General features: G+C 33.7%; 11 protein-coding genes across 17 annotated transcripts; 5 read left to right on the plus strand and 6 right to left on the minus strand.

The window, feature by feature from the left end:
• Positions 1-1,722: 1,722 nt before the first annotated feature.
• On the minus strand, positions 1,723-2,481 carry LOC133670222 (inactive protein RESTRICTED TEV MOVEMENT 2-like). Its single transcript, XM_062090737.1, has 2 exons — positions 2,316-2,481; positions 1,723-2,224 (listed from the first exon to the last, which is right to left on the minus strand). The coding sequence occupies exons 1-2, from the start codon at positions 2,419-2,421 to the stop codon at positions 1,821-1,823; spliced, it is 510 nt and encodes a 169-aa protein (XP_061946721.1). The 5' UTR covers positions 2,422-2,481; the 3' UTR covers positions 1,723-1,820.
• Positions 2,482-8,951: 6,470 nt separating this feature from the next.
• Positions 8,952-9,742, minus strand: LOC133670184 (inactive protein RESTRICTED TEV MOVEMENT 2-like). The gene is made up of 2 exons (XM_062090689.1): positions 9,555-9,742; positions 8,952-9,463 (listed from the first exon to the last, which is right to left on the minus strand). Exons 1-2 carry the CDS (start codon positions 9,658-9,660, stop codon positions 9,060-9,062), a joined length of 510 nt encoding a protein of 169 aa, XP_061946673.1. The 5' UTR covers positions 9,661-9,742; the 3' UTR covers positions 8,952-9,059.
• A 2,183-nt stretch (positions 9,743-11,925) lies between these two features.
• LOC133670194 (uncharacterized) lies at positions 11,926-12,900 on the minus strand. Its single transcript, XM_062090701.1, has 2 exons — positions 12,692-12,900; positions 11,926-12,541 (listed from the first exon to the last, which is right to left on the minus strand). Exons 1-2 carry the CDS (start codon positions 12,789-12,791, stop codon positions 12,036-12,038), a joined length of 606 nt encoding a protein of 201 aa, XP_061946685.1. The 5' UTR covers positions 12,792-12,900; the 3' UTR covers positions 11,926-12,035.
• An 8,058-nt stretch (positions 12,901-20,958) lies between these two features.
• LOC133669626 (annexin Gh1-like) lies at positions 20,959-22,763 on the minus strand. The gene is made up of 4 exons (XM_062089838.1): positions 22,129-22,763; positions 21,783-22,004; positions 21,576-21,665; positions 20,959-21,420 (listed from the first exon to the last, which is right to left on the minus strand). The coding sequence occupies exons 1-4, from the start codon at positions 22,567-22,569 to the stop codon at positions 21,184-21,186; spliced, it is 990 nt and encodes a 329-aa protein (XP_061945822.1). The 5' UTR covers positions 22,570-22,763; the 3' UTR covers positions 20,959-21,183.
• Positions 22,764-33,294: 10,531 nt separating this feature from the next.
• On the plus strand, positions 33,295-38,319 carry LOC133670012 (binding partner of ACD11 1-like). Of its 4 annotated transcripts, none has more exons than XM_062090400.1 (8): positions 33,295-33,455; positions 33,555-33,658; positions 33,956-34,031; positions 34,652-34,723; positions 34,804-34,869; positions 35,325-35,668; positions 36,597-36,720; positions 37,956-38,319. In XM_062090400.1, exons 1-8 carry the CDS (start codon positions 33,450-33,452, stop codon positions 37,974-37,976), a joined length of 813 nt encoding a protein of 270 aa, XP_061946384.1. In that variant the 5' UTR covers positions 33,295-33,449; the 3' UTR covers positions 37,977-38,319. The 4 variants fall into 4 exon arrangements, with proteins under 4 accessions (XP_061946384.1, XP_061946386.1, XP_061946385.1 ...); XM_062090402.1 differs by having other exon boundaries at positions 35,328-35,668; XM_062090401.1 differs by lacking the exon at positions 33,295-33,455 and having other exon boundaries at positions 33,549-33,658.
• Positions 38,320-41,512: 3,193 nt separating this feature from the next.
• LOC133670139 (uncharacterized) lies at positions 41,513-50,536 on the plus strand. Its single transcript, XM_062090625.1, has 11 exons — positions 41,513-41,672; positions 42,637-43,284; positions 44,312-44,489; positions 44,594-44,822; positions 45,004-45,143; positions 45,404-45,690; positions 45,836-46,048; positions 46,146-46,637; positions 47,416-48,075; positions 49,245-49,769; positions 50,172-50,536. Exons 2-11 carry the CDS (start codon positions 43,009-43,011, stop codon positions 50,394-50,396), a joined length of 3,225 nt encoding a protein of 1,074 aa, XP_061946609.1. The 5' UTR covers positions 41,513-41,672; positions 42,637-43,008; the 3' UTR covers positions 50,397-50,536.
• A 33,809-nt stretch (positions 50,537-84,345) lies between these two features.
• On the plus strand, positions 84,346-88,201 carry LOC133668923 (multiple C2 domain and transmembrane region protein 16). 2 transcript variants are annotated; one of them, XM_062088931.1, is made up of 2 exons: positions 84,346-87,397; positions 87,523-87,706. In XM_062088931.1, exons 1-2 carry the CDS (start codon positions 84,722-84,724, stop codon positions 87,553-87,555), a joined length of 2,709 nt encoding a protein of 902 aa, XP_061944915.1. In that variant the 5' UTR covers positions 84,346-84,721; the 3' UTR covers positions 87,556-87,706. The 2 variants fall into 2 exon arrangements, with proteins under 2 accessions (XP_061944915.1, XP_061944914.1); XM_062088930.1 differs by having other exon boundaries at positions 84,355-88,201.
• A 4,735-nt stretch (positions 88,202-92,936) lies between these two features.
• Positions 92,937-97,494, plus strand: LOC133669177 (uncharacterized). 2 transcript variants are annotated; one of them, XM_062089224.1, is made up of 10 exons: positions 92,937-93,068; positions 93,384-93,627; positions 93,726-93,930; positions 94,661-94,751; positions 94,842-94,987; positions 95,584-95,827; positions 95,921-96,025; positions 96,123-96,305; positions 96,397-96,601; positions 96,885-97,494. In XM_062089224.1, the coding sequence occupies exons 2-10, from the start codon at positions 93,411-93,413 to the stop codon at positions 97,370-97,372; spliced, it is 1,884 nt and encodes a 627-aa protein (XP_061945208.1). In that variant the 5' UTR covers positions 92,937-93,068; positions 93,384-93,410; the 3' UTR covers positions 97,373-97,494. The 2 variants fall into 2 exon arrangements, with proteins under 2 accessions (XP_061945208.1, XP_061945209.1); XM_062089225.1 differs by having other exon boundaries at positions 92,987-93,627.
• A 4,728-nt stretch (positions 97,495-102,222) lies between these two features.
• Positions 102,223-104,996, minus strand: LOC133669757 (uncharacterized). Its single transcript, XM_062090024.1, has 2 exons — positions 104,821-104,996; positions 102,223-103,816 (listed from the first exon to the last, which is right to left on the minus strand). Exon 2 carries the CDS (start codon positions 103,749-103,751, stop codon positions 102,381-102,383), a length of 1,371 nt encoding a protein of 456 aa, XP_061946008.1. The 5' UTR covers positions 103,752-103,816; positions 104,821-104,996; the 3' UTR covers positions 102,223-102,380.
• An 8,454-nt stretch (positions 104,997-113,450) lies between these two features.
• LOC133669063 (disease resistance RPP13-like protein 4) lies at positions 113,451-116,633 on the plus strand. Of its 2 annotated transcripts, XM_062089075.1 has the most exons (3): positions 113,451-113,566; positions 113,683-113,757; positions 114,643-116,633. In XM_062089075.1, exon 3 carries the CDS (start codon positions 114,800-114,802, stop codon positions 116,477-116,479), a length of 1,680 nt encoding a protein of 559 aa, XP_061945059.1. In that variant the 5' UTR covers positions 113,451-113,566; positions 113,683-113,757; positions 114,643-114,799; the 3' UTR covers positions 116,480-116,633. The 2 variants fall into 2 exon arrangements, with proteins under 2 accessions (XP_061945059.1, XP_061945057.1); XM_062089073.1 differs by lacking the exon at positions 113,451-113,566 and having other exon boundaries at positions 113,573-113,757.
• A 3,247-nt stretch (positions 116,634-119,880) lies between these two features.
• Positions 119,881-127,503, minus strand: LOC133669914 (protein EMBRYO SAC DEVELOPMENT ARREST 30-like). Its single transcript, XM_062090245.1, has 11 exons — positions 127,058-127,503; positions 126,756-126,984; positions 126,563-126,656; positions 125,339-125,409; positions 125,170-125,258; positions 124,835-125,078; positions 124,034-124,146; positions 123,766-123,856; positions 123,381-123,509; positions 121,463-122,016; positions 119,881-120,835 (listed from the first exon to the last, which is right to left on the minus strand). The coding sequence occupies exons 2-11, from the start codon at positions 126,930-126,932 to the stop codon at positions 120,379-120,381; spliced, it is 2,019 nt and encodes a 672-aa protein (XP_061946229.1). The 5' UTR covers positions 126,933-126,984; positions 127,058-127,503; the 3' UTR covers positions 119,881-120,378.
• Positions 127,504-144,179: the final 16,676 nt, after the last annotated feature.

The following is a 144,179-nucleotide window of genomic DNA, read 5'->3' on the forward strand; positions in this document are numbered from 1 at the left end:
TGCTGATCACGGCGATTCATCTGTGCTACCGTGTGATGCTTCCTCTTGTGCCGCAGTTTCACAGTGCAGAAGCGGCGTGCCTTCACAGCGGGGTCAATTCACCCGCAAGTACCAGGCACAATGGAAGGATTACCTCTCAATGTAAGTTTGTTTACGTTTTAGTTTTTTTTAATACTTATAACATAATTTATGAACAAATAATTAATTTTTTATTATTTAATTTCAGGTTCACAAACATTGAGGCTGCCAGGACAATTACATTGGCGATGAAATCGTCGATGGAGATTCCATTGTTTCAATGGAGTCAGGTCTCCAGACATCCTGAGTGGAGACCTAATATCGATGCCTGGTTTCGGCGATTTCAGGTAGGTGTTAATTACGATGGCCGTAAATTATGGTCGGCCTGTAGTGTCTCAACCGTTGGGAGCTCTCCATCAGTATCGAGCACCCAGTCAGAGGAGTTTTTAGCCTTGAAACAACAATATGAACGCCTCTCGACGGATTATGCTCAGCTCCATCAAATGGTCATGGAGATTAGATCAAAGATGGGTGATGATCCATGTACTGCTTCTTTTTGGCCGTACGGTCCCGGAAACAACCAGACTCCTCTTCCTCCAGCTCCGCCGCTATTTTAATTAGTTTAATTTTGTTTTTTAAAAACATTAAATTTGTAATGAATATTTCGATGAATATTATTTAACATTAATTTTACATTTTTCATGTCTAATGAAAATTTATTTGGTTATAAGTTTTTTAACTGTTAATAAATAATTTTTTAAAAAATATTTTAAATTTATACCGACGGATTTACAGAGAGAATATGTCCGTCGGTATTGTAGTATCGTTTACAATATTTACAGTCGTGCCATAATTGCCGACGGACTAACCGACGGCAATCACCGACGGAATAGTACCGTCGGTATTTCACAAAGAGTTGGAAAAAAATTACGGGTCCGTGCCACAATTACCGACGGAATTACCGTTGAATTTTACAGACAGAATATTCTGTCAGTAACTTGGTGGCGGGAATTTATTTTTTTAGCGTGCTTATCTGTCTGTATGTCCGTCGGACTTTCCGTCGGTATTTTTGTTTTGTTATTACCGACAGAAATGACGACGGAATTAGAATTACCAACGGTCATAACTCCGACGGATTTTTTTCGTCGGAGATACCGTCGGTAAAAATATTACCGACGGTTTGTGTTCCTTATACCGACGAAATTAATCCGTCGGTAAAACTGTATAACGGCGTAGTGCATGTTGTCCTCCATTGGTGGATGCTACTTATAGTAGAGTAGCAAATAGAGGAATTGAACAAATTAAGAAAATTAGAAAATTATTTATATAATCTATTGTTCATTAAGCATTTCTTATAATTTATTTTATTTTATTTTTTTATATCTTATTTATAATTATATAAACTCTATTAAAAAACAGTCTCAGCCCAAAATCTTAAATTGATAGGAAAATTTCTATATATAATTCTGGAACAATCTCTACATAAATTTAAATGTAAAATATATATCAAATAATCAAATAATATCATTCCCTTCTATTTTTATTTTTTTTAAAGTCTGATTCACTCAAATAGTCCATAGGGTCTTGATTACAAATTAACACTAAGTCAAACTTTATTATATATGCGCGCGCGCGCACTCTTAAAAGTTTAATTTCTGGTAAAGGAAACACGGCACGGAACCGAATATATGATATAACAATATATTGGTACCTAAAAGGATATATTATGGATCATTTAGCTTTCAATATTTCAGATTCAGAAGATAGAAGAATCTGGGCTAGAAGTATATTTTATAATACAATTAGCCTTCAACATGACCACAATGACAGTACTTGTAAGCATAAGCTCCAAAAGCCACTACCACAGCAAGCACTCCTGCAACTTGTAGAGCTAACTTGGTAGTCATCTCTAGTGTCGAACTTGAACTCTCTATGTATAACAAGTAATTTGATGGCATACTTTCACTTCTTGTAATACTTCCAGTGCTGCCTGGTTTTGCAGGAAATGCAGTTGTTTGCTTAGGCACTATTATTTGAAGAATATCACCAGATAACTTAGCCCGAATTTCATCTGTTTTACAAGTCTTTGGGATCTTGATTTGCTTACGAAAGCGGCTCCGGAGAGTACCATCTATAGGTCGCTCTCCAGTAATTTTCACAACACCAGGTTCCTCTACTTGGACCCTCAGGTGTTGTTTTTTGAATCCTATATACGGAAGAAAAGGTAAATTGTGAAACTATTTAATTACTTGTTTTCTTCATGATAAATTGGAGGAAATACCAAATGAATTAAGTACCTCGTAGATGGATCTCAAGTATCTCATGTTCATCCTTTTTCCACTGGCAAAAGGGCTCAAAATCATTATAATACAGCTTGAAGGTTTCTTCATTCTTGGTTTCCATTTGAAGGCTTCTTTGGTTTTCTCCAAGGTTGTTCTTGGATAAAGGAGGTCGAAGATGATGTGAATTCTTAATTAACTAAATGAATTAAGCTGTTATATAGACGTTGTTTTTGACACACATACATGAGAGGCAAATTAGAGGTTCCTTGTGGGTTTCATTTTGGAAAAGAATAGATTCATTTTTCTGTTTCCAAGGAAGTCATCTGCTTGAATTATCTTTGGGTATACCTTCCCCTGTATTTCACCTTTCCTATCTTCACTTCCTTCTGCTCTTTCTTAAGATTCGTTTTAACTCACCGTCTACAAATTTCTGAGGGTTAAGTGAAATTAATTTAGGAGGTCAGAAGATTAAATTTAATTTCTTCACTACATTAACAACAATTATCAGATAATTGACTGTTCAAACCATGGAATTTTTCATTCGAAGTTAAGAAGTCTTCAATTGCTTGCAATAAAAAGGAAACAAGAAACAAATAAAAGCCTTTAAAATCTGTCATCATTAATGAGAATTTGGAGGACATATATTAAGGATATTGTCAAAAATCATCTCAACCTAAAAGTTTAAATTGTTAGGTAAGATCTTAAGATATGATTTATATTATTCTCTAACACACTCCCTCATGTGAAAACCATCTGAGCTTGAAATTTGCACATGCTCAAACTACTTTTGCTTAATTTTTATCTAATGAATAGGGATAGTGAGATTCGAACTCGTGACCGCTTGGTCATCAAGGCTTTGATATCATGTTAAAGAATCATCTCAACCTAAAAGCTTAAACTGTTAGGTAAGGTCTCAAGATATAATTTATATCATTCCCTAACAGGTATTAACTGTTTTGGCATTAAAAACAACTTAATTATGTATACGCCAAACTACTCCAAAAAAACAAGGTCTACCAAAGCTTCTTCTGCATATTTCCAGTTGCAAGCACACGTTATTCATGCAGTAGGATAATTCATAGGTGACGTAGCCAAGTAATTTTATGGAAGACTAATTGCAAGGAAAAGAATCGGTGCGATTCATGAATGAGAAGAAAACTATATTTATATTATGTACAATATGATTTTTGCAATTTAATATAAATTATTTTTTAACCTTTAACTTTAAAAAATATCGTAAGTATGTACGGTAAGAGTGTGAATAGGAAGAAAACTAATATTATGTGCATTAGTATGATTTTTGCAATTTAATTTAAGTTTTTTTTTTTTTTACTTTTGACAGTTATAAAAGTCATAATGGTAAGAAATAACTTTTGAGGTTTGGTTATAATATTTTTTTGAAAATTTTAATTTATACTAAATTATTTCTTTTTAGAAACATGCTTTGATTCATTTTTACTAAACATGGTTTTAACTTACAATCATTTTAACTCATGGGTTATTTATAAGAAAATAATTTTTAAATTATAATTCAAAGTTAAAAATTATAATTCAAAAATTATGTCAAATGAACTCTTAATCTGTCATAGAACCTTCTCAACCTAATAGGTTAAACTGCTAAGGGAGGTCTCAAGATATGACTTATATTATTTACTAACACGCTTCTTCAAGTGAGGACCCTTTGGACTTGAAACTTGTATATGTTCACACTACCTTGTGCTTAATTTTTATCAAATAAATGGAGATGGTAAGATTCGAACTAGTGACCGCTTGGTCACCAAAGCTTTGATACCATGTCAAAGAACTATCTCAACATAATAAATTAAACTATTAGGTGAGGTCCCAAGATATGATTTATATTATTCTCTAACATAACCCCAATATGAAGGATCAAAATATACACTTATAATGCATAGAAATGCTATAATCTAAAAAATGAATTAAATAAATTTGAAAAGAAACAAAAATTAGAAAAGAAAAGGGTTTGGACGACCTCACATGTTGTCCATACATTCATATTTGATATTCATGAGCCATAGAAACTCCAACTATAAGTTATATATATAAAAAAAGAAGCTTACTAGATTACTGGAGTCTGTAAGTGATATTTATGAGCCAACAAATGGTTGTTCTTTTTGAACAGATTAATGTATAGTAGTGTCATAACCCATTTCTGGGTTATTCTCTTAATTCATCTTTTTTTTTCAAAATAAAAATTAAAAAATAAAATAAATGATGGCAACATAGAGAAGAAGGTTAGGGAGGATTCAAAAAATTACATAAAACCCAAGCTGCAATTTTGGAGAAAATTTGAGGCATAAATGTACCCTATTATGCCTAAAAATGGAGAAACAATGCAAATTTAAGGTCAAAGTAAATGATTATTAGACGCATTTACATAAAAAATAAGTTCAAGTACATAATTAAATTTTTAATAGGCCAATTTAATTTATTCATGGGCCAAATTAAAGTTTGATTATGTTTAAGGATTAATTTGGGTCCAATTAAAGGATTTAATTAAGTGCAAGAACTTAATTATACTTTAAATGGATCAAATTAGTTTTATTAGGGGTTTAATTGGTGAAAAAATAAGTTTGGAAAACCAATTTGGGCTTAATTGAGAAGATTAGAATTTTAAGAGACCAAATTTAATTTTTACTGAGTTAATTGATTGAAATCAAGGGTAAAATCATAAGAAAATTAAAGTTTTGGGTTCAATTAGGGTCAAATTAAAACATTTCACAGCCAAGGATCAATTTGTAAAAGTCATCGAACTATAGGGGTTTAATTGATTGAATCTAGGGGTGAAATTGAAGAAATTAAAAGTTTGATGGTCAAGTAAGGGTAAAATTGCATAAATCCGAGACCAAGAGCAAAATTGAAAAGAGCATCTAAATTAGGGGCTGATATTGTAATTCGACAAGGGCTAGATTGAATTAAATCAAAAGTTTAAGGTCAATTAAGGGTGCAATTAAAATAAATTGAAAGTTAGAGGACTAAATTAAGTTGTGGCCAAAATCCCTAATTCAAGAACAAAACGACGTTGTTTTTCAAAAAAGAAAAACAAAAAACTAGGTGAGGCGTCGTCTGGTTACTGTTCATTGTCTTCTTCTTTTACCAAAAAAATCTGCTTAAATCACCTACTTTGCAGATGCATTTCATGTCTCTAACCTTCACCAAATTTGGCAAAACATGCACAAAATTGATCACCTAACATCCCTCTACACCCTAATACGGTCCTCGCCAGCATATTAGCACCAAAGCTAACGTGGTGTCAACCCAAAGAAGTCAACTCAAGTAGCCTTGAACTATCAAATTTGACTGTTCATGATACCTACTTTGAGCCAACGATTGGAATCTTTCCCAATTGAATTTAGGGTCAAAATTTTTTTTCTAGTGAAGGCAAGATTACCCTCTTCCATCCCTTATAAATAAGGGTGGATTTCATGGCCTGAGCATAATGAAAATTAGGTTCAAAATTGCCAAAAAAACCAGCCTTCCTCCCTAGCTTTTCTCTTTTCTATCGTCTCTCCCTCTCTTCATTCTCTCTCTCCACCATGATCTCAACCACACCATCTCAGCACCGCCGTGAATAAGAGCGACCTAACCTTGTCCTACAACCTACCCCACTACGGTGAACAGTAACACCTCCACGAATTCCTCTATCTTTCTCTTCTGCAGGCTTCCTCCTCCTCCCATAACAGCCGACTCAGACCATCATTTCTTCCACTAGCATCTTCATCCGCCTCAGGCCAAACCAGTGACAGTAGTTTCACCACCCTCATACCTGGAACAACCACTCTTCTTCTTCTCTCTCACTTCTACAAATTTCTTCTTCCTCCTCCTACAACCAACACCAGCCATCATTTTTCCACCAACACCACCATTTCCATCGTTAGCACCATGTTGCCCTTCACAACCAAACCACCTCCATGACAAGATGGCGACTTCGTTTAGGAACACCTTTTCTTGTTAGACTAAGCTTTGCTTGTTTGATTATTTGCCTATTTGTTTTGGTTTGTTTAATTTTAGTTTGCATTTTCATTGGTTTAGCATTTTTATTTCTTGTTCTTGCATAAACACATTGGGTATAAGTTAATGCCCTCATGCATTTTGATTTCACGAGCAGCCTAATTCTAGGTTAGAAGGGGAGTAATGGTCTGCCTTATAACTTTCAGTCGAGGTTTAGATTTATGACACTTCCAACTATGAATTGAGTGTTTACTCGATAATGGCAGTCACACTGTACCCCAACCATTCCTTGTAAACCCCTATATTGCCTTCACGTAAGGCAATCACTAGGTAGTTCATTGACCTTTTCAAGACCAGGTAGAAAGGTTACCCATCATGTAATGGCTTAGAACCTTACCTTAGAGCATGGACTTGCTAAATATTCATGTTGCATGGGTTTTTGCCATCCATACCCAATATGCATGTTCATACATTTGCATCCATACACATACATCAATTCATTGTAAATAACATACATACATACATATATGTCCTCAAAGAGTCTACAACACCCAACTCTGAGTAAGAAACATGGAAGATGAATAGCGTGCTCACCATGACACCCATTTCCAAGAAGAGTTGGAGTCTCTAAAGGCAAGCGTGGCTCCCCTCACTAGCTTACTCAAGCAAACATTCAGAAATGCCTCTTGTGAAGGTCCTTCCAACTGGCATGTTATTTTTGTTCAGACTCCAATAATGGCTCAGCCCGAAGAAAGAATGGGTGAACATGGTCAGGAGCCCCTGCACAATCCAGTATTTGTGCGATTATATAATGCACCAATTAGGGTTTTTAGTGACCAAAATACTAGGTGACGACTCACATTCCCTCTATATACTGATAAAAGACAAGAATTTCTTATCTCCCCCTATTTTCTCGATTTACCCATAACTCGAGAGTGGATTATCGTCGCGATGCCACACACGTTACGTGCTCAATCAAACCCTTTCTTATCAAAGGCAAACAATTTGGATTGGGAGGCAATGCTTTTTCATGCGAAACAGTCTCCATTATCCATACAAATAAAATAAATGCTTTTGAATACTGGTTCTTTGAAACCCTCAGATTGAATCTTTAACCCCTTTTGACTACCCAAACATCACTTCACATTTTCACCAAAATTAGAACAAAAATTTTCAATACTTGTCCAAACCCATCCATGAGAATCACTTAAATTATTTTCAGAACAAGTTTGCTTTAAACCAATATCAAACGAGAGAAAAATATTTGTCTCAAAATATGTTACATTTCTAAAGAAGTTCAAGAATCAAAAATTAACATTCAAATAGAACCTGAACTTAAGACTATAACATTAGATGTTTAGCCTAAAAGTTTAATAAAAATAAGAATTCTATAGATATAGTAGGACATATCATGCACTACTGAGATATGGGTTTCTCATGAAAGCTGAAAATGACGAGTTGCTTATACTTGATAAGCCTACTAATTACATGAAACTAATATTTGATATTAATTTTAAAAATGACTTGAAGCCATAAAATCTAAAATAGATTCCATGTATACCAAACAGGTATAAATTAGTTGATTTACTTGAAAGGATAAAATTTATTGGATGTAAATAAATTTTTAAGAAAAAAATGACATGAAGGAAAATATATAAACGCACAAAAATATTAGACTGATTGATAAAGGTTATAAACAAATACAAATATCAAAATTTGTCAAAAGGTGATAATGAAAGATTGTATCTGTGACTTTCTTGCAGGTTTAGATAATGTGTATGATAAAGTTCATAGTGATTTCCTACGGACTTGATGAAGCCTTTAATTGGTTACATTCGACATGAAGCTCAACGTTAAACCATAATATGGGGTTGTTCTTCTCCATCTGGCGCCCTTGTAAATCCTGTTGTTGCTATGATATCTAAGGCGTTTGTTAATGGATAAACCGAAAAGGATGGAATAATTTGCTCCATTGTAAGAAAAGCCGACATACTGAGGATAATTGCTTCAAAAAGAACGGCTTTCCTGACTGGTACTTGGACAACCGCAAGCAGCTTAAGGCTACCTGAAATCCACGTCCTGCTGCCACCAATCAATCTACCAATCTGTCCAGCGCGTCTGTGTAAATTATATCAGATGCCTTGCATGGAATGGCTCCTATCGCAGCCACAAATCAGTCCACCAATCAGTCCAACACGTCTGCGCAAATGCCCAACCTAACCACGCCACTGTCCAGCAATGACAGTGGGCTGAATTTGCTGCATGTGCCATGTTGTCCTCCATTGGTGGATGCTACTTATAGTAGAGTAGCAAATCGAGGAATTGAACAAATTAAGAAAATCAGAAAATCATTTATATTATCTAATCGAGATTGATCATTAAGCATTTCTTATAATTTCTTTTAGTCTATTTTTTTATATCGTGTTGTATAATTATATATATAAATTCTTTCAAAAAAAATCTTAATCTAAAAATTTAAATTGATAAATAAAATTTCAATATATAATTCATATAATTCTTGAATAATCTCTACATTGAATGTAAATATAAAATATATATCAAATTATCAAATAATATCATTCTTTTCTATTTTTATTACATATATGCGCGCGCCCGCGTATTCTAATTAAAAGTTAATTTCTGGTGAAGGAAACACGGCACGGAACCGAATGTATGATATAACAATATAATGGTACCTAAAAGGATATATTATGGATCAATTAGCTTTCAATATTTCAGATTCAGAAGATAGAAGAATCTGGGCTAGAAGTATATTTTATAATACAATTAGCCTTCAACATGACCACAATGACAGTACTTGTAAGCATAAGCTCCAAAAGCCACTACCACAGCAAGCACTCCTGCAACTTGTAGAGCTAACTTGGTAGTCATCTCTAGTGTCGAACTTGAACTCTCTATGTATAACAAGTAATTTGATGGCATACTTTCACTTCTTGTAATACTTTCAGTGCTGCCTGGTTTTGCAGGAAATGCAGTTGTTTGCTTAGGCACTATTATTTGAAGAATATCACCAGATAACTTAGCCCGAATTTCATCTGTTTTACAAGTCTTTGGGATCTTGATTTGCTTGCTAAAGCGGCTCCGGAGAGTACCATCTATAGGTCGCTCTCCAGTAATTTTCACAACACCAGGTTCCTCTACTTGGACCCTCAGGTGTTGTTTTTTGAATCCTATATACGGAAGAAAAGGTAAATTGTGAAACTATTTAATTACTTGTTTTCTTCATGATAAATTGGAGGAAATACCAAATGAATTAAGTACCTCGTAGATGGATCTCAAGTATCTCATGTTCATCCTTTTTCCACTGGCAACAGGGCTCAAAATCACCATAATACAGCTTGAAGGTTTCTTCATTCTTGGTTTCCATTTGAAGGCTTCTTTGGTTTTCTCCAAGGTTGTTCTTGGATAAAGGAGGTCGAAGATGATGTGAATTCTTAATTAACTAAATGAATTAAGCTGTTATATAGACGTTGTTTTTGACACACATACATGAGAGGCAAATTAGAGGTTCCTTGTGGGTTTCATTTTGGAAAAGAATAGATTCATTTTTCTGTTTCCAAGGAAGTTATCTGCTTGAATTATCTTTGGGTATACCTTCCCCTGTATTTCACCTTTCTTATCTTCACTTCCTTCTGCTCTTTCTTAAGATTCGTTTTAACTCACCGTCTACAAATTTCTGAGGGTTAAGTGAAATTAATTTAGGAGGTCAGAAGATTAAATTTAATTTCTTCACTACATTAACAACAATTATCAGATAATTGACTGTTCAAACCATGGAATTTTTCATTCGAAGTTAAGGAGTCTTCAATTGCTTGCAATAAAAAGGAATCAAGAAACAAATAAAAGCCTGTAAAATCAGTCATCATTAATGAGAATTTGGAGGACATACATCAAGGATATTGTCAAAAACTATCTCAACCCAAAAATTTAAATTGTTTGGTAAGATCTTAAGATATGATTTATATTATTCTCTAACACACTCCCTCAAGTAAAAGTCATCTGAGCTTGAAATTTATACATGCTCAAACTACTTTGTGCTTAATTTTTATCTAATGAATAGGGATAGTGAGATTCGAACTCGTGACCGCTTGGTCATAAAGGCTCTGATATCATGTTAAAGAATCATCTCAACCTAAAAGCTTAAGCTGTGAGGTAAGATCTCAAGATATGATTTATATCATTCCTATCAGGTATTAACTGTTTTGGCATTAAAAACAACTTAATTATGTATACGCCAAACTACTCCAAAAAAACAAGGTCTACCAAAGCTTCTTCTGCATATTTCCAGTTGCAAGCACACGTTATTCATGCAGTAGGTTAATTCATAGGTGACGTAGCCAAGTAATTTTATGGAAGACTAATTGCAAGGAAAAGAATCGGTGCGACTCATGAATAAGAAGAAATTAAACTATATTTATATTATGTACAATATGATTTTTGAAATTTAATATAAATTATTTTTTAACCTTTAAATTTAAAAGAAAAGGGTTCGGACGACCTAACAAGTTGTCCATACATTCATATTTGATATTCATGAGCCATTGAAACTCTTACTATAAGTATTTTTTTTAAAAAAAAAAAAAAGCTTACTAAATTACTGGAGTCTGTAAGTGATGATATTTATGAGCCAACAAATGGCTGTTCTTTCTGCACAGATTAACATATAGTAGTATGAACAACACAAATTATTGATGACTAATTATATAACTCATAAGATTTTTTTTTAATTTATTGCAACGAAAAGCACTGTGTCAGTAGTAATATGGAATTTGTATCCACCCTTGTCTTCACACCCTTTGTATGAAAAACAATATTACATATTCTTTCTTGAAAAAGATCAGTAAACTGGGCAATAGCATGCCTTTTAAATTTTGTCGAATATGATCAGAATCAAATACTTTATGAGTTCTTTCTTAAAATTACAAGAACTGAAGGCATATTTTGTCAGTTATTTGATTAAGTCTTGCTGAATTAGTGTCCTCACCTCTATAGTTTGGAGTTTGGACTTACCTTGCGGTTCTATTTAGTTTTTTCCAGTCCATTGAATAAGGCAGTTTGGCTGATGCATGAGCCGAGCAGGGTGTTCATAAATCATAGGTCATCTGATCCTGTAGCATGTTTTGATTGGTTTTTGTTGCTGCTAGGCCGGTTTCGTTTGTTCCGGTTCTCTTTTGCTGTGCTCTCTTTTGCCTTCTGCTTTGATGCCATTTCTAGCTTAAAGGATGCAGCCTGCAGCTTGATTAATTTGCTTCCTGGTTCTCTGCAATCTTCGGTTTCATAGTCATCTGCAGTCAGTCCCTTTAGCTCCTATTCTTAGCGTTCAGCGTCTCTCTAGTACCAGTTTCATTATTTAGCTCAAAGGCTCTGTAAGATCTCTGTTTTAGGGTTGCCAAAGGTTGTTTTCTTCTTCTTCTTTTTTCCAGCTCTGTGTTTTTCGCTTTTAAGCGTTGAGCATGGCTTCTTCTTAATCTGTTCTTTGTATTAACTACGTTGTCTTATCTTTCTTCCCCAAGGTTACCTTTTTGCACCAGGAAATTCAATCAACTCAGTTATGCTTCTGGAGAAAAAATTTACTTCCATTTATTTTTAACAAAAAGAACTTAAATAATGGAAGGGAGAAAGCTCCATAAAATGCAGGATGTTAATTGAAACCCTTTATTATTTCGTAGTACAACAACAGTTTACTTTTCATAGTTCTTAAGTCAATAGGATATGCAGACCTTTTATAAGGTACAGCAAGATTTAGTTTTCAACATGACGATGTTTGTATATGACAAATACAACAAGAGCAATCATCAGAGCAACTGCTACTGCTACATTCATACCCATCTTTTTTCCCATTTGAAGCCTTAAAAACGAATCTCTCAGCTGCATTATGAAGCTCGTTAATGGCCTAGTGGTGAGCATTGTAGCATTCTCAGTGGTCATCTTATTATTTTCTGCAGAACCATCCAAATTTTCGGTTGCGGTGTCCTTGGCAACGGTATCTTGATTGATGTTGGGACTTGATTGTCCATTTTCTTGATTAACTTGATCTTGAGAGGAAGGTAATGTTATTTTCTTAGGCATGACTATGTAAAGAATGCCAGTAGACAACTTTGCACGAACTTCATTATTGTTGCATTCCTTAGGGACCTTGATTTCTTTGCGAAAACGAGTCCATCTACTTTCGTCCACACGACGTTCCCCAGTAATTGTCATGTTTCCAATACTGCTGAGTTGAACCCTCACCTGTTCCTTTCTGAAACCTAGAAAAATTTAAGCATGGAGTATAATTAGCATGTTCTTATATAAATAGACAAATCTTAATTAGCCATCTCAACCTTCCGAACTTGTAACATTTAATTTGACAAGAAATGTTCCATAACGTGGAATTACATAAGAAAAAACCTTGTTACCATGGAGATGAACCTCAAGAGTGTCCTTTCCTTCTTCTATTCGCCACTTGCAATAGGGTTCAAAATCTTCGTAAGAGGGCTTGACGTTAGATCTAGCCATGATTTCTATTCAATGCTAACTTCTGTCGTTTCTAAGGAATTTTGAAAGGAAATACAGCGTTTGTTTTCGATCTGATAAGGATGGCCTCTTTCCCTGTTCCTCTTTTATATGCTAATGCTATATATAAGATATGGTTTAAGAGGTTTCTTCTGGGTTACCTCTTGAAAGGGAATATTTCCTTGTTGGATGCTTTTTGATTTATGTTGGTTTGTCTTTCTCGTGTTTTCTTTGATCACCTGTAGAAGATTTCCTTGAGCGTGGATGACACATTATTCCTCCTTTCATGTGCTCAACTTTCTTAATCTTTAGCCATGCGTATATTTTCTGCTTAGGATACAGCCACGCTCGTAACAAATATAAAAGTGGTGAGGCATTTTATTTTATTTTTTACTTTTTCTCTTTTTGATATCATAAACACCATCCACACGATTCATGAGGAGATGGCCACTTTCAAGAATCAAATCATTTTTTTTACTTTTTGATCAACAGGAAATTTGTTTCTTAATTTGAAGACGACATTGAACTAGCAAGCATCAAAGCAATAGATTCATAACAAAGAGTTAGAAGTTTACAAAATCAATTAGTTTAAAAGGAAAGAACATGAAATTTGAAATTCAAATAAAATTAAACTTCCAAGTTATTTGATGTTTCTGAAGTGTTATCAATTATTTTCATTGTACAAACAAAACATTTATAGATATGGGAGAATATGATCATGAAATCATTTTATTATGTTTGTCATAAATCGATTTTAACCCCTGATCATTTTGATCATATTTTCAGAAAAACTTCACAAACACAAAAAAATCTAAAAACTATCTTTTCGATGTAATTCGATCAATTTTTATTTATTTTATAATTTTCAAACTTTATGTTTATCATTTTTAAACTACTAGATTTTCAAAAACTAAAATATTGAGAAAATTGAAAAGAAACAAGAATTGAAGAAACAAAAAGTTCAGTGAGCATAGTAATAATCAAGGAAGGGGTGAAAAACTAATTTGAACATTTTTAACCCCTTCTCCAAGCCAGATAAAGATAAAAAAAAAAAACAAAAACGAGATGAGAAGTTATTAGAATGTGAGGGGATAAGAAAAAATAAAAATATAAAAAGGAGAAAATATAGGGGAGGAATAAAAGAATTTTTTGTGGTGACTAGTAAAAAGAAGGCAGAGAAAAATTAGAAAAAAAAAAGTTATAGAAAAAGAAGTGAAAAACTTAGAGAGAGAGAGAGAGATGAAAAAGAAAAACCCTATTCATATTCTCCCTTCTTTTTTCTTTTTTCTTTTAAAAAAAACTAGACAATCCCTAACCATTATCCTTTTTTCCCCGTACTAGCACCAGCAACCCATACCACAACTCACTCAACCCACTAGTCGACGACCTCCTCTCCTTCCACAGAAGTAATCCACACAGACAACCATAACCCCATAAACCTTATGACCCAGAGAGAGAGAGAGACTAAAATCAAAAAACAAACCAAAGCTTTCCATGCTCAAATCTCTCATTGTAGGTGGTGGTTTATGACATTACCAGCATAGAAAAGAAAAGGAGAAGGAGGGCTACCCAATCTAGTCAACCATGTGCCTCTCAAGCCAATGGAGCATCAATCCATGTACCATGAGTCATGGCAGCACGTGAGATGCACGCACCAACACTACCTCCACTATTGTTGCCTTTAACGATTTCTAATCTACCTCAACCACTCTTGAAGGTCGATTTCGAACCCCAGATGAATCTTTAAATAATTTGTAACATGTTATTGAATTTTCTTGTCATAAAATATTGATTATTGTATATCATTTTTATTTTCTTATGAATGATTGTGATTATTTGAAGTGTCAAGTCCACACCATTGTGTGGCAACCCCACGGGTATAGTGTCGCTATGAAATTTATTTTTTAAGCTGGAATAAAATCAGGATCAATACCCTACGATGAGGTTGCGAGGATGACAACCATAAAATATATTTACACCGACGAAATATTTCGTAGGTGTATAAGATCTAATTTCACTGATATAAAAATCACTGATGGATTTACTAATGGAAATGTGTCGTCAGTGAGCCTCTTATCGAGGATTTCAGATCCATTAGTAATTCAGTTGATGATTTATGTGTCGACAAAAACACTAATAAAATATTCACACTAAAAAGAAAAGGTTGCTAACCATTTTTCTATCGGTCAATCAATCGGTAAATATTACCAACAGATTGCCAATGAAATAATCATCGATAATAAATCGTGTAGAACCAACAGATTTCCTGACAAAATCTCCGATATAAAAGTTTTGTTAGTGAATCCATTAGTCTATATCAAAATAGTTCACAACTCTTTGTAATTCTCAAAGAAAAATGCACCTACATTACCGGCAGGTTTACCTATAAAAATTTTTGGTCGTTGGTGATGATATTAATATTTCAGTAATTTAAAAAAAAACACATGATTATTTGGATCAAACAATTTGACACCAAACAACATTAAAAAAACTAAATTAAATTAAAGAACATATCTTATATTATTAATTTAACTGTAAAAATAAATTAAATTAAAGAACATATCTTATATTATTAATTTAACTGTAAAAATCAATTACATGTGTCTATATTTATTACATAAAAAAAGTTAGAGCTACAAGTAGAGATGGAGGTAAAAGGGGAGGAAAATCTTTTGGAGGTCCATAAAGGGGAGGATAATGAGTTGACAGGTATGTCATCATCTCGTCACATTACTTCCTACTTTGTTATTCATATTACATCTCCAGTTCGGCCTTCAGATATGTCATCACAACGGTAATTTGTACTTAAACCAACTACTAAACGGCTGGTGATGGCTACCCCGGGCCGAATTATGGGGTATATATGGTTGAGACACTATAACTCGACCTTATATCTCAATTCATAGTCATAGAGATACCATAAACCCGATTCATATCAGGTCCAACAGTTACTCCAACCTCGAACCACAACTCTATATCGTATTTTGAATGGGTTGAAGAATCCTCTTAGTGTTTGGCATGCATTTCAGTGTTATATTATTCCTACAAAAAGAAGATTCAAGGTTATCAATAAAAGAATATTAGTCCAAAAAATATATAAAATATTTGAAAGTATACTTACAACAAACACCTCAGCTCAGCTATCCACGAACTACAGCACTCTTTATTTCTATCCTCATATAGGATGTCCACAAACTATAGCACTCTTTTTGTCTCTCCTCTCTCTGTATGTATTTTTCCATAGATAACTCCATCAGAGTTGGCTCGCACTCAAGGTATGTAGCCTGCAAAATAAATCATTAGTTAAACATTGAGACAAATAATCACTAATATATTAAGAAAAATACTTAAAAATAAACCAAGCTCTTTGTATGGTTCATAAAAAGAAGTGATCCACCGGTATGCTTGCTAATGGAACCATAAGTCTCTTTGTTTCTATTTGAGGACCCACTCCATGATTGCCTCCTAAAACTCTTTGATGTTAAGAACTCTAGATATCTCTTCCAATTAGTCTTAGTGATGTGGGGAGGTCTAGAATTCCTTCACACCTTAAAATCATCTCACTTTGCATATCTCTTTGCATAGGTTTGTGCATCATATCAAAAATCACGCAACCTAGTTTAGAAATTTATTAAACTAGAAAAATATAAAAAAATACAATTTTACAAAAAAAAAAAATAAACTTCACATGTTAAAACTTACCTAGTTGCGTTGTGGTTTTCCTAAACTTGTCTAGCCACCCTAGAGTTAGCCTCGTCCCATTGAAATCTTTCCTTATAATTATTTTTATAAAATAATTAGTTTACATCATTAAAAAACCAATTAAATATAAACTAAAAGTGTGTGTGTGTGTCTATATATATATATATGAACCTTAAACTTTCCTCACCAAGTCTCAACCACTAGTATCCATTCAAGATGCTCTTTAAGATGGCTCCATTAAAATAAAGGATCTTTTATTGATGTTATCATATGCATAGCTTCTATATTTATGGTCCTAAAAATCAATTAATAAATGAAAACGCATATAAACAATTTATCAATTCATTAATGTTATCTGTGAGGTGGGAAAAAAGAATTTCTTGCATGCTTAAATCTGGTTTTCATTATGTTATAAACTTGCCAGAATTAGAATCTCTAGTAGATGGAACATCATATCTGTGAAATGTATTCAACAAGCATGCAATCGTTAATATATGCATTCGGTGTCTTCATGATCTGTATCTAATTGCGCTACAGGCTCAAGAACACTACGGCTTAAAGAAACAGAATCGCTCTATCTCGACCCTGAACTTTTTCTCGACATCTAAACAATATGACAAAATAATTAAGCATATTCAATTAAATTCCTAGTATATGGTTTATAAGTTTTTGTTTTAGTGCATTTATTTATTTTCAACAAACTTTAGGAAACTTCTTCTCTATGCAAGAACCTACCTAAAAATTTTAAAAATACAGAAAACCACATTCTCAAACCAACTATAATACATAATGTAATATGGACATTAATTTTTTATATCATTTATCTAATTTTCCACATGTCCATAATTATACCAAACACACAACTTTCATAACATCCTTAAAACACAGCTTTCAACACAATTTTATAAAACTCCATCAAACTATTATCATGTATTATAATAACCCAACAATAATAATAAACAATTCAATTAACATTCTTACATAAAAATTATATGAACCTTAATTTCTAGAATTTGGGGTTTTCCAATTATTAATACAATTGATCCAATTCAAATCATTTTCATGCATTATCATAAACCATAATAAACAACCTAATTAACATTCTAGCACATAAAATCACATGAACTTTAATTTTAAGAATTAGAGATTTTTCAATTATTCATACAATTGGTCCAATTCAAACTATTTCTATTCATTCTCATTACTTAATAACAATAATAAATGAAAAAAGTTAAGTAAATGTATTCTTACTAGAGTAACAAATTATTACATATTTACTTATGCTTTAAACCACGTAGTGAGTTGTCCATCTTGTAATTGAAAAACATGAGTTTCAATAAGATATGGATTTTGAAATAATAAAATTGATGATGTTGCCTATAAGAAATTTACTAAGAATTTAATTTATATGGGAATACAAGAGAATGATTTAAGACTATAATATTATAAAATTAATTAATTGAACAAAATGTCTCAATTCATCATAGTTAAATAGTACTTAATTATGTGCTAACTGGCGGCCCAACAGACCTTTTCCTTTTTTTTGTTTTTAGTCTTAAGTTAGATCAAGCCCAGCCATCTGGGCTGAGATGAAACAGGTCCAGCCCGGCTGGGTTAGGTCGATTGACTGCCCAACATCCTTTTTTATGCTTGATTGAACCCGACGTAGCCATATGGGCTGGGATGAAACAGGTCCAGCTCGACTGGGTTGGGTCGACTGACGGCCCAACAACCTTTCCTTTTTATGTTTTTTTGGGCTAAACCGGGCCCAGCCATCTAGGCTAGGCTGAAACGGGTCCAGCCTAAGCCCACATGGTCACTAGCCTGGCCTAGTGACCATGTTCATTATTTTAACCGCTTCATGCAGAAAGAATTCTGCATGAAGTGGCTATAACCATTAGGGGGGAAGAAGAAAAGGGGAGAAGAAGACTACCTAACGTGGAAGTAGTGATCGGCTAATGGTGGAGCTGTTAGTTGAGAAGTCGACTGCTGGTGATAGGGTTGCAAAGGTGTTTTGCCACCGATTATCATGACATATGTAAGGTGGTAGTGGCTAAAAAAGTAGTGAAGGATGAGAAGAGAGGCGACAATGGCAAAAACAAACTGGGGAGCTAATTTTTTGCCAACTTTGCAGCCTAATTTCTTCATGCTCAATACCTGAAATCCACCTTTATTTATAGGAGGTGGAAGGGGGACACTTTGTCTTTATTAGGGACAAATCTTAGCTCTTAATTCAATTGGAAAAGATCTCAATTGTTAGCTCAAAGATGAAATCATTAACGGAAAAGGTTGGCAACTAAAGGTTGCTTAAGTTGGCTTTTTTGGGGTGGCGTTGCGGCGACCATAGAGGCAGGTGGTCAACGAGACCTACTCTATGGTATAGTACAATGTCAGGCCATTATGGTGGTGTATGGTTTGTCCGGTTTAGTATGGAGAAGTAGTATTAAATACCCCTGAATAGTAACCACCCGAGCAGTCTTTTCAGGCAAAAAAGAGATGATAAATAGTAACCAGATGATGCATCGTGTTGTTTTTTTTTTTCAAAATGGCACCATTTTGGCATTAAGGTTTAAACTTAGTGATTTGGCCAAGTTCAATTTAGTCCTTCGGCTTTTAATTTCTTTCAATTGCGTCTCTAATTGGCATGGAACTTTTAATTTTATGTAATTTTACCCTTGTCGAACTTCAACATCAGCCCTGAATTTCAGTGCCTTTTTTTATTTTGGTCCTTGGTCTTGGATTTATACAAATTGACCATCAATTGACCATTAAACTTTCAATTCTCTTCAATTTCACATTTGATTTCAATCAATTGAGTCCTTAGAGTTCGGCGTCTTTTAAAAAAGAATCTTTGGCTATGAATTTCTTCAATTTAACCCCTAATTAACCCTAATTTTGATTTTCTTGCAATTGTATCCCTAATTTCAACCAATCGACTGTGTAAAAATTTAATGTTTGGTCCTCTAAAATTAAGTGCCAAACTTAATTTTTCACCAATTAAGTCCTTAATAAAATTAATTTGATCTATTTAAAGTATAATTTATGATCATGAAATTATGTCGTTCTCTATTATGTATGATATGGACAAAGCCAAGAATTACAATAGAAATGCATACGTTGCATAGACATTTATGCAGAAGAAGAAAAGTTGCATATCGTAACTTTAGGATATGGATCAAACACCTAGAATCATTCTTCTGGGGTAATAATTACCTTGAGAAATCTATTTCATGAGGGAAAAGTGCATTACAACAGCCTTGAGAAAATGGCATGTGACACACTACTCACCATCAGCCCATTGCACTCCGAGTCATTGTCAATAGATTCCGTCCTTTCACTTCAATCTTTTATGAAATATTTTAAGCAAACAAATTTTAGCTCAATCTCAACTAATCTTATATGATCAGAATGTTATTGCTGAATTTCATTAACTCATGTCCATGACAACAGACTCCATTTGGTTGCATCTCCTTTAAGCCTTCAGCTACTTTCATAAAAACAGGATTCAGTATCACGTTGAGATGTTAAAGTTTAGTTAAAAGGAATCACATGGGGTTTAGTTTAACTAATCAGGTTATGGATTTGCTCTCCAGAAATCACTAATTCGAGTGTTATAAATGTTAGGGCCACTAGAGATTTATCTGGTCGTTAACTTCATGATTTCAAGAGATTAATCGAGATGCGTGTAAACTGATCCGGACACATACCTACGGTTAAAAAAAAATGTTAAGCTAAAAGCTAACTGAAATCTAGTAAGCTAAGTCTGTGGCCAACAGGAGGTCCTTCACTTTTAGAAAGAGATAGCAACAAAATCAGGATAACAACCGTGGTTTTAGACAGGACAGTTAGTGGTATACACAAATTAGAAGTATAAAGTAAATCAAGCGATGACAAATCAAGGTAAGTGGAGATTATAATCACTTTTCCATGTGCCTTCTTCCATTGAATTAAAGAAGCAGCATTGCTTGAAAGGTGAAGAGACCAATTTCAGTCCATGAGATGCAGTTTCTTTCTCTGAGCCTCTCTCCTTCCTTTGCAGAGTTAGCCCTCCTTTATTAGTGTAGATTATGGTATTGGTATGTGATCGGAGATTTAACCAACTAAATGAGTTAGCATAAAAATAAGTATTAAAGGAATAATAGAAAAAATTATAATGCTTTTGCATAGCCACAAAATTAAGTATGTATTTAGTATTGTGGTAGTTTTTATGATTACAATTTAAAAATATAAATTTTTTAAAAAAAACTACAAATTATAGTTTTTTTCTAATTAAGATTTCAAGAGAATTTTCATTAAGACTCATATAAAATCATGGTGTACGATTGATTGATTAGCCAAATATTTTCAAAATTATTATCAGAACAAAACATAATTTTAACCACACCGCATACCGCACTCAGCAGAAAGGCAAGAAACAGTCGAGCCACCATGGAAATACCTTTGGAAGCTTAATGTTGCCCTTTACCTCTCTAAAAATGATGGAATATTTAGTAAGCAAATTAATATTCCATATAGAAGTCACATGTGCCCACACTACTTATCTAGAGAGAGAGAGAAAAAGAAGACATAAGACACTGTTTTGGATCCTAGTTCCTCACGTTATAAAGTAATCAAATGTACAATAAGTTCCTAGTGGTAATTGCACATCAATAAAAGCTAACACTTGGAATCTTGTTACATACAGCTCCACCCACTAGAGAGAAACAGAATTGTGGCTTGTAATAATAGTAGTGGTCGAGGCTATAGCAGCAAGAAAATCTCTGTAATCCCCAGATGGGATTCTCTCACATATTGCATCTTTCAGTTCCATCTCATACTTTCTCTTGAAAATGCTTCGTATCTCATACAAGTCTACCTCAGCTCTGCTTGTCATCACACGAGCCAAGGCACCATTGTCTGCTGTTGTCCCTTTAATACTCGTATACAGTACCTGAAACAGCGTGAGTTTTTATGCAGGGGAACTAAGAATGGCAATTGGCAAGTAATATTGAAATCTTGTCCAGAAAATGAGAAAGTAGAGGAAAATCTTGCACCATTTTATGTAATGTTTATAATTAAAAACATTAGAGAGAATAATAAATTTACCTTTGCGTAATAAGTAGGTGGATTGCACATGCATTTCATGACTACTTTAAGAGCATCTTCAAATTCCATGTATTTTGCTTTTTTGAGCGACTGCAAAATAGAGTCCAAATAAAAGAACCCATAAACTCAAAATATGACTGTTAAACGCAGAAAATTAATTGCTTGGCAAAAGATGGTATGAAGTATAAGAAAAATTTCACCCTTTACCTTTGTGTACTCATGTCCATAAATGTGTTTATAGCTAGACAGGGTCAATTTCGTCTGTGGAATGCTCCTTTTACTCAGAATCTCAAGCACAACAGCTTCTTCAACGGCTCCCTGTGAACTCCCTTCCCCTGCTTCATATAGCCTCCTAGCATCACATTTTGCAATATGTTGGCTAACATCTTCCTGGTGTGCCTTGTGTGATGTAGCCAACGCTACAAGAATCTTCAAAACCATAGCAACATATTCAAATAACAGATACCAAGCACGTACAGAAAATGCTATTCCTATTCTTCAATCCGGGGCTTGTTTATCATTTGATACAATCTTTAAGATTGAACAAGATTACCTTTTGGTAAGGATGGGGTGGCTCAAGATTGATAATTTCTTGGTCCAAATGCCTTCTGAATCTTGCATAATAAGCCTGTTTGATGAGAACCATATGACTTGATTTTCGCCCGACAAAAATCTCAACAAGAGCCTTGTAGTTAACATCACCTTGTCCAAAAGCTTCCCTTGCAACAATAGCATCACGTTCATGTGTGTCCATCATCCACCTATATAAAGCTGCACATACTTTTGATCCGTTTTGGAACTGCATCTTTTGGAGAAGAATGGCCATATCTTCTCCATACATGGCCTTGTAAGTCTCTCTAATCTGTTGCCTTTCAAGCTTGGACCTGCCAGCCAATGATCGAACCAAGTGGTTTAACCTTCCCCATGAATCATGAATCTCTTTGCATTCATTCTCATAGCCATGGCTAGAAGAGGTCAAGATTTTGGTACCCATAGCGGAAGCGTCAGAATTCTGGTTTCCAAGGTAAACACAAAGACGCCCGCTTGACTTGTTTAAATGCAACCAAGGCTTGGAGGACAAGGAAGGGATCTATCTTTTTATGGTGACTGTTGTTTGAATTTGTCATTTTCTACCATGCTTTTGACGATGCCGTAAACATTGGGGTTTTTTTCTTCCATTGGTAACGTTTCTTCAATCAAATTTATTCTCTTTTTTATAACTGAGTTGAGTAGATGTAAACATTTTACTTTCCTTTTCATTATTTACACTCTATTTATCACGGGAGATCAGGGAAAAGATAGATGCAAGAAAAGAGATAGGTATGGAAATCTAGTAAAAAGGATAAGAACCCAAGAAAAGATTAGAGTAATCTCTCTAACCCGTCATCAGTTACAATTTTATTTCAACCTGAACGGATTGACTTCTCTATCCTTCTCATACTTGTAGTGATCGAAAGCTAGACAGATAGTGAATGATTTTTTTTTCTAAGGTAATTTGTATTTTTTTTCCAAAGTCTGTATTATTTTTAAAATATTTTAATCAGAAGGTTAAATAGTCTAACAAAAGCAATTATAAATTATAACAAGGTTTCACGAGTAGTTAATTAAAAGCAAACCTCAAACAGTCCATTTATGTAAGGAAAAAAAAGTGCTTTTAATTGTTATTCGGGCAAAACTGAAAGGCAGGAAGGAGTGTACTTGCTTAGACAGAAACCGTGGAAGTAAAGTGGGACTGGGAAACATAAAATAAAAAATAAAGAAGAAGGATCTGTGCATTTGAGTTGAGACTGAGGTGGAAGGGAGTAGCCATGTTTGGACACAAGTGGAGGTGTGTTTTGTTTTGTAGCTCGGTGGTCATGGATTTCCTAGTGGACTATGAGTGTGAATTGGTCTCTTTTTAGCAACTTCCCTGTGTCCATTCCTCATCGCCACACCTTTCTCTCTTTGTACCAACAGAATAAAAAAAAGTGAACTGTGTACATGTGGGCTCTTTCTGCTGCATTTCATATATTTCTTTTCTCTTTTTTTGACTTTGTCCTTCTACACTAGCATGGTCATACATATTACTTGGATTAGTGGATGTGTTCTGCTGCATTTCATAAATTTCTTGCACCATCATATCCCTGACCTCGACCTCGGTTATATCCTATAGGAATATCATGACGAGATAGAACATTGCACACTTTTTTGTTTTAGAGTCAATATCATTGTATCTTACATGTACAACATGGAAAAAATGTTCCCGAATAAAACGATTTTTGTCAATGAAATGTAAGGTAATTGCCATTTGTTCCTACATTTTCTTTATTTCTAGCTTCATCAACAATAATACAAGACTTTGATTCCTCAATCTTATCATGAATCATCCTTCGCACATTGCTAATAAAGATACTTAAAATCTCCTTTTAAATTCTATGAAAAATAAATTTATTATTTTAACGGGGAGTATTTTCTAAAACAAGTCTGCCAAGTTTAGCATTATGACTTCCTAGAAGCTTTAAAAATTCAATAAATTACCTTGATTTTTTGAATCATGACTTTTTTTGTGGTCTCTAAAGGCACATGTTTAAAAAGCTAACTATCAAACAGTATTGATTGTATTTATGAGGTGTAGGAGATTATTTTCAACTTTTTATAATGCTCGCTTATCTATCAAGTTATGAATATATAGTGATTGATTCATTAAATATTCACAACATTTCACTACAATTCTATGTATTGAATTTTCTTTCCCAACAAACCAAAAAAAATCCCCTCATTTACCTTCCTCCAAGAAGCCTTTAAACACAATCTTTTGGTCTTTTCACTACAATTCTATGTATTGAATTTTCTTTCCCAGCAAACCAAAAAAAATCCCCTCATTTACCTTCCTCCAATAAGCCTTTAAACACAATCTTTTGGTCTTGACTTTCATGTCAGCTTACCAAAAAGGTAGAAAAACAAACAAAATATGGCATTCATTACATTTGATAACTCTAGTTAACTCGAAAATACTTTAAAACAAGAAGCTTGAAATCAATGATGGTGATTCTCATCTTTTAGAAAAGGATACTCTCAATGCATAGATTGGAATGGATCAATTTTGAGATAAACACAATGAATTTGTATTCTTTGGTTAACAGAAATATCCCATATCATTGGACGTATTCATGGATCACGTTTCAAAGAAGTAACATTCATTTTTTCATGCTAAATTATTCGACTTTTTGAAGAACATTCATTGAGTTCCTCAAATTCTATAGAAAGGAGTTGTCATGTTTGAAGTAGTAACTATAACAAATACATTGTTTTTCAGGAGATTGGCATATGGTTTCTTAAAAAACGATTTTATAGTTCTTTGTTATCACATCTCTACTTTTAAAACTTAATTCAAGATAAAGTAAACCTAAAATATTTTCACTATTAGTTCAAGAATTAATCTTGTAGCTTAATCAAAATCAAAGTGAAACTAATACATTGAATACTTGATAATTTTCAATCTAAGTGGTATTATTAAACATTGCAGTTATTAAATCCCTGAAGAATTCAATTTTATATAATTCATAAAAATCCATTAAAACCCCAAATGCAAAAAAAAATGGTAAATATAAAATTAAATTCTTGTATAGTTATGTATTTGTTAAGAAAATGAAGACTATAGATTTCTTTACTTAGTATAAGAGAACAAATCAAAGCAATTAAGGAATTATAAAGCACAACCCCTTACAACCCTTCACGTTACTGTCATGAGAGAGAAATAGAGTATTGAGAAATATGATTTGGTAAGATAATCAAAGAATATCTTCTCTCTTTTTTGTTTTTATATTTTATATTAGAGGATTGAGCTAATTATGTTTGTTTATTTATTTAAGAATGTTTTATAGTAGGTTAGGCTACCTATTGGCTATTAAATTTTTTTAAGTTAAAAGAGTTTGTGTTTTTGATGAGCTAATTAAGTAAGCATTTGTAAACGTGAGTCAACTCGTGTTTTTAAAAAATTTATTTTTCTGATAAAAATTAATTTTTTTGTATGTTTTGGATTGTTTTAATATGCTGATCTTAAAAATGATTTAAAAAAAAGAAAAAAAAAACATCATTTTAATGCATTTCGGAATGAAAAACACTTTGAAAAACAACCACAACCACACTCTCAATCAGGACTTCAAAAGATTTGGGGAGTAAAAGCTTGAAAATTAAACAAACAATATATGTATCTCTATATTATTTTATTTTATTTTTTGAAATTTGGGGGTGTCACGGTAACTACAACTTATATTGTAGATTGACCTCTAATAAATAGATAGATAAATAGATAGATAGATAGATATGATTTTTTAAAGAAAAAAACTTTTAAAGGATGAAAAATTGAATTTTATAGAAAATTATGAAGTTTAGTTTAGTTTAGTTTTGAAGCATTGGATAATAATTATTTTTGTCATAACTTTTAGAGAAGTAACAAATCTATATCAGCTGCATCTTAAGTTTTGGCCTTTTGGTTTGAAAGTCTTTTTAGATGGATGTTAGTGGGAAAATGATTATTTTTTTTTTGTTTCTAAATATATGACCAACTTATTTATACATCCATATTTTATGCAACTACTAAAAAAAAAGGGCTCGTAAGTGTGTATCTTTTCCAAAGTTGGATGGAAGACCATCAATTTTACAAAAAATGTTGGATGGCAGAATTTTTTATTATGGGAAAGCCTTTTTGTCTCTCTTCTTCTTCTTCTTCTTTTTTTTTTTTTTTGGAGGGGGTGGGTTTGTTAAATTATAGGAATTCATTTTCCAATCCCATAACTAGACAGCTCAAAATGCATTTTATGGCCGCTTATACTGATCTAGAGTTTATTTACGAGTTAAGTTAGGTTTAATTTGATGAATTAAACCTTAAATAAAAAAACCTACTCGATTATAGATAGACTAGGATTGATTCGGACTGTCACCAAGACTAAATAATGCATAATTAATAGGGTATTTGAAAGTGTGGTTACGGTTATTTTTTAAAATACTTTTCGCTTAAAAAAAATTTTAAAAAAATTATTTTTGACATCAATATATTAAAATGATTTAAAAATATTAAAAATTTAATATTTAAAAAAATTAACTAATTTTTATTTGGACCGCATTCAAACAAGGATTAAATATTTGGACCCTTACTGAAAAAGCAATGTTGTCTCATTATGGCCAATAGAAAAGGGAAAACATTTCGGAGGAAGTCCATCCATATGAGAAATTAAGCCATCCTTTTGCATGCAGTTGCTTGTTGGCAATCATTACATGCAACCTCTGTGTACTGATTAGGCTTACTTTAATTATAAAAAGCATCCACTTTGCTTAAGAGATATTCTAAGATCTAAAAGAAGAAGATTGAAGAAAACTCAATGCCTCGCTTGTTTACTCGAATTCTTTATCCAGACAACAAACATTGGTGTCAGCTGATTTTCAGACAGGAATTGATCTTCTTCACGCAAGCTGTCCAGATAGGATTTCATCTCTGAACTCCTGAGCTTGCTCTAATCAACGCCCATGAGAGGCTTTCATCTCTTTACTTGCCTGCTGATTAGGATTAAGTTAGGTTTGTCTTGAAAATCCTTACATTTGGTCTTGATCTTCTTACTTGTTATTGTTTTTTTTTTTAACTGGGTCTTCATTGTGTCTAGATATTAATAAAATTATCATTATTGTTAAAAAAGAAAGAAAACACTCCTTTGCCAAAATAAAATTGTGATTCTTCTATATAAAACTACTAAAAATCCATGTATTCTATTCTATTTTAATGAATGATGTTATATATAGACCAAGCTCCTCTCGTTTTAGCATCCCATTGGCCATTTCACTCGTGTTTTCTTCGAGGGTTGGATTTTTTTTAATATAAAAATAAATATATAGACTTTTACAACATGTTAGATACAAAAAGAATTCTCATTCATAAATCACAATGCATATACATATATATAATTAAATAAGTTGGTATTTAATCAATAAACATCTAAGATTAAAATATTTGATCTTATAACACGAGCCTTGTACTCGATTGTGTTTAATAATTTTATTTTTTAGAATAAATTTTTTATTTAATCAAACAATTATTCATGCCAATAAAAGGTAAAAAAAAAAAGCATTAGCAGAAATAAATTCAATAAAACTATGAAACCCAACTATCATACAAATCAACGTCGAATGTCAAAGTTGAGAAAAGAAAATATTTAAGAAAAAAAGCAACCTAATTCGACTAAATATTTGGCCATCTTAAATTACTTGAGTCGCAGGTTTGATAAATTAACTAAATATTAATCAAAGAGTTGGGTCTACATTTTTCAAGTTTGAGATGTTGAACCGAGTTTTGTTTTTTAATCCTTTTTTTTGTGCAATTCCATGACTTATTGTAGGTTTTTTTAATTGAATTTTATCATTCACTATTAATTTTAAGGTAAGCAAACTTTTTGTATTTTTTATAAAATTAATTCAATCCAATATAGTTCATAACCTAGATCGTAGATTTTACTGGTTGACTCAATATTAATAAAAGAGTCGGGTTGGGAATTTTCAAGTTTGAATTGTTGTACTGAGTTTGATAACAATGCCAGAAAATTTCTATTGGTTTAGATATTATTTTTTAACAATTATAAATATTTGGTCCAACTCACAAGGAAAGTGTGGGTGATAAATTAGTTAACAAAAACTAAAAAAGTTAAAAGATTGGTCACTGTTTATATGAACAATGAACCTTTTGGCGAGTCTTTTTTTCTCAAACATCTTTTCTTGCAATCACATCCTTTGATGGTCTAATTATATTAAATTAAGCTTTAAATTACAACACGAATAAAATATATGGCTTACCTCAAATTCACGATAATTTTTATTTTGGTCCAAAGTTAATTTTTTAGTTTCTAAGTTAGATAAGGGCAAGAGAAAGTCGCTGAAAAACAATAAAAAAAATAGTTGGTTGTTGTGATACTGAGAACAAATATAGTCAAACTTAGTATCAACATATTCCATTCAATGAGAAAATAGAGATTGAGTTTGATGGTGGTGGTGGTGGTTTCCCTATAAACATGTTTGAAAATAGAGATGGAGTTATGTTTTGATTTTATAGGTTCGGTTGATTTTGGTTTTTTGGATGATTTTATAGATTTTTTTAGCTTTATGGTGGTTTAGAAAGATTTTTATGGTGTTTATTAAATGTTTTTAGATTAAAATAAGTAAAAAATAAAAATAAACATCTTATGATTTTTAAACCATTACAGTAGTGGTTGAATTCTGAGCTAGACATAGTAGGTGATATGTTGCCTATTTTTTTATTTTTTTTTTATAATAATAGATGGACGACATATCATCCACCATCTTATAAAATAAAAGAAATACACACTGGGACACTTAGGGTTGCACGCTTGACCTTACCATTTTTTTAAAAAATAGCTTTTAACATTGGGTTTTTAATTATTATTTTTTAATATTATCCTTTAATATTAGGTTGATTTTGAGTTGGTCTTTATTTTTTTTATCATATAACTAAAATAAAAAAATGTTATTGACTCAATGGAGTCCATAACTCAGGTCTAACCTAAGTTGACCAGAATCGATATAATATTTCATCATCTAAATAGTTTTTTTTTAATATATCATCATTTTAAAAAAAAATCAAATAATTTTTTATTGGTCATCTAAATTGCCTAACTCAAGCCCACGTGCTTGAGTTTTTTTTTAAGGTTTTGATATGTTGAACCACTAAGGCCTGCGTGCTTGGCCTAACCTATTTTTTTTTATCTTAAAACCTTCAACATTAAGGGTTTTTTATGATTTTTTTTAATTTCATACTTAATTAGTCTTTATTTTTTTTATAATATAATTAAAATAGAAAATTTTTTATTAAACCCATTGAAATCTACAACTCAGTCACAAGTTTAGCAAGTTAACACAAGGTAGTTGATATCGGTTCAATACATCATCGTCTCAATGTTTTAAAAAAATATGTTAGCTTCATTTTCTTAAGTCAAACCCCTTTTTTATTAGCTATCTAAGTTGTTTTTAAACCCATACTTCTTATTTTTTATGTTATTTTTTTGTTCTTTGATTTTTTTTAAAAAATTTAAACAAGCTAAATCAACTGGGTCATTTTAAATCAATTCTCACATGATTGAACTGGAAACTTGAACTTAATAAGAACACAAGTATAGAGTTTTGAATTTAATGTGCTATACCAGGTTTAATAACAATGGAAAAAAAAATTCAATAGCTTGGATATTTGTTTTTTATGTTGAAAAGTTTTTTTAATCCAACCTGCAAACTAGTTATTACCTAGACAAATTGATATAACATTAGTCCTAGATGCGTGATAATTTCATGAATTTCTTTGGTGGTGATCTTCGATAGAAAAAAAAAGAGCACCCCAGAAAACAAGTTTTAAGGCATCTTCAAGGAAGAGTCAAATGAAAAACTAAAAGATAAGGACTAAAAAAAAGAAAAGTCAAATATATTTTTATGGAAAAAAATGTTTTAATTGGAGTTGTATTAATTAATTACAATTAATAAATGCTTTTTATTAATAAAAAATATATTAAAATAGAATTGACCTTCACAAATGTTTTTTCTATTGAGGTGCGCATATAAAAATCATATTAATAATATTCAAAAAATTATTTTATTAATTTTGCTTTTCGAAATAGCATGTTTGGAATGCTCATTACGTGAAGTGTGGAGAAATGGAATAACACGTATGTTTGTTTTTTATTTATTATTATTTTAATAAATGAAGGAAAGAGCAAGAAAGGACAGGCTGGCTCAATTTTTCCAAAGGAAAGGCCAACTAATATCCCATCAATCACTCAAAGTCCAATGCTGATGTGTTATGTCTCATTACGTATTGACCAATCACCACCTCAGGAATCTAAGATGACTTCATCCTCTTGCTTTCACTTTCTCTTGTTTTACAATTGTACCCTCCCTCCACCTTCTAGATGCGATCCAGTGAGTTCATTGATTTCTATTTTTTTTATTTATATTCTAGCGGTGAAAATCGTAGCTTGTCGAGGAAAGTTTTCCTTTTTTAAAAAACAAATAGGTAAAATGATTTGTAAATTTGAAATACTCTGTAATATTAATCACACCTTCTAACATCTAACCCAAAAAATTTAATTTTTTTTTTGCAAAAAATTAAAAAAATTTTATATGTTTTGAATAGTCTTGACGTGTTGATCTCGAAAAATAATTTTTTAAAAATAAAAAAATATCATTTTAATACATTTTGACACAAAAAATTATTTAAAATATCACAGCAACCACACTCCTGAACACCCAAATATTAAAAATTCTTTTCAAGAGTTAATTGAGTAGACAATACGTCCTAGAATTTGTTTTTCACTTTTTTTTAGGTCGCAATATAAATTTAAATCTAACTACAAAAGTAGTATTTTTATTTTATTAAATATGTTTTTTAAAGTATTTTTTACTTGAAAAAATTAAATTAATGCTTTTTGATATGGTTTTTTTTTATGATTTTGATAAATAAATATATAAAAAAATCTGAAAAATATTTTTAAAAAACACTTTGCATCGCGTTATCGAATGCACATTAAAAGAGTGTTTGAGAATGTAGTAGCGTTTATTTTTTAAAGTACTTTTCACTCGAAAATATATTAAAATAATATTTTTTAAATTTTTTAAAAATTATTTTTAATATCATCATATTAAAATGATTTAATAATATAAAAAATTAAACAAAAAAGATTCAAATTTTTTAAAAGCATGGTTTCAACCAAGTTCCTAAACATTACCAAAATACACATGATTTATTAACATTTTAGAGAAGTATGAAATTGAGTTTCAGCAAGAAGTAAAATGCTCAAGAAACAATATAACTTTTATTAAGGATTAGAATAATGATGTAATTTAGAAATGCTCAAGAAACAATATAACTTTTATTAAGGATTAGAATAATGATGTAATTTAGAGATGCACGGATCAAATTGCCTTAAATGAAAATGAGTAAGGCAATATTTGAAAACACGATTGTAATTATATTTTTTAAAAATTTAAAAATTATATTTTATTTAAAATTAAATTTTTTATGTTTTATATTATTTTAATATGTTAATACTAAAATTAATTTTTTAAAAGTTAAAAAATATTATTTTAATATATTTTTAAATAAAAAATATTTTAAATCATAATCATTACCGCTATTTCAATATTTCCTGAATGGTTAAACTTTGAATTGAAGAAGGCGATTATTTTGACTTGTCCACGGTTATGCCATTTCCATTGGCTGTGGAGCTAAAAGAACCACCCATGTCCCCATCTACTACGGTCAAATTTCCAAACGTAAGGGATAAGAAAAATAAGCATGAGAAAGTCTAATTTTGATATCATGGTTACATGATAAAAATAAAATAAAAAAAAGTAAAAGATGCTATTATTTTTTATATATATAATAAAAGAGATTATATTTGAGACAATAATTTCCTTAAACCTAGATTAAGGAGAACCTCTTCCTTTATATACACTGATGGGGCTCTAGAGGGTAGGAGTGTGGCGCCATTGTCCTACAGATCTGTTTATTCTTGTATTTTAAAAGTATTTTTGAAAAAAATTAATTTTTTTTATTTTAAATTAATATTTTTTAATGTTTTTAAATCATTTTGATGCGCTGATGTTAGAAATAATTTTTTTAAAATAAAAAATATATATTATCTTAATATATTTATAAGTGAAAAACACTTAAAAAAATAACCGCAATCACAATATCAATCCATACTATTCATCTTAAAAACTTTGTCAAGCTATTCCCATTCCAATTTTTGTGGTTTATTTTCAACCTTTTCCCTTATTTATTGTTTTCTATAGCCATTAAACCTTGTATTTTCAACATTTAATATTATTATTTTGTAGTGTATCGCTATATTACATAATTTCAATTTGAAATTCTTAACCCTCTCAAAAGATTTTAAATTTAGTCTTTAATTTGATAGAATATAAAATTGTATTAAATACTGAAAATAATACATAGCCATTAAAAGATTTGCAAAGCCAAAATAAAGATTACATGTGTAATAATTGATTATAATAAAGTGAAAAAAGAGTCGTGAAGAGAGTCGAATATGGACATTCTTGACAATATAAAGAATAAAAAAAAGATAAGATTTTATATTTTTTTAGTAGTAGGTTTAACTTTCAGATTGGTTGTGTTTTATTCTATTTTTTAATTTTTAATTTTTAAAATTTAAATATTTGATAATTTATTATTTATCTTAATATATCATACTAATATGGAATATAAAAAAATCTTAATTAATATATAAATCGATCTAAAATTATTTTTTAAGATCGAAATAAAGGATAACCTAGTAGATTTTAATTTCTTCTTGTAATTTTTTATTTTAAAATAAAAAACAGTTAATAATGAAAAACAATATTCTTTATATAATGTTGAGATTTCAAAAGTGAAATGCAACATATGGGATAAAAAAGAGAATGTAAAAAAGATTAATAAATAAAAATAATGATTTTAAAGTTACCACAATAAACTTTCATTACTATGTCACACAAGCCATGTTCTACCAGCACACATTTATCATAACACACCCAACTACCGCTGAAAGGTACTCAAAGCATCCATTAAACTGTAACTCAAACTAAAAAATCATAAAATTGCAGATAAAAAAATAAATATTAAAGGGCAAAATGGGCAATGTGATGGATATGTGAATATAAGAAACATTAAGGGCAAATAAATAATGAAACTGCTACAACTCTCTCTCTCTCTCTCTCTCCCTCTCTCTCCCTGCACTTGTTGTTCTTTCCTGTCAGGTGTCTGGCTTCTTTATAGTTAAATCTCCCTCTCTCCTTGTCTCTCTCTCGAGCTGCTAAAAACTGAAGAGAAACAAGCTTGCTACAGCAATGCAGGTTGGTTAGTTTTAAGTTAAAGTTTCTTGAATCAGTGAGAAAAAGAACAGAATCCTATTTCAGTGTTTTTCTTTCTATGAAATTGCTTTTTGTATGCAGACAAGAACAGTAGAAGTGAGGAATGTATCAGATCTTGCTAGTGAGAGAGAAGTTCACGAGTTCTTCTCCTTCTCTGGCGAAATCGAAAACATTCACATCCAACGGTACTACTCTTTTTTTTTGGTGTGTTTGCTTGCTGAGAAATGAACGAAACTGGAAAGTTGTGGAAAACTGGATCTTGGGTTTTTGGATTTTTATGTTATTTCAGTGTAGTATTAGTGTTTCTTGAGTGGTTTTTTATTTTTCTAGTTTTTGAGACTTCTGTCAAGAAAAAATGAAGGAAAGTGACATCATTATGCGGAATTTATTTCTGGTTTTTCTAGTTAAGATACGAAAACGAGTGAAGCTGAGTTATTTGACTGTTATGTTTGCTTAATTGAACATGTGGTTTTTGGATGCAGTGACAATGGGCAATCAAAGACTGCATTTGTTACCTTCAAAGATCCTAAAGCACTTGAAATTGCCTTGTTGTTATCGGTGGGTTCACTTGTTTTCTTGTTTTGTTGTTGTTGTTGTTATTTTTAAATTTTACCTTGTATTTCCCAGTTGATAATCAGATGAGTTATGAGATGCACTTTAATTTCTGTAATTCGAAGAATTGTTTTTTTTTATTTTTTTTAATGATGTATTAATTATTAGAAATATCTAGATAAGCTGATCTGAACTTCTGTTGATGTTCATTTTGATTTTTCCTCAAGAAAGACTTTTGTTTTGAAAAGTAGAAAGTGCTAGTCAGTCTTATTTCATCTTCTCCATTGTAATAAAAGAAGAATATATCTCTGGAAAGGAAAGGGTGGAAGCTAAGTAGCACAGGAAAAAGAGGGCGAGACAGGCTATCTGTTCATGCTGATTGTATTGTGGAGTAGAAGAAGTTGACTGTTGCTACAATAAATTGTTGTTCTCTTACTAAATTGGCCTGCGATTCATTTGATGGAATGTAAATGACCCCTTTTGAAATGCCAAGTTCCATAAAATTTGTTTATGTAGCATAATGTATTTTGGAAAGGAATATTTTTGGGTCTTAAGCTTGCAATTGGCTAACCCTCTCAATTGGCATAATTAATCTGTAGAGTATAATTTGTGTGTTTGTGATGCAGGGAGCAACTATAGTTGACCAGATAGTGGCTATAACTCCTGTGGAAAATTATGTACCAAATCATGAGCCACAGGTTTTTCCACTATCAAGTTATTCAAATCTCTTTCAAATGATTTTGCAAAATATTTATGTTCTCAAGTGCAATTTATGCAGGAAGTAAGGAATATGGACATCGCTATACATGTAGTTCCTTCTGAAGACTTCTCATCAAATGTTGAGGTAGTCAAAATCACCAGTGCTAATCTTACTTGGAGTATTCTTAGATGTATCCATCTATTTTATGGTGGATGTGAGAGACTTTTCATAACTAGAAAAACTTTGCTGCTATAGAGAAATTATATTTGTGATTATTGTCTTATATTTGCTAATGAAATTGATTAAATACTGAAAACACCTAGTTGCTACATGCTTATCTTTTATAGTTGAGCGAGATGAATCTTTATCCTCACTATTCTTACCTTATTTGTCTTCATTCACCAGGAGCCATTTTACTTGTGCTTTAGGGTGATAGGTGGTTTGTGACCTGCATATTTGTCTCAACATGGGTCTGTTTATTAATTTTAAAACATAGTGACTTTGAGTATTTAAGGTACCCTTAGTTCTTGTATAGTGGTTTAGGGCTTCAAATCTTAGCTTTCAACTTTATTGTTTTAAGTCTGTCCTGTCTCTCTCAGCAGGGGAAAACTAGCCCTTCAGGCAGCGGAAGAGTCTATGTCAGTAGAGCACAAGAAGTTGTCACAAGTATGCTAGCAAAAGGTTCAGCTATTGGCCAAGATGCAATGAATAAGGCCAAGGCATTTGATGAGAAACATCGCTTGAGTGCCAATGCATCTGAGAAGGTAATTTCATTTGATCGAAGAGTTGGGCTAACAGAGAAATTGACTGTTGGAATTTCGGTAGTTAACGAGAAAGTGAAGTCTGTTGACCAAAGGCTTCATGTATCGGATAAAACAATGGCAGCGATATTTGCAGCTGAAAGGAAGATAAATGACACAGGATCAGCTGTAAAATCAAGCAGGTAGAATCTCTTCCTTGAGATTATATTCTCTAGTTCCTCGATTTGATACTAGCATTTTGTATGAATGGGATTGGTTGATGTAATTATTTCTGTTTTTTTCCACCCTTGTGGGATGAATCCCTGCCCCTTGTTTCTGGATGTTTCAAATAATGGATATTAGAAGAAATGTACTTCAACAATTCTGTTTTTTCTGTATCTAAAGCTGAATATTGTGGAAGATGTGGAGGAAAGTTTTGGAATAGTAATTTCATCTCTGGTGGCGTGACTTATAAAATGCATCATGATTTTCTTTTTTCACACAATGCATGATTCCCTAATCTTTGCGATGATGTAGAACACGTAGGAGTATTAAACTGGCAACTACTATAGATATTTTTTTCATGACTGAGCAAGTGAGTGAGCTCTTTTTGGCCTAAATGAATTTGCTTTTGTTTTCCTATTTCAACAGAACACATCATCTATATCTCTAGGAATTTTATTTTAGGATGTATTTTGCATATTTATTGCACACATTTAGATCCAATCAATTACTCTTTTTTAATTCTAATGGATCCTTAATGAGATTAATCTCTGGGTAGAACCTAACCTTTTTAAGAAAATACACAGAATTTTCTTGCAATTTGGATCAGATGACCCTGAAAATTGATCCAGTGTCGACCCCTCTTGTTTTTCTTCACCAACCTCTGTTTAGAAGAGACAATGGACTGACATTGAATATAATGTCATCTTTGATATCCTCCTTATATCATCAACCTCAGCCTAATCATCATCATCATCTAAACAAGTTTTGGCTTCTCTATTTGAAGTGCATTAATTTTCACAACAATATTATACTTTGGCATTTGATTTTGGTTTTAATTATGCACTTGGAAAAGTGAATCAACACCAAAAAAATGTAACATTCGAGTTCTGTTTTGACTTGGTACAGGTATGTGAGTGCTGGGACAGCATGGCTAAATGGTGCCTTTAGCAAGGTAGCGAAGGCTGGGCAGGTTGCTGGTACAAAAACAAGAGCAAAGTTCAATTTGGCTGTTTCGAATTTGACTGCTAAGGTAGGTTCTACTCTTGGAGCTAATATTATCAGATGGACATTGAAAATCATTTATTTATATATTTATTCATATATAATGATCATAAGATGTATTTTCTTTAGAGTTCAGTATCACTGTAAATTAGAACTTATGATGGGTTCATCCTGATGACAAAAGGCCATGAAGCCATTTATGTGCTTAGGGTGACAGAATTGTCCTTTGGCTTTATTATTATTAGTGGTCTTGGCACTGTCGAGGATAAATTAATTGTCAAATTGAAGTATTGAGAGATAGAAGAGTAACTGATACGCTAAAACCCAAAAGTAAGAAACATCAATATAAAAGCAAGGGAGAGTGACACCCAAAAGCATCCCTGGTAGAAAAAAGAAGTAGAACAAAGAAATAACAAAAAGAATACGAGGAAGACACTAAAGAGATAGTGAGGTTGGGGGTTTGAAAATAATAAGGGACTGCTTAGATTTTCTGTTAAAATCCCAAGAAAATGGATTGTATAGGCAACAACAAATGGAGAGATTTTGATTGAAAGCCAAAAGAGTCCGCAGAATAAAAAATAAATAAATTATCTAAGCTCTATAGATTACATTGCCAGGCACCCTTTGTCTCTTTTCTCTGTGCTTCCATTGTTTTGTCTTTGAATCGGTTCCTTTTAATCTTTTATGGCAAAATTGTCTTATAATTAGGAAAAATAGAGAGGTGGGCTGCTGGGTTAGAAGTTTTAGGTGTTAATTGTGTAACACGTGAATAGCACATGAGATTTTGCGTGTTTGATATTATGGTGAATGGTATTTTTGAAAAGTTTCCTTTAATTGATAATGTATTAAAATGATGTTTTTTATATATATACTTTTTTATTTTTTAATATTCGCTCATCAAAACCATTTAAAAACAACAAAAAAAAAAACATCAATATGCCTTTTCAGACAACAAAAAAACATTTTGAAAAGTAGAAGCTATTGAAAAAAAAAAAAAACTCGCTTTATCAAAGAAAATGGATAGAAGGTAACAAAGGGTTCTATTAATAGCTTCCCATAGTAGAGGATGTTAATTCAAACTCCAAAAGAATAATGTTTCTCCATCCAAATGTCATATTTCAAGGGATCTTTGTATGGATTCACCTCTTGTTTACTAGTGCAAGAAATGTTGGCGCTAATGCCATGTAAAAAAGTTGATTAATTACGCCTTGACTTGGTTTTCTGTTTTTGAAGCGATAATTTTCCTTGTTTTGTGAATTGCAGGAATCTCCGATCGCTGTATGAGACAGAAATTCAGTGTCAGCTGAAAGTTGCTTCATCAAACGTTTTGCTGCATGCATTTAACTGCTATGGTGCTCCAATCATCAAATTTGGAGAACAGGATTTATTGAATTCGGAGTTGCTGGCTTGGTGAAGAATGAGAGTAATTTGTGCAGTGTTCCCTTTATGCATTCTTCTATGGTTTGATTCATGTGTGTCGATTCAATTCAATACTTGCATATTTTTCAATATTCTTTGGTTCCTAGGGTATTATTATAGCCTATGGCATCCTTGTAATTTTGTAGTTTGCAACATTGTTTCTAAGTCAATGAAAATTCACCAAGAGGCTACCACTTCCTGTTGCCAATTTATGGTTTCCTTTTCTTCATCTTCTTTCACCAGACCAACTTATTTGAACCATCCTGGTGCTGCCTTGAAACCGATGTTATCTATGTTTTAGGAGAAACTTGACTGGCGATTTGGAGTGTAATCGTTGTTTTGTAAGAGTCAAGTATTTTACTAGAGCTATTGGCTATGGTGCTGCTGTCAAAAACACAGTTTCCTCGATTTGCTTGACAGTATTCTCCTCCGCTTGCCCCTTTGGCAGATACATGGAAACAAAAGTTGTGGCAGTTCTTCCATGTGGAACACGCTCATTGAAGAAAAAAGAGAATAGATGTATCAAATAAATACGCAGGGCTGTCACTTTCAGTGTTATCTCTTGTCAAGTTCTGTCCATCCAAATAAATGCTTACTTGTAATGTGATTGTTTCTTGTTCATAATCTGTGGTCAGCGACAACTCAGCTGTCTGTCACGACCTTATATATATATATATATATATATATGAAAGGATATGCTCATGTATGCCCAAAACTCAAGCAAAAAAAAATCTTAATCCTCAAGGACATTGGTGGTTGGGGATCCCATCCCAGAGCTCTATTTGTAATAAGCTAGTTTACATGAGAAGCCAAAACAGAGTCATGGCCGTGACGTCCAGCAACTAGAAATTTCAGAGAGGCCATGCGCATTTCTTCTTGTGGAATATGCGTGTGATGCCAAGAGGTTCAAGCGGGGAAAGTTGTCCTTTGGTCACCCTCTGGCGATTGCTTCAAAGAGCATAGACACGACACAACCACCTTTTAAAATTTCATGCCATAGCTGTTAATTGTAGCTGCTGAAAGGTTAGCATGGATTGATTAAAGGAAGGTGGAAGCACGTTGGGAGAGTTGAATTTGTGGGTTTCACGTCAATGCCAAGCATGTTCGACACTTTTTGTGCATGGATCATGTGGTCTTCCCTGTAATTTCAAGCTTTGAGTGGAGATTACTTGCAAGTTTAACTTTCTTGTCTGGAAACGGAATCTGCAAGGGGAAAAGAGGTAGCAGCCATTTGACTATGCTGTTCAAACCCGTTACTCTCTCTACTAGACGAATTAGAAAACATTATGGTGCACTTGAGGGTATAGCTGCTGTGGTTAATCGTGTGACTTGTTCTGTCCCCGTCCCGGGTTCGATCCTCTATGTGAACGCCTGTTACTCCCACAGTGCCTTACCTGCTCCTGGACTTGCAGGATGTCCAGCGGGCCGTGGAGAATAGTCGTGGTGCGCGCAAGCTGGCCCGGACACCCCATGTAAATCAAAAAAAAAAAAACATTATGGTAATTCATTAATCAGATTATCCTAACACATTGAAAATACTAGAAGTCATTATAGTTCTTAGTAAATTATTGAAGTCGGTTAGTAACAATTCTTTGCCATGGTTGAGTTGGATAGCGCATGGGACAACCTCGTGGCTGGGTCTTTGAGAGCTAGGAGGCGCATGAATTTTGATTTTTTTTTTTAAATAAAGGGTGGATGAAATAAAAAAATAATTAAAGAAGGATCAGGTGCGCATGCCTGCCTCCAAGCCCACCATTTATAATTTTTTTTTTTTTTTAAATTGAACATCTTGTTTTTTAAAACGTTTAGAATTTTCAAATTATTAATATTTTTTTATAAAATCCTCAATTATAATTTTATTACTATTTATAATTTTTTTGTTTTTTAAAAAATCAGATATAAAAAAAGCTGAAATAAAAGTTATTCTAAAAAATATTTCTTAATTTAAAAAGATAATATAAAAAACAGGCTGCAAGTTACTATCACATCACTATTCATAAATGAGATTTACATCATTTAGTAGTATTCATCTATACTTATAAGGTTATCTATTCTCACTAGGTTTTTGAAATTTTGTATAAATAGTCAGATTCCAATAAACTTTGATTTTATATATATATTAACTATTTTATTTTTATTAAATAATAAATAATAGTACATGATTTATACACATTGATTTCCGAAATGAATAATAAATAAAAATATAAATTTTTTATCCAATAAATAATTACTAACAAATTATTAATCAAGCCTATTTATCAAGCCAGTAACAAATTATTATGGAGGACTTTGAGGGATTGAGTTAATGGTTAACGAGTTTTCTTTTTTTCTTAAATTTTAATGTTTGATATTTAATACTAGCATCTAAAAAAATCATTTAATTCTTCTAAAAACATCATTAATATATTTTTAAAATCATATGAAAATTAATTTAATTTAATTATACGTCAAGCTAGTTTGAGAATAACTTTATTATCCAATAAAAAAGTTACCTATAAATATAAGGTAATTAACAAGTTATCAGTAAAAACACGATAAATTTTGGGAAAATACTAAATGATTGTTCAAAAAGAGGTTAAGAAAATAAAAAAAATGAAACTTTATGTTGAAATGCAATATTTTTTATTGATAAAACTAGAAAACTAATTTCTTAACTTTTTATTTAGTTTGGAAAACAAATTTTAGAGATTCTTTATGGACTTTATTTACAAATTTCCTACTATTTTTCAAATTAAAATAAGACACAAATACATCAATTTGTTTCTGTAGCTTTTTATAATGTAAAGTATTAAAATTATTATTTTTTATGTTTTTATTTTTAGTTAGTATTATAAATTTAATTTTTATAATAAGTCTATTATAAAGATATTTTTCAGTTGAGAATATAATTTTTTATGATTATTTTTAATTTCAATAAAATAAAATAAATATTCTATAATTAAATTATAACAAATACAAAATTTAAGATGACCTTCATAAACTATGGTTTTGATTTTTTTTGAAAAACTAGTTATAATCATGAAGTATTTTTTATTTTTTTATGAAAAAAATTATCTTTATTTTCAACAAAAAATATTTTAATTCTTTATTAAAAAAACTGAAAAAAAAATACTGGAAATAGAAAATTTTTTATATGAATCAACAACCCAACCCTCTCTCTGTTGTTAGATTATCTTTCCTGACTTTTTGGCTGCTTAAACATGTGCCACGTGGCAATCAGAAAAACACCCATACACGTACTTTTTTTAAACCAACGTGTTCAAAGACTACAACCACCGAAACCGAACACCAAGATCCAACGACGTCAATCTCTGAAAAGTACAAGGACATTTTCGTCACTATACCTAGTTAAATTCCCACGATGCCCTTCCCTTTAAATGCCCGGTTCTTCTTTCTGTTAAATGCCGAGCATGGCCTTGTTGGGTATATTCTGTGGTTCGATTCTCTTGTTCTTTACAGAAACCAAACACCTCATATATAATCTTTACTTCGTTTTGGTTTCTCTCTTTCATATTCGCCAAGCGTTTTTTTGTTTTTTTCTTATCAAGCTGCAATTCTAAGGTGATGATGATTTAAATTTATAGTTTTTAATGGGTTCTGTTCATTTCGCTCCAATTCTTGTCAGCTTTTCTTTGTTTTGAGTTTTTGATTTCTCGGTTTTTTTTTTTTTTTGGAGATGGTAAATCATAATGGGTCATTGGTTTTTGACTTGTTTTATGTTAAAGATTGAAACTTTGCTAGGTGGGTTTTGATTTTTATGATTGGTAATGATTAATACTGCATGTTTGAATGGATCTAAGTGTTTGATGTAGTGGTTTTGATTGTTAACATCTATGATGTGTTATCAAGGTATTTTTTTTTTTGTTGATTGGATTCTAAATAAGAGTAGTGATTTGGCCTTGGAATTGTTTATTTTTCCTGTTACTGTACATTTTCAGCCTGGTTGTTGGTAAGAGAAGAATCTTGTCTTAGAAATGTGTCATTCTTGCACAATGTGCGGTCTTATTCCATAAGATTCAGTTTCAGAATGAGTTTAGTTAATCGGTTTTTTCGATATTTTGGATTTGTAAAATGTGATCAATCATTTCTGTGCCTTTTTTTGGGATTCATATTTGATTTTTGTATTTCTTTTTTAATATTACTTGAGCAATCTCGTTAGTGTTCATGCTCATAGTTTTTATTAGATGATAAAAGTGGAGGTTTTTCTTTTCCTTGTTTTTTAACTTTTTTCCAGTGATGGATCTTCATTATGACACTTGGCATCGCATTAAAATCTTACAATGAATTGCCTCATTTAGCAGTTTTGTCTTCCTTTTCTAACTATGGATTGTGCCCAGAGGGTCCACCCTCGTCTTTTTCTTCCAATAAAAGTGAAAAAAATTGTCCCCTCACTTTTTCAGATTCTCTTTCATTATCTTTTGCTTAATGTACAAATCTTTGTGTCCTATCCTGTCCAATTCACTTCAGTAGTTAATTATTTACCATAGGATGCATATTTTACTGACAGAGAAATTCGGTAATGCAGTGTCCTATTGAGCTTGATGCGTGTTGATGGGCGTTTGTGAATGGCTGCTGGAACTGCTTTGTGTTCATGCTACTGATGGTGATGATTTTAGTGGTTTAGCAGTTTTTTAATTCAAGTTTGTATTTAGATGGAAATCTCTTTTTGATGCTCTTGATTCTTAAACTGGAAAATCAGTTAGCATGGACTAGAAAGATTCTATTCCATGGGCCAGGTGCTTTGTTTGTCAGGTGGTAACTTGTTATAAGGGACTTCGGATCTGGCTCTTGACATTAATTGGGCAAAACAGATTTAATGTTAAGCTGCATTTGGAAGCCCTGAGCTACAAGCAATAAATTTCTGTGAGTTAAGAAGAATTGTTTAGGTCATTTGACAATGGAGGTCCTGGTTTCACCACAAGGACAAAAATATAATTTGCAAACAGCTGCTCAGAAATTTTCATCTGGTGGTTCACAGAAGGATCTGTGGCATGTCGTGCGAGAAGGATCATTGGCTGATGTGGATTTGGCATTGGCACTGCATAAGAAGAATGGAGGAAATATTAATGCAAGAAATGTGTTTGGCCTGACTCCTCTTCATATTGCAACTTGGAGAAACCACATTCCTATTGTTAAGAGGCTTCTTGTAGCTGGCGCTGACCCTGATGCTAGGGTGTGATACCTCTTTTATCCCTCTGTTTATTTGATTAATTTCAAATCATAAGCTTTTTTTTTTTTTATGGTGATAGATTGTAACTTCCCACCGTCTTCCCTTTTTCTTATTTTTGTTCTAAATTTTCGATGTGTGTGCTTGTGTTCCACATAATATATTGGTCATTTGAAAGCTCTGCAGTTATTTGGAAGTCCATTACTATTTGACCCTTGATGATAATAAGGCATGTATATGGGTGGAGTTGTTGCAAATGAGTGTTGAGCTTTACTTGATGTGATGTACTTTGTTGAGCTTTACTTGATGTGGTGTGCTTCAGATCATTTTATTCAATCCAGACATGAAATGGAGATTAGGATGCAAGACAATTGAGTTTATATTGAGTGGCAAGGCAGATTTAACTAGGAGTGAGTAAGTATTGATGAAAGGTGAAAGATGATGATAAATTCTAGAGACTAAAGAAGGAAACTAGTTCGTGTGCATTCTTATGAAGTTCAATGTGGAAGTCATTATTGATATTTTGTAAAGGAACTTATTGCCATTTGTTGGTCTAAAGCAACTCTCTTCATGGAACCACGATAGTAAACATAATTTGTTTGTGGAGGGGCATGTGATATCAATGGGTCAATGCTTAATATGACAACTCCTGTTCCACTTCATTCTGTTCTTGTCACATCACATTCTTCATTCTTTCCATTATATGACAGTGTAACAAACCTGACTTGCATGGTTACTTGCAGAAACTAATACTTAATTTTGTTTAAATACTTTGGAAGATGAGGTAAAGCTGTCCTTAAGCTTTTGTTTCCAATAGATGCATGTTTCAGTACTCTGCATTATATTGTTTATAGGTCCCTTTTTTTCAAATACTTCTAAATTCTATGAATGAGATGCGTTCGAAATTGTGGACCATTCAGCAGCGTTGCTTCCAAATAGTAGAATACTGGTACAGTATGTGTATGATGCCAATATTTTATTGCTGATATTATATTTAACACCTTGTACAACTCTTAACATTAAATATATTCAGGATGGAGAATCAGGATGGAGTAGCCTTCACAGGGCTTTGCATTTTGGTCATCTTGCAGTTGCAAGTATCCTCCTTCAGTCTGGTGCTTCCACTACATTGGAGGACTGTAAGTCCCGTACACCAGTCGATCTCCTGTCTGGCCCTGTATTGCAGGTCATCAGAGATGGTTATAATTCAGGTAAGCTGCATCTATTTCAAGCATGGTTGATGAGGGTCTTACTGTTCCTGCAAATTCTATGTCACTTTGTTTGTATATAACCTTGAACTATCATTTTTCTTCAGTGGCTACCGAGGTGTTTAGTTGGGGAAGTGGTGCCAATTATCAACTTGGAACTGGAAATACTCACATACAAAAGCTACCTTGTAAAGTTGATGCACTTCATGGCTCTTTTGTTAAATTAGTCTCTGCTGCTAAGTTTCATAGTGCAGCAGTTAGTGCCAGTGGAGAAGTCTACACATGGGGATTTGGAAGAGGGGGCCGCCTTGGGCATCCTGAATTTGATATCCACAGGTATAGTGTTAAGAATTTGACTTTGATATCCACAGGCATAATAATAATAATAATAATAATAATAATGGTTGAACTTGTGCAAATGACATCATCTTTTCCTGTTTTGTTCTTTCAGCTTATTGTGATTTATGTGAACTTATGTGAATCAACAATCAGGTGCATTTTATTTTATTGTTTTCAGTGGCCAAGCTGCAGTTATCACTCCCCGTCAGGTGACTTCTGGTTTAGGATCCCGCCGGGTGAAGGCAATTGCAGCTGCTAAACACCACACTGTTCTTGCTACGGAGGGTGGGGAAGTTTTTACCTGGGGTTCCAATAGAGGTAATAATTATTTGATTTTTCTAGGCAACTGATATCTGATTTCAACTCCCAACTCTGTGGAACCGTTTAATTCTAAATCACATACTTACCCTTTATGTAATGGAATGGATGGGGAATATTTTAAATTATCAAACCTTAGTTGATTGGGTTTTGGTTTTAAGTATTCAAATTAGTGAATGAGGAAAAATGGTATTTTTCTTATGGCATTTTGCTGTTTTTTCACTCTGAAGTATTTATCTTTATGATCTTATTTTCTCCAGAGGGTCAGCTTGGGTACACTGTGGACACTCAACCCACTCCTCGTAGGGTAAGTTCCCTTAGGTCAAGGATTGTTGCTGTTGCTGCAGCAAACAAACACACTGCTGTAGTGTCTGATTCCGGTGAAGTTTTCACTTGGGGTTGCAATAGAGAGGGTCAACTTGGGTATGGAACCTCTAACTCAGCATCCAATTACACTCCAAGAGCTGTCGAGTACTTGAAAGGCAAAGTTTTGACAGGAGTTTCAGTGGCAAAATACCACACTATTGTATTGGGGGCTGGTGGAGAGGTAGCTTTGAGTTGAATTGGATCATTTCTTATGTGCATTTTGGTTTGCAATTCTTAACTGGAGGCAACAGCACATCATTTTTATTGTCACTTAGGATTCACAAATAACATATCATTGTTTAATTGTAAATATTCTTGTATGGCAGGTTTATACTTGGGGTCACCGACTGGTTACACCAAGACGTGTTGTGATTGCTAGAAATTTAAAGAAAAGTGGGAATACCCCTTGGAAATCTCATCGCTTGGAACGACTTCATGTGGCTGCTATTGCTGCTGGGATGGTGCATAGCTTGGCTCTAACAGATGATGGCACATTATTTTATTGGGCATCTGCAGATCCTGATCTTCGATGCCAACAGGTTTTAGTTTTAAAAGACTTGGTGTCTAATGATTTTTAACTCATTTCAGAACTCAGAAATGAAATATCATCTCTTATTCTCTCCCTATGTTTTACAGCTGTATTCATTGTGTGGAAACAATATCGTTAGCATTTCCACAGGAAAGTATTGGGCTGCTGTAGTTACAGCTACAGGCGATGTTTACATGTGGGATGGAAAAAAGGGAAAGGATGAGCCACCAGCTGTCACTCGATTACATGGTGTGAAAAAGGCCACGTCAGTTTCAGTTGGGGAAACACATTTATTGATTGTTGGTTCCCTCTATCACCCTATCTATCCATCCAGTGATGACAAGAGTCCTCAAACACAGATGGTGCAAGTTAGGGATGAAATAGAGGAGCTTGAAGAAGATTGTATGTTTAATGATGCAGAGTCTAATCATATGTCATCCGTTGTAGAGAAGGATGATTCTGGCCAAAAGTCCATACCAAGCTTAAAAGCTCTTTGTGAAAAAGCAGCTGCAGAAAGTCTGGTTGAGCCACGAAATGTCATACAAATGCTTGAAATTGCCGATTCACTTGGAGCAGAAGATCTGAGGAAGCATTGTGAGGTATGTTTTACGGCCATGGTCTTTGCAATGATTCTCGAACCTTACACAATGAGCTTCAACCTGTACCTAGATTAAATGTGATTCCAGTCTTTTAGTTCTACATGCTTCAATATGTCAAGTGACTCAAGGCTCGGCATTTGTTGCTTATCAATTGCTATGACAGGCAAAAAACATGATTGGACCCCCCCCCCCTCTCGCATGCGGAAAATGTTCATTTTTTTGTGAAATAAATCTGATCTACTGCACAGCAGTGCTTTATTCTATTGAAGGTTGCTTGGCTATTTCTCTAGGGTCATCCTAGAGCTTTTCTTTGTCTTTTTTGAAACTAGGTTTGAACCAAAAACTATGTTTTCTCCTTGGAACTCTTTTGACTGACTAGTCACCCCCTGAGGCCTCATGTATTAGGTGGTAAATGGTTGAATGAAGCAAGGTCTAGTTTTGCTGGCTTTCTAAGGATTCTTATATTGGTAAAAATTCCTAGTAAATAGTTTATCCTAATGCATTATTGGTTATTCTTTCATCCCACTTGTCATGCTTCTTGTTTGGTTAATCTCATTCTGATGGTAAATATAGCGGTGGTTAGATCAATTCTTAACTTAAAGATCCTGTTTACATTCTCTTTCTGTATGTATTATGTATTGTATAGCACACATTTATCTATTTATCTGCTCTGAATAGGATCTCCATCTTTATGCAAGTATGTATTGCTATTTTCTTGTTGACAATCGTGAATGGATCTCTGATGTTTGACTAAATTCCCTGTATCTATTTTCTGCAGGATATTGCCATTCACAACCTTGATTATATTTTAACAGTCTCATCACATGCTTTTGGTAGTGCCTCACCTGAAATTCTTGCTAATCTTGAAAATCTGTTAGACCAAAGGTCATCTGAACCTTGGAGCTATCGTAGTCTTCCAACTCCAACAGCTACTCTTCCTGTCATTATCAATATTGAGGAAGATGGTGAAAGCGAGGTTTCAAGGACTCGTGACAATTACAGTGACAAATCCACCCCAAGGAGTGTAATAGATCAACAATTAAATTCCTTCCTACAACCCAAAGATGATCCTATTTCCAAACAAGTTCGGGCTTTACGAAAGAAGTTGCAGCAGATTGAGATGCTTGAGACAAAGCAATCTAAGGGGCATATTCTTGACGATCAACAAATTGCAAAACTTCAGACAAGATCAATTCTTGAAAGTTCACTGGCTGAACTTGGTGCTCCAGTTGAAACAGCACTGGTAAAAGCATCATCTTCAGTATCACCAGATGAGAAGGGGAGCAAAAAATCTGAGGTATCAAGAAAACAAAGAAGAAAGAGCAAACAACAGCCAGAACAAAGGGAAATGCCATCTGCTTTTACTAGCACTGATGCAGAATCCAGTTCTGTAAAGAATTTCATGGATGTTGAGGTCTTGCAATTTCCCACAAATAAGGTTAGGTTTCTAATTTTTCTATGTGAACTCCTTTTACTATCATGAAAATTTTTAATGCACCATTGCTGATGCGTTATTTATTAAATTTTTAGATTTAAGTATGGTTACTAAAGGCTGCTTTTAACCAGGGGTGTTCATCAACCCACCTATCTGCCCCACCCAACTATACTGTCCCTGACCCACTCAATCAAGAGGAGGGAAGTAGGGTCACTTAGTAGTTATGAAATAACCAACATACTGTGTCAATTAAGGGGTTCAAAGTTTCAAGTATTTCAGGATAACTGGCTGATTAATATTAAACAATGTCCCTTTATTTTTAGCCATTCAACAGACCAAGATTTATTTCTAATTCAGGAATACTCATTCCTATCTGCCCAACATGCTGGCCTGCTAACCTGCCTGATCCAGCAAGCATATAGATGGATGCAGAATGTGCTCCATATCCTAGTAAGCTAACAATTTGACAATTTCGGAACTGGTTGGAAATCTCAGTCCAAAACCAACAAGGGCACGCACCACTAGTTGCATGATGTATCTTCTGTCAGAGAGTCACTTGGGGGAATTCAGTTTTTGGCCCTGCACAAGTTTAAATCATCCATGTCCTTTTTGAGATTTGTTTAAATTAGGCTAAAAGATCTCATTATTTTCTCTGTGAATCCAGTGCATTTGCTGAATTTTCATCTCAGTATTGTAAGGTGTCAAGCTTTAACCGAGTAGCAGGTGCTGGTTTTGATTCCACCTATAATTCGCATGATTGGTGGCAACTGCCTTTACAATATCCCAATCTTAATCTGCGTGGTTGTTTAAAAATACTGTTAGGATAACTGTTGTAATATCTATTTAACTCCCTAGGCTGATCGCATATTCTAGGAGGAGGAGGTTCTCATTAATTAGTTTTTTTCTTAATTTAGTTAACTGTCCTTGTGTTAACCAAGCCTCCGATTGGACACCTCAGTGGTTAAGACTTGGGATTTCTACTAGGAGCTTTCAGGACCTTGGAAGGGGTGGAGTGGGGAGTTTAGGAATTGGGGGAAGGCTAGCTAACCCCCATAATGTAGTCCAAGGCTCTTTGGTTCTTTCATTGGAGCGAAAGGGGTTGTAAAGTTAGCCTCGGATTTTCTTGAATAACTAGTTACATTTACTGAATTGTTCAAGTTAATGTTTATTAGGAGGAAGAGACCACGTTTGGTGGTAGTGTGGTGAACCAAACTTCTAAAGAGATCGGATTCTTTGTTCAGAAGAAATCAGGTTCAGACTTGCCAAAAAATAAGATTTCATCTCCAGCAGTATCCAAGAAAAAGAACCGCAAGGGTGGGCTTTCCATGTTCTTGAGTGGTGCCCTGGATGAGGTCCCCAAAGATGCTGCTCCCCCTCCACCAACACCCAGAAGTGAGGGTCCTGCATGGGGTGGGGCTAAGGTTTCAAAGGAATCTGCTTCACTTCGTCAAATACAGGATGAACAGAGCAAAACCAAATTGAATATACCAACTAGGAACAAAGATCAGGTGGAAGATCATTTTGATAGAAGTGATGGAAAAGTTTTGTTGAGCTCACTTATGCCTTCCAAACCAATTCCTCTGGTGTCAGTACCAGCATCACAGGCATCTGATGCAGAAATAAACACACCCTCATGGGCTTCCGGGACTCCTCCACTTCTTTCTCGACCATCACTTAGAGACATCCAAATGCAGCAGGTATACAATTTCATACCTTGCTGTGTCTTTCCATGTTTTTTAATTGAATTGCTGTCCTTTTCTGTACATGATAATTTATTATATGAGCATATAATTGCTCTGCGTTACAAGAATGTAACAAGATACATCATCATATTCTTAATGATGCAGGCTAATATATTGTGAATGACAAGATTATGTATTGAGGTCGCCAATTTATTCTGTGGACAAAGTCCAATTTATTCTGTGGACAAAGTCATTTCATTTCTGGAAAACACAATCCATGCTTTATGTTGGAAGAATGTCTAGATTGAATTTTCAAGCCTCCTTTCTATTTTTATTTCAATTTCTTTTCTGAAGTTCAAGTCTGCATTTTTATTATACCTTAGTGATCTTATTCTTTTTTTGCTTATCTCATGACAGGGAAAGCGACATCAAAGTATATCCCATAGTCCAAAGATGAGAACACATGGATTCTCAGTTTCCACGGGTCAGGGCTCGCCATCAGATTCTCCAGGAATGAACCGCTGGTTCAAACCTGAGGTTGACACTCCCTCATCGATCCGTTCGATTCAGATCGAGGAAAAGGCTATGAAGGACCTGAAGCGCTTCTACAGTAGTGTTAAGATTGTCAAGAACCCATCTTAAGATGGCTGTATGATTTAACTTCAGTACTTGGCAACATGGGCGCTTCGTTGCTCTTGTTTTCAGTTAAATGCACTGCCTGATTTCACTGTACAGAGGTTACATTGTACATTCTGTTGTTCTAGTTTTTAGAGTAGTTTTCATCTCTTCTATCTTAAGGACCTAGATGAATAAATTCTCAGATGCCTCTTCATTCTTTTTCAACAAGAGATAATTTTGAATAACAAAATCAATTGTTCATTGTAATAAGATGTGAACGAAGGGCTGGTGTTCATCAGCAAAATAATCATCATCTCAAACTGTGAGCAACCTGGACCAAAGCTGTATCACTCTTTTGTTTGGTTATTGGAATATCAATGCTTAAACACTACACTGTATTTATCTTCATAATGAATTAGATTTTGTCCTAAAATCTATTAGTGTGCATCGTACAAGGCTCATCCTGGACCTGCAAACCTTTTAGAATATGGTATTCATGATTTTTTAAGAAATTAAGGAGATCTTTCAAGTTGTTTGTAACGTTATTGGTTCATGCGTGAATAAAAATCTTATTACAAATACTTTTGGTCGAAAATACCGTTTCTTTTTCTCAACCAAAGGTTGTGGGGGTACGATGATTACATGTCAGTTAATTATAGAAGGACTAGAAATAAAAAGTAAAAATAAATATAGAATCCTAGTCCTAGAGCTATATTTATGCGAGGTTTCCAATTTCTTGATGATAAAGTGGCATATACTCGAAACCGTAGGCGTGAGCTCCAATTCTTTGACTTTGAAAATCAGAGAATCCGCAGCAGCTAATAAAGGGTCAACGGCGTGGTAAAATCATTCAGCACCATTAAATTATTAATTAGAAGGTGAATTTACTGTTCATCTCTTTACAGAACATTATTTGTTAAAACAGTGCTGTTTTTTTTTTTTTAAATTTTAATTTTATTATTTAATATTAAATTTATTTGGAATGTAACTTCATCATTTATTTTGATTTACAAAATATTATTTAATTTTATAAAATATTTTATTTTTTTAATTTTATCATTTAATTTCAGGTTTATTAGAAATTTAGCTTTATAGTTTATTTTAATTTATTTTCTATAACATTATCCTGGTCTTATGATCTAATTTGAGAGTTTGACAGATTAACTTGAGTTGACTTGAGTTTTTTTAAGTTTTTTTAAATTATTTTATTTTATTCTTCAATATTGAATTTACCAAGAATTTAGTTTTATATATTTTTTCAATTATATTTCTATAAGGCTATCTCGATCTAATGACTAGGGCTGTAGGTTTGACAAGTTAACTCGGATTGACTTAAATCATATTATTTGGTCTTTTATTTTTTAATTGATTTTTTTTCAATTTTATCTTTTAACATCAAGATAATTGAAAACTGCTTCATATTTTGATTTACTTTTTATGAGATTATTATGATCTCAATATTCAGGTCGATCGCAGATTGAACATGTTAACTTGAGTTGATCTAAGTTGATTTAATAAGTTGTCATCTCAATATAACAAAAAAAGATATCGTCTTAAATTTCTTTGAGTTAAATTATATTTTTACAGTTCAGTATGGTTTATTTTGAACCTGTCAAGTCAGTCAATTCTCACTTGATATTAAAAAAAAATATTAGCCGTATCTCTGAATATTTTTTTTTTTAAAAAATTCAATATGCTCCGTATGTAACACATGGAATGATATAGTAATTACCCATGACACATGCATGAGCAATGATATAGGAATTACCTATGGTACATGCATGAAATATTCTTGATTAAAAGCAAGATTTACCCTGGCATGGATGGTGAATAATTAGTAGTGCTAGACTGATAAATCGGGAGGAGCAGTGTCATCATATCAAGTGCTATTTTTTATAACCCTATTGAACCTCTTGTCCTGTGACCTTTTTTCCCTTGGTGCTATATGTCTTTATTCCTTCAATTATAGAGGAGTGCCAAGATGTATGATTTCCTTTTTTATTTTTTTATTTTTTGAACGCCATATCTTTTCTTTTCCTCCATTTTTGAAGGGGATTTGATGGGATGAGGTGACTTGGACGATCATGAACCATGCGAGTTTTTATAGGTTGTATGATTGATGGGTCTTGGTTGAGGAAGGAGGTTTCTCTTCTTCTTTAACTTCCTTTATGTAGTGTCTGAAAGACTCCCAGTTTCTTGAAATGGAGCTAATTAACTTGGTTTTGTTTTTATATAATGGGGTTAGAGATTATTAAAAAATAAATTATTTTTAATATCAACATATCACAACAATAAAAAAAATATTATGAATCAAACCGCAAACAAGTAAAGAAACATTATGTACTAAGATATACAAAAACATGTTAGAGTTTTGGGTAGGCTTCACTTTGCCAACCATAACCTTGCCTAACCTACCAGAGATGGGGTTAGCAGGGTAGGGTCTCCCCAAGATCAATCAAAATCTCTCTTGCAGGGATTTGTCCTTGTCACTGAACTTATTATATATCTTCATGGATTGTTTATCTATTATCTATTGAAATCTATATTTTGTGGTTTTGTAGTGCTCGTGGAAATAAATGCAGAAATCTCAGGTTCACCTTGGATTATTTTCCATTTCATAAACGATCGATCACTGGCCATGGCACAATCTTCTTGGAAGTTGTCATTCATTCCAAGATTTGGACTCCATATTCTTTATGAAGTTCAGTCACCTGCTCGGCTAGGACGTTACCATGGAAAGAGATCTTGCTTTGGCTCTCCTTTATTAGAAAAGTGGCAAATATTGCCCGTATCTCTCTATTTTCTTCTTTAGATTGCAAATTAACTTTAATAATGGTCTTTGGCCACTCAGCTAGCAGTGAAATAAGTCTATTCTTCAATAATTACTTCATATTTATGAAGCAACTTTGAACAGACATCTTTTGTTAACAAAATATCTTGGATTTGTTTTTAGTGTGGAAAAAGCTATTCCTCTCCATCTAATCTCCACCAATCGCCTCATCTTTTCCCTTAACAATATCGCATACTCCATCATTCTATCATAATTATTAAGCCAATCCATGAAATCCTCTATCCCTGTATATATCTTCATTAAAGGTGGATATTTCTTTGAATCTTCAACCATAACTTAGTTGGGTTACGATGAAGAAATTATTTAGGAGTGTGATAGTTGTTACTTAGAAGATCTATTAATTTTTCTATATGATGGTAAAAATCGATAAAAAGCTGAGGCAAATCAAATATTTGATAGGCACTGCATAATATAGGTGGTGAACTACTGCCACATGCATCCCATGGTTGTTTACTACATAGGTGGCCCGTGCATCGCCACAAGCCGAGTTGATTTCTTTCGTAACAAAAAAAGAAGATATTAAAGTGTTGCCAGCTTGTTTTAAAGCAAACAAAAATTCCATGAATCCATTTATAGACCATAATGCTAAAGGAAGAAGATGAAAAGAAAATGGAAAATGGAAAAAAGCTTCAATTTAATCCGAGTTAGCATAGCAAATTTATGATAGGGATTGTGAGGCCGGGACATTCTCATAGAAAACATATAGAAAAATAAATAAATAAACTCAATATTTAATAAATTCAAAGTCGAAAACTAAAATCAAGAAAGAAAATAGGTGTAAAAAATGATTAAAAAAGAAGGTCGATGTCAACCTTGGCTAACATCTTATACCCGTGACCCGGGTCATGAGACGGGGATGACCGCATAAAAAAAGTAACGAAGCCCAATTCTCAACAATTCAATGCTGAAGGCTGAAAATTAAAAAAATTAAAAGAATGAGGGACAAACTTGACATAAAAATAATAAAAATAAAATGATTTAAAAGTCTTGAACCAATTAGAGCTAGCATGAAAAATGTGTCACTCGAACTGTGAGGCTGGGTTATCGTCAAAGAAAAAAAAAGCTTAATTTTCAATAAACCCAATGTTGAATGATGAAATAAAAAATAAAATCAGTGAAAATAAGATATTAATCAATCCGGGTTAAAGTTCCATACCAATAACCTAGATTATAAGACTGAGATCATTGTACTAAAAAAACTAACGAAACCCAATTAAAAAAAATAAGACATTGAAGGATAAAATAAAAAAATAATTTTAAAAAAAGGAACCAAGAAAAAAAATTAAAATAATAAAGGCCTAATCTAACATAAAAATTAAATTAAATCAAATGATAAGAGATGAATTAATAATAAAAAAAGAATTCAATAAAAATAAAGAGAAATCAAAAGAATAAGGGTCACAATTAAAATAAAAAGAAAATAGAGGACAACTCTTAATTTTGGCTGAGTTGACATGTTTCCTAAGAGAAAGAGAGAGAAAAGATGGGGAAGAAAAAAACCCAACCACCGCAAGACATCATACGCGCGCTACCCCTATAAACCCGCCTCCACGTGCACCATCGACAGAGACGATGATTGCTTCCTTTTGGACACCGAGAGGCGTCACACATGTCACATAAAAGGTGCAGACGCCTCCCATACACCAATAAGTTTTCTCATTTTTTTTTGTTTTTAATTATTAAAAGAGCTAAGTGCTCTAGACCTTACATGATATTAATAAAAAAACCATAACTAAAAGAACAAAAAACCCCTTGACCTAAGTTATAATTTTTTTTTGTTTTTAAGGGTACATTAGTAATTAAACTGACCTGAAAAAGATAAAAAACCAAAAATTCCCCTCCCAAATAGTTAATCAAATTTAACTTTTAAATGTATTTAGACATTACATTGCACAAATAAAAAGATTTAAAAATCATTCTACCCTATTCAATTTTATAATGACAAAGGAATACCGTGAAATAGATAATTTTATCTATGGAAGCAAGTTGTATAGTTTCAATTGTTGAGGGTAAAATAATAATTTTACTCTGCAATCCTGGATAGCTTTTGTTCTAGTTCCAATTGATTATGAAACACCCAATTCTAGAGGAAAAGAAGAACGTGTAATGATAAACCCCAAGAACATTGAGAAGAGTCCAAACCACAGGAACACGGACAAAAACGAAAAGATTTTATCAAAAGCTCTTATGGCTAATGAAGAATGTTAAAGGCTGATATTCTCAAGCCCCTAACAGATATGCGCCAAGCAAACTGCTGGTGGACCTAAAACAATCATGCATGTCTCCAACAGGAGAGAAAATGTGCAGGACCCATCGAGAAGGACTACTTGCCAAGCACAGATAGCAGCCATAGATGTTCATGTCCGTTGGCCCAAAGGGGAAGACAGGAGCAGTCAAAAAATCATGCGAACAATATCGAGATCTTGCACTCTTTTGCTTTTGCATGCTGAAAGAATACATATGCCTTAGTAATAGAGAAAAGAAAGGATAGATTGGAAATGTAGTGGACCCTTCTGGGTAAGAGAAGGCCGAGTATTTGATAGAAAGCAAAATACAAAAAGAAGGCACTTTGAGGGGATGATGCGACGAAGAATTTAGAAAATTATTTCTATATAAAAATGTCTCATTTAAGACTTAGAAATATTTTGGTTATCTTGGTGCCAACTTTTATGCATTGAGACTAATTCCTTATTCGGGTCGTAAATAGGCTATCATTATAAAGTGGTGTCAATATATATATATATATATATATATAGCTAAAACTTGATTTTTCTTAAGGTTCTTCTATCTAACATATTCAATAACATGTATGATCATTCTAAGGTCTTTTCCAATATGAATTGAAAGGATCATAATCGTCATGACACATACTTAGGCTATTTTATAAAGTAGTGCAAAAATTATAGTAAGAAAACTTAAACACTCTTTGCACTTAAGAACAAACTTTAAAGATAGTGTTTTTTTTCTTTAATCTTGAGAATCATATAATATCCTATTCTCATAAAATAATTTTTATATATTTCATCATTTTTTGCTTTTTTATTGGATTTGTTTTAGCTATATATTGTTTTTTAATTTCATTATTCAATATTATATTGATTTTGAATTGATCTTCGTAATTTATTATTTTTTTATAAGGTTAGCACAACCTCAAACAAACATCTCAACATTTTGTTAATGCTTAATTTTATCGGAGTATATTTTTGTTATCATATCATTAAGTAAAAAATACTTCAAAAAAACATAGTTGTTAAATCATGTGGAGTCAATGATCTAGATTATGAGTTTGACATGTTAAGCTACAAAGCCCAGGTCAATCTAATATGTTATCATCTTAATATTAAAAAAAAGATGTTATTTTGAAAAAAATTTAAAAACCAAACCACGCTTTTTACTAGTCATCTAGGTTTCTGTTGAACCTACCAAGTTGACCGGGTCATTTTGGAGTAAATTCTACGCGAGTTAATTTTAAACCCGGGTTAGGCAAAGAGTTAAGTCAAAAGGTTTTAAGGTTGAACCGTTAGGTCGAGCCCTTTTTTTCCCTTTTCTTTTATTTTTTAAATTTCATCTTCTAGTTTTTTTTTTCTTTTGATTGAATCCTTTTTACCTTTTTTTTTCTTTTCAATTTCATCCTTTAATATTTGGTTGATTTTAAATTGGTCTTCATAATTTGTTTCGGTTTGCTTTCTATGAGGTTATCGTAATCTCAAACAAATTTCTTGATATTTGATTAATGTTTAATTTAGTAAGTGTCTACTTTTGTTATCATATCTTTAAGTAAAAAATAATTTTTTAAAAAACCAAAGTTGTTAAACCCAGTAGAGTTCATGATCTCGGTCGCTAGTTTAGTAGGTTAGACAATGAAGCTCAGGTCGATCTAATATGCTATCGTCTTAATATTAAAATAAAAAAGTCATCTTGAGTTTTTTTAAGCAAATTCTTTTTTTTACCGATCATTTGAGTTATATTTGAATATGTCAATTTAACTAGATCATGTCAAGACAATTCTCACATGTATTAATTTTAACCTTGATTAAACAATGAGTCAAGTTTGAAGATTTCAAAATTAACACATTAGGTCAGATTTAATAATAATATCATGTAGTTTCTTATGACCTGGATTTTTTTTTTCATATGTAAATCTTTTTTTATCCGAACCACATGTAAAATAGGCTAATAAACTAATTTATGCTAGAGAGAGAGAGAGAGAGTTGAGAGGAAGATATGCAATTTTAATGAGTGAGGATGATGTGGCATATAGGGGTGTGAGAAGTATTGTAAACAAGAATGATGATTACATGAAGTTGCCTAAAAAAAGAATTATCCAAAAGATGATGTAGAGGGAGTGAAACAATATTAGAAAAAAAAAATACAGTGATACAAATGATAAGATTAGAGTGAGAAATTATCAAGAACATGAATATTGAAAAGTTACCAAATGAGTTAAGGGCTATTTGTAGGTATATGCTACTACTAATTTATGAAAGATTTGATAAGTGTCATATATCTAAAAGTATATATGACTAACATCCTCAAATCTTATTAAAAAAGACTAGTGATTTAATCACGTGGTCACGTAATCTATACCCAAGAAAGATAAATTCTAGAAAGCCAAAGAATCATGTTTTATAGAAATGTGATACTTAGATTATCTGAACCACATACAAACACTATTAAAATAAACCCTTACCCAACAAATACCAATTCATAAACAGAAAGTAAAAGGAAGATATCACGAAGACAATTGTTATTCAATAAGTCAAATCAGCTTTTTAAAGAACTTAGAAATGCGAAAATATACCTCTCATACACAAGCAATATTATTATGAAATCAAAGTTTATAAAAGAAACTTAAATACAAGCTAAATAAATCTATTTATAATTGATAAAAAATGTCTTAAACAATTCTAGAAAAATAATAAGGGTGTTCTAAATATAATATAAAAAAATCCTAAATCAACAAGGAAACTAATACAAATTCTGCATAGTAGCTTCTGTATTTTATTTAAAGACCTTATTAATATCTTATTGACCTGAAATTTTAACCATATATAAAAAAAGATCTCTGAAAATTATGATAAAATTTCAACTTGTTTCAGTGGTTAGATAAAAAAATTATACTTGTTAGTGTAAAGCTATGTATTAGAAAAAATCATCTTAAAACCGACTTTAACCTCCTAAATAAGTATGAAAATATTTGTAATAGCTCATGCCCCTTATTATCTTTATAGAATATAGAAACTCCCAAAATATTCTATCAAAATATCCTTGTAATGTTATGATTAATTGTTCAAACAAGATAGCCATCATGATGCCAACCCTAAGCCTATATTATGGAAGAATGAGCATTTCTTGCACTTGAATTAGGTTGATTATAGGTTATCCCATATGTATTGTAGCCTCCTTGAAGTCAGCTTTCCCTCAAATATATTGAATAAGCTCATTCAGTTTCTCATTTAACTTTTTTATTCTTGACCTTGTAATTGGCTCAATTGATACATCTAGTAGATCCTTTGTGTTGGTAGGCTAGCCTGTATCAACTAAGATCCTAATGGTGGTGTAATTATAAGTTTTTTCAATCATATAAATTATTATTTAATAGTAAAATAGGATGAAGCAAAGAAAGATAAAAATATTTATTTTATTATTATTTTTAAATAATACATGTGAATAATATTTATTCACATTTGTGAATGACGACCTTTTCATTTAAAAAAGAAAGCTATAAATCATAACAAAATGGAAAAGTGGATAACGTAATATTATTGTTAAAGAATCAATTTAATCCAAAAGTTTAAACTATTATTTGAGGTTTCAAGATGTGATTTATATTATTCTCTAATACATCCCCTCAAGTAAAAGCCCTTTGGGTTTAAAATTTGCACATGCTCACATTACCTTGTGTTTCATTTTTATTAAATAAATAAGGATGGTAAGATTTGAACTCGTGATCACTTGATCATCAAGGCTCTAATATTATGTCAAAGAACCAATTCAACTAAATTATTTGAAAGGATGTATTAGAGAATAATATAAATTATATCTTGAGATCTTACTTAAAAACATAAGTTTTTGGAATGAATTAGTTTTTTAATATGATATTAAAGTCTTAATAACCATGCGGTTATAAATTTAAATCCTAAAAGATGATATTTTACACTTTTTATCTCTCTCTCTCTCTCATTTAGGGGCCAGACCCTCTTGATTTGAATGTGGCCTCACCAGATCTTGAATCATCTTAAATAAAATTTCTTTAAACTTGCTTGATCAAATTACATTTGATAAAGTTTGCGTGAAGATGTGTTTATTAATGATTGCGTGCACGAACATATATGATCAAACTTGTAGCTCTCTGGCAACATATGGAAACCCAAATTATTCTACATAGGATATGACCATGACAGTCCTGGTTAACATGTTAATGTTTATGTTTTTTGTATAATCAATTCATAAAGGGAGTTGCTAAAATCATTACTAACCATGTTAGCTAGTTATTTCCATTATCTCACCTTTTAAAATGATTTCTTCATTTTTATTTTGCTAAATTAATTTAGCAGCTCCCTTTCGTAAAATATATATTAGTCATAATATAATCATCATAACTAAAGCCATTATATATTATTTATTTTTGAGGAAAAAACCCATAAAACTACACTTAAAAATCTATTTTTCTTGCTATGTAACTCAAAATTGAAAGCATTAGATAAACAAACTCGAATTTTAGCCTTCAATCTTCACCTTTTGGCCTTTGTTTGAACACTAGAATACCAAGAAAGTAAGAAAATATTTTAAAATCGACCCTACTTCAATGCAGAACAAAATGGTGCCGGAATAACCAATACATCTTGATCGGTGTTTGATCGAAGAATCTAAGATAAGTCAAGGTTTTAACCGAGATGGTTCTTACTATTCTTTATTCATTTTTTAGTGGTGGGACAAGAAACATCAGTGTGGTAGTTACAACACTTCACGCACAAATTAACTTAAATAAATTGAAAGAAATCAATCATGGTACAATCGATTACGTGTGTTTGTGTGTATTCCTGACTAGCAATGCTTTTTGCCATGATTTGTGTGTTTAATACTACCCATTAATTTGATCTCTCTCGTAATCGAAAATGTTTATGTTTCGTATCTTCATAGATTTCCTAATTTTTTTTTGCTACATACATATCTTTATGATAAAGCAAAGAGCAAGTGCAGATATCATGCTTTGGTATGGGCGGTGGTGATCCTTTTTGGTGCATGATGGAGATATCTACCTTGTTGTTACGTATGGCTTTGCTTGGAAGACCACCAAAAATTAACTATAATATAACAATAATAAAATAAATAGGGGGATTGTGGAGGTCCATGTCCCCTCCCTCATGCTTCTCTTTGGGTCCTCGTTATTTCAGTGATAAAGCTCTTTTTTTCCACAGAGATAGCCTGTAAAAGCCTCTAGAGTCACTCTCTTTCTTTTCTAATAAAAAGCTCCCTACAAGAAGACAACATCATCCCTCCAAAACCTACCAGCCTTTCCATTATTTTATTCTCCAAATGACCTGTCTATCATGTGCTTTTCCACATTTATGTCTTCGTTATCTTTTCTCTTACCTCCATCTACTTCCTTAGTGTGTGGTCTTGTGTGCTAGCGTGTAAGTATGAAGAGAGTGATAATATTGAGAACCTGAGTACCTTGCAGCTAGCCTTGCTGTGTTTTGATTGTTGAATCATGACTCAGATATAGAGGATCCTTGAAAGAAGGAAAAGGGGTGTTTGGAATGAAGTTTGATCCAAGATCCTTGTCTCTCCAGTTCATTGAGTCCATGTTACTGCTAGGTTTCGCTATGTATTGAGTTTATACACAGCAGCTACGAGCTAGCCCTTGTGTTCAGATTTTGGCTTCAATATAGAGTGAGCGCTAGCGATAGAGTTTGATTCAAGATCCATCTCATGTGTGCTAGCTAGCTTTTAAATTTTTAATCATATCCCTACTTCCTGTTAATTCTTAGGTTTTTTCTTGCAAGTTACTATATTTGGTAAACATCATGAACTGATCTCGGACCAGGCTTCATTCCTTACACCGAACCTTTCCTTTGGCTGATTACAAGACCCTAATTATAAGGTATGTGCTCCTGATCCAATCTCATCTTCTGAAACAACATAGTTCTGATCTACTTGTGGAATTTGAAGTAGATTATTTCTTGCATTTTCTGGTCTGACTTATCAATCATTCTTTGATTTCGATCTCATCACCATGTACTTCAATATTCGTATGGCTACTGAGATCGATCCTTTGATATTCCTTGACTTGAGCTTTCCAATATTTGACCTGTTACTACGAGACTATGAATTTGATCAGAAATACCCAGAAAATAGTAGATCGATTCCATGATTTTAATTTTATAAAGCACGTACAACTTGTTTCTTCTCTCCAGCTCTTTCCTCTCCAACCTAGAGAATTCTCCAGGTGACAAAAAGATTCGCAGACAAACAATACAAGACATGTACGAATGATGCTTTAATTTATTAAAAACATATATATAATGTCAAGTACATATGAATATATATATATATACACACACACACACACACCTCTCTCCTTAATTTCCTGTTTGGAACTTTGTATCAAGGTTGTTTTTTATTTTTTTAATTATTATCAAGTTTAATTTGCTTCTTGGTGTTTTTACTCTTCAACACCTGTACCCCTGCTAAAAATCTTTGATTCTTGGTCTGTTTCACCGAGTTATGCATGGATCTCATAAACATAAACCCCTTAGCGTGTCCCTGGAAAGCATATCCCTACATCATCTGGGTTTATATACATGCACACATACAGGCTATATATATATGATCAGTATGTCCTTGCATATGAATACACTCACAGATACGTTTATTACATGTGGCCATATATATATAATTTTTCTTTTTTCTTTTTTTGATGAATGTGATCAGATCTTATGAATTATGATTAATAAGAAGATTTAGTGCAAGGGAGCGATATATTATGGCTAAAACAAGGGGCCGTATCTATATTTTTGCTGTAAAATATTATGTGACAATTAATTTAATTCATTTTCAACAGATTTATCTGCAATTATTGCTTGTTTCATTATCTTTAATGCTCAGTTTGTTTCCATCATCTGCAAAATAATTTACGTTGCACTATCATATAGTTACGACGACAAAATCTTGTTTTAGGGCATATGGAGACTCGTTTTCTACACATATGATTTAGCATTTTTGTTGTTTTTCTGCTACTAATCACATCGCACATATACAGAACCGATTTTGTCATGAACATATAATTTATTCAAAGTGGTGATCTTGAGGTGATATTTTGATTAGAAAATACAGTGCTATGCTCTTTAATTATGGGACAAGACATGACTGATTTGATCTGCTAAAATGCCAGGGAGGGGATTATATTATGTTATATATCGAAACCTTTTTTTTTTTGGTTACTGTATAATTAATTAGATGATTACAATGAAAAGATTTCTTGTTAGTGTGCCTATGCATTACGAACAAAGGAAACAGGGAAAAGTAAAGGAACTATCACATCATGTTTGTATATTAAATTCTACTATATACATACAGCAATTTTAATGAATTATGCGACAATATTTCCTTCAAAAAATAATTTGCACTTCTAAGCGTATTAATTATTCATTTCAACTATATAAGATAAAGTACATATTTTCTATTAATTATTACTAACATTATAATTACTTGTAAAAAAAAAACAATATAACTACTATGGAACCTAATATTTCTTTTTCATTTTTTTTTATCTCCTAACTTGCTAAGAGTTTATCTATCTCCATTAATTGTGTAAAGAAAAAACAACAAGATCACTATGAGATGAATTCAATATATATATAATGATTCTCTAAAATAGAAGTGCAGTGTTCTTTATTTTCAATGGAATGAGCTAGGATTAGCTTTTGAATTCAAAGAGTCGCATGAACAGGATGTTTGAAACATTTAGTAAAGCATTGATAGGCCAGCTATTTCGATAAAATGTATAGCTTTTTTTTTCTTTTTTATTAATTTCTTACTTGTTGATAAAAGTATCTTTAATTTAATTCTTTTGTCAGCTAAAATTAAATGTCTTCACAAATAATTTTATGGGCACATGCACTTTCATATTGACATGATGTATTTTAAAAAATTTAATAAATTACCTTAAGTGAAGATAAATTTAAAAAATCAAGGAAGTGAATAAACTATATTAACTCCATTAATCTCTTAAAATTAAAATGTATAGTTATTTCAAAATGCTATAAAATGGTTCTATAAAAGATAGTGTTCAATATGAAATGGTAGAGCAGAGAAGCAATATTGAGCTTTTCTGTTTGACACAGAAATCTGAAATCTTTTTTTATTTTTTATTATTAGTATCACAAACTAATTATAAGATTTAAATGAGTTAAAGCTGATTCTTTCGGTAATTTTGGGCCGGCTATTATAATTAAGAATTAACTAATTTTAGAGTGTTTTAGTCAGATTATTATATATACATTATGACGCAATTTAAGCTGGTGTGTGTGTGTATATATATATATATTGACCCTCGCGAGCAACTCAAGTGAATAATGGGGATAAGTATGTTTTACTTCCTCAATTCTAGGAACGGTCACTTTTAGTCCATTAACTCTAGGTGGCATAATAATTAATTAATCAACCAAAAAAAAAACTTAATCCTTAATTAGAGAAAAATTTCCATCAAATCTTATAATTAGTTTATAATTTTAATATTGGAGAGTTAAAAATAGTAGATGATGTTCTATCATATCATAACCTTTATATAAATATAGTTTTATCTCCTAATTCATTTCTAACCATGTTTTTTAAATATATTTACAAAAAATAAAAATAAAAATAAAAAAGAATTATGTTTCATAAAATTAATAGAGATTCAAGCAAAACTAAAAAAAATTTATAGAAAGAGATCTATCCAAGTTCTAGTAGTTTTCAATTGATAATTGTAGCTCTTAAAAGGTTGTTTTTTAATACAGTTGATTTTTTATTTATTTTTAATAATGTTTTATAGCGGTATCAATTTTGTGTGTATATTTGAAATGATGAGGTTCTACAGTACCAGACTTAATAGTTTTATCGACGAAAATATTTATTGATATTTACACTAACAGTTCGTCTGTTATTATTTTATGAATGGGATCACGATGAAAAACATTTGTAAGAAAAATGCTCGTCTATAATTTCTGGTCTATTAGTGAGTTTATCGTTAATAAATTTACCGATAACTTTATATACAGAAAATACATGCTAATTTTATTTTTTATTCGCTTCATTCCGTCGGTAATTTTCTTAGTATAATTTAGCATATCACCAACATGAGAACCGTATGTAATTCCATCGGTAAAATTACATGTCACAGATAGAATACCATCGATAATTTCATTGGTGAGTTAATAGTAATAGTTACATTTATAGTAATTCATTTCCAATTCTCTGAAATATACTAACAGACTTATTTCTTCAATGCGTTAACAATATCAATGACATTTGCTGTAATTTTTTTTTTCAACTCTCTAGAATATACTAACATACTTATTCCATCGGTGCGTTAACAGTAGTAATGATATTTTTTGTATTTCATTTTCATCTCCCTAGAATATACCAATGGACTTGGTCCGTTAGTAATATATATATATATATATATATATATATAGAACAAAAGTCGAAAAATAATATAAAAATATAAATTATCTTAATAAAAAATTAAATATTTATTATAAATTTAAATATTTACAATAAAACTAAAATAGAGGTGGCACTGGAGGAGGAGAAAGGGGAGGAGGTTGGTCGTTGCTTAGACCACAGGGCCAATTAGGAGATGCACATGTACCACCTATTTCGCCCATACAGCTTGAGATGTATGGTGACCTAAAATCCTTCCAAATCACCATGTCATTCCAGCCTAGAAGATAGATTTCTTTCGTATATTTTTTAGATTTAATTGGCATCTCATACCAAAAATCATGCAAAATATATAGCACAAACAAATTATCTATCAGTAAATGACAAATAAAATTTTAATATCTGGAATAAAAAAATATCCTGATTTCAATGTTATCTAGTTGTGGTGTGATTCTCCTAAATCCTCGTAATATTATCATCAACTCTATCCCATTTAAATTTTCTCTTGCAGTAAACATTTATAAAAAAGGAAAATTTCAGTAGTTTTAATAAAGTAAACAAATTAACATAATAATAAAAAAAATTAATATTGACGTTAAACCTTGAAAATCATGCATTGATTTGCAGTTTCCATTCAAGATATTCGGAAACCTGGCTCCATTGAAATAATAAAATTTTCATCATCGATTTAAATATCGATGTTATTGTTCTCACAACCTTAATGTTTGTAAACCTGAAATTGGATAAATTTAATGAAATATTATTTTTTAAAAAAATTTGTTAAATATGTCTTTATGAAAACAAAATAAACTTACATTAAAAGATCATCATTTCACTCACCCTTGTATACATATGAGTAAATGAATCCCATTGTGAAAGGACCTCCCCTCGACGTTGCAGCATCACACTTGACAAGGTTGCATCATGAGTCAATGTTTGTGCCTCGATGCCTCTTCTCGGTCAACACCTAATGAGTTGTGGTTGTCAGCATCGTTGCTAGAAGAACTAGCAGCGATCATGTCCGCATGATGTGCAATAAACTTTCGCCTAGTCATTTACATAAATTTATAGGAAAAACAAACAATTTTTATTTTTTTTAAAAAAATCAGCAACACCTTCCATATACGAGAAGCTACTTAAAATTTTCTTCTAAGTCATTAAATAAAATAACTCAATATGGATCAATTAACTCACCAACTTAAAAGACACATCTCCCATAGTTAATTCATTGTTCCCAACCTGAATAACCTCGACACAATCTCGGGGTTTGATTTTCACTACGAATAACCAATCAACTCTTGAACAATTCTTTTTAAAGAAATGAGTGTATTTGTAATAAATTTGTTAGCGTTACATGACGAAAACAAAAACATCATCGACGTTAAGGAGTTTAGCCTTTGAATTAATTTCGACCAAACCATGATGATGATATACTCTGATTTCTTTATCAGTGTTGTCGCGGGGTGCGCGACGTCGCGACGATCGTCCACCCTCAGGTGTGTAATAGGGGGATATATATCTGGTAAATATGGGGAGACAAGGAGTTCTTTGTCTCTTAGCAATGAAAAAAATGGTGTGGGAGTCGCCACCTAGTATTTTGGTCACTAGGAACCCTAACTGGTCTCAGAGATCGGGCACGGGGACTGGTTGCGTAAAGGGAAGGTATTAGCACCCCAAATACGCCCTACCTAAGGTAAGCTACTTTGTTTATTTGTCTGATAAAATCAAAGTCCCGTTGTGTTTCCTAGTTGTTGGTCCGTCTATGGTTCAAGAAAAGTCCTCCTCAATAAGGAGGTCCTTATCTTATCGGCTAAAACCTAACCGTTCTAATGTCTAAAAAAAACATATTTAATATCAGGACTACGTTTTATGTATAAATTCGTAATCCCATATACCAAAATAAAACAAATATATTTTTTTAGAATTTTTAAAATATTGGCCTAGTTCTAATGGCTTAAATAAACCGGTTATTAAAGCCAAAATGCATGCTAATACATATATTGTTTTTTTGAAATTTTCTTTTGTTGTGTGAAAATATGATGTTATGATATTTATATATATATTGGAGAGACTAGGCCGTATTTTAAAACAAAACATTTTTTAATTATGTATATTTTTTTTGATGTTTTTACGCAAATCGGGTACTTTAATACTGGGTTGGTATCCTTACGGTATAAAAATACAACCAAATATTAATCCACTTTGATAAAAATATGCAGAAAAATCAACAATATTTTTAAAGATATTTAGGAAATTTTTGAAAAGCAAAAGACATTTTTTATTTTGAAAATCTTTGACGCTTTGATGAAAACCGGGTATTTTAATATCGGATTTGTATCTTTACAGTATAAAAATACAAACCGATATTGGTCAAAATACAATAATAAAATTACAGAAAAAAACATATTTTTTTTTAAATAATTTTTGCAGAATTTTCTTAAATTTATATATATATATATATATATATATATTAAAGGGGCTGGGCTGGTCCGACCCAACCAACTAGGCTGGGCTCAGCCCCAAAGGTGTTGGGCCGATTTCGGCCCAAAATGGATCGGGCCGATTTCGGCCCAAAAGAGAAAAACTAATACTGCCTTCTGGGCCAGGCCCGACCCAGAAGGCAGGGCTGGGCCAGGATACGCCTGGCCCAGCAATCAAAACGGGCGGGGGGAATTATTTCCCCCCCCACCCCTGCATGCAGAACGCTATTCGTTCTGCATGCAGAGAAGGAAAAAACGCAAGAAGATGAAGGAGAAGAAGGGTTACCTGGCGCGGAGGAGGCTGTGCGTCGCTGGTCTGTCGGCTTCGCTGGCGGTGCTGCGGTGGCTCCAGGCGGCGCTACGGCTGTTCCGAACGTTCGGCGGTGCTACTGTTCCTTTTCCAGTTTTCTACCCGTTTCCAGCTTTCCCTTTCCTTTTCCTATGGTTCGGTCTTCTTCTTTTTTTTCTTTTCTTCCCTTCCCTCTCTTCTCTCGGTTTGTCTTTTCTTTCCTCTGTTTTTTTTTTTATGTTTTTCTCTCCTCTCGGTTTCTCTCTTCTTTCGGTTCTGCCTCCTTTTATCTCTCTGTTTTTTTTTCGTTTTCTCCTCCCCGTTCCCCCTTCTTCCTCAGCGTTCTTGGGTCCTATTTATAGAGCCCAGGGCATGGATTTTTACAGCTCTCATGGGGGGCAGCCGGCTGGTCGGCCATTGGGCGCGACTGCCAAGGCTCGACCTCTCCCTCTGGTTTTCTGGCGAGTGCGCGGCGGGTGGTCGGCCAGTGTGTTCGGTCGGTGGGCTCCAGGCGAGAGAGTGGCCGGCAAAAATTCAAACAAAAGGCATCCCTTTTTGCCTTCTTCCCCGCTGCATGTTCGGGGGGGGGGGGGAAGAAGAAAGATGAACAGTTTCGTTCAAAACGACACCGTTCTGCTCTTTCCTTTTTTTTTTTAATATATGAAACGGCGTCGTTTTGGAGAAAACGCGCCGTTTCATTTAAATGTGGCGCCAGAACGCGCCAAAGTCCAAATCAACCCTCAATCATCTTTTGTCCCTTCAATTGCATCCCTGCCGAATTCGAACCCCGTCCCTATATTTGACCGCGTTTTTCACTTTGGTCATTGGCCTCTGAATTATGCAATTGAGCCCTTAATTGATCAAATAACTTCCAATCTCTTCAATTAGGCCCCTGAATCAATTAATTCCAGCCCCTATACTTACGCGCCTTCTTCAATTTAGTCCTTGGTTTCGGATTTCTTCAATTAAGTCCTTAATTGGCCCTTAAACTTCAATATTTATGCAATTAAGCCCCTGATTTGATTTAATAAATTCCTAAAAAATATATTTTTTCATTGCTAAGAAACAAAGAACTCCTTGTCTCCCCAAATTTACCTGATATATATACCCCCTACTACACACCTGAGGGTGGACGATCGCCGCGACGTCGCGCACCCCGCGACAGAATGGCGACTCCACTAGGGACCGAACCCAGAATCTCTGGTTGTAAGTCAAATCACTATATAAGAAATACAGTTGGTTGGGCCGGACCAGCCCAGCCCCTTTAATATATATATATATTATATTTTGTATTATATATATATATATATATATATATAAATTTAAGAAAATTCTGCAAAAATTATTTAAAAAAATATGTTTTTTTCTGTAATTTTATTATTGTATTTTGATCAATATCGGTTTGTATTTTTATACTGTAAAGATACAAATCCGGTATTAAAATACCTGGTTTTCATCAAAGCGTCAAAGATTTTCAAAATAAAAAATGTCTTTTGCTTTTCAAAAATTTCCTAAATATCTTTAAAAATATTGTTGATTTTTCTGCATATTTTTATCAAAGTGGATTAATATTTGGTTGTATTTTTATACCGTAAGGATACCAACCCAGTATTAAAGTACCCGATTTGCGTAAAAACATCAAAAAAAATATACATAATTAAAAAATGTTTTGTTTTAAAATACGGCCTAGTCTCTCCAATATATATATATAAATATCATAACATCATATTTTCACACAACAAAAGAAAATTTTAAAAAAACAATATATGTATTAGCATGCATTTTGGCTTTAATAACCGGTTTATTTAAGCCATGAGAACTAGGCCAATATTTCAAAAATTCTAAAAAAATATATTTGTTTTATTTTGGTATATGGGATTACGAATTTATACATAAAACGTAGTCCTGATATTAAATATGTTTTTTTTAGACATTAGAACGGTTAGGTTTTAGCCGATAAGATAAGGACCTCCTTATTGAGGAAGACTTTTCTTGAACCATAGACGGACCAACAACTAGGAAACACAACGGGACCTTGATTTTATCAGACAAATAAACAAAGCAGCATACCTTAGGTAGGGCGTATTTGGGGTGCTAATATCTTCCCTTTACGCAACCAGTCCCCGTGCCCGATCTCTGAGACCAGTTAGGGTTCCTAGTGACCAAAATACTAGGTGACGACTCCCACACCATTTTTTCATTGCTAAGAGACAAAGAAGTCCTTGTCTCCCCATATTTACCAGATATATATCCCCCTATTACACACCTGAGGGTGGACGATCGCTGCGACGTCGCGCACCCCGCGACAGAATGGCGACTCCACTGGGGATCTTGTGGACTAAGCTTTGTTTTTTGTCTGATTTGTTTTTGTTTGTGTGTTTATTGTTAATATGCCTTTCCTTTTGTTATCTGCTTATATGCTTTAAATATTTTTACATATTGTTCATGCATTTGTACTGTCTCATACATCTTATAGAACTGTCACATGCATCACATACTTTGTTTTTTTGAGAGCACACAAACTTTAAGTTAAGTGGGGGACTAGCAGCTTACCTTACGACTTTTAGTCAAGGTTTAAGTTTGTGTAAACCCCAACTCTTCACTGAGTGCTTAGACTGGTAATGGTTGGTACATGTGCCATCTCATTGCCTACAAGCCCCCATATTGCCTCTACGAGGGCAATCACTGGGACAACAAGAGACCCTTTTTAGAGACTGAATAGCCAACCTACCCTCGTCAAGCACAAAGGATTTAGAACCGGCTATAGGGTGTATGCTCCACAAAATACATTTTGCATAAAACAATCTAAACCATAAAACATTTGGATTTCAAGTCTTTTGAAACGATAAGATGGCCATCATTACCAAATTTTCTACTGTGGAATATGGGCAGAATTCTGAATTGTCACAACTATCAGAGGGAGACTGCTCTAGATATGATGCAAGGAAGCTTCCAATAGACAAAGACCTGAATTGCGTAGTATATGAGATGAAGAAAATATTAGGCCATAGCCAAAGCATTGATGAGGCAACATTTGTCGGGAAGTATGGGCGATTGTTAGACATTGCAAAGATAGAAGTATTGAACCCAGCAATCAAAGCCTTGATTAATTTTTGGGATCCCGATTACAGATGCTTTTCCTTTGGAAATGTGGATTTGTGTCCCACTATAGAGGAATATGGAATGTTGACGGAGTTTCCCAAACACCTACACCGGGTTTATTTTCCTTTGAGAAATGACAAGGTGATTCCTGAGTTGTCAAAATTATTGAAGATTCCACATCTGAGCAGATTTTTAGAGAAGAATGGCAGCGGTTTAAGGTGGAAATTTCTGGAAGTTGAATTAGAAAGAAAAAAAGAGCAATACGTCTCAAGGGTAGAAAGAGACAGGTTAATCGCTCTAGGGATCTATGGTCTCGTGTTATTTCCAAGCTTAAAAGGGGTTATAAGTCTAGAAGCTGCTGCTGCATTCGTGGAATATGAAAATACTCATGTCAACCCTACAACTACCATATTAGCTGAGACCTTGCTAACCCTCAACCATTTTAGAAAGACAGGGAAAGGCGCAGTAAGATGTTGTACTCAGTTATTATACATCTGGATGGTAAGCCATGTTGAAACCAAGAAGCCGATCTTTAATAATTTTTGGTGGTTTAACCAAAAACCCTTGAAGATAGTGGAGGAAGAAGAATGGGGAATCCTGGGTGATCAGGGTTGGATGAAAAAACTGCAAGAGTTACCTAGTAGCAGCTTTAGTTGGAAGGCCCCTTGGGTTAAATCAGTTGATGTCATAGTAAGTTGTGGACAAAAATGTTGGGTACCTTTAATTGGGATCACAGGTTATGTCAGCTATGCTCCGGCTCTGGTGATAAGACAATTAGGTGGCATACAACACATCCCAAGAACTGTGGGACTTGCTGAATTTTTCGGGTTTTTCAAGGATCAATCCGCGAGAGAAGTTCTTGAAACCATTAAACAAGATTGGTGCCATTTGACTGTAATTCAAAAGGAGTCAGAAAGTTTGAGAGACCCAAGCTCAAGTGAAGGATATGAAAAGTGAAGGAATTTGACCCCGATTGCCGCTCCGAAAAAACCATGTCCTGAAGATGGGCCTTCACGAATTGAAGAAGGGTCATTAAAAAGAAAAAAGGTAAGTAATGAGGAAGACCTTATGGAGCAATTAGAAAGGCTCCAAATAGAATTGGAAAAAAGTAAGGGAGATAAAGCAGCATTAGAAAGGATGATGATGGAAGGAGATAAAAGTAGAGTGTTTCTAAACGAACAGCTCGAATCCAGAGATGCGAAAATAGGGGTGTTGGAGCTGCAATTGAGCAAAGGAAAGGCCGTAATAGAAGAATCTGAGAAAGAAAGAGGAAGACTGATTTTGGATTGGATGCAAAGCAGCTCTGAATTAGAAGCATTGAAAGCCGACTTCAACGGTTATCAAGAGAATGTCGAGGACAAATTCTTGCATGTTCAAGCAGAGTTGTTGGACCGAATTGAGAAGTATGATGAGTTAAACAAGAAATATATGATGAGAGAAGGTCGCCTAGCTGAATTACAAGAGTTCGAAAGAAAGGGGAATGAAGAGGAGGTTTTGAAGGCAGATTTGACAGCTAAGAAAATTGAAATTAGAACGCTGAAGGTGAAGTTTGACAAAGAACGAGAAAAGGTGAAACAGTTGACCAAAAAGTTGGAAGTTTCAGAAAAACATAAAGAACAGATCGACACCAACAACCATACCTTGAATCGTAACAACATGTTGCTTATAGAGAAGATGGCTAAAGTAGATGAGCAAATGGATGAAGTTGCCATTCACGCACGGATTATTAGAGCCAATGCTCGAAGGGTACGAAGGGACATCTTTTGTTATCGACAAAGCTTGGCTGAGACGGATGCCTTCTTAGAGAAAATTGAGAATCGAGGCCTCGCTTTCCTACCAGTGGCTAGAGATATGAATGAAGAGGAAGATTGATGTATTTTTCTTTTTATTTTGTACCCTCTTTTCAAGAGATGTATTAGCCAATATTAATAAAAAGGGGTTTTGACCCATCTTTTGTTGGAAAATATATAAGCCTACCAAAGCAGCAGCTTGAGCAGAAACTACTCCTGATAAGGGACGTGACAAAAAGAGTCCATGCCCAATACATAAGAGGAATGTTGGCCATCGATCGTTTTTTTTTGAAAAAAACTCATATTTACGCATTCATACATTGTTTCTTTATCATACATTCATTTACATTTCTCCATGCATCCCAGACCGTGAAACATAGGTCCCACATCCAAAATCCACAACTCCCGGTCTCGAGCAAGAATGGAGAACGAAGAGAGAGCTCACTTAGAGTCACATTATCAGACCGAGTTGGAGTCCGTAAAGAATGAAGTTTCTTGGCTAACCGACTTACTAGAGCAGCTTCTAAGAGCTAAGAATGGGGAGGGAACATCAGCACAACAGCTTGAAGGAGCACCAGCAGTTCACATTCCTCAAACATCTCAAAACCAGGGGGCAAACTCGGCCAATGGGCAGCAGTTTGTGCCTATTACTCCTATTCTACCAACTCATGCGCCAGTCACTGTTGACTTAACAGCGGAAGGAACCCCGGATAATAGGTCTCCCAGTCTGATGGACCAGGACAAGTTGTTTGCTTTGGAAGAAAGATTAAGGGCAGTTGAGGGTAATGATTGGTTTGACCCTATGCGAGCAGCTGAAGTATGTCTGGTACCAAACATCGTGGTACCAAAAGATTTCAGGATACCAGAGTTCAGCTGCTCACATAGGGTCAAACCAGTCATTACCCTCAACTGCCCTTAATCTTTCTTCCAAAGCAAACAACTTGTCCTGGTCCATCAGACTGGGAGACCTATTATCCGGGGTTCCTTCTGCTGTTAAGTCAACAGTGACTGGCGCATGAGTTGGTAGAATAGGAGTAATAGGCACAAACTGCTGCCCATTGGCCGAGTTTGCCCCCTGGTTTTGAGATGTTTGAGGAATGTGAACTGCTGGTGCTCCTTCAAGCTGTTGTGCTGATGTTCCCTCCCCATTCTTAGCTCTTAGAAGCTGCTCTAGTAAGTCGGTTAACCAAGAAACTTCATTCTTTACGGACTCCAACTCGGTCTGATAATGTGACTCTAAGTGAGCTCTCTCTTCGTTCTCCATTCTTGCTCGAGAGCGGGTGTTGTGGATTTTAGATGTGGGACCTATGTTTCACGGTCTGGGATGCATGGAGAAATGTAAATGAATGTATGATAAAGAAACAATGTATGAATGCATATGTAAATATGAGTTTTTTTTAAAAAAAAACGATCGATGGCCAACATTCCTCTTGTGTATTGGGCATGGACTCTTTTTGTCACGTCCCTTATCAGGAGTAGTTTCTGCTCAAGCTGCTGCTTTGGTAGGCTTATATATTTTCCAACAAAAGATGGGTCAAAACCCCTTTTTATTAATATTGGCTAATACATCTCTTGAAAAGAGGGTACAAAATAAAAAGAAAAATACATCAATCTTCCTCTTCATTCATATCTCTAGCCACTGGTAGGAAAGCGAGGCCTCGATTCTCAATTTTCTCTAAGAAGGCATCCGTCTCAGCCAAGCTTTGTCGATAACGAAAGATGTCCCTTCGTACCCTTCGAGCATTGGCTCTAATAATCCGTGCGTGAATGGCAACTTCATCCATTTGCTCATCTACTTTAGCCATCTTCTCTATAAGCAACATGTTGTTACGATTCAAGGTATGGTTGTTGGTGTCGATCTGTTCTTTATGTTTTTCTGAAACTTCCAACTTTTTGGTCAACTGTTTCACCTTTTCTCGTTCTTTGTCAAACTTCACCTTCAGCGTTCTAATTTCAATTTTCTTAGCTGTCAAATCTGCCTTCAAAACCTCCTCTTCATTCCCCTTTCTTTCGAACTCTTGTAATTCAGCTAGGCGACCTTCTCTCATCATATATTTCTTGTTTAACTCATCATACTTCTCAATTCGGTCCAACAACTCTGCTTGAACATGCAAGAATTTGTCCTCGACATTCTCTTGATAACCGTTGAAGTCGGCTTTCAATGCTTCTAATTCAGAGCTGCTTTGCATCCAATCCAAAATCAGTCTTCCTCTTTCTTTCTCAGATTCTTCTATTACGGCCTTTCCTTTGCTCAATTGCAGCTCCAACACCCCTATTTTCGCATCTCTGGATTCGAGCTGTTCGTTTAGAAACACTCTACTTTTATCTCCTTCCATCATCATCCTTTCTAATGCTGCTTTATCTCCCTTACTTTTTTCCAATTCTATTTGGAGCCTTTCTAATTGCTCCATAAGGTCTTCCTCATTACTTACCTTTTTTCTTTTTAATGACCCTTCTTCAATTCGTGAAGGCCCATCTTCAGGACATGGTTTTTTCGGAGCGGCAATCGGGGTCAAATTCCTTCACTTTTCATATCCTTCACTTGAGCTTGGGTCTCTCAAACTTTCTGACTCCTTTTGAATTACAGTCAAATGGCACCAATCTTGTTTAATGGTTTCAAGAACTTCTCTCGCGGATTGATCCTTGAAAAACCCGAAAAATTCAGCAAGTCCCACAGTTCTTGGGATGTGTTGTATGCCACCTAATTGTCTTATCACCAGAGCCGGAGCATAGCTGACATAACCTGTGATCCCAATTAAAGGTACCCAACATTTTTGTCCACAACTTACTATGACATCAACTGATTTAACCCAAGGGGCCTTCCAACTAAAGCTGCTACTAGGTAACTCTTGCAGTTTTTTCATCCAACCCTGATCACCCAGGATTCCCCATTCTTCTTCCTCCACTATCTTCAAGGGTTTTTGGTTAAACCACCAAAAATTATTAAAGATCGGCTTCTTGGTTTCAACATGGCTTACCATCCAGATGTATAATAACTGAGTACAACATCTTACTGCGCCTTTCCCTGTCTTTCTAAAATGGTTGAGGGTTAGCAAGGTCTCAGCTAATATGGCAGTTGTAGGGTTGACATGAGTATTTTCATATTCCACGAATGCAGCAGCAGCTTCTAGACTTATAACCCCTTTTAAGCTTGGAAATAACACGAGGCCATAGATCCCTAGAGCGATTAACCTGTCTCTTTCTACCCTTGAGACGTATTGCTCTTTTTTTCTTTCTAATTCAACTTCCAGAAATTTCCACCTTAAACCGCTGCCATTCTTCTCTAAAAATCTGCTCAGATGTGGAATCTTCAATAATTTTGACAACTCAGGAATCACCTTGTCATTTCTCAAAGGAAAATAAACCCGGTGTAGGTGTTTGGAAAACTCCGTCAACATTCCATATTCCTCTATAGTGGGACACAAATCCACATTTCCAAAGGAAAAGCATCTGTAATCGGGATCCCAAAAATTAATCAAGGCTTTGATTGCTGGGTTCAATACTTCAATCTTTACAATGTCTAACAATCGCCCATACTTCCCGACAAATGCTGCCTCATCAATGCTTTGGCTATGGCCTAATATTTTCTTCATCTCATATACTACGCAATTCAGGTCTTTGACTATTGGAAGCTTCCTTGCATCATATCTAGAGCAGTCTCCCTCTGATAGTTGTGACAATTCAGAATTCTGCTCATATTTCACAGTAGAAAATTTGGTAATGATGGCCATCTTATCGTTTCAAAAGACCTGAAATCCAAATGTTTTATGGTTTAGATTGTTTTATGCAAAATGTATTTTGTGGAGCATACACCCTATAGCCGGTTCTAAATCCTTTGTACTTGACAAGGGTAGGTTGGCTATTCAGTCTCTAAAAAGGGTCTCTTGTTGTCCCAGTGATTGTCCTCGTAGAGGCAATATGGGGGCTTGTAGGCAATGAGATGGCACATGTACCAACCATTACCAGTCTAAGCACTCAGCGAAGAGTTGGGATTTACACAAACTTAAACCTTGACTAAAAGTCGCAAGGTAAGCTGCTAGTCCCCCACTTAACTTAAAGTTTGTGTGCTCTCAAAAAAACAAAGTATGTGATGCATGTGACAGTTCTATAAGATGTATGAGACAGTACAAATGCATGAACAATATGTAAAAATATTTAAAGCATATAAGCAGATAACAAAAGGAAAGGCATATTAACAATAAACACACAAACAAAAACAAATCAGACAAAAAACAAAGCTTAGTCCACAAGATCCCCAGTGGAGTCGCCATTCTGTCGCGGGGTGCGCGATGTCGCGGCGATCGTCCACCCTTAGGTGTGTAATAGGGGGATATATATCTGGTAAATATGGGGAGACAAGGAGTTCTTTGTCTCTTAGCAATGAAAAAATGGTGTGGGAGTCGCCACCTAGTATTTTGGTCACTAGGAACCCTAACTGGTCTCAGAGATCGGGCACGGGGACTGGTTGCGTAAAGGGAAGGTATTAGCACCCCAAATACGCCCTACCTAAGGTAAGCTGCTTTGTTTATTTGTCTGATAAAATCAAGGTCCCGTTGTGTTTCCTAGTTGTTGGTCCGTCTATGGTTCAAGAAAAGTCCTCCTCAATAAGGAGGTCCTTATCTTATCGGGTAAAACCTAACCGTTCTAATGTCTAAAAAAAAACATATTTAATATCAGGACTACGTTTTATGTATAAATTCGTAATCCCATATACCAAAATAAAACAAATATATTTTTTTTAGAATTTTTGAAATATTGGCCTAGTTCTCATGGCTTAAATAAACCGATTATTAAAGCCAAAATGCATGCTAATACATATATTGTTTTTTTGAAATTTTCTTTTGTTGTGTGAAAATATGATGTTATGATATTTATATATATATATTGGAGAGACTGGGCCGTATTTTAAAACAAAACATTTTTTAATTATGTATATTCTTTTTGATGTTTTTACGCAAATCGGGTACTTTAATACTGGGTTGGTATCCTTACGGTATAAAAATACAACCAAATATTAATCCACTTTGATAAAAATATACAGAAAAATCAACAATATTTTTAAAGATATTTAGGAAATTTTTGAAAAGCAAAAGACATTTTTTATTTTGAAAATCTTTGACGCTTTGATGAAAACCGGGTATTTTAATACCAGATTTGTATCTTTACAGTATAAAAATACAAACCGATATTGGTCAAAATACAATAATAAAATTACAGAAAAAAACATATTTTTTTTAAATAATTTTTGCAGAATTTTCATAAATATATATATATATATATATATATATATATATATATATAATATTAAAGGGGTTGGGCTGGTCCGGCCCAACCAATTGGGCTAGGTCGGGCTCAGCCCCAAAGGTGTTGGGCCGATTTCGACCCAAAATGGATCGGGCCGATTTCGGCCCAAAAGAGAAAAACTAATACTGCCTTCTGGGCCAGGCCCGACCCAGAAGTCAGGGCTGGGCCAGGATCCGCCTGGCCCAGCAATCAAAACGGGCGGGGGGAATTATTTTCCCCCCCACCCCTGCATGCAGAACGCTATTCGTTCTACATGCAGAGAAGGAAAAAACGCAAGAAGATGAAGGAGAAGAAGGGTTACCTGGCGCGGAGGAGGCTGTGCGTCGCTGGTCTGTCGGCTTTGCTGGCGGTGCTGCGGTGGCTCCAGGCGGCGCTGCGGCTGTTCCGAACATCCGGCGGTGCTACTGTTCCTTTTCCAGTTTTCTACCCGTTTCCAGCTTTCCCTTTCCTTTTCCTATGGTTCGGTCTTCTTCTTTTTTTTCTTTTCTTCCCTTCCCTCTCTTCTCTCGGTCTGTCTTTTCTTTCATCTGTTTTTTTTTTTATGTTTTTCTCTCCTCTCGGTTTCTCTCTTCTTTCGGTTCTTCCTCCTTTTATCTCTCTATTTTTTTTTCGTTTTCTCCTCCCCGTTCCCCCTTCTTCCTCAACGTTCTTGGGTCTTATTTATAAAGCCCAGGGCATGGCTTTTTACAGCTCTCATGGGGGGCAGCCGACTGGTTGGCCATTGGGCGCGACTGCCAAGGCTCGGCCCCTCCCTCCGGTTTTCTGGCGAGTGCGCGGCAGGTGGTCGGCCAGTGTGTTCGGTCGGTGGGCTCCAGGCGAGAGAGTGGCCGGCAAAAATTCAAACAAAAGGCATCCCTTTTTGCCTTCTTCCCCGCTGCATGTTCGGGGGGGAAGAAGAAAGATGAACAGTGTCGTTCAAAACGACACCGTTCTGCTCTTTCCTCTTTTTTTTTTTAATATATGAAACAGCGTCGTTTTGGAGAAAACCCGCCGTTTCATTTAAATGTGGCGCCAGAACGCGCCAAAGTCCAAATCAACCCTCAATCATCTTTTGTCCCTTTAATTGCATCCCTGCCGAATTCGAACCCCGTCCCTATATTTGGCTGCGTTTTTCACTTTGGTCCTTGGCCTCTGAATTATGCAATTGAGCCCTTAATTGATCAAATAACTTCCAATCTCTTCAATTAGGCCCCTGAATCAATTAATTCCAGCCCCTATACTTACGCGCCTTCTTCAATTTAGTCCTTGGTTTCGGATTTCTTCAATTAAGTCCCTAATTGGCCCTTAAACTTCAATATTTATGCAATTAAGCCCCTGATTTGACTTAATAAATTCCTAAAAAATATATTTTGGCCCCAGAACTTAAATTTCTTCTAATTAAAGCCCAAATTGACTTAAAAATCAATTTTTTCTTGCAATCAAATCCCCTATAAATTCATTTAAAAATCAAATTAAATCCATAAACATCCAAATTTGGGCTTTTCTCCTCAAATTTCAAATTTTCCTTCTCAACAGGGCTCTCCTCCTTCAAGAATATACTGTCAAAAATTCAATCTTTGTATTTTTAACCTCATTGACCAATTTTCCGACAATTTTCTGAGCGCTTCTGCCTCCTGTTATTTTTTCATAACCTCCTTTGGCTATATATATATATTTTATATATATTTTTTGTGGGGGACCCAAAAATAGGTTACAACAAGTGTCATATCAATAACAATTGAATAAAAAACTATATTATGTTTGTTATGATATTGCAATTCAATTACCTTTTCTAATTTCCTGTAATAGTCAACTTCAAACTCATTATAAGTCGATTTCTTAACACAAAACTTATTGTTATATGTCTTTTTACCATGCCCATATTCTTCAATATGAAACACATGTCTATTGATGAAATTTTTATTGTAACATTTCACCTTTCTTTTAAGACTCAAACTTAGTAAAGACAAAGTAACACTAGTATTGATTTTCAATTGATAAACCTGGTACATAAAGTACAACTATGAATAGTTAATAAGAAATGTGTAATTAACTTAAGTATTCTGAGAGATAAGAATAATTAAACAATAGTTATATGTGTTATGAACCACGTGGAAAATTATTCATCTTATAATAAAAAGATTTGAGATTCAGTTAGCTATGAATCTCTAGATAGTAAATATTGATGATGTTGATTACAAGGATGTAATTATTTATGATATTATAAAAGATAAATTATTTGAAAATAATGACATGTTAAGTAGTATACTTAGTGAATAAAAAGTCACAATTCATCGCAGATAAATAACATATAATTGTGTGCTTGTTTGAATTCTATTTTAGATAAATATCTTCCCCTCACAATATTTTTTGGTATGAGTTATCAAGGATGAGAGAATATTGACAAGTTCTCACTCGAAGACACTTCCCCACCATTGTCATGCCCTGGAATGCAGTTGATTTTGTTCTCAATTGAGACTCGGAATAGTACAAGATAAATGTTGAGATTTTTTCAACAATATAAGCGTTGCATATTGAAGCCGCAACATGCACCTTGTTTTTTTTACTTTTCTTTTAATGTTGAACAAGTATTTGTAAGGAATTAAAGGAATGTGTTTGAATTATGTAAAGAAGATAAAAAAATTATTATTATTATGATGCATGTGTAATCCCTAACCTTTTGAATATATATATATATATTGAACCAGACCTCTAACTTTTACCTCAAATGGTAAATGTATGGGTAGATATTTCATCAAGTCGAGAAATAGTAGAGGGAATATCATCTCAAGTTTGCTTATTATCCGGATGATATTCATTTCAAGGCTTTCCATGTGTTGTATTTGCAACTTGTTAGAGCATATATATCTAAAGAAATGACTGATCTCTATGAGTGTATCCCATAACCCATTTGGCAATAAATCTCAGTAAGCTAGTGGAATGAGTGTTTATATAAACAGTTGACAGTCATGACTTTTCATTCCATAAATCAACAATCCTTTAAATTCACCAACCTTGATATGTTCGAGGCATGTCCATCAGGAAAACGCAGACTTTTAAGCCATTAGTAGACATGTAATTGTGCATTTTTAACTAAGGCAAAGTTGGCTTTGGGCTTTATAAGCCGCGAACTAACGTAAACCAACTCTATATTTTTACGGTGATAAAACAAAGTTATATCCATTATAGCCTTGATGTTGTCCTTTATATTCCCTTTCACGTTCATAACCGTGTTAAAAAATTCTCAAACACGTTCTTTGCTATGTGCATAATATCAAGGTTATGGTGGAGGAGATTGATATTCCAATACGGAAGCTCTCAGAAAATACTATGCTTAACCCAATTATGGGTTAAATCAAAATTAGAAAACTTATACTTACAAGATTGAAAACCAAACACAATGTTACCATACTCTGTCACCACGTTACATAATTCCCCACCCAAAACAAGTGGTGTTGCAACATTCCTTTTAACTCTGTCAACAAAAAAGTCCTTCTTGGTCGTTCTGTACTTGTTATCTGTTGGCAAGAATCGTTGGTGGCAATAAAAAAAACACTTGACCTCTGTTTGTTAATGTGAATTCCTTATTATTTTTCATATAGTATGGACATGCTCGTTTTTCACGTGTGATTCAACCTAGAAACCATTCCATAAGCAGAAAAATAATTGATAATCCACTTTAAAGTTGCCTTCATCAGAAAATTTGTTTTCTTGATACATCATAAGTCAAAGCCTCGGATGATCAGAACTACTTTAAGTCATCAATCAACGGTTGAAGATAAACATCTATATTTTGACCTGAACTATTAGGATCAGGTATGATCATAGATAAAAACATGAACCTTGGCCTTATACGCATCCTCGATGACAAGTTGTAAATTGTGAGTATCACTGGCCAACAAGAATAAAGAGCAACAAATAACCTGAATTGATTGAATCCATCTGTATATAACCTAAGATGCATGTTCCTTGATTCTATTGAAAAATAAGGATGCACACTATTAACGTGTTTTCAGGCTTAATCATCAGAAGGGTATACCATCACTCTATCCACCATGTCATGTGCTCAATAGTTTTTAATAACATGAATAACCTTTATAGTCTAGATGTGATTGAAAAGTATCTAAATTTTTTATGTGCGCCAAGATTCCTTCCCCTATCAATTCTAGGTTTATAACAAGAATGCCCACATATTATGCACTCGATCGACTATACATTTTCAAGATAATACAATATGTAGAAGTTTGGAAACATACCAATTTTCTAGTATCCTAGACCAATGGGCTTCATTATGAACTTAATAACATAGAAATTCTCTTTCAACATATTCCCTTCAGGTAAAATGCTTCTCATCCATTCGCTAATTCTATTATAATTAGCCTAACTGAACTTATGATCTGACTTGATGGTGAACACCTTTGTAATAGCTGATAATTTACTATGATTTGTGCAACCATCCCATAATGGTTTGTCAAAATCTTTCAAAAGATAAAAAAAACCTGGTTGCGTCTGCATTAGGCTTTTCATCTATAATTGGACATTGATGACATGACTCTGATTCATTCTTATCACATCCATAACCATATTCATATAAAAATTATTGTTGTCATCTACAACTTTATGCACATTACTAGCATTAGAAGTTAACCTAACCATCCTCAATATCATGCTATTATGAGAAACATATGGTTCTCCGTGTGCATACCAACATGAGTATTTCTCCATGAATCCTTTTTATAGAAGATGCATGCATCATTACAACATCTGGATCGATAAATTTTTTATTTTTACACTTCTTGCATGGACATCTAATACCACCCCTACTAATATTTTTTCGATTAGATAATGCATAAATTATAATGTCCACCTATTTATTCTTACACCTCTTGTCTTCCATTCCCATCCTCTTTAATTTTCTCCAATTGCCTCTTGCCAACACCAAAACCTTTTTAGGGTCTTTGATAAAGAAGAAAAGGGAAAAAAGAAAACAAATCCTTTCTATGGATCATTCCATACTTCCATGAAAGCTTTAATAAAAAATATACATGTCCTTTGCATGATCCAACTAATGAAATGGTAATAACCCCTTTAATACTCTCATAATTTGGTATTGTTTGTTTTTGTGTCTATATATATATATATATATATATATATATATATATATATATATATATATATATATATTACATGGCATATCTGCAAATATATATAGCCATAGGCGGAGGTATGGCAAAGGCTGGGGTGGGCTTTAGCCTAGGTCAAGATTTTATCAATATTTTTTGACTAGTTTTATGTAAAATAAATTTATAATTTTCAATTAAATTATTAAAAAAATCTGAAAATTTGCATGGTGCCTTCTAATATGATGCTTTAGTTTGGGTTAAAATTTCAGAATTTTTTGAGAAATTTAGAAATTTGATGAAAAATCACAATTTGACTAGTTTTACGTTATTGGATGTAATTTTCAATCTGACCATCAGATCGAGCTGAAATTTGTTGAATAAAATCTGGTTAAAATTTTAGAATGAATGGAGCTTGGTAGTGCTAACAAAAAAAAAGAACTGTCAAATAAAAGCAAAATGACTCATTAAGAGTAAAATGATTATTTGCCATTAAAAAATAAAACAAATCAGCTCCTCTTTTCTTTTATATGTTGCCGACTGGGCAGAAGCAGAATAGAAAAATAAAAAAAAGAAAAAGCGAGAGAGAAATAGAAAAAAGTAAGGGAAAAACATAAAAAAAATCTAAGAAAAAAAATAAAAAAGTGAAAGAATAACCTTGTAAGCTTACAAAGTCCAACTTATAAAACATTAATCTAGGGAAGAATCAAGTGAAGAAGGGAGGAAATGAAAGAGGGAAAAAATTTATTTAGTTTGTTTTTCTGTTAACATGAAATTGTTATTTTATCCCGGTTGTGGGGTTGTTACAATATCGATTCAGATTCGATTATAGATGAATTATATTCCACAAAACATCAAAGAATGTAACTTTAATAGTGAGTTTATTTTTACTTTTATTTTAATTTTATGTACTTTCAAATTTATTTTTTAATATTTTGGATAGTGTATTTGAATTAAAACTTTACTATTAACTTCAAAAATTGATGTATATGAGTTAATAATCGATCTTAAAAAATATTTATATATTTATTTAATAGCCTAGAATAAAAAAAATTCCAGGTTCCGCTACTGTATATAGCCATGAATAAGAGCGAGCATCATATGATCGATCATCACCAAAATCCTTAATTGAGATGTGGGAAAGGGAATTCAGTGACTAGCTAACGCGTCATCTTTTATCAGATTACCCAATTATTATAAGAGCTGTAAGGTGACAAGATTTTCAAGGTCGGTGAGACAAAAGAGAGTTTATCTTTGACAAAAGCTTGTCACAAATTGATATAAAGTCTTGATATAAATAAACTTAAATCCGGTGAAGGAGGCGATCGGCTTGAAAAGAGAAAGGTAAAGGAAGGAATCTTCAATGTGAAAGGAAAAGGATCACCGTAAACAAGTAAAGCAAAGCTACTAAAACTAGTTTTGAAGAGACCGTCTTGGTCTAAAGATGTCCTTGCACATGAAGTTAAGCACCTTTATAGTTTTTCTTATCTCCACCTTCTTCCTTTTCCCTCTCCTTTTTCTGCGTCCCCTTGCATTCACAACCAAGAACCCACTATCCTTGAGATCATCTCTCTTTGATTTCTTCACTCTTTCTCACTATATATCACCTCTCTATAAACCCAAAACACTCCTCTTTTCACACTTTGAAAGGGTAACTTATCAACTATTTCTACACCACCACCCCCAATAATGTAACATTGCACCCGATCGAGAAAAGAAAAACCCACCATCGCATTAATCACTAGCTAGCTAGTGATTTCCTGCTTCAAATCAACCCCGCAAGTAATGGCCACGAAGCAGAAACTAATAGTTGAAGTTGTTGATGCCCGGAATCTCTTACCAAAAGATGGCCATGGAAGCTCGAGTCCATACGTCGTGATCGATTTCTATGGGCAAAGAAAGAGGACGAAATCAGCAATTCGTGACTTGAACCCAACATGGAATGAAACGCTTGAGTTCAATGTTGGTAAGCCATCTAATGTTTTTGGGGACATGCTTGAGCTCGATGTTTACCATGACAAGAATTATGGTCCAACTAGAAGAATCAACCATCTTGGTAGAATTAGATTAAGTTCGAGCCAGTTTGTTAGAAAAGGCGAGGAGGCTTTGATATATTATCCCTTGGAGAAAAAATACTTGTTTAGTTGGACACAAGGTGAGATCGGATTAAGGATCTATTACCAGGATGAAGTTACACCACCACCACCACCACAACCAGCAGCAGCACAGGAAGAGGAAGCGAAAGCGGACACGAACCAGGAGTCTTCACCACCACAGCCAACTGCTGAAGCAGCGGCGCCAGCAGAATCTGAAGCAATACAACCAGCTGAAGCTCATAAATCTGTTGTAGAAACAGGGGCAACGACAGAGTCAAACAAAGAGCAACCTGCTGAAGAGGCAAAGTCCAATGAGGAACCACCAGCTCAAGCTGAAGCAGCGGCAGCAGCACCACCACCTTCAGATAATGCACCAGCACCTATTCAAGTTGATAAACCACCAGAATCTGATGTGGGACCATCACCACCTCCACAAGGACCTGGTGGTCAAAACAAAGAGGACCCGTCACCTTCCTCAGCAGCAGTAAACGAGCCTGCTCAAGAAGACGATGATGGTATCGTCTTAGAGCCAACCTTCAGAAAGTGGGGCCCGGCACCACCAGAGATCGTGGCAGCTTCGACAGGATCGTTTCCCGAAATCAAAGTATCAGGAATCAACGCTCCACAACCCATCGTAAGGCCAGTGGCTCCAACCTCGAATTACACACTGGAACCACAGGAAAGTATTTCAATTGAGCGGTCAGCGTTTGATCTGGTTGAAAAGATGCATTACTTGTTTGTTCGGGTAGTGAAGGCTCGGTACCTACCAACCAGTGGGAACCCGGTTGTCAGGATTGAGGTTTCAAACAGCCGCGTACAATCAAAACCCGCCAGGAAAACATTATGCTTCGAGTGGGATCAGACTTTTGCATTTGGCCGCGATGCACCCGACTCCTCCTCCATCGTCGAGATTTCAGTGTGGGACCCACATGACCCTAAATCATCCGAGATGGCAGCGGCGGCGAATTTCCTAGGTGGAATTTGCTTTGATGTGACGGAGATCCCATTGCGGGACCCACCGGACAGCCCACTGGCCCCACAATGGTACAGGCTGGAAGGAGGTGGAGCCTACAGAAGCGATTTGATGCTTGCCACGTGGGTAGGCACACAAGCTGATGATTCATTCCCTGATGCTTGGAAGACCGACACAGCCGGTAACATCAACTCTAGAGCTAAAGTCTACTTATCTCCAAAGTTATGGTACCTCAGAGCTACTGTATTAGAAGCCCAGGACATTTTTCCGTTGATGCCGTTAAAAGAAACCGCAGTTCAAGTCAAAGCCCAACTAGGTTTCCAAGTGCAAAAAACAAAGACTTCAGTCTCACGTAACGGCACTCCGTCATGGAACGAGGATTTATTATTTGTAGCAGCGGAGCCATGTAGTGATCAATTGATTTTCACATTAGAAAACCGGCAACCAAAAGGGCCGGTTACAATCGGGATGGTGAGGATCGCACTTTCAGCTATCGAGAGACGGGTAGATGACAGGAAAGTGGCGTCTAGGTGGTTCAGCTTGGAAGATCCAAGGAGTGAAAAAGCGGGCTACAGAGGTAGGGTCCAGTTGAGGTTATGTTTCGATGGTGGGTACCACGTGATGGATGAAGCAGCGCACATGAGCAGCGATTACAGGCCAACGGCAAGGCAACTGTGGAAGCAACCGGTGGGGATTTTTGAGCTGGGTATCATTGGGTGCAAGAATTTATCACCGATGAAAACGGTAGACGGTAAGGGCTGTACTGATGCTTATTGTGTGGCGAAGTACGGTCCCAAATGGGTCCGAACCAGAACTGTGTGTGATAGCTTAGATCCTAAATGGAATGAGCAGTACACGTGGAAGGTTTACGACCCATGTACCGTGTTGACTATTGGGGTCTTTGATAGCTCGGGAGTATACGAGATCGATGGTGATAAAACTGCCACGCGTCCTGATTTTCGTATGGGGAAAGTCCGAGTACGTCTATCTACCTTGGAGACGGGTAAAGTGTATAGAAATAGATATCCCTTGATTTTGTTGACTAATAATGGAGTTAAGAAAATGGGAGAGATTGAAGTGGCTGTAAAATTTGTTCGTGCAACTCCAACACTGGATTTCTTACACGTGTACACACAACCCCTGTTGCCGTTGATGCATCATCTGAAGCCATTGGGGGTGGTCCAACAAGAATTGCTGAGGAACTCAGCAGTTAAGATAATAGCCACGCACTTGTCAAGATCCGAGCCATCGCTGCGACGAGAGGTGGTCTCTTACATGCTTGATGTGGACACACATGCATTTAGTATGAGGAAGATACGAGCCAATTGGATTAGGATTATCAACGTGATTGCTAGCGTGATTGATATCGTACGATGGATCGATGATACACGTGTATGGAAGAATCCAACGTCTACAATACTTGTGCATGCATTGCTAATCATGTTTGTGTGGTTCCCTGATTTAATTGTCCCCACATTAGCATTTTATGTGTTTGTGATTGGTGCTTGGAATTATAGGTTTCGGTCAAGGGCGCCATTGCCCCACTTTGATCTCAAGCTCTCATTGGCTGATACTGCTGATCGTGAAGAACTTGATGAGGAGTTTGATCCCCTGCCGAGTTCTAGGCTGCCGGAGACGGTGCGCACAAGGTACGATAAGCTGCGCATGCTTGGGGCACGTGTGCAGACGGTGTTGGGGGATTTTGCCACACAAGGGGAACGGTTGCAAGCACTGGTAACCTGGAGGGACCCGCGTGCCACGGGGATCTTTGTGGGGTTGTGTTTTGTGGTGGCGATGATCCTCTATATGGTACCCTCCAAGATGGTGGCTATGGCATCAGGATTCTATTTTTTCCGGCATCCGATATTCCGTGATAGAATGCCATCGCCAGCGTTGAACTTCTTTAGGAGGCTCCCTTCATTGTCTGATCGAATCTTGTAAGCTGATTGGATGATTTTTAGTAGGGAATAATGCCAAGCTGCTAATCCTAATCCTAATCCTCTTCCTGGCATATGTAATCGAAAGTTAGATAATTAATTTAGGGCAAAGTAGTGCTTAATTAATAAGCTGTATGCCCAGTACCGCATGCTCATAATGTGTGGCCCAGGTGTACGGGCCACAGACCATGGGCTCCGGCCACAAGAACGGCCCATTTGAGGTTCCTTTTTATGCAATTTCCCATTTTCATATCTAGAATATTTCTCATGATATTTATTCCTCTTTTTATTCATTCCTATATTTAAATGGGGACCGACCACCGGGCGTTGTTTCTTCTCCGACTCCCCGTGGCTTGTTCCTTCCGGTTTTATTTTAAAAAAAAACTAACTTAATTATTTATTTTCTTTCTGAGCTTCCTCAAGATATTCATAATTTTTTTTTGTTGAATGTTTTAAAATTAATAAAATTTTCATTTTGAAATTTTTTTTTCTAATTACTTTAATTTATTTTTTGAAACTAAATCATTAAGTAATATTAAAGTACGCGAAATGCCAAAGAGAAAGAACCCAATTACCATCCATTGAATAATTAGAAGCTGCTAAAACATTAAGAAATCTGCTGGCTGCTGGTACAGCAGTGTGGACATGATCCTACAAGGGTATATTTAGGAATGTAAAAAAAATATTTTTCATACCAAAATATATTAAAATAATATTTTTTTATTTTTTTATATCAAAACGAATCTAAAATATAAAAAATTAATTTTTAATAAAAAAAATTTAATTTTTTAAAAACACTCCGCATTTTCAATAGTTCATGAATCCCCTAAATCTCCTAAATGTCACATATACTATATATAATTTTGGTATTTTAAGAACATGGTTTGTCACCTTGCAGGCCCATCTTCTTCACGGAGGGATCACTGGTTAAATTATATTTCCATTTATTATTTGCTGATATTGTCGGTTGAACATTTATACCAAGTTCAATTGCTTAAAACACTCCAACAAAACAAGAATTATTGTCTTGATCTATCTCAAATTAATGGAATCTGAAAAAAGAATTTTTCTTCATGAGAATCTATATACTATTTTAAATCATGGTTCTTTTAAATAATATTTAAACGTAAATATATTTAACTAAAAAGATTAAGATAAAAATATAAAATAAATTTATTTTTAAATATTTTAGAAATGAATTTTTTATTTTTAAATCAGGAGATATAAGGAAGACATGTCGTAAAAACAATGCATATTATTTTTATTTTATTTATCATTTCTAAAAAAATATTATTATTTCTATATACGATATGCGTTGAAATTATGCAACAAAGTGCAAGGTGGATATAAAAACAACAAGGATTACATGGAAGATTGTTTGCGATTATGAGTTTCAATGTGGATTATTATTATTATTATTATTATTATTATAGGCTTATTTAATCTCTAAACGTGAAGCTCATCCAAAATACCACACACACACACACACACACACACACACACACACACACACATATATATATATATATAACTCAAAAATCCAATAACAAAAGACTCTAAAAGGTAAAAAAAAAAACAATTCAATATTGTTTTATGAAGATACTCAAAACAGTTGTGACCTACCAAATTTAATTGAAAATTAAATCAATTTGGCCGTCTTGAAAATAAAAGAAGGTAGCGTCCACGGTAGAGTGATTGTGGCAATCGACCTGCCATGCTATGCAAATTCTCATGGCCAATATAAGAAGATAATTTGAAGAGTGTATATACTATGCTTTGGCCATTTTTTTGTTGGTTAGTAATTGGAAATTAATGTATGAGAATATTGAGTAGTCATGCTTCACAAATATATATAGGCTGAAATTGTGGTCATGCCATTAATCGTATTTGGATTGTGATTTCTTTGAATTTCTAATCTTTTATTTCAAATCTATGCTTCTGTCGAAAAGAAATTGATAGCATTATATATTGATAATTATTTGGATTCTACGTAAGCTTACCGTATGATCTATACAATTGTTAAATTATTTGATAAAAGAAAAATAGCAATTTTATTAAATATTATTTTCTCTATTTTTTCTCTAAAAATCTCATATGTTAAATGATCGATAAGACATAAATACACAACAAATATTGAAAGAACAACTATTATTAATGTTAGGATCCTGGTATGTAAAACAACAATACATAACTCAAAAAAACATAATAAAATGTGAAATTAGACACTCCATAATTTACGTAGTTCACCAAAATTTAACTATGTTCATGGACAAATATAAATAGATTTTATTAAGTAATGTAAAAATTACAATTACTCTTTATTAGTAGGAGAACAATTGAAAATCTTTATACTAATAAGAATAAACACCTAACATACTTTCTCACAAATACCTTGTAATTTTATTAGATTTCTTTTCTTCATTTTACTTCTCTTTCTCTTTTGTATTTTCTCGTATACGTTGCATGAAATGCTTGGGATGCAACCTATTTATAGGCTGAGCATCCAAGCCTTCCTCTTTATTTTCTAAATTAGGCACCAAATGCATTTATGATAGAAGCATTCAGTGCCTTTGATTTAAGTCAACAATTGCATCAGCGTGTTAAACATGCAACTGCTAAACATTCTCTCACTTAAAAACTTTGATTTTTAATCATGTTTTCAACACTTGATTATTTATAATTTTTTTTTTTATCTTTTTTATACTTTTTTTCTTCATGTTGATTATGTTTTTGCTAAGCTATATGAGGATCTATACCATATAAACTTGTTATTATTGATTGGTTTGGTTAAAACATCTTCTAGGTTTTTCTTGGTGTGAATCTTTTAGAAAGTCACACTTCAATCTTCCACTACTTTATGAATAAAATGATATTAAACATCTATGTGTTTTATTCTTGAATGAAATGTTGGATTCCTTGCAGTATGCAAGGCACTCTGACAATCACAATACAAGAAAATCTTCTTTTGTTTATGCTTGAGCTCCTCCACAAGTCTTCTTAGCTATATTGCTTCTTGAGAAGCTTGGGTAGCTATATTGTATTCAACTTCTGTTATGGATAAAGTTATAATAGTTTGTAATATAAAGACCTAGCTTACAACTCCTTTTGCAATTGTGTACATATAGCTTGAAGTTGATCTTTTTCTTTCTCAAAGTCATCTGTAAAATCTAAATCAATGTAACCTCTGACAGTAAATTATGATCCTACATAAAATAATACAGCATATGAGATACCCTTGATGTATCTCAAGATCATCTTAATAATATTTCAATGCTCTTTACTAGGATTTGTCATGTATCGACTAACTGCTCCCACTACTTGTGCAATGTCTGATCTTGTGAATATCATTACAAACATTCAGCTAATCACTGTTGATGCATACGGTACTTGAGATATCTCCATCCTCTTTGCTTCATTTCTAGGAGACATACTTTAGGGTACTTTGAAGTTGACAAGAAGTGAGGTTGAAATTGACTTACAATCTTTCATGTAGAAGCGTCATAAGATTTTTTTAGATAATTCTTTTGTGAAAGCTAAATCTTCTTTTTGCTTGTCTCAGTAAATTTACATCCCTAAAATTTTATTTGCTGGTCCTAAGTCCTTCATATAAAACTCTTTAGCTGATTGTGCCTTTAATTCTTAGACTTAATCTTTTTTAGGGTTTACTAACAGTATGTCATGTCATCCACGTACAATAGCAAGATAATAAAATCACCATCTTTTTTAAACCTTTTGTAATATATACAATGGTCTGAACCGAGTCTGTTGCATCCAAGACTAATTATGAAGGAATCAAGTCTCTTATACCAACATTGAGACTCCTGTTTGAGACTATATAGAGATTTGTTTAACTTGCAAACCAAGTTCTCCTTACTTATTTCAACAAAACCTTATAGTTGAAGCATATAAATTTCTTCTTCAAGTTTTTCATAAAAAAATACAGTTTTAACATCTAACTTCTCTATATAAAGATAAAATTTAGCATACATCGTCAAAACTACTCTGATTGTTGTAAGTTCTAATCTTTTATTTCAAATTTTTGCTTTGGGCGAAAAGAAAATGATAGCATTATATATTGACAATTTTATGTTCAAATATTTGGATTCTACATAAGCACACTGTATGATCTACAAAATTGTTTAATTATTTGATAAAAGGAAAATAGAATTTTTATTAAATATTATTTTCTCAATTTATTTCTAAAATCTCATATATTAAATGATGAATTGGCACAAAAACAATATTATTTTCATACAACAAATACAATATTATTAATAGCAACTCTATTGCCAGATTTCATCCATGAAAGATCCCTCTCCTATGTGGCTAATGAATAGCCACTTCACAAAATCATCACTCCGGAATGTTATACCCCTACATATCTAGTAATTCAAAATTTCGGGTAACATTAGAATTGTTGTGAACAACTTGCAGTAATGGATGAATATTGTAATAGAAAAAAAAACCAGAAAAAATATAAGATTTAATGTGCTTTGATACTGTTTTTATATCTAGGAGTTTTTATTTTTTAATATATCAAAATAGGGTTATATAATATATATTTATAATAGATTTTAAACTGCTCAAAAAAACTTAGCCACATAAATATTAATGTTTTTTTCTAACACACAGCTTGTTAATTCGTTCATGATAATAAAATCGAAAATATACAACAAATATTATGCTAAGCATTTTTTTTTCTTTTTATTTTGAAGGAAAATCGCATAGAGAGCACTTCAGTATAGCCACACCGACAGAATAGAGCTTTGACAATATGGAAGATGATAACAAGATGATTTTGCAGGCAACAACGCTGGATTTTGATCATTTACAACTACTGGTAACAGCTGGTGTGAAAGAAATTCCACAAAATACACTTAATTAGACTGCTAATCATTGTCATTAATTTACAGACGTTCTTGTGACCATGTTCTATGGCCCAGATCGCAGGCACGATACCGCGTTTTCTTGAAAATAAATAAATGAACAAAAAAAAAAGATATCTCAGAGTGAGAAATTAAGAGATAAACATCCTATAAAATGCCACCTCCAAGTTTCAAAACTCAACCTGTGTCTCTCTTTCTCAGAACAGAACAGAGAGTGTTTTGGGTTCTTGTTGTTTGTCTGTATGTCCTGAGTTTCTCTCTCTCATTTCCATGTTTCTCTTCTTTCTCGCAATGCTCTGTTTTGACTCTTTGTTTCTTGAGAAAATGTGAAAAGCAAATAACACCATGCGTGAAATATGATTATGGTTTGATAGTTATGATCATGAGTGGTGCTATGTCTGTATATTCGTTCTACTAATAAAACTGTTTGATTTGCTTCTTTTCAATGCTAGAGCTAGACTAAATTAGATGCAGCTTTTTTGCAGCTGTTAAAGCATTTCAATACTAGATTTATTCTGTAACAGCATTTTATGTTTTGTGCTCTGGTCACTACAGGAAGGCCTTTCATGAATTAAAAAAGAAATGGCTAGAATATCTCCCATCTTCTTGATGGGACTTGCTGTCATCTGGGCAGCCTTAGCACAAGCAGAATACATGATCTATAAAGATGCAACAAAGCCCTTAAATTCTCGCATTAAGGACTTGATGAGCCGGATGACATTAGAGGAAAAAATTGGCCAGATGACTCAGATTGAACGCAATGTTGCATCAGCTGAGGTGATGAAGGACTACTTCATTGGTAAACATCACTCTTGGTTTTAGTTTCTGAAGAAATTGTGAGGTAATATGATTGATTTAGATTTCAAAGATGAAGAAGTTAGTTTCCTTCTTTGGCAGGGAGTGTACTGAGTGGAGGAGGGAGTGTTCCATCCAAACAGGCTTCCGCAGAAACTTGGATTAACATGGTGAATGAATTTCAAAAGGGTGCTTTATCAACCCGATTAGGAATTCCTATGATTTATGGAATTGATGCTGTTCATGGACATAACAACGTTTATAAGGCAACCATATTTCCTCACAATGTTGGACTTGGAGCTACCAGGTAAGTAAGAATCGATGACATTTATTTTTTTTGGCTTCATGCAATCAGTATAGGTATATTTAAGTTATGTCCAAATGAATTTGATAAATTCATTAAAAAAAGAAAATCTTATTTCAGTTACCAAAGGATCCTGAAATTTTGTCTGAAAGAAGTCCAAATTGTAATACTCGGGTATGGAATATGGTCAAATTTCCCTGCCAAGCAAACAAGAAAGTGGACAGTCATGTTTAAGATCTGAAAGTTACATTCTCAATTTGAGGCAGTGATCATCATCTCGAGTGTCATGCATTGAAAATTCGACAGTGCTTCCAGTTCCTTCTGTTGTTTTTTCTCTTTACCCTCTTTTTTCTTCTCCCCGGAGCTTTCTCAAGGAAAAGTAGTGATATGATGACATCTGCATCAATCCACAATAGGATAGATGGTGTCCATTTCTATCTGCCTTTGCTTTTTTATAAGATTTTATATCCACTCCTCCTTTCAGTTTTTTTACGGCTGGCTTTCAGTCCGCCACTGATAACTAATACAGAGAATTGCTTTTGATCAATTTTGTGATGTAATGCCAACTTTTATGTGTCATTTAATTGATGATTGGATTTTCTTTTCCATAGTATTCCGATCAACCTCAATATGCATTACAGAGTTAGATAAAACTTGTCCTGTAATCTCATCTAATAACTTAAGTTTTTGGATTGAGATGGTTTTGACAATGAAAACTCCTGCCATCAAGCAGGGAGCCTGAACTTGTTAAGAGGATTGGAGCTGCAACTGCACTGGAAGTTAGAGCTACAGGCATTCCATATGTTTTTGCACCTTGTATCGCGGTAACTCCTTAATCCAACTAATGGTTGCTATAAAGAAAAAATCATATCATATTAAAATTCTAGCTCCTTCTATTACTTCTGACTATACAGGTTTGTCGAGATCCAAGATGGGGCCGGTGCTATGAAAGCTACAGTGAAGATCCTAAGCTCGTTCAAGCACTGACCGAGATTGTACCAGGATTACAAGGCGACATCCCTGCTAACTCCTCAAAGGGTGTTCCCTTTGTCGCTGGAAAGTAAGAAATTTGCATGTTACATTCTTTTTCCATCTAGATTTTTATTGCGTACTGTTACATTAAGTTATGCATCCATCCCTATCGCTTCCACTGTTTGTCCACCTATAATGGCTATCCAGAGAAAAGAAAACCAGAACGTTTTTCACTTAGATGTATGAGAGGAATTAAAGTTCTGTAGTTAATTTTTTCTTTCTTTCTCCCTAAAGGATGGAGTAGATTTGCAATTAGCTTCATCAGATGATGGATATGTTAAATATTTATTTGATGTAAACATTTTAGACTTTAGTGTTAGGCTGGAGCCCTAGTCGTGGCATGATGCTTTCTACTTATTAAAATAGGAATGGAACTTGTGGAGAAGTGCACAGAAAAGCTTGAAAACAACAAGATACAATAAGCCCACTTGGTACTATCAAATGTTTTTTTACCTCAGGATCAACTTGCTGATCTCCACACTTAGTGGTCCCTTTATTTATCTTCTTTCTTTTCCTTCATTTGACTGAGGTCTCTTGTCCATTTCAACAAATAGGAAAAACAAATTATCATCTAGAAGTTTTTTTTCATAATAATGAATCCTGTTGTTCTGGTGCTTTTCACAGAACAAAGGTTGCTGCATGTGCGAAGCACTATTTGGGTGATGGTGGAACAACAGATGGCATTAATGAGAACAATACACAAATAAGCAGACACGGTTTGCTTAGCACCCACATGCCAGGCTACTATAACTCAATTATCAAGGGTGTGTCATCTATTATGGTTTCTTACTCAAGCTGGAATGGAGTTAAGATGCATGCTAACCGTGACATGGTCACTGGCTTTCTCAAAAACTTTCTTCGTTTCAGGGTAAAACGATTTCCTTAGCTTAGGCTTTCCTGTCTTAAACAGCTTGAGAATGATAAACCAAGAGCTGTGTGCTAATGCTATGGATTGGCTCAGGGTTTTGTCATCTCAGATTGGGAGGGTATTGATAGGATCACTTCTCCTCCCCATGCTAACTACTCATATTCTATTCAAGCAGGAATCAGCGCTGGAATTGACATGGTAATTTATACTTATTAATGGTTTTTACTTCATCAGTATTCATTATCATGCGCTTCAGTCTTCCAATAATACTTGTTCTGGAAATTCCATGCTGCAGATCATGGTTCCAAACAATTACAAAGAGTTCATTGATGGCCTAACATCCCACGTGAAAAATAAAGTCATCCCCATGAGCCGAATCGATGATGCAGTGAAGAGAATTTTGCGGGTTAAATTTGTGATGGGTCTATTTGAGAACCCATTGGCTGATAAAAGTCTAGTTAATGAGCTTGGCAGTCAGGTTAGCTAAACTTAGATTTTATCTTCCTTGTATAACAGGTAACAAGAAGATGGGGATGAACTTAAAATAGCCTGTACTGTAATAATAACAGGAGCACAGAGAATTGGCTAGAGAAGCTGTGAGGAAATCACTTGTGCTGCTAAAGAATGGTGAATCAGCTGATGAGCCATTGCTACCCCTTCATAAGAAAGCGTCGAAAATACTTGTTGCTGGCAGCCATGCAGACAATCTCGGCTATCAATGTGGTGGATGGACAATTGAGTGGCAAGGACTCAGCGGCAAAAACCTCAGGAGTGGTACATTCTCAGTTCCTCCTCAATTCACTTTCTGCTAATAGAATCTGTTTTAATGGAAAAAACTTGGTAACTTCAGTCCTTATTGCTCAACAAGAAACTCAATTTTCAATTTCGGTGACCGCTAAAACAAAATTTACCTGTAACGAGTCTTTTGTAATCATACAATATCTGATGGCATAAAAGTCAATTGGGAGATCTTTTCTGAAATATTTATTGGAAACAGCATCTCTCTTTAGGCTCTGTAATTCATTTGATGAGGTTAACTAAAATTGAATTTCTGCAGGAACCACAATCCTAACTGCCATAGAAAATACTGTCGATTCAAGCACTGAAGTTGTATACAAGGAGAATCCTGATGCAGACTTTGTCAAGTCTAACAACTTCTCTTACGCCATCGTTGTAGTAGGCGAGCCTCCATATGCGGAGACATTTGGTGACAGCTTGAACTTGACAATCTCTGAACCTGGCCCAAGCACGATACAAAATGTCTGCGGATCTGTTAAATGTGTTACTGTTATTATTTCCGGCCGTCCTGTAGTAATCCAACCATATGTCAGCTTGATGGATGCTCTCGTTGCTGCTTGGCTCCCTGGAACTGAAGGCCAAGGTGTTGCTGATGTTCTATTTGGTGACTATGGTTTCACCGGCAAGCTTCCACGAACATGGTTCAAGACTGTTGATCAGCTGCCAATGAATGTTGGAGATCGACATTATGATGCCCTCTTCCCATTCGGATATGGCCTCACTACTGATCCTACCAAGACCATCTAGACATCATTTTGTTAAATCCGGTAGATAAAGAGCCATTAACATTACATATTTGTTGATGATGTGATAATTTGATTGGTCCTTGTCACCAAAATGAAGGAAAATATAGCAAAATAATTACAAGATGTCTGTCCGCATGAGTTTAGTCTGATGGCAAAGGTTTGGACCCCGAAATATGTGGTCAGGCACAATTCATCCTGAGTCCAAATCCTAGGAAAAACAACCTTACCAGTATGTCCGTGGCTTGCAAGTATTGCAAGATGATTGGGGCTCATCTGATAATGTAATACCAAATCAAGAATCCTTATCACAAAATACTGAAACGCTGAAGGTGCGTCTTACGAGAGAAAGAGTCAGATGAATGTAACGATTATTCTTTTTCTTAAATAAAATTATTACTACTGTTAGAAAGACTATCGAGAGTGCAAATGAAAATTCTTTAGCACAGACAGTAACCTCGTTGCTAGGACAATGCATAAATCTATATACAACATCTCCTTGCACAAATTCATTCGCTTGTCACTAAACGGTCTAAAACCTGAAATGGACATCGAATGCCTAAATAACCACTGGTGAGATTTTGTCCAATGCCAGTCACTAGCTCTGCCCGGAAGCAAGAGAACATGGAACTAAATTCTGCAAAAGTTGTGATGATGACGACACTAAATTCTTAAAAAATTTATTTACTAACTACACTGACCGAATTGAGCTTTACAATATAATAGTTAATAACAATAAGTTCGAATACCGACTTTGCAGTTTGATCATTTACTACTACTAGTAAGCACTGATGAAAGAAATGGAGCAAAAAATAGTAACAGAGAATAGCTAGGACGAAAATTTTGTAAATGTCACCTCCATCCCTTACCCTTTCAAACTTCTCTCTTTCTCAGAACAGAACAGATCCGTACTGTTGTTTCTCTGTAAGTCTTGAGTTTTCTCTATCATTTTCATTTTTCTTCCTAGAAATGCTCTGTTTGAGTATTTGTTTCTTGACAAAATGTGAACCAAATGACACAAAAATATGATTATAGTTTGACAGTAATGATTATGAGTACTAACATATACCACGTACTACTAATGGAATTGTTTGATATGTTTCTCTCAGTGCTCTGATAGACTAGATCAAATGCAGTTATTTTGCTGTTAAACCATTATACTGCTGTGTACAGAAGTTTTATTCTTTCCTGTATCAGAATTTTATATTTTCAACTCTAGTCACAACTGGAATGCCTTTCAGGAACAGAAAAATGGCTATAATATTTCCCATTTTCTTGATGTGACTTGTCATCTAGGCAAGCCTTGGCAAAAGCAGAATGCATGATCTATAAAAAAGCGACAAAACCCATAAATTCTAGCATTAAGGACTTGATGAGCCGGATGATACTAGAGAAGAAAATTGGTCAGATGACTCACATTGAACGCAGTGTTGCATCAGCTCAGGTGATGAAGGACTACTTCATTGATAAACATCACTCGCGGATTTACTTTCTGAAGAATTGAGTCATATAGGAAAGCTGAAGAATTCTGTTTCCGTTTTCTGCAGGGGGTGTTAAGTGAAGGAGGGAGTGTTCCGTCTAGAAAGGCATCTGCAGAGACTTGGATTGACATGGTGAATGAATTTCAAAAGGGTGCTTTACTGACCCGATTAGGAATTCCTATGATTCATGGAATTGGTGCTGTTCATGGAGAGAACGATTTTTACAAGGCAACCATATTTCCTCACAGTATCAGGCTTGGAGATGCCATGCAAATAAATATATTGCTGACAGCCAAGTTCTAAGAGTTGATTATACTCCACGAGATCATTATGTATATGTTTAAGTTCTGCACAACTTAATTTAATAAATTCAATTAAAAGGGAAGTTTTATCTGAACGAATTCTATACTGTAATACTTTATGGAACATGGTAGAATTTGTCCACCAAACTAACAAGAAAGTGGACAGTCATATTTGAGATTACAATCGGTGGCATGCACTCAAACTTGATTGTGATTTCATTCCTTTGTATTTTTTTAGTTTCTTTTTTTTTTACTCGAGTATTTTTATATTTTTTTAAAGAATGAGACTAGTTTTATTTGGAGTTTATGGTTATTCCTTTCAATAAATATGTATTTTAAAAATTAAACTTGTGTTCTTACCCTTATAAAAATATAACAATCCCTTAACTTGTAGACAACACTTCCTTAGTTAATTCAATATTATGATCCCTTCTTCCCATTCGGGTTTGTCCTCGACACTAATATACTGCCCGAATTAGTTTAGTGTGGTGGCGAAGGTCCGGACCCGCAATCTGTGGCAACACATCTTGAATTCAAATTCTAGGCCAAACAACCTCACTGGTGTCTCGTTTTTTGTTCTTTTTGAAGTCAAATTATTACTGTTAAAAGGCCTACCAAGAGTGCAAATGAAAATTCGTTAGAATAGACGAGATGACATGCCCGCGCGTTACCGCGGGTTTATAAAATAAATATATTTGATAGCGTTATAATTATATACCAACGCTAGATAAGTAATAGAAATTAAAGATATGACGGAGCAAATATTTCATGACGAAAAAAAAAATTGTGTTGGTAATCAAAAACTTAGAGACTGGACAAAATGATTTGTAGCAATTTACCGTGTTTTGTGAGAAAAAATACAGTGCTTTCGCTACATGATTTAATTTTTCAGTTAATAAAAAGAAAAAAAAATTACTAAAAAAAAACAAAGATAATCTCTACCAACTTAATATTAAAAAAAAACAAAGATAATTTTGGAAGGAAAAAAACTCATGAGAAAAAATGTTGTAGCAATTGACAATGTTTTGTAAGGAAAACTATAGCATTTTTCCCAATAAAATAAAATAAAAAATCATTTAGAGAAATATTGTAGCAATCCACAGTGTTTTATGAGAAAAATTACAACGCTTTCCTCATATGATTTAGTTTTATTGTAATTATAATTCTTAACCAACTCAATATTAAAAAAAAATCGACAAAGATAATTTTAGAAAAAAATCATAAAAAAAAATCACATGGGAAAACACTGCAACAATTCACAGTGTTTTAAAGAAAGAAATTACAATGCTAAATTCTTAATCAGCTCAATATTAAAAAAAAAATCGACAGAGACAATTTTAGAAAAAAAAAACAAACACCAAAAAAAAGAAAAAAAATCATGTTGAAAACACTGTAGCAATTCACAGTGTTTTGTGATGAAAGTTACAGTGCTTCCCTACATGATTTAGCCTTATTTGTAATGACTTGTAATTATAATTTACAAATAACTCAATATTAAAAAAAATAAAATGAAAAAAGATAATTTGAAAAAAATTATAAAAAAAAAACCATGCGGAGAGACACTGTAGCAATCCACAATGTTTTATGAGCAAAGCTACAATGTTTTCCCCACATGATTAAGCTTTATTAGAAAGTTAAATTCTAACCAACTCAATATTAAAAAAATAAATCGACAAAGATAATTTTGAAAAAAAATATCACAAAAAAAGAAAACACAAAAGAAACTGGAAGAAAACCATGTGAGGAAAAACTGTATCAATCCATAGTGTTTTGTGAGAAAAAACTTGTATTTACTTGTAATTGCAATTCTTAACCAGCTTAATATTTAAAAAATAAAATTGACAAAGATAATTTTAGAAAAAAAACATTATAAAAACAGAAAAAAACCATGTGGGAAAAAACACTGTAGCAATCAACAGTAATTTTCAAAAAAAGTTACAGTGTTTTCCTAACATATTGTAACTGTAATTTTTAACCAGCTCAATATTAAAAAATAAAATAAAAAAGATAATTTTAAAGAAAAAAAACCATGCGGAGAAACACTGTAGCAATCAACAATGTTTTAAAGAAAAAAAATTACAAAACCAAATTCTCAATCAGCTCAATATGAAGAAAAAAAATTGACAAATATAATCTTGAAAAATAAAAAAATAAAATAGAAAAACTATGTGGAAAAACATCGCAGCAATTCATAATATTTTAAAGAAAAAAAATTATAAAGCAAAAAATTTAATTAGGTCAATATTTAAAAGGTAAAATCAACAAAAAAAATTTTGAAAAAAAAAATAAATGAAAAAAAAAAGAAAAAATAGGAAAGTTGAAAAAAAAATAATGAAAAAAATGAAAAAATAGGAAAGTTGAAAAAAAAATGAAAAGAAAAGGGAAAAAGTTAGGAAAAAAAAACCGGGAGAAAAATCACTGTATTGTAATCACAGTGAAATGTGTGTGAGAACAGTAATTTCCTCATTACATTTAGAATATGTTATGTTATAATAATAACTTCTAGCTACAAGGACGAAGCATATCTATCTGCAACATCTCGTTGCACAAATTCATCTGCCTGACATATAACGCTCCAGAACCTGAATGAGACATTGAATGCCTAAATAACCAGTGATAAAGATCAAAAGCAACCAAAAACGCCATACTTGTGAGATTTTGTTCAATGCCTCATCTCTGTCACCAGCTCTGCCCAACAGCAAGAGAACATGGGACTAAATTCTACAAAAATTGTGATGATGATGACACTACAACTCTAGAAGACATCATGTACAGTAACTTCCCAAAACAAACAGCAAGCACAATCCATAACATGTTTAGGCATCATGTCTAATTGGCAGGACAGATGGACACTGGCATGCCCTGTTAAAAAATCACTATTCCAAACATGTAACCAAGAGGAAGTGCTAAACGCCTAGGATAAACTATCAATAGCTTCAATGGAGGATCCAAATGCTGTATAATGTGAAACAACAATGGAGTGGACATACAGGGATGGATTCTACTAAACGAGGAAATGCAACATGAATGCACCTTTAAATGAAGAGTGACATCAGAGAAATTGGAGGCAATGGAACAAAAGCAAAACTGTTTAGAATTCATCAAAGAAGTTATTCCTTAATCCATATATGTATTGAAAAATACATATGATTACACTGGGAAAAGGGATCATACTCGCACAAAACTGCATTTATATTATAATCAAGTGTAAAGGATCCACCAAATGGGATTATTCCACATCAGCCTTTGGGGCATCTTTTTCCTTCTCAGGAACAGAGGTGCTCCCACTCTCAGCTTCTTTTATCTGCCTCAAAATGTCATCTTTTTCCTCAAGAGCAGCTGCTATTCTTTCATTGATCTTCTCTAACTTCTGTTTCAGCTTGTCAATGCCCTTGCCCTTGCCCTTCTCACTAGATTTTCTTTTCTTATTACTCTTCTCCTCTTTCTTTTTCTCCTTACCTTCTTTTAACTTATCTTTCTGCTTCTTCTCTTCTTCCACTGGTGACTCATCGTTTATTCCAATCTCCCTGGTGGTAACCCCAGCCTCGCACTTTGACAGAGTAGCTTCATCCTTACGTTCCTTCTGCATTTTCTCTTCCTTGTCCTTTTTCTCTTTCTTCTTCTTCTTCTCTTCTTTCTCTTCATCTCCATATTTTATTTCATCGTCTGCTTCATCCTTGTGCTTCTTCTCTTTCATCTCCTTATCTTTGTTCTTTTTCTTCTTGTTTTCTTCTTTCCCTTCATCTTCATCATCTTCTTCCTCCTCAATTTCATCTTTGCCCTTCTTATCTTTCTTCTTATCTTTCTTCTTTGCCTTCAGTTCCCCCCCTTTAACTCCCTTGTCCTTTTCTGTTTCTTCCTCAGATTCTTCATCAACCTTCTTCTCTTTATCTTTGACCTTCTTTTCTTTTCCTTTCTTCTCTTTTTTTTCCTTCTCCTCCTCCTCCTCTGCCTCAGCACTCAAACCTCTGTCTTTGCACTCCTCAACCACTTTTTTTGTATCCTTTGAATCTTTATCCTTGCCTTTCTTCTTCTCTTTTTTATCTTTCTTTTTTCCCTCTTTCTTATCCTCCTGTTCATCCCCTGAAACCTCATGATCTTTGTTTTTCTTCTTCTTCTCTTCTTTATCTTTCCCTTTCTCTTCTTTCTCCACTTTCTTATCCTTCTGGTTATCCCCTGAAACCTCATCGTCTTTCTTCTTCTTGTTGTCCTCTTTTTCCTTGTCTTTATTATTCTTTTTCTCTTCCTTTTTCTTAGCTTCTCCGGCTTCTTTGTCCACCTCTGACTCTTCACATACGCTATCCTCACCCTCCTTTCCTTTCTTCTTCTTGTCCTTCTCTTTCGTTTTCTTCTCCTTCTCCTCATCTTCATCCTTCTTCTTCTTATGTTTCTCCTTTTTCTCTGATTTCTCCTCAACTTTCTCTTTATGCTTCTCCTTTTCTACTGATTTAGTCTTCGATTCAACTTCCACCACAGCCTTCTCTCCCTTCTCGTCATTTGGTTCTTTATCCTTGCTCTTGACTTTCAGATGGATTTCCTCCTTTACAACCTTTTCGTGCACTTCAGCAGCAGAAGCAACAGATTCAGACGTATCTTCCATCTCAGAATTCTTTCTGAAAATTTGAAATTGAAATGTAAACCTTTTCTTGCTGAAGGTCAAATTTCCTGAAGAAAGTAGCAGACAATTTAGGAATCAAAGTATTAATTGTAACAAATAACCTATAAGAAAATCTTGATATGAATTATCCAAAGTCCAAACCACATGGAGTGATCATCAAACTAGAACTTCGATAAATGCCTGGGCGACACATGATTGCGCAGCTGCCCGTTGAGCACAAGATCTAAGACTAGGTAAATACATGGATTTTAACATCCCCGTCAAAAAAATTCTTGCAAGCTCCCAGCGGTATAAAGACCGAGAAACTTATACAACATATCGTTATAGCAATAAATAATGTTTTCTTAATGCTTCAGCATTTTCATAATTGCATTTCTGTTTTTTCTATTTTCATAGCAAAATCCTTATATCATTACGCTACCCCACGAACGATTCCCAGTATTATTAACGCCTCAATTTACTTTCATTTAACAGCTTCATAATGAACAGATTTTTGATACAGAAAAGGATTTTATTTTATTTATGATCTAAAATAATGCCTTGGATGGTTTGTGCAAGTGTCTTTTACAAAAGACAAAAACACATGCAGACACCACCGAAAGATTCCAAATATCATTGTATAGATCAAAAATCAAAATATTATTCTCCCATCTGGAAGGATTTGCAAGCATGATTAGCTAAAGAAAAACATTACTCTACAAATGAACAAAAAATCCATCATCAAAACAAGAGAACATACCAACAGCTACTCAATCACCTAAGACAGATATTGACCCCATAAAGATTACTCCCTCTCCAAAAACACGAAATGAATATCACAAAAACAAGAGGGCAAGAAGAAAACGTTGTGAACCCAACAAATCGAGAAACAGATGAGAGCCAGATGAAATCTAGGAAAACCCCCTAAAAATATAAGAGAATATGTTGATTAAGTTATCAAGAAAACAAAAAGGGTACAAAAGTATGAGCTAGAAGATCCCCCAACTGATATGAAATTAATATTATTTATCAGATCAAATCAAAATGATCAGAAACATGAAAGAATTTGTACCTTAGTTTCTTTTTCTGGAAGTTACTACTTTTAAGACAACCTGATGGATGATGAAGAGAGACGCTTAAAGATTGGCTTTGCTTCTGTCTAGGGTACGATTAAAGGTCTCTCAATCTCTCTATCTACTTATAGAGTTTCGACTTGGGAACTGTGATTTCTCCCCTCTTTTTTGTTCTTTTTCAGGATTTTTTTTCTTTTTATAGTTGTGTCTAGATTATAATAGTGATTTTTTTAAAAGTAATTTTTTAAAAATTATATTAAAATAATTTATTTTTATTTTTAATATAGTATATTAAAACAATTTAAAATTAAAAAAAAATAACTAGAATATTTAAAAATAATTTTTGAAGGCAAAACAAAAACTAAAAATGGTAAACATGTGATTTTTTCAGCTGAGTTGTCTATACCCACTAAGGTAAGAAAAACAAGTCGGTCACGCGTAACCCACAACAACTCGGTCCCACGCGGTGAATGTTTGATCCATCTTTTAATTATATATATATATATATATATATATATATATATATATATATATATATTCTTATTTTGAGCCGTATAAATTAAATTGGGGTTTTTTTTTTCTTTTTCCACTAAAGGTTTAGGTGTATAATTGTCCGTTGTGTAAATCATAAATTAATCTATTTCATTTTAATAATGAATTAATTATTTTTTTGTTTTAAAAACTAATTATTTAACCCCTTAACTAATATTGATTACAATTAATTTAATATTGTTTTATTTTAAAAAAAATATCTTTTTAAAAAAACAAATTATTTAATCCCTTGACTAATTATGATCATGTTTAATTTAATATTATTTTATTCTAAAAAGAACTTCTTTCTCATTAATATCTTCACGATAGCTATTTAATTTTTCTTTCTGTATCTTTTAAAATAAAAATTAAAATGAATTGGAAAAGAATATAAAATTAATAAAAAAGACTAAATAATTATTTTTTTAAAATAAAAGAAATTAGTTTCTTTAATTTTTAAAATTAAAGGGATTAATTTATAATTTACTAATTTGTTTTGTAAAAGTGTGGTTTTCCCTCTATCAACCTTCGAACCTTTCTAAAAAAAAACAGCACCTATTGTATCAGTTTCCATTAAAAAAACTAACAGAAGAAGCATTTTCAAAATTATTTTATCACAAACAAGTGATGTAAATAACATATAAAACAGCTTTTCTTTTGTTTTCTTTTTCCTGTTAGCTCTCATAATATAGAATTGATAGTAATTTCTTTTATTTTGTAGATGGCATTTCAATTTGTTGAGTCGAGGAGATTAGGACTTCACAATATATTTAAATCTTAAGATTACTGGAGATTTATATGATTGTTAACTTCAGGATTTATGAGATTAGTTGAGGTGCATCCAAATTAGCTTGAACATCTACATTAATAAAAAAAATAAAATTATGAAGCATCTACTTGTTAATTACAATCCTTTATGTAACTCTTTTTTTATACATAGGATATCCTGAATCAATTTTCATGTACTAGAAAATAAAACTTATTAATTAATGTAAAAAAAGGAGGGGTTTATCTATAACATTCCTATGAAAAAAAATTTAATATACTTATTGCTGATTTGTTTTGGTTAAAAACAAAAAATTTAATATATACTATAACTTTCATTTAAGATGTATAATGTTTATTTTTTAAAAAAAAAAGACAAAGGTAAAATAAATTTTAGGGATAATGACTCAATCTATCATTTTAATATGTTGATTTTTAAAATATCCTTATATTAATTTTTTCCATAAAAGTTAACTAAATCAGTCATGCATATAATATTAATATAATATTAAGTCATGTGCATGGGTGATTATGTTAATTAATTAGAAGAAAAAAGTTGAGACAATGATGAATTGAAAACTCAGTTATTTTGTAAGGATAAAATTGGCTCAATTATATAATATAAAGACAATGTATGTCATTTTCACTAAATATTTAGACCCCTTAAGTTATTCAAATATTTACCATAGTCCATAGACAAGGTAATTGCATTTCAATTAAGTCCATTTATAATTAAAACATGATATTGTTTTATAAATCAATGCTTCACTTATTCACTAATCTTGATATTTTATTTTGGTCATTTTAATCTTGCACTTCTAATGATTTTTTCTCAATGTAACTCTGAAAAAACAATTAAATACAATTGATTAATATGTTTGGATGAGGTAGGTGTGATCTAGGAAATGGATTTGTAAAAAAAAAGAATGGATTTTGAAAACAAATTTGGAATTTGATTATTGCATAAAAATAAATATATTTCACAAATAATTGTCCCAACACCATTCCTATTTTGTAACACAAAAAACTACATGAAGTAAGATAATTTTATTATAAGATTTTGAAGTGATACTTTTAACATATTTTATAAGGTCATCATGGGTATCCTCAACCAATCCTTTGGGTTAAATATACTTTTAGTATATATATCAAATTTAAATTATTGTTTTAAAAGTTTTACAATTTAAATTATAATTTAATGAAAATGAATCACGGGACAAATTAAAAAAATTAACAATCTTCTTGTAAGACAACAGTTTATATGGATTCCCTTCAGGTTATGGATTTAATGATGATCGTGGTAATATATGTCAACTACACAAAGTAATTGTATAGATTAAAACAATCATCTTGAGCTTGGTTTGGAAGATTTACTAATGCTATAAAGCGGTTTGGATATCATCAGAGTAACTTGGATCACACCTTGTTCATCAAAAGGCTATCATCAAAGTAACTTGGATCACACCTTGTTCATCAGAAGGCACGACCATCATGTAACATTGCTAATCATTTATGTTGATGACATGGTTGTTATAGGAAATTATCTAAGAAGACCCAAAAACTACAAGACCATCTAGCATTTGAGTTTAAGAGGAAAGACTTGGGATGTATCAAGTATTTGCTAGGCATTGAAGTCTCGTTCTAAGGAAGGTATATTTCTTTCTTAACAAAAGTGTGTACTTGATTTGTTGATTAAAACATGTATGTTGGATTGTAAGTCATCCACTACATCTATTGTTGAGAATCATCACTTACAAGTTTATCCTGATCAAATACCACCCATTAAAGACCAATGCCTGAGATTAGTTGGGAAGCTTATTCATTTATCTCGCACCCGGCCTAACATTGCCTATGTTATTGGCCTTGTAAGTTAATTTGCTCACTCTCTTAATGAAGAACATAAGGAAGCAATCAAATGAATATTGAGTTATCTTATAACAACTTTTGGTATAAGTCTTATATTTCACAAACATGGCCATCTGAATATTGAAAGGTACACGGATGTTGATTGGATAGGGTCTTCCTCTAATCATCGGTCTACATCTAGATACTTTACTTTCATAGGAGGTAATTTTGTTACTTGGAGTAGTAAATAGAATGTTGTAGCACGATAGGGGTGATCATTTTCGGTTCAGTTTGGTTTTTACCTATAAAAAACAACCAAACCGGTTTTTTTGAAAAAAAACTAAAACCGAGTCAAACCGACCGGTTTCGGTCCAGTTCGGTTCTTGATTTCAAAAAACCGAGAAAACTTATGCCTCATTTCCTGAGACTTGCCACCATCAAACAAAACAAACTTAGCAAGATCTTGTTTGAGATTGAACTGGTCTTGTTTGAGAAACAAAACAAACTTATGCCTCATTTCTTGAGCCTTGTCACCATCGAGATCAAACAAATGGAAGCAGTGGTCTTCCTTTTCATTCTCGACAAGTTCAACAGTTCCCTTCCATCCACTCCTTTTCAACTTCTCATAATAATTCTTAGCTGCAACAGTCAAATAGTCTTCCTCAGCTACAAAGATTAACATCCTCTCGCACCCAAGCCTAGCAAGATCCTCTACACCCGGATTCATCCTAGGATCAAGAGGCGAGAGGGGGCTGCTTCTAAGTCTAGGGGGAGGGAGAGGGAGAGAAAGAGGGGGAGGGAGAGGGAGAGGCGAGAGGGGGTTGCTGGTGGCTAGGGTTATTGGGGGGAATAATTTTTTCTATTTATAGTACCTTTTTTTGAACCGGTTCGGTTCGATCCAGTCCGGGTTAACCGGTTCCTGCATTATAAAACCGAAAACCAAACCAAATCAGGATTTTTTCTAACTATTCTAATCGATTTAATCAGTTTTTTTCTCATTTCGGTTTTTTCGGTTAATTTTTTTTAGTTTTCTCAGATTATTCGGTTTTCTGGTTTTTTTACACACTCCTGTAGCATGATTTATGATTAAAGTTGAGTATTGTGGCATAACTCATATTATTTATGAATTATTATGGTTGCATTTATTGCTATGTAAAATAGGCTAAGTTACTATTTAGGTTGCATTTATTGCTCTAAGTTTAGCTTAGTTAGCTTAGATCCTCTCTAAAATGAAATGTGGAAAATTCCTTGATGCTGGTCTTGTAAGGACAATAATTGTGTCGCACCCGACATCGCGGCGGCCCTAAAAATTCTAATTACAAGGAAAGAACAGATTATGACATCTTGTTCTTTTAGGGGAAAAATGTGTCTTGTTTGAGGAGTCGCCACCTAGTATTATGGTCACTAGGAACCCTAACTGGTCAACAAAGATTTTATGGTTCGGGACTGGTTACGTAAAAGGAAAGATATTAGCACCCCTTAAACGTTCTGCCTAAGGCAAACTGCATTGCTCTTTTGTCTTAAAATGCTGCTAATTGTTTATTAGTTTATGCTTTGATCATTTGTTTATAATATTCCTGACTCTGACGTCAGTGAATATTCGAGCTCGAATAATTCCAACTCTGGCGTTGGTAAAAATTCGTAGCTACGAAAATTTAGATCAATATTTTTTATTCCCTACTCTAGCGCCAGTGAATAAATAAATAAAAATAAATTGATTTTTACGCATGCACATATTTTTTTTATTTTTCTAACTAAATAAAATAAAATACACCGAATAAAAATAACATAAATTTAAACCGATATTTTTTATTCCTGACTCTGGCGTCAGTGAATAAACCAGTAAATTTACATTATTTTTATTCATGCATACACATTTTTTATTTTTTTATTTTTTCTACTTTTTTTATTTTTTCTATATTTTTTTGGGGCTGGGTCCAACTCAGCCCACGTGGGCTGGGCTAGACCCAGCCAGCCCAGCCCGGTCACTGGCCCAAGCCAGTGACCCGGCTGGGCCAAGTCAGCAGGAAGCACGCGTGGATTGGCTCCACGCGTGCATCATGCACAGTGCGAAGGTAATTAATTTACCTTCGCACCGTGCAACATTACATTCAAAATGAATGTACAAAAACGAAAGCAAAATGGCTTACCTGTTCTCTGGAGACGGTGGGGATGGTGGCAGCGCGGTGCCCTTCGTCTGCTCACAGCCTTCCCTCCTGCTTTCCTTTGCTTCTGTGCCCGCTGTTCCTTTTCTCTTTTTGTTTTTCCCTGCTTTCTCAGTCCTTGTGATGAAGCACCGAGGACGGTGCTGGCTTCTCCTTTCAAACTTGGGTCTGGATTTTGTGTTATGTTTGTGCTGATGTTCGTTTATTCCTCATTTACTATACCCTCTTTCTCTCTGGTTTTTTCTGCTCGCCCCTCTGTTTTTTCTGTTTTCTTCCTTTTGTTCTCTGTGTCTTTTTTTCTCTCCGTCCCCCCCGGTTCTGCCCTTTCTTTTTCCCTTTCTGTGATTCCTCTTTTTTTTCCTCCCCTCGTTCTTGGTTTTTTTCTCTGTTTTATGCCCTGTTTTCCTCTGGTTTTCGGTCCCCTGCTCTCTGGGTTTCTCCTCTGGGTTTTTTTTGTGTCCTCCCCCCCCCCCCCTTCGCGAGGTCGCCTTTGCTCCGCTTTTATAGAACCAGCGGCAGCCTCGGTGGTAACGGCTGCCCCCCTCCTAAATGATCCGTAACCGACGCATTTGAATGAAGAAAACGTCTGCCATCATTGCCAACGGACAAAGAGCCTCTGCCTTTAATGGCAGAGCCGTCGCAGAGTAGAGAGACGGTGAACAGTCGTTGCAAAACGACCCCGTTTTGCTGGCTACGAATTTGGTCCGTGTGATTCTTCTAATTTTGCAATCAAACCCCTGCTTAAAATATAATTGGATCCTTACATTTCTGCGCGATTTTCAAGTTGGTCCTTGAATTTTACTTTTTGCAATTTGGACCCCAATTAAACCCCAAACTTTGCTATTTCTTCAATTAAGTCCCTGATTTCATTAATTTAATTAAGTCCAATTAAGTCTCAAAACTTATCAATTCTCCAATTAAACCCTTAATTGGATTAATTAAATTAATTCCAAGCTCAATTAAGTCTCAAAACTTATCAATTCTCCAATTAAACCCTTAATTGGATTAATTAAATTAATTCTAAGCTCAATTAAGTCTCAAAACTTTATTAATTCTCCAATTAAACCCTTGATTGGATTAATTAGATTAATTCCAAAGTTTAATTAAACCCCAAAACTTCCAATCATGTTGCCCTTAACCCAAATTTTAATTCATTCTTCATTTATTTCATTTTACTCTTTTTTTCCATCATTATCATCATTTTTTTTAATCCTTTTCAGTAAATAACAATTAAAATAAAACGGTCAAAAATTGGGTTATGACAAATTGATAATCGGGTTTTATTCAGCGTTGCAAAATAATTTCGGTTTGAATTGGTTTGGAAAGTAAAAAAATAAAAACAAACCAAACTGAATCAAAACTCATCAGTTTGAATCAGTTTTTGGTTCGATTCGTTTAAAAAACTTAAAAATAATAATTTTGATTTGATTATTTATTTTGATCCAAAACCGAACCGACCCGAAAATGCTCAGTCCCATAAAATAGCATAACCAAGAGTTCTCTATACAAAAAAATAACTAATGTCTAAGTGATTAGAAATGAAAAATATAGGCATTATTTTTTGTAATATAAATCCTTTCATTTAAATGAGTATAATTTAAGACAATAACCAAAAAGTCTATATAAAAAAAAGAGTAAGGATCTTATTTAATAATTGATTAAATTCGGATGTAATTTTTTTGTATTTTAAATATTAGATTTTATTTTATCTATTTTTATAGTAAAAATAAAGTGTCAGTAAGATACTATATAGGTTTTCCTCTGCAACAATATATTATATATACGTTAGGAGTGGTTCACAAAATTTATTTTATATTATTTAAAATTTTGTATGACACATGAATAGGCATATATTAATATATTATATTATTATTATTATTATTATATTATATTATACAACTTTTTTTAATGAATTTTTTTTATTTGATTTAGTTTGTTAATGTTAAATTTTTTTTATTTAGTTATCAGATTTTCATGATACGGATCCCGAGTTTGATAGGTTAACCTGATTTGACGCGTTAATCTGTATTTTTTTTAATTAGTTTTTTCATTTAATTTAGTTTGTTGAAGTTAATTTTCTTTCTATTTAATTATCAGACTTTCATGACACGTATCCTGGGCTTGACGGGTTAACTTAGTTTGATGGGTTAACTCGGTTTGATGGGTAAACCCTTCATTTTTTTTTCTATTTAGTTATCAAACTTCCATGACGCGAATCCTAAATTTTACGGGATAACCTGGTTTAAAGGGTTAACCCAATTAATTTAATTTTTTATTCTTTTTCTTCATTAATTTTTTTCTTCCTGTTGATTTTTTTTCTTTGGTTTTTTTAATTAATCTATTTAATTATTACATTTTTATGACACGAGCTTATAGTCAGACCCACATCTAATATTTTTGGGTCTGGTGTTGCAGTCAGACTCAGTTAAACTTGGGTCATGCAAGTTTAATGTTATTATTAATATTATAAATATTACTCTTAGATCAGGCGATGCAGCCAAATCTAAAATTCTTTGGTATAAATTTATAGAAAAACTCAAGATTTTTAACTATTTATTTTTTTATATATTTTTTATGTAAAAAAAAATGACCCGCGGCATCGCGCGGGTCATGTAACTAGTATATATATATAGTGTAAGAGATAAAAAAAAAATCAACACAGTAAATGTAATAATTTTTGCATTAAACTGTCAAAAACAAGTTGAGTAAGGAATTGAAGAGAAGAGGGACACATAATCTTGCTTTATATTATGGAGAGCACTACCATTATTATTATTATTATTATTATTATTATTATTATTATTATTATTATTTTATTTTTCCAAAAAAGTTAGATATGGTAGCTGTCAAATGATGAAACACATGGAATAAAAGGGGTAAAAGATATAAAAACATTAGAGAAAATACATGAAAATTTAATTTCGGTATTAATATTTTTTTCAATCAATATGGATTAGCATGTTTATCATGTTGAACTTTTGTTTTTATTTTACTTTAAAGATTTTATTTATTCAAATCTAACTTAATTGAATTTTAGTTTTATTATTTTATGATTTTTTTATTTGAATATTATTAAAATGAGTTTTAATATGCTGTTTAAAATTAATTCTCGAATTTAATTATAATATTTAATTTAAATTAATTAATAAATTAATTAAATTCACATGTGCTCTTAAAAAATAAAAAAATGGATAAATAAATATTTTAGAGAAATTAGTTTTAATATTTTTTTAGTATGGTAAATAAAAGAAGTTGGCTTTTTATTTATTTTTATATTAATTTTAGATATTAATTATATTCATAAAATTCAAAAAGAACCGACTCGAGATAAAGTTGGCTTTTCATAAATATTTTAGATATTAAGAAAAACGAAGGGATAAAGAAAAGAAGAAGACGAAGACGAAGTTACATAAGTAAAAGAGTAGAGAATCTGAGTCTGGTTAGTGACATTTCTCACTCCCTCCTCCAGTCAATTGCAGCCCAAGTTCTCTGTTTGGTCAACGGGAAAATTTGACGTTAAGAAAATTGTTTTTTTTTTTCCTATCTGTTTTCCAGACCGCGAAGTTGAAAGCATTTCGATTGAACCACAACAGCACCTTGTCTTTTGTCTTGTGCCAAAACCCATAAAAGGTATTATCTGCTAAATTTACTTAATTTTATCGACAACATTGCTGCATTTAGATATATACTAACTATAGTAGTTGTGATTTAGTAGTTCCTTTCCTCTCTGTCGGTTTTGTGGGCTTAAGAAACTGTTAAAACACGATTGATTTGCATTAGTTACAGTAGAATTCAGTTGTTTGATTAGCAAAGGGAATGAGATGGATTGGAGAGGAAATCTGAGGATTAGTCAGTTGATGCTGGCATACATTGTTGAGTAAATATCAAATCACTGTTCATCTTGGACTTCCTTCTTTACAGTAACCCAGCTGCTTACAACTTACAGGGTTCTAGCTTTATGAAATCCCTTGTGAAGGGATCTCACAACGGGAAATTCCCATGACCTTAACTCTACTAGAATTATTCATGTTTTTAAATGGAATTTCCGTTTTTATTTTGAAACACACTAATGTGAATGCTTTGGAGAACAAGTTCAAATCCCAATCAAAAAATAAGTAACCAGACCATTTTCTTTCTTTTTCCTTTTGTCTCTCTTCTCTCCGGAGCGCAATTATCAACAAAAGTTTTTTGTTCACCATTTACATGAGTGGATGATTCATGAGCAACATATGAAGAGGCTGTTATGCGCAACATCCAGGTGACTGGATTATGGCTTATTTCATTGAAGGGGAGCCCCATGAGAGTGGTGTCTGCATACATATATATAAAAAATTAGATTTTTGGTAATCTCATACTAATTTTGGTTTTCCAAAAAAAAAACTACAAAAATTTTGGAGTGTTTTTCAGTCCATAGAGGATTTACGTAGGCACCTGTGTCTTGTCATGCCATATTTTTTCATTTTTCACTGTCATATCATTGTATTTGTGGTTGACATGTTTAAAAATCGTTGACAGAATTAACAGTATGTTATCAACTGGAATGAAGTTGCATGCAAATAAAAGATTTGAGGGTTCAATTGCATAGCTGACTCTAGGCCATACTTCATTTTCACCGACAAAAGAATGACACGTTGAAAAGGGTGGGTTTCTGCAGAGTGAAGACTTGTAAGAAATGGCAGCAGACATGGCAGAGTTCCTCTGGAGGAAGTCTTTAAATGCTCTGCAAGAAGCAGAGACTGAATTATTTTTTCAATTCACTCTTGCTTCTCATTTTCGAAGAATTAAACAAGTGATGGAGAGTAAAAATATCAAAATATGTTTATCCCAGGCATCAAGCATCTGTGATATGCTTTATGACCTCAATGATGTACTTGTTGAGTGCCAGAGCTTTGCACACCAAAGGAAAGCACACAAAAAAAACAGGATACTTTTCATCCCTTCTATGGATCTTCGTTTTGTGGATAAGAGAAAGAAAAGGTTGGTTGACATCGAAAAAAAGTTTGAGGAAATGGTTGTGGATGGTGAGGGACAATCTAGTCCTCATAGAAATTCACCATTGAAATTTAGGGAAGGCAATGGGTCTGAAATTCTTGGGTTCGATGACAACATTAAAGAGATTGAGAGCATGCTTTTTGAAAATATATCTAATGAGAATGGTGTTGAATTCAAGATAATAGGCATATGGGGAATGGGTGGCACTGGAAAATCCACACTTGCTAGTAAGGTTTTCAATAGTGAGAAAGTGAGCAGCCAGTTTTCAAGGAAGATCTGGATTTGCTTATCTGGTATTCAGGGGGGTGAGAAAGACATGGGGATTGAGATTTGTAAGTTGATGTTGAAGGAGTTAGATTATGATATTGATGAATTAAAAACAGATGATATTACTATGATGGAGCTTTCGCAGACCCTTCAGTGTCTATTATCATACGAAAGGTATTTGATTGTGTTTGATGATGTATGGCCCAGGCATGCCAACATCTTGGCCACAGACATTAGTTCAGCAGGGGTGCTTCCCAGAGGTTGTAATGGTACTGTCATTGTGACAACCAGGCTGCAGAAAGTGGCTACAAGATTTGGAGCTGAGAAGATTCACCTTCCGCCCCCATTGATGAAACAGGGTTGTTGGAATATTTTTGAGCATACCGTTAAATCTGGCCTTTGCAACAAGTCTGAAATTGGGTTTGACCAATGGTTGCAGAAAATTGAGGACGAAGTTCAAGAAGATGGATTCAAGTTAATTGGGATATGTGGGGTGCGCAATGCAAGGAAAACCACGCTTGCAAGAAAGGTTTTCGACGGTGTTTTGAGCAGAAAGTTCTCAAGGAAAATTTGGGTTTGCCTATCAGGTATTCAAAAGAATGAGCAAGACATTGGGGCTAAGATTTTAAAGTTGGTTTTGGAAGGGCTAGATTATGATCTTAATGAATCAATAATAGATGATGATCTTACCGTGATCGAGCTCTTGGGCACTCTTAAGCATCTATTATCAAATGAAAACTATTTGATCGTATTTGATGATGTGTGGCCCTGGCATGCCAAGTTTTTGGCTGAAGAAACCATCTCGTCAGGGGGATTGCCTAGGAATAGTGGTGGTGCAGTCATTGTCACATACAGACTGAAAGAAGTGGCTGAAGAGATAGGATGTATGAACGTGATTCACCTTCAGCATCCGGAACTGGAGGATTGCGGGAAGATCTTTCAGCGCACTCTTCAATACGATCCAGAAACATGGAACAGGATTAAAATTGAAATCGAGTGCAAAATTGGTGATCTTCCATTAGCTGCCAAGACACTCGGGGAGATCTTTTTGGGGAAGATCGGAGAATCAGAGATTTCTTCCCCGACTTCTTGAAATTCCCACCTTCTCTCCTCTGTATTCCCTATTTGCAAAACATTTATGCCCTTTGGCTACAGCATTGTTTGATTTTCCCATTTTATTGTAGCCATAACAAGACCCCCTTTTGATCTTAAACATTTTAGCTCAGAATGAATCGAGGGTTTCTTCTTCTTCTTCTTCTGAAGCCAGTCCAAAACAAGATTGTGGTTTCCACATATGCATCAGTAAAGCTTGTTTGTGTTAACCATATTACAGCTCCTGTAGATCAGCATATCTCAATCTCCATGACCACCGCTCCTCTACATCAGCCCCTGATCACAGCTCCTCCAAATCAGTCCTTTATCAAAGCTCCTCCAAATCAGCCCTTGATCAAGCCACGAAATTTGCTATTAAATAGAATATCTCCAGCTCTTTGTAATTGCTAAGATCATTCTTGTACATGCTTTATGTAAAAACTATCCAAAAAATGTATTTTTATATCAGAATTTTTTTGTGGAAAGTGTTTTTACATTCATAAAATGTCTTCAACAAAATAAAAATACCCTTGAAAACATGAATTTTGTGTCGAAACATTGGGAAGAAACACAGACTCTATCTTGGAATATTTGGTTTTATAAAGATACTCTTAAACTTTAAGAACCATCACATGGACTCTGAGCTTGATGAGACTAAACAAAGGTTAGTTAACAAGAACAGTTAACAAGACTGAGCATACAATGTGCGTACATGCATAGGAGAATTTGATGAATTGAGTATGAAAGGCTTCACCTTGTGCATTTTAAGTGATGTCATCTATGTCATTGTTCCAAATATGATTATATGATTCTCAAGTCAAGGAAACAATATCTTAAAGATTATTTCTTTAATTGAAAAGATTTGAGTTTAGACCGATGACGTTACCTTGGTTTAATTTCTGCACTTCGTTTTAAAATAGCTGAACATGTTTGATGATAATCATGATGCTCTCAATTCATATCACTACTATAATTTTTCATATTATGGACGGATTTTTTTTGTTGTTATTTAGACATTATTTATGTACAGAAAATATTTATTGATGGCATCACGAACACTTACTGTCTGTCTGTTAAAAAAACTTTTGTTGGTGATTTTTATTTTGTTATTCAGTTCGTTAATAATATAAATATCAATAAATTTATGAAGGAAAAAGCCCGTCAAACAAAAAAAAGTTACCCATGTTATTTTATTGGTAATTTTATTGGTAAATATATCATATTATCAATAAATAAAATTATTTGTAATTCTATCAGTAATTTTTTTCATATTATCAACGGATGGAATCCGACTAACATATTATTAGTGGCATTTTATGTGATTATTTTCCACTATATAAAATTTTATGATAGACTTAGTTCATCAATAATTCCATCAACAACGTGTTTAATATTTTTTTAAAAATAGATTTAAATAAACAGACTAGAAAAGAGTATAAAAAAAAATACTAAAATAAAAATATTAAACAAAGATAATAACATCCCTATTTTTTTTAAAAAAAAAAACTTAGCGACATCTCTTTTATACAAGAAACTTTCCAAAATTCATGTACAAACCAATTAATTTTATTTAATTGGTTCGAACACGCTTTGTTTTATTGTTTCGAGCTTTTTTTTTTACAGGTTCATCAGCTTTACATTCATTGTTTACTATTGTTGATGTTTTAAGTTCTGATAACTAGTTTTTATTTCTCCATTGAATCTTATCTATCCTATCAAACCCTAATATTTACCTCCCTCTAAGCCTTACTGATCTTGATCCTTCAAACGAGTCTGCGATGCCTTATGCTAGTGTCAACAATACATGAATCGATGATTATACAAATGGCTGTAAAAACGTTTTGGTGTATGATTTTGTCAAGCTCTCAACTGAATTTATGGATCTTGTTCTGGGGAGGAGTGTCTGTAATAGCAATAATGGAACTATTGAAAAAGGTTAGGGCTCATAATTTGAAGTTAGTTTCAGTGGGCATTGAGAGTAGAACAATAACAATGATATCCCTGGATCAAAAAAACAAATAATATTAATATCAAGCAAGCCCTCGTAGCAAGGAAAACTCAGTTCTATGAGGCATAACTGTGATGTTATAGCAAGGTATATTATAGTTAGGATATTATTATTTTTTTAGATCATTTTGATGTGTTGATGTTAAAAATTATTTTTAAAAAATAAAATAATATTATTTTAATGTATTTCCAAACAAAAAATATTTTGAAAAATAACCCTTACTACACTTCTAAACACAATCTAAATCCAGTATGTTGGTTTCTACCACCCTCGAAACATTTCCTAATCACACCATTGTAAATTGGATGATTTAGATAGCGTTTTGGTTGGTATCTGAGAACAAAAAAGATAAAGACAGTTAGGACTCAAAAAACAAGATAGAACAAGAGACAGAATATTATGCGCATGTGCACCCAGCAATGAATTGAGGTTCTGGAACAAGAAGGGAGTCGTTTTTTAGCGACAACGGCATATGTGCATGTGCACCCAGCAAGATCAATGAATTATCAGCTAGAAATATTTGTGGAGGATGAGCATGAAGGATTCTATTTTCTTTATTCACTTGGCATGCAGATTTTTCTGGATATGGCAGTCATGGTGGATGCACAAGGGGACGTGCTTGACAGCATAGAATTGTAATTTTTATTAGTGAAAAAAAGGAGCGCAAGTCCAGAAAATAAGTCGCAGGTAATGAATTCATCTCTGATGGATGCTTGTTGTGCCTTGGGTGGAAAGGAATGGATCATGTGCTCTCCAAAAGGCAAAGAAGTTACAAAGGAACTCCCGGAAAAGGATGTGCATTGCCATTATAATCCTTCTTATCACTGTTGTCATCATCGTTGTGACTGATTAAGCCATGGATGGAATAACAACAAGGGTGCTTAGCCTCATCTTGGTCTTGTCTATTGTATAAATGTATCATGAGTTGTGAGATTCACCTTTGTAACCATTCCGGCAATGTGTCGATTTATATTTGAAGTTATTTTTATGATCTATTCCTGCAAAGCAATTTTCTCACCCTGTATGGTTTCCGATTGTAAAACATTTCTCAAGTTAAATATGGAGTTGTTGTATCGGAGGTATGAGCTATCCTCCAGAGAGGATAAGAGGAAGAACTGCGAACAGCTAATTGCAAAGGCTCGGTAAAAATGCCTTTTTCCTTGCTGGTTTGCAAACCGAGGTGCAGATTAGCCGTGCGACCTGATCATCATCCCTCATTCCTGAAACTGCACAGGTTAAATGTGCAAACCATCTCGTGTAGGTTTGCACTCTGTAAAACAGAATTATCTGAGCAGGCAGGCCATTGAACTTGTAACATTGTACGATGATGACATGATAACATCCGCATATGTTTTTCGTTTACCTCCAATTGATGGAATTATAGAAGTTGAGACAAAAAAAAAAAGAATCATTTATCATTGAATATTGTTGGAATCAACTTTACACTCTGACATGACATTCAGTTCAAGGAACAGAAATTAATGTTTCAGATACCAAAAAGATCTTCAAGCATTGCAAGCTGTCCAATACAACATTCCCACGTTTAAGCTCCTCTGTGCTGAAACATCTCCAACGGGGGCAATCCTGTTTCGGCAACACTCTGCAATAAGCTTATCTGGAAGGCATCAGTCAGGCTCACTACCGTCACGTTAATAAAAGTGTCGTATGAAGGTATACAAATATTTTTCTTTTCTATATGTGAAGGTATCCGTGAATCTACCAGGAAAGAATAAATCTTAATATTTCCTTCAAAACACTAGTTGGAACTATGAAAAACGACCTTGGACTTGTCACCCCATCCCCAAAACTTTACATCCCAGACGATATTGCTGAAAAGTTGACTACTAGCTTCAATTATAAAAACACAAGTCATATCATCAGCAAGTCCGCTTCTAGTCATTAGGATCCCATTCATCATCCTGATCCACGGGTAGTTGAGTAAGACTACTTTTAACTGCATTGTCATCAGATTCTTGCTGTTCAACACCATCATTTTCATATTCTAACTCGTTATTACCATTACTACCATCTTCTGCCACTGCTGACTCTAAGTGAGTATCTTCCTGACTATGCTTCATCCATGTTGGGCACTCGTCCTCTCCTCCATCTAGTAATCGTCCATCATTACCTTTTACCTGTTTTGGAACCTCTGCAGAAGGAATTCTACAAGAGCATTCAGGAAGCGGGTGAGACAGGAATGTGGTTGGCTTTGACAGAAGGGATTGCCTGATAAGGCCATCTTCACTCAAGCTTTTGTTGAGATGTTCCCTTACTGAAAGTTTCCAAGAATAGTTGAGATGGTAGTACATGTTGTCACGGGTAATATTGAAAAGTTCTGCAAGAACTCTCCTGTTTGAAGAACCAACAACGCATCAGAATGATTTTTTCTATTTTATTAAATACAAGTGGACATCAAGAAGATATATCAAGATTGCCAAAAACAGAAAAACTTAAGTACATGGTGTAAAAAATAGAAAATAAGCAGATAAACCAGCAAAAGATATTTAATTAAATGAAAATTGTGATGGATCGCAAAAACACGCGATAAAGAAAATCGCAAAAATTTGCAAGTCTTTTTTTCCCTGGCATCCTAGAATACCTCTCTTGTGGCAATCTCAATATAACATGATTATTATTATTTGGGAAGTGTAGCCATCTGAGATGATTACTCTCTAAAAGAGCAGAAGGAAAAATATTGATTTTACTCAACTCAAATCTATACATACATATTCTTGTGTGAGAATGAAAATGCAGGTTGATATCCTTTCTAAAAAATCTGAGTGCATCTATTGCATTCTTAGCAAATCTTTCCTTCTCTTTCAATCATAGTCAGGTAGCTGAGGAGATTCATCCACATTATGCTTCCATTTTGTGCATTAGAACATATTGTATTGAATAAATTTCCATGGAATCATTCAATAGCTTTTAAAAACTAACACATTTGAAGTTCATAATAAGAGTTTTTACACATCATACCTGTCTGGCCGATATGTTATAGAAGAAGCACTCTCGTATAGCCGCTGTCCCATGACCAAGCTTGAGAAGTCTGGCCATTCACTACCATCATTATGAAAACCAGGAAAGAATGCATCTGCTTCCACTGATACAATATAATCGAGAGCATCCCAGAGTAACCTGTGTGCTTGCATCCTCAGATCTACAGGTGAAGGGTCTGGTTCTGTGTCAGACTCAGTGATCCAACCATACCAGCCTTCTTTTTCATGTTGATAGATGGGTCTGTCTGGAGGTGGAGGAAGGGGACGAGGCCGAGGGCCTGCCATATTCCACTCTTCTTTAAGTTGTTCCTCACTTTTGGTAGGAGGTGGCTGAAAAGGATTCAGAGGAAGAGGTGTTTCAGGACCAACCAAATCAGACAGTTCTTGCTTAGTGCACACCCGAGTGCGATCCACAGTGTTGGAGAACATGGCACGCAGAGGGATCAAAACACGTTGACCACCGAAAGTTTCAGAACCAGCCACATATATCACTGTTCTGTTAGGATAGCCCATCGTTTGAAGGAGAAGACCAACCTGAAAATATTTTAGACAGAACAAGAAATTTCAGTTGCAAACGACCATTATGAAGAATATGAACCACAAAGGGAATACATGCTTTTCTGCAGACATTAATCCTTATTTATGTAACAGAAAGCATCAGTTCCAGATTGAAGATAGCTGGCCTAAAACCCTGAATAAAGAGGTTGCAGTAGAAATGGTCATATCTTGGTCGACAGTGCTATAAATAATAGGGAGTAAATGAGAACCACTTGAACTATAATTTTTGAAGCATATGAGAAGAGTATAAGGAGTACAATGAAATACAAACTTTTATTGTAAGATAAACTAGAAAATTGAACTTACTGCTCTTTAAAAAAATACGATAGAACTGTATGGCCTTTTAAATTATAAAAATGAACTTATCTATCCTTTTCCCTGGTCCCTACCATTGATTTGGGCTGAGGCTTAGTCATTGTTGTTGTTGTTGTTGTTGCTGTTGTTGTTGTGTCATTGATTTGTGTTCTTTCTCTTAGATGTTGGATTGTAAAATAGATTTGTAAAATAGAGTATTCCAATCAAGCCTTTTTTTTCTCATAAATCATTCCTTTCCTGCCTTTTTGAAGTCACAAGTATTCGAAAATTTGTTTTACCAAAGGGTATTTGGAAAACTAAAAGGACCCTGCAAAGTTGAGTCATTCATCTAGATAGTAACGTTTGATAAGATGAAAACTAATAATTTGTTGCAAGTTAGAGCACCTCTCACAAAAGCCTTCCTCCTATGATCTGTGTTATATGCTACCATGCTAGAAGTGTCAACTTTGGGTTGCCCAATGATGGTGGATAGAGAAACTTAGCCAGTTCTGAGCTTGCAACAGGATTGCTGTCAATTTGTGGGTTTTTGGAGGAAGGAGCATATGACCTTGGGGGGATGTAGTGTCTTATTTGGAATGTTTGGGTGGAGAGAAAGAGTAGACGTTGTTAGGATAAGTCAACCTCTAGAAAATTGGTATGCAATAGAATAAAACTTCTAGCTTCTTTGCAATGCAATGCAATGCATGGGACTTCTAGGGTGTTTGAGTTTCAAAGTTAATTTAGGGGGATTAGACTATCTTTTATATTGAATTTTTGTTATTTTTTCTCATTCTCTATTTGGAGGATGTCTCCAACTTGTACATTTTTTTTCCCTTTCTATTGATAATTTCCTCAATGTGAAAAACAAAATCCCTACTAAGAGGCAAGAAACTTTAAGGATTTGAATTACTATGAAATCTACAAATGATTTGGTAAATATAATTCAAATTCTGGGGAGTGCCGACAATGTGCAAATAACCAAGATAAAAAGTAAGCATGCATTGAAGAGTTTGGACTTGAAAGTTAAACCTTAACCCTGAGCATACCTCTTCTGGCATGAGGGGGCATGACCCATTGTCTCTATGGATGTGTGAGTCTACACCTAGCTCACCATTAAGAATCCCTTGCTTAATCATCTGTGCCCTTCGATACTGTATAAGCTCAGCGTGAACATCCTAGAAGAAGTGCCAAGTTAGAAAATGGAGTTAGCAAAGAACTCAATGAAATATTGGCATAGTCTATCTTCATCTTTGTTTGAGGTAGAAATTCATATAGATATAGTATCAGAAAATTGAAATTCCAACCACTGAAATTTCTGACCAACTAAATAGCAAAATAAGTAATAAAAATTAAAAGAAATGAAACTGAAACATTAAAATGCAACTTCGATTATGAAAATGATATAGAGGCAAAAAGGCTTGAACAACTAGCCTGGAATAGTTCTGCACAACCATGATATGCCAAGATGTTTCTCACCAAGCCAGGATGAAATGCAAGGAAAGGTTGACCAGATGCCCGTAACCTGTGGAAATGAGGTTAAAGTCAAGAACTGCAAGCAAATGCTTCATAAGTTGTGAATTCACATGCAATTTATTATGCAACGTGGGCTGTGTTCTTGCAGAAAGTGCGACACCACAGATCTTGTAGTTTGCATTATAATTTTATTGGAAAGGAAAGGTGAGAAACTAATCAACTATACCTCTGAACCATCAACTGACCAACCATCTGAATTTCTCGGCGAAATTTTAGAGCATGGAATGCAACCCGACATCTAAGCCTCTGAAATTCGGACATGCTTGGTGGAAGAATTGACTGAGAAGAACGTTATTAACAGAGATTACAGCATTATCAAGAATAATTGATAGATGTCAACAGTGCCATGAATACCCAAATTCAATGCCCCAAAGTGAGGAGCCCCATTTAATTGCAAATGCCAAACTTTGTGAATATCAAATATGGTGGCCGCAAAGAACAAGAACAAACAGGCAGAAAGGGTAAAATAGCACCAAACAGTAACAACATTCCCATCAAGTTAACAAGGAGGTATCTGTTAAGTTGGGTAGAAATGAAGATAGGGCATTCTAAAACCAAATGGTAAATGAATCCAAAGTCCTCAATGTTGATGCAGGGAAATCCATTTCCTACCATTGAAGGTCATAGCTTGTGGGAAGTAAAAAGGAACCATGACACTGATCTGACCGTGGTCATCAATAAGAGCATCACAACTTACAAGAATGGGTGCTAGATGGAACAGCATACTCCTATCATCGAAATGAGCATAGCCTATCTATGCATGGAGAATACAAGAAAATAATTAACAGTTATCATCCAAATACTAAAGTTTCTCCAAGCACAGGTCATATCCCAGAAGAAAAAAATAGATGAGACAACAATCAATTATTTGGATAATTCTGAGTAGAAAAGTGGAGCTCTTTGAGATGAGAGCATTTGCACAACAACAAAAATCATTTATGACCTACATTTCAATAGATTCACCTACCTGCAGGCATCCTCCATCATGAAGAACTAGTCCAATAACCTTGGATTTCTTTAACACAGGCAAAATTTCTTTGACATAGAAATTTGGAGAAGCAGATCTTTTGGGCTTATATGTACGGACCTCATTCCTTTTCCTGGCTGCTTTCAAATTCTCAGGCAGGCTCTTCACAATGTTTACATCATTTTTAAGTGATGCTATGAACTGATCTTCATCAAAGAGATATGAAAAACTCTTGAATTTGTAACTGTTTGAAATTCAGAAAAAAAAAATGGTAAGCTTTATGAGCACATGGAATAATGGTGAAACAAACCATTAAACTAGCTAAAATAAATTACCTAATGCCTTTTGATTGAAGACTTTCTTGAATCTCTGGAATGACAAGAGTAGCATTTAGAAGCCTGGATATGGTGACAAGATCACAGATCTAGAAAATTAACAGAAATGTTATGAACTCCCACTATAAATCATAATTAAAACAAGTCTAAAATATCAAATGAATCATACCGAGGATCTTATCTTCTCAAATCCACCAAAAATTTTTGCATAAATGTAACCATTGTTCCTTTCAGCTGGAACTGTAAAAAATCAAATAAAATATATGCAAAATAAAAATCAACACAGAGAGAAATTCTAAAATAAGGCTCATAAAGATCATGATGTAACAAGCAAGACGGCAAGAGAACCAAGGAAATAAGCTCGTTGTTTAAATGAAAGTAAATGGGAAGCAAGATTGCAGCTTTGGTAAAAGCAATTTATTAGAAATCAAAATAATTAGAATGCTCTTTTCTGCACATTTCATATGGCATATATACACAGGTCTTGTAGAGAAGAAATGTTTCAATAATTCCACAAATAACAAGGAGTTGACTGATTGGTTAGAGGTGCCAAGATAAGGGTAGGTCATGATTCGAATCTTATTAGGTAAAAACTCTTCCTTGAAGGTTATCTATCCATGCCCATGAACGCAAGTCCAAGTTTTACCCAGTACAAGAGAATGGAGCAATTGCATGCACCACAGGTTTAACCTAGGTAAGGGTTTCCCTTCATCCAAAAATAAAAAATGTCACCAACATTTTCCACGATCTACTCTGAAACATATATGCCACCCAAATTTTTCACAGGCTTTTAGATAGATACTTCTGTAAGAGTATGTACATAATATAATTAAACATAGCGATGCACATTGTATATCCCATTTAAGTTCCATCAGATTATAAAAATATCTAACTAGATATGTACTGTTCTTTTCCACAACACATCGCTATTTGTCAGAATAAGTAAGGAATTCCAAACCCATAAAAAGAACAGCTCTGACTCACAAGCAATATCAGCAAAATACAAGATCGCCCAATTGGAAATGACAAGGGGAAACGTGACCAAACAGAATGATTTCTCAATTCCCTAAAACATGTATTCATTGAATACTCCCTCAGAAGCATGTCAAATGGGTACCAGAACCAACAAGAAATTACCTCAACCAAGCTATAAATTACATAAACCTCCCAAAAAAAAAAAACTCAGCAACGTACTAATCCACCGTTCATTTAAATACACTCCTATAAAGCATATTGATCAAATCCATGTCACATTTCCAAATTCCACAGCAGCTAGCCACTAACCAAAAGAAACTCATCATTGAGAAATACCAGTTCAAAAAACCACATCATTGAAGATAAAAGAAATAGAAGTGTAAACACAAGAATAGACAATTTCAGCAAAACCCATTACCAGGATAGTTGCTTCTTGGATTGGCATAAGGCTGCAATGATTTCAATGACATCACAGGCCCCCACAACTTCATATTTCTAACAAATCTATCACTCTGCCACATCAAGAAAAGGAAAGAAAAACCAGATAAAAAAATAAACAAAAAAAGCAGAAGACACAGAAAAAAGAATACAGAAGAAACCAGAATCGAAACCTGTGGGGCAAAGATAGAAGCAGTGAAATCAAATCCATTAAAGGGCATTAAAGTAGATTGCATTGAATAAGCGCCTGAAAGCCTTGTAATAGAAAGATGAACCACCAAAGACACCATCGATAGCATCAATACAAAGAGTGCAATCCATTTTATCTTGGATATAAAGACCATCTTCATTCATGCCCAATTCTTCTCGAAATCCAAATACCCCAATTGTCTATTCAAATCCCTACACCAAAATCAAATCAAAACAAATCAAACAAGCAAAAGGAATCGAATTCAAGTGTTGTTCAAAAACTTACAAGCTCCAGGAGTGATGAGGTCAAAACATGAGATTTGGGAGGAAAGTTGTTACTTTTTATAGTGTATTCGGGAGACGGGAATGGAAAAGAAATGAATTTTAGATTAGAAGTGGAGATCGAATCAATCTAAAGAAAACAAAGTCCTATTAGCTTAGCACAAGAGTTAATATACTGCTATGGTATGGTATGGTATCTTGTGTTTTGTTGAACACACACACACACACACACACACACACACACACACACACAATTCTCCTGTGATTGTGAAAGCAAGCTAGGAGGATACAAAGTACGATTTTTGGATTTGGCAAGTACGATCTTGTGAAAGCAAGCCACTGGAGAAAAGGTGACCCTCTCTTTGTCTCTTCTCTGTAATAAAAATTAAATATTGTAAATATTAAAAACTTATCCAAGCCGCCTCCTCCTCCTCCTCCTCCTCCTCCTGTCTTGAATTCGATTAGTTTTGCTTCTAGTAGTTGGTTTTTTTTTACGATAAAATTTAAAATGGGATTTAATTTAATATATATATATATATATATATATAGAAATTAGTGCTTCTTGTTTATTATACTTAGAAAAAAATGATATTAAAAACACCTTTCCAAAATAGACATCCATTCATTTTTTTTACAAATATTTTAAAAAATAAAATAAATTGAATTATAATTTTTCCAAACATATGAATTCAACTTATCTATTAAATAAATTCAAATAAAAACTAAAGTTAAATACAATTACAGTAGAGAATTGATTTCAAACCATTTATAAAATAAAATATATTCAAAATAAAATTGAAAAAAATCTAAGAGGTTTGTTAGAAATAAATTATTGAATTTAATGATTTATTTTAATTTGTTTTTTATAATATAGTTATGGTGTCAAAATCACAACTCAATATTAAGTTGATGTTTACTTTTTTTATAATAAATTTCATTTTTTTTATGTTTTAGTCCAGAAGAGTGAGAAATCACTGTAAAATTTGTAAAATTTGAGAATAGAAAATTTTTGAGTGACTAGATTCGGATAATTTTGAATTTGATGATTATGAATTCAATTTTAAAAGAATAACTCAATTAAATTAAGGTGGTTTTTATCTATAATAGTGCTAAAAGAAAAGGGAATTCAAATCTAAAAAAAATTATAATTTTGATTTAATTTAAATTTTTCAGTTAATTAAAATATGTTTTGTTGTTGACAATGAATTTTTAGAGATCCCTCGTAAGTTTCTTTAATGTTATTAAAAAATAATTTTAAAATAAATTTTTTTATTCACAAACTTAAACTTTGACAATTGAAAGGAGCTGCAGATGGATATCATATCGTCTTCTAAAATAGGTGACACGTCATTAATTCAGTTTATAAAAAAAAATTAAAGCAGACAAAATATGGTCCGTCGATTAAGAAGAAAAAGAACATGCATATTGCCATATTGGTCTAGATTTTCAAGCCCAGATGCACTTGGATTTTTTGAATTATAGCCCAAGTACATGGGCTCATTATTCCAGCCCAAGCATGCGTGTCCATTCATTTTATAATGGCCCTTCATTTTTATTTTCATTTTGGAACAATATTCTTTTAATAATTTTAATCTAATATGCCGTTGTTTTCAAATAATATTAGAGTTTTTATAGTAATATTAAAAATCACTTTTTGAATAATTATATTTTAGTATAATATGTATAGTTATCTAAAATATTTACTCATGAATATTCAATGCAAATGAAATATCTATTTCATTATTTTTTTACATATTGCCAATTTTTTTATATAATATATTTTTAAAAATTATTATTCTTATATATTTAAATGCATTGCATCAAAATGATTAATTTAAAAACTTATTTGTTTTTTTTATCAAAACTTTCTTATGAGATTATGATAAGTTTTTATTTTAAAAAATAATATTTCAAATAAAAAAGACATTTTTTTTAAAAAAATGAACACATGAATAAGAAAAAAGAGTTTCAATTAAAGAGATTTATTTATTTATTATTTAAAATCATTTATTATTTTTTTTAGATATTTATATTAATTGCTTTTAGTTTTTTATGCAATAATCTACATTGCTAAAAGGAAATATATCTTTAAAGTTAAATTGATAAGAAAAGGAGAATTTAGACTAAAAAATAATAACTTTTCTATAAAATTTAAATCAATTCTTTTCTTACAAAAATTAATTTTTTTGCTATATAAGTAAGTAAAATTTTTAAAAGAACACATCACAGTACATCTACTAGATACATAACCCGCGCGATGCCGCAGGTTTTTTTTTTTGCATAAAAAATATTAAAAAAAATAAAAAACTCTTGGGGTTTTCTGCAAAGTTATACCTAAGAATCTTGATTTGACTGCAACGCCTGACCTAAGAGTAATATTTATAATATTAATAATAAAATTAAACTTGCATGACCCAAGTTTAAGTGAGTCTGGCTGCAATACCGGACCCAAAAATTTTGGATGTAGGTCTGGCTATAAGATCGTGTCATAAAAGTGTAATAATTAAATAGATTAATGAAAAAAACAAAGAAAAAAAATCAACAGGAAGAGAAAAACTAATGAAGAAAAAGAAAAAAATTGAATTAATTGGGTTAACCCTTTAAACCAGGTTATCCCGTAAAACCTGGGATTCGCGTCATGAAAGTTTGATAACTAAATAGAAAAAAAATAACAGGTTTACCCAGAATTAACCGGGTTAATCCATTAAACCACGTTAACTCGTCAAGCCCAGGATATGTGTTATGAAAGTTTGAAAATCTGATAATTAAATAGAAAGAAAATTAACTTTAACAAACTAAACTAAATGAAAAAAATAACTCGTCAAAAATTAAAAAGAAAAAACAAAAGAAAAAAACAGTTATATAATATAATATAATATAATAATAATAATAATAATAATAATGAAAAAATGTGGAGAAAATTTTAAAAAATGAAAAAAAAAAAAAACATGGAGAAAGCTAAAGTTAAAGCTAAATTCTCAACCAACTCAATATTGAAAAAATAAATTTAACAAAGATAATTTAAAAACAAACATGTGGGAGAAACACTGCAACCAAACAAAAACCATATAATTAAGGGAAAAACTGTAGTAATCCATAGTGTTTTTTTTTTAAAAAAAAAGCTACAAATCTAAGTTCTCAACAAACTTAATATATAAAAAAAACCGACAAAGGCTATTTTAAAAAAAAAACAAAAAGTCAATTTTGAGTAAAAGAAATGAAAAAAAAAACATGTAAAAAAGAGGAAACAAAAGCAGGAAAAAAAACACGTGGGGGAAGCTACAGTGTTTTAAAAAAAAAGACAAAAAACTAAATTTTCAACCAGCTTAATAGTAAAAACATAAAATCAACAAAATAATTTTGAAAAAAAAAAAAGAAAATATGTAAAAAATGACAATTTTGGGAAAGAAGAAAAACAAATAAAAAAATAAAAAAAAACATGTGGGGAAAGCTAAAGCTCGATTATCAGCCAGCTTAATATTGAAAAAATAAATTTGATAAAGATAATTTTAAAAAAAAAATATGAGAAAACACTGCAGCAAAACAAAAATTATGTAGGGGAAACACTGTAGCAATCCATATTTAAAAAAAAAACTACAAAGCTAAATTCTCAACCAACTTAATATAAAAAAAATAAAATCTACAAAGACCATTTTGAAAAGAAAAGGAATAAAGAAATCATAAAAAAAAAAGAGAAAACAATGTATGAGAATATTATAGCAATCCACAATGTTTTAAAGAAAAAAAAACTACATGGTTAAATTTTCAACCAGCTCAATATTTAAAAACAATTAGCAAAGATAATTTTGAAAATAAAAAAAAAAAAAAACAAAAAAAAAAATCAATTTTGGGTAAAAAAAAACTACAAAGCTAAATTCTCAACCAACTTAATATAAAAAAAATTAAATCTACAAAGACTATTTTGAAAAAAAGAAAAAAAAAACAATGTATGAGAATATTATAGCAATCCACAATGTTTTAAAGAAAAAAACTGCATGGTAAAATTTTGAACCAACTTAATATTTAAAAAAAATTAGCAAAGATAATTTTGAAACAAAAAATAAAAAAAAAAAAGAAGAAGAAGAAGAAGAAGAAAGAAGAAGAAATCAATTTTGGGTAAAAAAAAAAGGAAAAAAAACATGTAAAAAAAAAACAAAAGCAAAAAAAAAAACTTGCTCCTACAGTGAAAAACCCACGCGTTTTAGAGTTCTTATTAATATTTTGCTCTTTATAAGAAAGACTATCTTCCTATTTTAGTTTTTAATTAACCTTAATAATTTTTTTTATAATTTATTAATTTATATATTTTATAATTTATTTTACTAAACATAAACATAATTTTCAATTAAAAATTTTAATGATGCCAAAAAGCCGTGTTTAGAATGTCTACACATGCTTTTCACTCTCTCTTTTTAATTAAAAATTAACTTAAGCAACATACCAGGCAAGTAATATTGAATTATTTAAATCTTGAGGGGTGTAACTTAACGGGTCAGGTTTTATGTTTGATCCCTAGAGGTCACTAATTCGAGTCTCACAAATCTTAAGGTCATTGGAGGCTTACATAGTCGTTAATTTTAGGGTCCATGGAATTAGTCGAGAAGCACATAAGCTGGCATGAACACTCATGTTAATTAAAAAAATGAATTATTTAATTTACAATAATAATTTTTGTGATAAGAAGCAACTTCTAAACCCATATTTCTTTCAATTTTAGTTTTAGTTTTAGATAATAATTTGATTTGATCTCATATATTAAACAACCATTAGGTGGGTTTGTTTCATTAGCAAGGATCTCTAAATATTAATCAAGAGATCATCAATTCAATTCCAAGCTTTCACATTTCATGTACAATGTGATCAAGCTAACTTCTCTTATTTATGTTTGTGTTCCAGATTAATCATTTGACGTGGCGGGTCCTAAAACCCAGCTCTCCGGCGCTTCTAACACTATCAAGAAGTCACTAGCATTCATGTATATTGATTTGTCGAGGGAAAAAAACTGTCATGTGGGCTAGGGCAAGAAGGTTAGATATTGACACTTCAGCCATGGCCTGGCCGTAGTATAATTGAGTCGGGCTGTCGAGGAGGATTGTCGACGGGCCGGCCTGGCTAATGATCACGTCTAGTCCATACAACGAAATTGGCTCAAAAGTTCCAGAGTGTATCTAATCGAGCACTATCATTCAACATGATGGTAATTCTGAACCCTATTGTTAATTATGATAGCAGACGTACAGGTATTTAAGAATCTTAAGTTAAGGCTTCACCAGATCAAATTAAGAGGCTAGATCATTCATTTCCTTCACTTTTGTGTAGTTGAGTGTTCAAAATTAATATATTCTTTCATGTAGAACAGTACATAAAATCTTAACTTCATGAAAGACAATGAGGGGAGGGGATGGGATAGACATACTTAACAAATAGGTGAAAGGAGTTGTAAATATATTAAAAAAAATACAAAATATTTTAAATAGGTGAAAGGAGTTGTAAATATATTAAAAAAAGACAAAATATTTTAAATAGGTGAAAGGAGTTGTAAATGTGAACTCTAGATTTGCAAGTTTATTTTCTTTGAAATAATAATAATGAAATATTCATATTTAGCATATTGATAATATAAGTATTGCTATTAACGCAACATTCCTTCTATTTCATATCAACTTTTTTCTAGTAAACATTTGTACTTTATCAGATTTCATCAAGTGTCCCTTCCATTATATTCATCAATCACTTGCTATGTAGAAAATGGCTTAGTAATGATATGGTATGTACCATTATTCATCACAAATATAGCATAGCCCAATTTATTATCTTATAGACTTGATGTTGAACTTCTTGCAATTCTTAATTGAATAGCCTAGGATCCTATCATGATATTTATACTTTATATTTGTGTCATATCACTTTAGATATGGCGGTTTTATTGGATTTGATGGATTTAAGGCAATGTGTTTAATGTTCCGAAGGTGTTGGTAAACAATGCTAGGCGATAAAGGTATATTAAAATTAGCTAATGACACTTGAGGAGTTGATCATTATATAAAATTCGACAATGTTTGAGATGTCTGGATACGATACTGAGGTATAAAATGATTTTGAACTATATTCCCCATTGGAGAACCCTCATTTGATTCATCATTTGACATAACATCAAACCTCACTATTAGATTCCTTATTCTTTATAATTTCAAACCTTGTTTCACCCTTTCTGGTGCAATAACTATATTTATAAAATAGATTGATGAATTACCAATCAAGTAGTCAAAATATAGAGGCTTTATAATATCAATGAAAATATAAATGAGCTCCATTTGAAATGGATAAGGGTAGCTTGTGTTGCCATTTCACTCAGCCTTATAGCATATTCCTTGATTGACTCATTACTTCACACCCCATTTCTTTGAAGGTCAGACCTATTTGGAATCACCTTTAAGTTAAGCTCAAATTGTTTCAAGAATGCGTTGGCCAAATATTCCAACTTTTTTAATTTAAATTCATTCAAGCCATATACTAGCTAATAGTATGTCCAACTAATCTCTTATAAAAATTATGGATTAAAAGTTTCTCATCATGAATAACTTTAGTTATTTTACTACAGTACACTTTGAGGTGAGTTTCAAAACATTGAGCTCATATATACTTGAAAAACATGGGGACTTTGAATTTTTTTAGAAATGCCAAGATTTGACTCATACCATATTATATTAGTTGAAAATGGATCATATGAGTCCATTTCTTTTATGTTTATGTTGAATACACCATCTTTTTGTCAAAACGATAACCACTTGTGGTGAATCAACTTATCAACCTACTTGTTGAAACCTCAATAAAGATCAATGGAATGACATGACTTTTGCATGGTATTCACATTTAGCATTCTTATTATATGATTGAGGAAAAGATGGTTGAATGAGTTTAAGTGATAGAGGTACTATCATATGAGTATTCACAAAGTATTAATAAATGTTGATGACAGGAATTAGAAAGGGAGATGATTGTTCACAGTGTTTTCTTTAATGTCTTGGACTTTAAGTGCTTTGAAAAGTATGATATCCTTAGTGAAATAAGGGTAAAGGTGTTTGGGGAATTTGGCTTGTAGTAGTATGCAATGGATTTTAAGGCATGATTGTAAGAGTTTTTTTTTTATGATCTTAGGCACTAAAAGAAACAAAAGGTAAGCATTGATTAACTATATAGGTATTTGAGATTATCATCTGATGAGGGTGTGTGAGAGGATAAAAGAGAGGACTTGTTAAAGAAGCTTTGGCCAATATAGGAGAAAAATAGGCATCTCTATAGTGAACTTTATAATATTGGTTCTATGTGTAGTGGTCTTCCTTAAATCTTTCAAAGAAAAATGTCTACTTTAGCTAAGTCATTTTATTTTTTTAAAAGTTGACATGATTTTGCCTTGACCAAGTTCTTATTTTTGTCTCTCATCTCTATTTTCTGAATCACTTGAGGCATGTAGAGTTTGAGGGGGAGTTTGTTATTAGAGGACCTATATTTCATCTATAAACCGAGCTTGACATATATACAAATAAAAACATGTAATGATGTATACTAGATATTGGACATGGAGTAGTGATATAAAAAAAGACACCTAAAGGGAAGGTTATAGTCATTATTAGGAGGTTTGTTAACTAATTGGTCATAAAGGATTTCCTGTTTTCTCAGTGATCAATCTTTACGTGTCGATGTGAGGCTTACTAGGTATGGATAGCATAGGTTAGGACCATATTACCTCGATATACCAAACATACATAAATAGGTAATCAAGTATAAGTAAGATACATTCACGAGTCTTACCCAAGTTGAAGACCATTATGGTACCCTTACTCCTCCATCTAACTTAAAGTAAAGGGTGTGTGCTCTCAGATAGTGTTCTATTATACATGGGTATACATCCATATCCAATGTAAAAATGACAGACTAAATATGAAAGATAGACTGAGAAAATAACATTTAAATTAAAGCAAATTAAACAGTAGGAATAACAAGCATGATAAATGCTAAAAAAGTAAAGTTTAATCCTAAAATCACTAGTGGAGAGCAATTCAATTGCACCTGACATCATGCCAACCATGCTCTCTTTCCTATGAAAGAGAAAGGCTTTTTTATGTAGAAGGGGAAAGATCTTATATTAAAATAAACCATCACCTAATATTACGGTCACTATAAAACACTAACTAGTTTTCAGAATTCTAAGGTAAAGAACTTGATATGTTATCACCCTAAAACATCCTACTACAAGTAAGCTACATTACTACTTGTCTTTTATTTCTAATAGTTTATTGTGCCTAATACGAGTGTTCTATCTACATGGATGAGAATGAATTTACTACAATAAGTTAAACCTTGAGAAGTTGATTTAAGCCTAAATATTTTAAGGTTTGGTTCATTTTTGTCACTCTTAGGTATTATATTTTGATAATACTTGGTGAATTGATATGTCTACAACTAATGATTCCTAATCATGATGTATAAGCAATAGTCTATTAAGTTATTATGTCAATGAATAACCAATGGGTTTATGTTGACCTTATTAATTAAACCCAATCCAAATCCTAGAAAGAGTCCATGAATAATGCCTTAGTAATATTTATCTATCATATAGTACCCAAGATTCACTCGTAAAATTTATTATGAAGATTGTATGCCCAGTCTTATTCAAGTAATGATATTTTCAAGTTTATCTACTTGTAAGTGATATCTAGTGACTTGAAACTACTTTCTGGACTTAATTAACATAATTTTTAATTAAAATTAGAATAAAAATAATTTATGCAATTTTTTAAAAGATGATGTTATTGACTTAATTTGTTAAAGAAAATTTCTGAAAACACCACTGAATACATACTCTTAAGTAAGAATAAAGAAACGTAATTAAAAAATAAAACAATTATAGACACTCAAATAAAAAAATTAAAATAGAGATAAGTTTATATAAGTACAACATCAAAATTTTCATTATGTCATTAAAATATCTTTAAAGCCTATCTTTTTTTTTCTTTACTTGGAATGAGCAGCGTCGAAAGAGGCTCGGTTGAAACATACAAAGTCATGTCCAAAAGAAGGGTAGGTCCATCAAATTAGCTATGTTTCTCAATTAGAACGTTTGGTCATTAAAAAACCAAATAAACATGAATGTGATCACAAAATCTCTCTCTCACACGACTACAAAATTACCTTCTGTTTCCCTATATTCATATTTGGTTGTGCTTCGGATTTTTTAGGTAATTCCTATAGAATGTTTTTCAAATTTTCATTCTTGTTCCATAAATTTGTGCTCCTAGCTTGTTAAGTGGGATGGAGAAATGTTATGTAATCGAGAGCCCTTATGTATGTTCCTGTACCTCTAGCTGGAGCAGGTGAGAGATTTCATGCTTCTAGGTGAGTACTCCGCACTGAATTATTTATATGATCGCTCTATTGACTTGTGCTTGATATATTGTTCTCCATTTTTATGCTTTGACAATAGAAATTGAGTTATCTTCTTTCTCAAATGCCAATTGATCATATATATATATATATATATATATATATATATATATATATATATATATATATATATATATATATATATATATATATATATATATCAACGTTCATGCTGATTTCTAAGATCAACAAGCTATCATATAGAGTTTATAGTATGTGCCATCATTTCTCTCTCACCATTTGATATATCCATCTTCGAGAGGGTGTTCATTGGTTTCGGACGTGGAAGCATCACAAACATGTTTTCTATGTTGTATCTTATCATTCCTTTTTACCTTCTTGTTCATGTCATTGTGCAACATAAACCTATGTATTGAGTGATTTTCTATATTAGAAACCTAATTAACTAGAAATCTTGATTGATTGGTTCCTCTTGCAATCAACTGATCCGTTGTCGCATGTAATTCGAGAGGAGAAAGGTTGAAAGAGGACGGCATATACTAGCTGGTTAGTGGCCTTAATTAATCGGATTACATATAGAGTTATGGAGTTAAATTAAATACACTAGAAAAACGTGCAGCAACCTCAACAGAGAGGGTGCATCCATGAGTCAAACGTGGTGCTACCATGCATACTGTCGCACGTGTGCGGCGTCGCGGCGATCGTCCACCCTCAATTGTATGGATATATATATGGTAAATGTGGGGAGACAAGGAATTCTTTGTCTCTTAGCGGTAAAAAAAAATGGAATGGGAGTCGCCACCTAGTATTATGGTCACTAGGAACCCTAACTGGTCTCAGAGATCAGGTACGGAGACTGGTTGCGTAAAGGGAAAGTATTAGCACCCCAAATACACCCTACCTAAGGTAAGCTGCATTGTTTTATTTGTCTGATCAAAATCTAAGGTTTGGTCGTGTTTTCTATTTGTTGGTCTTGTTTATATAAGACTCAAGAAAAGCCCTCCTCAATAAGAAGGTTCTTATCTTTAATGGGGTAGAACCTAACCGTTATAACATTGAAAAAAAACATTTAATATCCGAAATATGTATTACATGTAATATCGTACCCCGGATACTAAAAGACAAACAAAATAAAATTTTTGTTGTTTTTGAAATTTTGGCCAATGTTCTCTTGACTCTAATAAACTGGTTATCAAAGCCAAAATGCATGCTAAAACATTGTTTTTTTTTTTTTGTATGAAAAGCACCATATGATTTTTTTAGCATGGAGATACTTGGCCGTATGCACAAAAACATTTTTTATTTTTTTAAAAAAAAAACAAGTTTTTTTTTTTTTTTTTTTTTGAAAGTTTTGACGAAAACCAGGTATTTTAATATCGGATTTTTGTATTTTTAATAACATGAAAAATATTGCTTGATATTAATCAAAATGACATAAAAATACGCGGGAAACTTGTAAAATTACAAACAAATATTTTTGAATTTTTCTAAAAAAAAATAAAAAAATGGGCCGAATCTGGCCCACCATCCTGGGCTGGGCCTGACCCGGCCCATATACTGTGGGCTGGACTCAGCCCAGCCGCGTGGGCTGGGCTGATGTTCCAGCCCATAAGCAATTAAAAGGGGCTGGTTACTGTGCTGTGCACAGTAACCAGCAAAAATATAATTAGCTAGTTACTGTGCACAGCACAGTAACTAGCTAATTAATCTTCCTTTTGCTGCAGAACGTAAACGTTATGCATGCAAAAATGAAGCTGAAGTAAAACGACAGGGAAGGGGAGAAAGTTACCTGGAGTTGTGGCGACGCTGGCGGTAGCAGATGCAGCAGGGGTGGCGATGTAGGCAGCGGCTGTTCTCTTTCCTTCTCTCCCGTCTCCTCTGTTTCTCTTCTTTGCCCCTTTTCTGTCTTTCGTTGTTCACTCTCTCTGTTCTGCTCCTCTTCTTCTTCTTCAGTTCTGCTGGCGTTGGCAGCGTTAATGGTGGCAGCTACTGGGAAGCCCGATGACTGCGGCTGTGCTTCTTCTCCACGGTGCAGCGACACTAACGTCTGTGTCTTCCTCTTCTGGTCTCAGTTTTTTTTTTTTTATATCAACTTTCAGCTCCCCTCTTTTCCTTCCCTTCCTTCCTCTATTCTTCCGTGCTTCCTTTTCGTTTTTTTTTTTTTTTTTAAGTTTGCTGGTGGAGGCGTTTGTTTCTCTCTAAACCTTTCTCTCCTCTCAACATCTCCTCTGTTTTCTTCCCTCTAGTTTCTACTTTCGGTCCGTTGCTCTTCCATGGTGTTTCACTCCTTCGGTCTCGCCTCTCTTTCTCTCTAATAACTGTCGATCTCTCTCTCGGTCTCCCTCACTTTTTCTTTCTAACGAAAACGTTCCAGCCTCCCTTCTCCCTCTCCTCTTCCTCAATGCAACTTCTCTAAACTTTCAACTTCTCTCAATCTCTTCTCCTCCTCTTTTCCCTCGCACTCCCTCTGTATTTATAGGCAGAGGGAGAGAGGGCCACCATGCCCTATTCTGCCATGGAGCAGGGCATAGTGGTATAGGGGCGGCTACTGCGCAGCCGCCCCTACCTCTGTAGGGCATCTTTCGGCGTGATGGCGTGGTGGTGTCAGTGAAGGGACAAGTTAGGTCGTAGTTGGTTTTTTGGGTTTTGGGAGAGAGAAAGGAGAGGAAAAAAAATGGGGGGAAAAATGCTTCTTCTTTCCTTGTTCTCTGCGTGTCCAGGGAAAGAAGCAAGCTTATGGTGTCTTTCTTTCTTTCTTTTTTTTTTTTTTTTTTTTTTTAGTGAAATGCATGAAACGACGTTGTTTTGACCAAAACACGTCGTTTCATTTAAACGAAAACTGGCGCCAAAATGGGTCCAATTTCAGATCAGCCCTTCAATTTGCGCGCTTTTTCACTATGGTCCTTGATTTTGGATTTCTTCAATCGAGTCCCTAATTGGCCACCAGACTTCAATATGTATGCAATTAAGCCCCTGATTTGACCAAATCAACTCTTAAAAATTATAATTTGACCCCAGAACTTTAATTTCTTACAATCAAAACCCAAATTGACTTAAAAATCAATTTTTCTTACGAACAAACCCTCCATAAATTCAATTAAACCTTCAATAAAATTTAATTGAGTCCATAAACATCTGATTTGTACATTTCTTCCTCAAATAAAATTTTCTTTATCAATAGGGCTCTCACCGGTCAACGATTTACTGTCAAATTTCAATCTTTGTATTTTTGAACCTCCTCAACCAATTTTTGACCATTTTCTGGGCGCTTTGCCATCCTCTTTTCACTATTATTATTTTTTGATAATATTTTGATTTTTATTTATTTATTTTTTTTATTTTAAGTGGGGACCCAAAAATGGGTTACAACAGTTGCCCCCTCTTTACAATGCTTACGGAGCAAAGATTTTGCGTAGTAAGTGTTGTAAAGATAAACAAAATTGATCTTCTGAAACTGGTCTTCTCAAAAGTTGGTTGACCTAAAACTTCAACCGGACCCTAAGTCCTGTGTGTGGTTGGGCTAAACTGAGATCCCTTCGCCGATCCCCTTTAACCAAAACCAAAACTATTGTATGGTTAGGATAGACTGAGATTCCTTTTGCCAATCCCCTCTAACCAGAACCAAAACTCCTGTATGGTTAGTATAGACTGAGATTCCTTTCGCCAATCCCCTCTAACCAGAACCAAAATCCTTTGCAGTTAGGTTAAACTAAGATCCCTTCGCCGATCCCCTTTAACCATAACCAAAGTCTCTTCGTGGCTAGGCTAGACTGAGATCCCTTCGCCGATCCCCTCTAACCAGAGCCAAAATCCTCTATGGTTAGGATAGACTGAGATTCCTTTCGCCAATCCCCTCTAACCAGAACCAAAATCCTCTGTGGTTAGGCTGAACTGAGATCCCTTCGCCGATCCCCTCCAACCAGAACCAAAATCTATGTGTGGTTAAGCTAAACTGAGATCCCTTCGCCGATCCCCTTTAACTAGAACCAAAATCTGTGTGGTTAAGCTGAACTGAGATCCCTTCGCCGATCCCCTTCAACTAGAACCAAAATCCTTTGTAGTTAGGCTAAACTGAGATCCCTTCGCCGATCCCCTTTAACCAGAACCAAAAAACCTGTGTGGTTAGGATAGACTGAGATTCCTTTCGCCAATCCCCTCTAACCAAAACCAAAATCCTCTGTGGTTAGGATAGACTGAGATTCCTTTCGCCAATCCCCTCTAACCAGAACCAAAATCCTCTGTGGTTAGGCTGAACTGAGATCCCTTCGCCGATCCCCTCCAACCAGAACCAAAATCTATATGTGGTTAAGCTAAACTGAGATCCCTTCGCCGATCCCCTTTAACTAGAACCAAAATCTGTGTGGTTAAGCTGAACTGAGATCCCTTCGCCGATCCCCTTCAACTAGAACCAAAATCCTTTGTAGTTAGGCTAAACTGAGATCCCTTCGCCGATCCCCTTTAACCAGAACCAAAAAACCTGTGTGGTTAGGATAGACTGAGATTCCTTTCGCCAATCCCCTCTAACCAGAACCAAAATCATTTGCAGTTGAGCTGAACTGAGATCCCTTCGCCGATCCCCTTCAACCAAAGCTAAAATCTTCATGTTGTGGCTAAACTGAGATCCCTTCTGGCAATCCCCTTTTACCAAAAATGTTTCTTCTTCACGATGATAGGGTTCGAATTGAAGACTCTTCTTCATTGATCTTCTTATTTCTTCGAGATTTCCCTAATGTTAGGGTTTATCTCATCTTCCTCTCGTTCCAGGGTCTAAACGATGATTCTTTGTTGTTCATCAACTCAAAGATTCTTTCTTTGTCCCTAATCTTGCTGGACTATATTAAGGATTTTTCCTGTAACAAATCAACAAAAATGTTTGATGCAATGCTTATGTATGCACCCTTACCTGGTTTGGAAACATAGGTCCCATCACTTCCTTTAATTTTCTGAAACTCTCTCTTAACACGATCTTGTTCACGTGCTCGAAATGACATGCTGGATCCATTTCCTATGATGTTTCTTCTACCCATCACTTTTTAGGGAAGAAATCCCCGACCTTTTCCTTTAGGTGACCCTTTTCCAAAAATGCATGAATTTCCCTTGCTTTTTATCACGCTCTTGTCAAAGCTTTAATTTGTCTTTCTCAAATTAAGGGCTTTTTAGTTTTCGTTCCAGCACAAAAGAAATCCTTCCTCAAAAAGAATCTTTAAAAGACTTGAATTTGTTCATGACAACTGAAACTTTCAACATACGCATCGAAAACTCTTTTAAGCAATTCCCATTGAGGGTTTTATTGGTTTCTGGAATGCGGTTTGTCTTTAGGTTGGTTTTTTTTGTTTTTCAAAGCTGACCTTCTGTTTAATCTTTTCAACAGGTTTTAAGTAATTATTTGTAAAGGCTGTGTAGAAAAGGGAAATGTCTCATATTAGCCTTTTTCTTGCATGGACAAAAGCGGATTATCACTCATTTGTTAAATCCTGTGAGTTATAAGACCATCGTTTATTAACCCAAGTTATGCGCGCTTTATCAGAAAGGACTTCTAAAGGCTTGTAATGTAGGCTACGTCTATGGGTTATGAAAGAAAAGGATGCTTTAAGGCTCAACAGTGTTTGAGGGTTTAAAGACTTAGGACCACTCTTCTTCTATCTTTTGTTCTTTGTGAAACTGTCTCATAGGTTGCGTTTGGAGAAGCTTGTTTAAGGATCCTCATCTCAGTCTTAAAGCATTATCAAACCATCATCTTCTTTCTTTATTCCTTTTTTTCCCTTTCTCTTTTTTTTTTAATGCCCCCAAGTGTTGGGTTTTGACTTTCAAAGATCCAAGTCTTCTTCTTCTTCCTTTTTTTTTTATTTTAATTTTGCTCAAATTCCTTCTCCCTTTTCTTCTTATCTTCTTCTCAAATGTTGGGCTTCCATTCTTTATCCCTTTCTTTTTCCTACAATTGTCTTCATCTTTTCTAACAAAAGATCTCTCATTACCCCCAATGCGGGGTGTGGTCTTAGTCAGGTTTTCATAAGGAAAAAAAAAAACTCAATTCGGCTCAAATGGGGACTACAAAGGATGAAATCTTTAAAAAGTGAAGGGATGACAAAGATGGCCTTTCCTCATTTCAAGACGCACATTGTTAAGATTGATAAACCTTGTTCTTATCTCGAAAGAAGAACATGCGAGTGATTACAAAGATGATTAACTAACCATTTATCCATAAAACGATATCAGGGGCAAGGTTTTATCGCAGGGTTAGCTTTGGGGTTTGTTTGGTTTGGTCACCTCTTAACGGGAAATGCTTAAACTTCATCTTTGAGCATTTTATGATACATTCCTTGTAATCATGCGCAAAGCCAAATCTTCCAAGATTTTTTTTGAAAATAAACAAATTAAGTGCTGTGAGATCCATGCAATGAAAAAAGGGGTTCTTTACACAAAGAAATCATGGCCAAACTTCACTTTATTCATTTTGGGAGAAACTGAACACATTAGACATAATATCTCTTTACAGAGTCAGAATTCACAGGTCTAGCTAGATCTTCTCCATCCATTCTCGACAACTTCAGAGCTCCTCCTGAGAAAGCCTTCTTTACTATATAAGGACCTTCATAATTTGGGGCCCATTTGCTTTGATCTTCTCCTGGTAAAGACAATAGTTTCTTCAGCACTAGATCTCCTTCTTGGAACACGCGAGGTCTAACCTTCTTGTCATATGTCTTGGCCATCCTTTTCTGGTAGAGTTGATGATGACAGATTGCAGCCAACCTCTTTTCACTGATCAGGTTTAACTGCTCATATCTTACTTTGGCCCATTCAGCCTCTTCTAATTCGGAATCCATCAACACCCTCAACGAAGGGATTTCTACTTCCAAAGGCATTACCGCCTCCATTCCATATACCAGAGCATACGGAGTAGTTCCTGTTGAGGTCCTTACTGTAGTGCGATATGCGTGGAGAGCGAACGACAACATCTCATGCCAATCCTTGTAAGTGACTACCATTTTCTGGATAATTTTCTTGATGTTTTTGTTGGCTGCTTCCACGGCACCATTCATCTTGGGCCTGTATGGTGAGGAATTTGAATGCTTGATTTTCCATTTGGTACAGAGCTCCACAATCATTTTGCCGTTGAAATTCTGTGCATTATCGGTCACTATCTTTTCTGGTGGACCATAACGACAAATCAAGTCTTTTTCTATAAACCTCTTCACCACTTTCTGTGTTACATGGGCGTATGAACTGGCTTCTACCCATTTCGTGAAGTAGTCAATGGCTACGAGTATGAATCTATGCCCATTGCTAGCTTTTGGGTTAACAGGTCCAATCACATCAATCCCCCACATTGCAAATGGCCAAGGAGATGCTAGATTAATCAAAGGAGTCGGAGGCGCATTGACCTTATCACTATGCACTTGACATTTGTGACATTTCCTTACATAGTCGATGCAGTCTTTCTCTAGTGTCATCCAGAAATAACCAGCCCTTTGTATTTTCCTTGCTACCATATGCCCGTTAGCATGAGTTGAGCAAATCCCTTCATGTACCTCCCGTAAAGTATTTTTAGCATCTGTCTCATTCAAACACCTTAGCAAGGTTCCGTCAAATGATCTTTTATACATAATCTCTCCGTCAAGGTAGAAATCCATGGCCAGCCTTCTTAGGGTTTTCTTATCCATCTTCGAAGCTCCCACTGGATATTCCTGATTTTGCATAAAATTCTTGATATCGTAGTACCA

The sequence above is a fragment of the Populus nigra genome, chromosome 12 (assembly GCF_951802175.1).
Source record: "Populus nigra chromosome 12, ddPopNigr1.1, whole genome shotgun sequence".
Taxonomy (NCBI): Eukaryota; Viridiplantae; Streptophyta; class Magnoliopsida; order Malpighiales; family Salicaceae; genus Populus; species Populus nigra.

Coding starts and splice junctions, on each gene's coding strand:
- LOC133670222 (XM_062090737.1), bottom strand. CDS start 2,421: ATGGAAACCAAGAATGAAGAAACCTTCAAGCTGTATTATAATGATTTT. Junction 2,225..2,315: donor ACTTGAGATCCATCTACGAG/GTACTTAATTCA, acceptor TTCCGTATATAG/GATTCAAAAAACAACACCTG.
- LOC133670184 (XM_062090689.1), bottom strand. CDS start 9,660: ATGGAAACCAAGAATGAAGAAACCTTCAAGCTGTATTATGGTGATTTT. Junction 9,464..9,554: donor ACTTGAGATCCATCTACGAG/GTACTTAATTCA, acceptor TTCCGTATATAG/GATTCAAAAAACAACACCTG.
- LOC133670194 (XM_062090701.1), bottom strand. CDS start 12,791: ATGGCTAGATCTAACGTCAAGCCCTCTTACGAAGATTTTGAACCCTAT. Junction 12,542..12,691: donor TCTTGAGGTTCATCTCCATG/GTAACAAGGTTT, acceptor AAATTTTTCTAG/GTTTCAGAAAGGAACAGGTG.
- LOC133669626 (XM_062089838.1), bottom strand. CDS start 22,569: ATGGGTACCAAAATCTTGACCTCTTCTAGCCATGGCTATGAGAATGAA. Junction 22,005..22,128: donor CACCCCATCCTTACCAAAAG/GTAATCTTGTTC, acceptor ATGGTTTTGAAG/ATTCTTGTAGCGTTGGCTAC. Junction 21,666..21,782: donor ATGGACATGAGTACACAAAG/GTAAAGGGTGAA, acceptor TCTATTTTGCAG/TCGCTCAAAAAAGCAAAATA.
- LOC133670012 (XM_062090400.1), top strand. Junction 34,870..35,324: donor ACTTCTCATCAAATGTTGAG/GTAGTCAAAATC, acceptor TGTCTCTCTCAG/CAGGGGAAAACTAGCCCTTC. Junction 35,669..36,596: donor TCAGCTGTAAAATCAAGCAG/GTAGAATCTCTT, acceptor GACTTGGTACAG/GTATGTGAGTGCTGGGACAG.
- LOC133670139 (XM_062090625.1), top strand. CDS start 43,009: ATGGAGGTCCTGGTTTCACCACAAGGACAAAAATATAATTTGCAAACA. Junction 44,823..45,003: donor CCTGAATTTGATATCCACAG/GTATAGTGTTAA, acceptor TATTGTTTTCAG/TGGCCAAGCTGCAGTTATCA. Junction 45,691..45,835: donor TATTGGGGGCTGGTGGAGAG/GTAGCTTTGAGT, acceptor CTTGTATGGCAG/GTTTATACTTGGGGTCACCG.
- LOC133668923 (XM_062088930.1), top strand. CDS start 84,722: ATGGCCACGAAGCAGAAACTAATAGTTGAAGTTGTTGATGCCCGGAAT.
- LOC133669177 (XM_062089224.1), top strand. CDS start 93,411: ATGGCTAGAATATCTCCCATCTTCTTGATGGGACTTGCTGTCATCTGG. Junction 94,988..95,583: donor GTTCCCTTTGTCGCTGGAAA/GTAAGAAATTTG, acceptor TGCTTTTCACAG/AACAAAGGTTGCTGCATGTG. Junction 96,306..96,396: donor TTAATGAGCTTGGCAGTCAG/GTTAGCTAAACT, acceptor TAATAATAACAG/GAGCACAGAGAATTGGCTAG.
- LOC133669757 (XM_062090024.1), bottom strand. CDS start 103,751: ATGGAAGATACGTCTGAATCTGTTGCTTCTGCTGCTGAAGTGCACGAA.
- LOC133669063 (XM_062089075.1), top strand. CDS start 114,800: ATGGCAGCAGACATGGCAGAGTTCCTCTGGAGGAAGTCTTTAAATGCT.
- LOC133669914 (XM_062090245.1), bottom strand. CDS start 126,932: ATGAAGATGGTCTTTATATCCAAGATAAAATGGATTGCACTCTTTGTA. Junction 125,259..125,338: donor TTGAGAAGATAAGATCCTCG/GTATGATTCATT, acceptor TTAATTTTCTAG/ATCTGTGATCTTGTCACCAT. Junction 125,079..125,169: donor CTTCAATCAAAAGGCATTAG/GTAATTTATTTT, acceptor AATTTCAAACAG/TTACAAATTCAAGAGTTTTT.